This window comes from Saccopteryx leptura, chromosome 10 (assembly GCF_036850995.1).
Source record: "Saccopteryx leptura isolate mSacLep1 chromosome 10, mSacLep1_pri_phased_curated, whole genome shotgun sequence".
NCBI lineage: Eukaryota > Metazoa > Chordata > Mammalia > Chiroptera > Emballonuridae > Saccopteryx > Saccopteryx leptura.
In genome coordinates, this window is record NC_089512.1 from 19,738,952 (window position 1) to 19,883,130 (window position 144,179).

General features: G+C 43.0%; 1 non-coding gene and 1 pseudogene across 1 annotated transcript; both read right to left on the reverse strand.

Annotated features, from left to right (window-relative positions):
* Nucleotides 1–16,778: 16,778 nt before the first annotated feature.
* Nucleotides 16,779–94,517, reverse strand: LOC136381830 (ATP synthase subunit gamma, mitochondrial pseudogene; annotated as a pseudogene).
* A 1,943-nt stretch (nt 94,518–96,460) lies between these two features.
* LOC136382666 (U6 spliceosomal RNA) lies at nt 96,461–96,566 on the reverse strand. The gene has a single exon (XR_010747292.1). It is a non-coding gene; the product is annotated as a U6 spliceosomal RNA (small nuclear RNA).
* Between the last annotated feature and the right edge of the window lie 47,613 nt (nt 96,567–144,179).

Below are 144,179 nucleotides of genomic sequence, written 5' to 3' on the forward strand. Positions count from 1 at the left end.
TTTCTTTACTGGAATTTCAGTGGGGTGTGGCATGGAAAGGGAGGAGACCGTGGAGGATAATCCACATTTATTTGGAGTCTGAGACAACTATTCTTCATAAACACTCTATCAGCCCAGTCTCCTTAATTTCCATCTAAATAGATTGTGTTGATTTTAAGGCATAGAATGTATTACTCTCCTTTTCAACCAGACTCTGAGCTAAGTGGTATCTTGCTTTCTATATATTGTTGAGTTTGTTACTAATTTCCATATTTCAGGTCGCCCTTTGCTTGTTGTAGGCTCATTTTAATGGATAGAAAGAAATGGGCCTACTTAGAAACATCTCAAAATGTAGGTGCAGGGAAGTGGGAGGATGAAAAATATGTGAACATGATTAAATGTTCAAAATCCCACTGAGTGCTAAGTAGAGATTCTTTGACATTGGGTATTGTAATCAAGTTAAAATAAAACTCTGCTGAAGTGAACCTGTACCTCCATTATTAGAAAGTAGGATAACATTTGAAGTACAATTGTGGAAGCAGTGAAATAAATTCAAGAATCTATGAAGCCGCCAGAAGTCTATTATCACACATAATGGACTTGAATATAAAAAATTTGGTTGAAGTCTTTTGGACATCTGTAATTGTTAAATCTACTTATGATAGCTGATGACATTCCTTAGTTGTTATTAGAATATTCCTAGTCCTTCCCAGAGGCAAGAGATTCTTAAGGATGCCTTGATGTGTAATTAGATGGGAATGCAGTTATATTTTTCTTTGAAGCTTCTGAGAATAATCCTCTAGCTTGCCAACTGACCTTTTTATAAAACAATTATGTTTATGGAAGCTTTCATGATCTCATAAAAGTATGGAGAAGGCAATAAATGGGAAAGCATTCCATTAGATTGGGGCAGCAATTTTGGAATGCCTGGTTAGGTGGGAAAAATAACCTATTGAGTGCCTATGATATGCTAGGCATTGTGTTATAGAATTTTAAGTGTATTATAATGATTTTAAACTTTGGAATAACTTCATAAGTAAGAACTATGATTGTGTACATTCTATAGATGATAACACTGAGATCACATAGGGAGAACTGGTCGAACTTGATTTTGAAACTAGGTGTTTCAGTTAGGCTGTGCATTGGATAATATAGGTACTTTGTCCAGTGCTATAGGATCTGATTCTACTGTTGTGTGTGTGTGTGTGTGTGTGTGTGTGTTTGCGCTTCAGTGCGCTTTTGTTTCAAACAATTACCACCTGCAGCTCTTTCTTTTGCAGGACTGCACCCAGGATACTGGAGCCTACTTTTCCTGGGGTGGCTTTTAACCAAAGGCTGTCAGGTGTGAGTCTATGAAAACTCAGCTTTCTTATTTCAAATTGGGACAACTGTGAGGTGTTAAGTTGCACAATCTTCACTCAGAATTGCCTCCAGGGATGAGGGTGTATGTAGCTCCTGCCTGGAGACCTCTGCCCAAGTTATTTCTTGGTTTCTTCACCCTCTCTATCTTGTTCTCCACCCTCCTTTGCTGGTTGTTTCTTCTGGGTGTACTTCCTAATTACGCCACCTGTACTTGGGCCCTTGAATCAGGGTATGCTTTTAGAAAATTTGACCTAGGACAGAATAATTTTGTTGGCACTAACTAGCAGTGAGGCCATGCCTACCCCACTGGTACCCAGGGGGCTGGTATAGACAGGGAGAGCCAACCTTATGCCAGCTCTCATCACTCTGACTTGGGACAGCCACCCTATACATTTATTTAGAAATTCAAACTTTTAACCTTGGTCTTTAAGGCTCCGCATAATCTAGAGTCAATTTACTGCTCCAGCTTCATTTCCTGTCATAACCCTTCACCCTTTTGCAGGCACATGACCTCTTTCTGTTCCTTGAATGACCCAAGGTCATTGTAGCCTCAGGGTCTCTGTACTTATTGTTCCTGTTCTCATTATTTAGTTCTCACTGCAAATGATACTACCATAGAAAAATCTCACCTGACCACTCCTTCTAAAGTAACCTCCATTTCTCATATTATGATAACAAAAATCGCCTTAGCCTGTCTTATTTTCTTTCCAGGATTTATTTTCCCATGAAATTGCCTCATTCACTGTTCATTTCCTTGCTCATTGCCTCTTTTTCTCCGTTGGAATGTTACCTCCAAGAGAGCAGGGGTCACGACTGTGTTGTCTACTGTCAAAGCCCTCGTGCCGAGGTCAGTGCCTGTCCCCTATCATGCTCAGTAAATAGGTACAGAGCAGTGAATATGATGCCCAATTGAAAGGGCAAAGTAAGTTCTTTTTCCTTTTAAGCCTTTTGCACTTCCTCCTCTCCATTATGTTGTTTGTCAAGAACATCAGTTAATAGGGGTGAAAATAGAAATCTATGATCTGTCTGTCTGGAGCACGTAGCCAAGAGTAACATGGTACCAGATATAGACAACCCAGGTGGACAGCGATACGTTAATGATATTTGATTTGTTTCAGAACAAGTCTATGTTACCCTTTCTGGAGCTTGGTTCTAGAATTAGTTTTCTTTTCTTTTTTCTTAATTTATTGTGTTGATATGGTTTCAAGTGTACCACTCAATATAATACCATTTACACACCACATCTGACAAAAACTTTTCTGAGAATAAAAGGGAGCATCTTCTTCTTCTTCTTCTCTCCCCAAGGGTACTTTTCATTCACTCCATCTCTCTGTAGAACAGAAAGACGAGCTCCCATCCCCACATCCTCCCCTTAGCCCTTGACTCTGTCCCTTTAATAATATTTTCTTATTATCAAGTAGATATTTTGGTTTAAAAGTGACAAGTTTCCACTTGGACACTTGAACTGCCTAAATATGGACCAACTGGCTAAATTTTCTTGCTCATAGTCCATAGTTTTCAAGAGCAATTGTGATACTTGTATCAGAAGTATGCGATCACATAACTATATGTGGAAAGATAAGTACCAATCACGAAACACCTGCTCCATTAGAGTATTTTCAAACAAGAAACAGCAAACCCACAACAATTCCTGGCTGAGCCTGCATATTTCTGTGAGCACGTGTTTCTGGCATTTTGCACAACAATATCCAGTTACTGTCTTTCTGTTTATCAACGTCATTGTTTCACAGTCAATGTGTTTATGTCACAGTGTCCTTTTATCTGAAGAATTTGGGGAGTGTTAATATGAGACCTCAATAATCACAGGTCAAACAGGGTACAGGACAATCTAGAGAAGGGGCCAAGTGGCAAGGCCTTGCCTGAAATTGGAGAGGAAGGAAAGAGGAAGTGGAGTAATAAACACAGGTGCTCCAAACCCAGTTGCCAGGCCAACGACGGGACCACAAGGAAACAGAGCTTGTTGATAAACTAAGACTGGAATATGACATGAGAGGAAGGTGAGCAGTACTGGTCCACATCCAGATCAGGAAAACAACAATAAAGCTGAAACTGTGTTTTGAGGACTTTAGAAAACAGGCTGCACATTGCATGTTTTATTTACGGATTTATCCAACCATGCATCCATTTATCAATCAGGAATATGCGGAGGACTGACTTTGTTTCATCTTTGTGAGGACCATGGCTTATGTGTTAAACTATTTGTATCCAGTTCATCTGCCTCCCCCAAAGGAACCGGCAGTTGAACCGTTTTGCCATCTAAGATGTTTCTCTACTAGAAAGGCTCCTTAGACTTCTGGCTTCCTTTGGCTGGTTTTTGATCTCTAGTTTGGAAGTTGAAGTGGTAGTTAGAGAAGAAGGGATGTGGTGTTTGTGGCTACAATGTAGTTACGATATGAATAAAGGATTAAAACAAACATTCATGGAGGATTAAAAACAAAATGTCTAAAAAGACTTCTTGGGGAGGTGATAACGAGAAATGGGTTGAGAAAACTGATCTAGCTTCTCTCAAATGAAAGTTATGAAGCATGTAATGTCTGTCTTCTGTATCTCTTCCTTTATCTTGTTCCCTTTCCTTGTACCCTCTAGACCACTTGTGCCTACCAGTGACAAGGTAAATATATGTTTGAAACTTTTTAGAATAAGTTTAGTCGTAAATTTTTCTGTTCCTTTGTCTGCATAAGTATTTAAAAAATTTCCAGGCATATTCTTGAATTGTGGCTTGGAAAAATATGCTCAGCTTACTCAGGGCCTTCATGGCCTCTTGACTTCTCTTGAATAAAAGTATTCTTAAATTTTTCCCAGTGTTCTTTAGTGGGGGTGTAAAAAGGAGAACACAGGGTCAGCTTATGTGTGTGAACTTTCCAGAAGTTTATTTTGCCCTGAGGATTTATAAAGAAAGAAATACATTTACTCTTTCACTTAAGACATTGAGAATATTTGGGCTTAGAGTGTAAAGTCAATCAAAGGTAGCTTTTCAGTCATTAAGATTTGGTACTGGAGAGATGCTGAGTTGAGAGAGGACGTGGTGAACACTAGCCCTGTAAGTAAACAGGGAGGCAGATGTTCATGTTGTACCCCTGGATAACGTATCTCCCAAACTGGAGAAAATGATCTCCTGCGGGATAACAAACCACTGGGAAGTAAGATCTCACCTCCAAGGTAATGTTCTAGAGATGAGCCAGTGCTTTGCTGGACGGAGGAGTAAAAGGTGGCTAAAGTCTAGCTGGAGTGTGGGACCATGACCATGACCTTTTCCTGGTTCCGATGATGCTTTGAGACTCGAGTTGACCCCCTTGGCATATAATCATTCCTTAGTAAATACTTATTAAATGAATACATATAAAAGGGAATACCTATCATCAACCATAATGATTCCCAGGGAGAACAGCTAGACTGTGAGGATGTGCTGGCCTGGACACAAGGGTGGAGCAGCAGTGGGGGGAAGGACATCTTGTGCCTCTTACTATTGTCCTCTTTGTCCACTGCTCCCAGTGAATTGGCATCTTCTCTTTTAGTAACCTGAATGCTTAATTTGAACTGTCCCCCTGGGTGGTGACTTCATTAGCTAAATTTAGGAGTCCTGAAACAGCTCCTCTATTCTTTACCCTGTTATTCTACAAATCCTTGCTATTCAAAGTATGGTCCATAGACCAGCAGAATCAGCCTGAGAGCTTGTTGGAAGTGCAGAATCTTAGACCTGGACCCAGACCCACTAAATCAGAACCTGTGTTTGACTAAGATTCCCAGGTGTGATTCATGCAAATGAAAATTTGAGAGAAACTGCTATAAATGATTATAATGACAATTGCTTTTTATAAGTAATAAGACTATAAGAGAAAGGAAAAACTATGTAAATAAGTAATTGTTCACATCTCTGAGCTAGAAAAGGAAGTCTTATGTGAAAAGATGGCGCAGAGACCTCACCCCCCTCCACCTAGGGAACCAGTTATTGGCACCTCTTTCTTTGAGGTGAGATGTCCCCATTGGACATGACGTTCATAATGTTGACCACATCAGAAAGAGAGCTGGACCGTGTCTTTATGATGACATTATGGTAAGAGAAGGATTTACTCTTTACCTGATTTTATATCCACTACTGCACAGCTGTTATTTTTGAAAAGGTTACAGAGAAATCTAATAGTCTCTTTCTTAGGAAGAATTAAAGGCTCCTTATATATTAAGAAATAGATTTTATTTGGAACCCATTTTACGATCAGAACATTTCCTTAACTGAATAATTTCTTGCTCACCTGAGACAAGAACTATTCCAGTACCAGGTGTCTTATTGTAGGAATTTATAAATGCTCATTATGGATTCATGAAGTCCTATACTTTGCAGAGTGGTGGTTCTCAAACATAAACATGTATCCCAGTCATCAGCAGAGCTCATGAAAAGTCAGGTTACTGGGCTCCATCCCCAAAATCTCTGATTTAGTAAGTCAAGTGAGGCCCAAGAATGGTCATTTCTAACAATTCCCAGGTGGTAATGATGTCGCTGGTCCCCGCTATAACTTCAGAACCACGACCATCAAGGAAGTTCTTAAATAGCTCTGATCAGGCAGTTCAGTTGGTTAGATTATCATTCCGATGCACCAACACTGTGGGTTCTATCCCCCGTAAAGGCACATATGAGAATCAACCAATGAATGCATAAATAGGCGGAACAACAAATCAATGTTGTTGTTTTTTTTCTTTTTAATTTTTTTACAGGGACAGAGGGAGAGTCAGATAGAGGGATAGATAGGGACAGACAGACAGGAACGGAGAGAGATGAGAAGCATCAATCATCAGTTTTTCATTGTGACACCGTAGTTGTTCATTGATTGCTTTCTCATATGTGCCATGACCGTGGGCCTTCAGCAGACTGAGTAACCCCCCGCTCGAGCCAGTGACCTTGGGTCCATGCTAGTGAGCTTTTCTTTTTTGCTCAAGCCAGATGAGCCCGCGCTCAAGCTGGCAACCCCAGGGTCTCGAACCTGGGTCCTTCCTCATCCCAGTCCGATGCTCTATCCACTGCGCCACCTCCTGGTCAGGCCAAATCAATGTTTTTCTCTATCTCTTTCTCTCTCTAACAAACTTCTTTAAGACCTTTAAAAAAATATTGGACCCCTCTCATTAAAGTGGGTTAACTCTGTCTAGCCCAAGAGCCAGCTTTATTCAAGCTTTGACTTGATTTCATTTTAGATCGTTACGTTACTGCTGGTTACTTTTACCCTTTTTGAGAGTAGTACATTTATTAAAGCTGGGGTCAGTGAAACAAGGAAGAGCTTAGAATAGAAGAAGCCACAGGAGAGAACCTAGGCGGGGCTGCTTTGGCTCTCTAGAAATGTAACAGGACAGAAACGAGCCTGGGCAGGGCTGCTTTCGCTCATTGGGGAGTCAGAAAGAGGGGGCCTTGGTACAGGTTCCGGGTCAGCCCAGGGTGAGCTGCCACTGCTCCCCGCTCCCCGGTTGCGAGTCTTGTGGGGACCCTCCGAGTTTAGGAGATGCACGCCTGAAAGGGAAGAAAGGTGGCAATGGTGGTGTGCTTCTGGCAGCTGGCATGGAGAGAGTGCCCTGGCTCCTTTGTCTTGAGGGTTTTAAAGGCTGGGTGTTGAGGGGAACTCTGAGGGGAGGATCCTAATAGAATATTCATCAGCTTTATGCTGATATGCCAGAATGGGATTTTTTTCCCTGACTTCATCTATCCTACACCAGTGGCTCTAATTGGATTTCTGTTATTTATCACCCTAAGTGGAGTGATTTAAGCTATTTATTCTCTGGGTGGGGAGAAGAAGTGTAAATTATTTACTCTTACGTGTCTTTGGTAAGGGAAGATAGGATTTTGCAATTTACTAGGCAGCTGTAAACTGGTTAATGCTAGAGCCCAGGAATCAGATTTCTCTTGGGAGCAAATCTGATAGAGACTAAAAATTATCCCTCAAAATCTTTCCTTCCTTAGTCTATAGAAGTAGAAGGCCCAATACTTAACTGGGCACATGGCTTCCCAGAACAGAGACTATGTTTTTTAGCCTTCTTGCACCTAGATGGTGACTAAGTTGTAATCAGTTAGAAGTAGGCAGAAATGATATGTACAATTTTGGGGTCATGCCCTTAAAAGGGAAAGAACAGCTTCCATTCTCCTTTCTCCATTTTGCTGCTATGAATGTGGATGTGGTGGGTACCATCTTGGAGCAAGGGGAAAAGCCAGCCAAATATGCTTGAGTAAGAAGATACAAGAAACCTGCATGCCTGACTTAATGGAGCTATCATGCCACCCTGACCTGCTGGTTACTGTTAGGCTAGAAGTAATCACCTTTCTTATTGAGACCACTGTTATTTTGAGTCTATAACTCAGAAACCCAACTGCAAGTCTAATGCCAGTGAATATTCTGATTACTCTATTTACTGGAGAGACCCTCTGAAGATTTTTTATGATACAAAATTATGAAAGAGGATGAGTAGGGAGAACTTCTTTGTTGGGTTTTCATTTTCATGTGCTCAGAAGGCAAAAGTACTTACCAACTTTAAAAAAATAATTATGAAAAAGAATAAGATGAATCTGTAAGAAAACAAGGTCTTAAGAAGCTTAATGTTAATCCAGATTGGCCCTGGCCCATTGGCTCAGAGGATAAATCATTGGCCTGGTGTGTGGATGTTCTGGGTTTGATCCCTGGTCAGGGTACACATGAGAAGTGACCATCTACTTCTTTTCCCCTCCCTCTCCCTCTTTTCTCTCTCTTCCCCTTCTGCAGCTAGTGGCTTGATTAGTCCAAGCCTTGGCCCCAGGTGGGGGTTGCTGGGTGGATTCTGGTTGGAGCGCATGCAGGAGTTTGTCTCTCTATCTCCCCTCCTCTAACTTAAAAAAAAAAAGTTAATCTAGTTAAAAATTCACAGAAATCAGATCTGAGCACACTGTGTCTATTATCAATATTCTTTTTAGGACAAAAGCAATGCTCATTAGGTAAACCTACAAAACTATCAGATGAGGGAAATATAGTCTCAGTGTACCTTGATTTGAGGGAGAAATTTGAAATAAAGTCTTCAATGATAGCTTTGTAGATAAAATAGAAGAATGAGGGTTGGAGTTCACTATGGTTAGACAGAATTGTGTCTGACTGATCAACTATATTTTGAACGTAAAATTTGTAATTGAAAATCAATGATTCCATTTCAACTAAATGTATCATTCAAGTTATATATGACTGTAAATCATAGACAACCCAACTAATAGTGGTTTAAGCAACAAAGACAGTTATTTCTCATAACAAGAACTCTATAGATAGGCATAACAGGCTGGTTCAGAAGTTCCTCCATTTTTATTATATTGACTTTGCCTGTGCAATTGTTACCTCTTGGTGACAAGATGGCTGCTATGGCTCCAGGCACACAATCACATTTAAAGATAGAAGCAATGTTGTAATCAGTGTTAAGAGAGCACATCTTAGGTTGACTTTGCTTCTTTCAAGACAGGAGCAAAATGTTTCCCCACATTCTTTTCTCTTTGTAAATGTCCCTCATGTCTCACTAGCCACAAGGGAAGCTGATAAATTGGGTTTCTGGCTTTACAAAATTTCTATAAAGAAAGAGCAAGGAATAGGAAAGTTGGGAGAAATAGCTATTGGATAAGTTGAACAATTGTGCCTGTCACATTGAGAGAGAGTCCCTTAGGGATATTTGTAGGGCTTTGTGGTGCTAGCATAAGATCATTTATAAACAATTTGGAAAAAGGCATAAATGTCATGACTATAGTATTTTCAAATGACACCTGGTAAGGACAGTTAATATCTTGGATAATAGAATTTGATGTCAAAAATTCTATTTTAGCCCTGGCTATTTGGCTCAGTGGATAGAGCATTGATTGGATGTATGGATGTCCCAGGTTCAATACCTGGTCAGGCCACACAGGAGAAGCGACCATCTGCTTCTTTCCCTCTCCTTCTCCCCCTCCCACAGCCAGTAGTTGGATTTGTTTGGTTGGTCAGAGCATCAGCCTCAGGCACTAAAAATAGCTTAGTTGATTCGAGCATCAGCCCCAAACAATGGTGGATGGATTTGGATGGATCCCTGTCGGGGCACATGTGGGAGTCTGTATCACTGTCTCCCCTCCTCTCACTTAATACACACACACACACATACACACACATATATACACACACACACATATATATATTATAAAAAAATATATATATTTTTTCTTCAAAGATAAAATCTTTACCTATAGATGAAACACAAATTACCTGAGCACAGAGTATACCTGGCTTGACATCGGCTATGTGAAAAAGCCATTGAGATTAAAGTTGGTTACTAGTTCCACTATAAGTATAAATAACTGAGAGAGAGTATATGACTAAATTCGCAGAAATAAAAATACACAAATTGTGAGTAGCTTAGCTACAGATAATCTTTCTCCCTTTTAATGTGATTTTTATCTCTATTTCTATTATTCATTCATTCATTCATTCATTCATTCAGGATACCTTCACTGAGTATATCCTATGTGAAGGACATAGTGTTATATGCACCGGAGAAATACCGATGCAAAAGATAGAAAACAACTAAATAATAGAGTAGCTATTTAATCAGAAAATGTGATACATCCTACAAAAATAAAAAGTCAAGGGGACCATGAAAATGAACACGTGGAGGTTTGGACTTGGTGCTGGAGACTGCAGGAGGACTTCTTGGAGGAAGTGGTAATTCTGCTGAGACGGAGAGGCTGAAAAGCCGCTGAATAGATTCACAGGGAGGAAGCAGGTACCGGCAGCGCACACCGCACCTTTGACGGTGCAGCGGGGCGAGCTGGAGGAAGTGAAAGCCCTTCGTGGTTTTCAGAGCGGAACTGGGAGGGGTCGTGAGAGGCAGGAAGGTATCTGAAGGTGTAGAATTGTGGAAAGACAGAATTTTACAACTTTGTAGGCCACGGCGAGGTTGTCAATCTTTATTCGAAAAGCATTAGAATGCATTGCTCTGCCCTGTGGAAAGATGGCTCCCCGCTGATGTGTACAGAACGAACTGGAGGGGGCAAAATGGACGCAGAGAAACTGGTCAATAAGACAGAGACGCTGGCAGCTTGGCTGCTGGCAGGAGAGAGGAGAGAGATACTGAGGAGGTGGAGATGGATTCGAGGTGGGGCGAGGCAGAGGGAGGTTTCCAGCCTGATTTCTCGTGTTCTGACTTCTGAAATGGAGCCCATGGATGTGCGTTCACCCAGGACGTTGGAGGAAGCAGGGCTGGAGGATCGGGTGCAGGTCAGGGAGGGGATGTGCGTTCACCGAGGACGTTGGAGGAAGCAGGGCTGGAGGGTCGGGTGCAGGTCAGGGAGGGGATGTGCGTTCACCGAGGACGTTGGAGGAAGCAGGGCTGGAGGATCGGGTGCAGGTCAGGGAGGGGATGTGCGTTCACCGAGGACGTTGGAGGAAGCAGGGCTGGAGGGTCGGGCGGAGGTCAGGGAGGGGATGTGCGTTCACCGAGGACGTTGGAGGAAGCAGGGCTGGAGGGTCGGGCGGAGGTCAGGGAGGGGATGTGCGTTCACCGAGGACGTTGGAGGAAGCAGGGCTGGAGGATCGGGTGCAGGTCAGGGAGGGGATGTGCGTTCACCGAGGACGTTGGAGGAAGCAGGGCTGGAGGGTCGGGCGGAGGTCAGGGAGGGGATGTGCGTTCACCGAGGACGTTGGAGGAAGCAGGGCTGGAGGATCGGGCGGAGGTCAGGGAGGGGATGTGCGTTCACCGAGGACGTTGGAGGAAGCAGGGCTGGAGGGTCGGGTGGAGGTCAGGGAGGGGATGTGCGTTCACCGAGGACGTTGGAGGAAGCAGGGCTGGAGGGTCGGGCGGAGGTCAGGGAGGGACACACTGAGTTGGAGGTGCCTGTGAGACCTCTGAGGGGCTCTGTCCACCCGCATCTGGATGGATGGGCCGGGGGCTCTGCAGAAAGGTCTGGATGGAGGTCAAAGGTGCGGTCCTCTGTGCAGAGATGGTGAGGAACGAAGGCATGGGTGAGGTTGTTGAGGAAGAGAGTGATAGATACGTGAATTCCAAACTGCCCTCTTGCTGTTCCGCTTATCTGTCAGACCTCACCCTTACTGGACTATCGCCCCTGAGACAAAGGAATTCCAAAAAGTTGACAACCCCCCCAAGGAGGGGCTCCGGACATACCAGGACTTTTGATTCAACACTCACATGCTCGAAGCCCCCCAAGGAGGAGCATTCCGGACATACCAGGACTTTTGCCTCAGTATCCCCTCAGGCTCTCCCAAACACTATATAACTGGCCCCTAGTCTGTAACTGGTGCTCTTCTCCCCCAGGAGAAGAGCCCGGCAGGGTTCCTTTCTTCCTTTCAATAAAGCCTGTTACTCTGGTCTTTCGGACTCCCATGGATTCCAACAGAGAGCACATTGGAGAGAGGAAAAGCAGGCCTCGGACCAAGCCTTTGGAGCCATCATTTGAGTTTGAGATGAGGAGGAAGATCTGGCAGGGTGCCCTGAGGAGTGGGATGTTGGGAGGTGGAGGAGACCAGGAGAGGCTGGCATTGCAGAGGCCAGAAGAAGGGTACCGCATGGGAATGAGCAGACTGTAGGATGTGTGTTTCACCCACATGACGACTGGGCGACTGGAAGGTTCCTTACCTGCCCCTCATCTGAAATTGAAATGCATTCTCCCAAATCGGGTATACATAATAAATAATACTTAAAATTCCCTATTCTGAACACATAAATTGTGTGAGTTTAACCTTTGATCCATCTCGACCTGTATTACTTCCGGTGGTTATGTTTTTCCCCTTTGTGAACCCATAGCCCAGAATAGTAAACAAGTTTCCAAACCCTCAGCTCTGGAAGTTTGCATTTCAAAAACACTCTTCAGGGGCTGGCTGGGCTGCTGAGGCTGCTGTGATGGGTTTGCAGTCAATCTTGGCTTTTCACTTCCTCTAGCAGGAAAACAGCTGTGCAGCTCGCTAAATGAGGATGGGGTACTGTCCTGGAGTTGGCCCTAGTCCGCCCCGCATTTCAAAGCAGATTAGAAGACACTTTGAACAAGCCCTTGCTGCACATCAGGTGTCCTTCCCAATGCCTTAGGTGGAACTAGAAATGAGTTCCATGAATTGTTAATGCCGATCCGATCCGAAACAGGGCTTTCAATAATTCCTGCCCTCATCTCCTCTCCGGCTGAAACTCACATTCCAAAGGAGGGCAAGAGGCAGTCCTCACAGAGCGGGCCCCAGCAGTGGTCGCTGATAAATTAGACAGATGAGGCATTCCGGGGCAAAATGCAAGTTAGTTTGGTTATTTTTTTAGTATACTGATTTTCCATTCTGAGTGAATATATATAAATCTCCCCCGCTCTACTTTGCTGACCCTTTCCCTCTTGCTGACAGCTGGGGGTGGTTTCTTATGAAGCATGTCGTGTGGGGTCCCTAACATTTGTAGTTGCTGTGGTCAAATGAGAGCTTTGGTTGAATGGAGTAGAATTTGGTGTCTGAAAGCACTTTAAACACATGCACATACAACTACAGCTTACTAGACTTTTTATTTTTAACTTGAATATATGCGTTGCATCTGCTGACTTCCCGTAAATTCTGCCCCCACCCTCCCCATCTCCTCTGGCATGCTCTTTCTTCCCTTGGCTGTCCACTGCCCCTTCCTAGCCGAGTGAATTCTCCAGGCACAGTCACACCTGGCAGTAAAAGAAGGAATGATCAACTGCCACTAAGAACTATTCCCCAATGATATTTGCAATACTGAAGTTTCCGTATCATGTCAGGGAGCGAAATGAAGGGACTCCTGGCAGGAAGAAGTTTTTCGTTCCAATCTGGAAAAAAAAATACACAACAACAACAACAACAACATATAAATATAGATTATCCAGTAAAGGATTAGAAAAAAGCTGGATAATGAGGCTTTTTCAATATTATCAGCACGGAAATCCAAAGTCAGATGATTTAGAAGGACCTTCTGGGGTCATTTAGTTCAATCCCTTGCCTGTAGGCAGGATGGAACCTGAATTCTTTTAGACAGGTGGTTGTCTAGATCTAATTTGAAATGGCCCGTGGGGAAAAATTTTTCACAGCTTTTCTTGGTAACCAATACTAGTCCATAATAATAGTGATGGAAATGAGGATGATTTACTCGGAGATGTCTGACTATATAATGGTCAATTAATGCAGACACTATGGACAGGACAGGACTGGACTGTTGTTCCACATCTTAAGGCAAAACTTAAGTATTTGCCTCTTCCTCAGAACAATTTTATAAATCAGTGCATATAAGTACAACATTGATTTTCCCGTAACTTACATAATCATTCTTCTTGCTGGATATTTAAATAATTTCCAATGTTTCTCTAAGTTTCTCCCCCTTTTCTAACTCTTACGTATTAGTTTCATTTTACAACCTTGACAGTCCAAAGTCTCTTCCTTGCTCCTAACTGGTCCTCTTGCTGTATTTTAAATTAGTTTCTTTTTGTTTTGGCTTTAGGGGAAAAGAGGTTGTCTGGCTCCTTTCTGCTCTGTGCTATCTTTCATAAACTAAGAAATTGTTATTTCAGTTCTGTGTAAAGTTTACTATTTACTACATACTCAATATGATTGATATTATCAATGGACATCACAACAAAAACTTAAGACAAAGCTGCTCAAGATCTTACCACATCAATGGCTCAAACATTTCATTTTTAAGGGCTCCTTTCTAGTGCTTGTCCATATGTAAATATAGTTTGTTACATAATTTTTACTAGATATTACCTTAATGTTAGTTTTTTTTTGTTTGTTTTTTTTAGTGAGAGGAAGGGAGGCAGAGATAGACTCCCACATGTGCCCTGAATAGGGTCCACGCAGCAAGCCCACTAGGGGACGATGCTCTGCCCCTCTGAGACGTTGCTCCATTGCTCAGCAACCAAGCTCTTCTTAGTGCCTATGGTGGAGGCCATGGAGCCATCCTCAGCACCCAGCGCCAACTCACTCCAATCTAGCCTTGGCTGTAGGAGGGGAAGAGAAGAGAAAGAGAGAACAAGAGAGAAAGAGAGAGAAGCGAGAGGAGGAGATGGGTGTTTCTCCTGTGTGCCCTGGCCAGGAATCAAATCCAGGACATCCACACACCAGACTGACACTCTAACACTGAGCAAACTGGCCAGGGCCAATGTTAGGTTTTTTTTTTTGTGGTTTTTTTTTTTTTTTTTTTTTTTTTATAAATGTAACACTATATGTTAAATATTTGCCTCTTCCTCAGAACAATTTTATAAATCAGTGCATATAAGTACAACATTGGTTTTCCCGTAACTTACATAGTCATTCTTCTTGTTGGACATTTAAATAATCTCCAATTTTTAAAAACAGCATAAAGAAATTGGTGTCAGGACAACTCTCTAGTAACCCTAGAAGTTGGCAGCCGAAAAGAGAGGTGCAAAGCACAGAGGGGGCTCTGGAGTCTCACTAACGTTCAGGTTCCAAGACATGCTGAAGCCCAGATCCTTCCCTCAAAGCATTTGAAGTAAATCTCACTAAATGAGTTGACAACAAGGCTCAAGCTCAGCTCAGCCATAGATTAAATCGACTCACTCCTGTCCTCCTTCCCTACCCCCCCAACTGTACCCTGGCAGTGTGACAGAGGAGTGGGCACACTCTTTTCAAAGGTAAATATGATTGACCTCAGTCTCTACTGTTCCTTTGCGTATAATTTTTAAAAAATCTATAGATATGACCTATATAAACCAGAGAAAGAACAGTCTCTGGAGTTGACCCACATATGACACAGAGGTTGGCATTAGCAGACAGGAACTTATAAATAGCTATTATAAATATGTTAAAGAATCTAGTGGAAAAAATGAGGGCTATGCATAAATACATATAGAATCTCAGCAAAAAAGAGAAGAAAAATGTTAAAAGGAATCAAATAGAAATGCTAGAACTGAAAGGTATCTATCTAAATTATTATAATTGGATTATTATAATTATTATAATTTGGATAGTTGAACTGATAGACCTAAGCACAGAAAAGGATCAGTGGACATGGAAACAGGTTAATAAAGATTCTATTGTACAAGCTGAAAACAAAGGGAAAATAAGGAATGGAAAACCAAATAGAACATCTGAGACCTTTGGGAGTCTTAGAGAGGAGAGTGATAATGGAGTGGAAGAAATATTTGAAGAGCTAATGACCTTGAATTTCCTCAAGTTGATGAACTATAACAACCCACAGGTCCAAGAATTTCAATGAGCCCCAAGCTGGATAAATTCAAAATAAACCATAGGCAAACATAGTCAACTTTCAAAAAACAAAGATAAAAAGAACTTGGAAAATTAGCTGAAGAAAAAGATATATTACTTATAGAGTAAAGGCAGATTTCTCCCCAGAAATAATATATATATCTATATACACATATATTCTTTAAAGGTTATTGGTCATTTAAAATAGTAATAAAATGTAATATGGGATAATGTGTCAAAGTAACTTATATGACAATAAGAGCACTAAGACTAGGAGAAGGTTAAATGCAATTAGAGTGTAGGGTTTTTAATTATTCATAAGGTACCTTACTGTTGATAGCCAAAGAAAATTCTTGCAAGGCTTTTTTTTTTATTTCCAATTCACACATACACATATGGACATTCTCATAGTGACCAAAATCCCTGGCACTTTCGCAGGCAGAATTATGACTCTAGGGCAGGGGTCCCCAAACTTTTTATACAGGGGGCCAGTTCACTGTCCCTCAGATCATTGGAGGGCCGGACTATAAAAAAAAAAATATGAACAAATCCCTATGCACACTGCACATATCTTATTTTAAAGTAAAAAACCAAAATGGGAACAAATACAATATTTAAAATAAAGAACAAGTAAATTTAAATCAACAAACTGACCAGTATTTCAATGGGAACTATGCTCCTCTCACTGTCCACCAATGAAAGAGGTGCCCCTTCAGGAAGTGCGGGAAGTGTGGCGGGCTGGATAAATGGCCTCAGGGGGCCGCATGAGGCCTGTGGGCCGTAGTTTGGGGACCCCTACTCTAGGGTTATGAAAACAAGTACAGGAATGTTGGCTCATTTATAGCAGAGTTCTGGGTTGCTCAGCAATCCTGGAAGGGGTAACATGTGTAAAGAAGTGGATACTCATCTCTCTTTCCTCACTGCCAGTAGGGGTCTGTCCCCTCAGCCACGAAGAGGCTACCACTTCTCCCAGTCACCATGATTTATTGGTGGGCTATGATGCAGAAAATATGAAAAACCTCTGTTCTGTCATTTTGCTCCCTTGCCCTCCCTGTATCCCTCCCACTGCTGGTCTGTTCTTGTTGTCAGGCACTGGCATATATATTTTTTTCTTATCATAAGTTGTGTATTGTGAGATAATTTACAAATATCTTGCTGTCTTTAGTAATTTAAATAACGGACCAATAATTTCTTCTGACCAGCACAGCAGTAAGCTAAAAACAAAATCAACTGGCTGAATTTTCCTGCTTTACCTCTTGTCGAAGGATGACACTTGATTTTCATTCATCCAGAACCGCAGCACTGGAGATGATTTTAATCAACTCCTTTGTGATGACAGCCTGGCGGGTGCGGTTGAAGGTCAAAGTTAATTTGTCGATCATCTCAGAAGCATTCTTGCTCTCATTGTCTGCGGCCATCATCCTGACACTTTGCTTGCTCGTGGTGGATTCTTTCAGAGAATAGTAGCTGATGTTGGCCAGACTGTATACCTGGTAATTCCGCCGCACGTCAGCATCAATGTCATCGTGGATACTCACACTCTTAGCACTTGCAATGGCATTAAGAGAAAAGACGGGTTTTTTTTCCCTGTCTTATAAGAGATGACATATGTGAATTGATTAAAAACAATGGATCTTTCATCAAATTCATACCCAACATTTAGTAATTTCATGGCAATAACTGACACATCTCCAAAAGTAGAGGGTTTCCTTCTCACTCTTTTGAATGTCACCAGAAACTGGTCCTAATGAGTCCTATGACATATAGCCCTAATTTTACCACCAATTCCAACAACTTCTTTCCTGGTTGCTGTGAGTGTAGCCACCTCACCTTATATCTGTTTAGCACCTGAGTAATGGCTAGCACCACAAAGCCCTCTGTCTGAGGGCACACTTACAAGAAGGTGTTCTTTTTTTTTTGTTTTTGTATTTTTCTGAAGTTGGAAATGGGGAGGCAGTCAGACAGACTCTTGCATGCGCCCAACTGGGATCCACCTGGCATGCCCACCAGGGGGAGATGCTCTGCCCATCTGGGGCATTGCTCTGTTGCAACCAGAGCCATTCTAGTGCCTGAGGCAGAGGCCATAGAGCCATCCTCAACGCCCGGGCCAACTTTGCTCCAATGGAGCCTTGGCTGCGGGAGGGGAAGAGAGAGACAGAGAGGAAGGAGAGGAGGAGGGGTGGAGAAGCAGATGGGCGCTTCTCCTGTGTGCCCTGGCTGGGAATCAAACCCGGGACTCCTGCACGCCAGGCCGACGCTCTACCACTGGGCAAACCAGCCAGGGCTGAGGTGTTCTTTTTAATTGGGACAATACTCCAACTGAGCTACTCAGCCAGGACCAAAGTTGCCATATTACAAACTTGGAACCATTGCAGCTACACAGCCCAGGCTGAGACCCCAACAACACGTGCCCAAGAACACATGGTGGGACTGGCCCTGCTGAAGGGCAGTTGGACAGGCCTCACTGATATGTTGGCTTATGTTCTGAATGGAGGATTCTATGGGGACCCTGTCGGCTGTTGGGCCCTGACAACCTGAGGCTGTTCTGATAGCCACAGAATGTTACTGCAGGCCATCCTGGAAATGCTATGTAGGATGAGGACCCTACTTGGAGGTGTGAGTCCTGGTCCAGCTCTGGGTGATGTTACCTGCTACTTGGGAGATGGTGATATAGGCTTTCTCATAGATAAAGTCAACTTTTAAATGTAGGGAGAAAGAGCTTGGCATAACTCATTCTGCCCCAGATTTTTTTTTTTTGTATTTTTTTTTCTGAAGTTGGAAATGGGGAGGCAGTCAGTCAGACTCCCGCATGCACCCGACTGGGATCCACCCGGCACGCCCACCAGGGGGCGATGCTCTGCCCATCTGGGGCGTTGCTCTGTTGCAACCAGAGCCACTCTAGCGCCTGAGGCAGAGGCCATAGCGCCATCCTCAGCACCCGGGCCAACTTTGCTCCAATGGAGCATTGGCTGCGGGAGGGGAAGAGAGAGACAGAGAGGAAGGAGAGGGGGAGGGGTGGAGAAGCAGATGGGCGCTTCTCCTGTGTGCCCTGGCTGGGAATTGAACCCGGGACTCCTGCACGTCAGGCCGACGCTCTACCACTGAGCCAACTGGCCAGGGCCTCTGCCCCAGATTTTTAAAAAATAAAATGTCTGAGCTCAGGAATATGAAGCGTCCTTTTTGGAAGGGGCCAGCCTTGAGACCAAAGTATTAGAAATGCTGAGTCTGGAGGCAAACAGTAATAATAAAAAAAAACACACCAAACTTCTATGAAGTTCCTTCTTGAGGGTCAGATAGACTTGTCAGGAAAAGAATGGAGGAAAGAAGAATCTAAATGTCCAGATGAGCATCGCAAAGAAGCTCAGTCACTGGCAGATGAGTCAGAAGCCATTCAATCCCAAGTTATAGTGGAAGAGTGAGGAACAGCAAGGGCAGCTTTGAAGGGAGCTGTGGATGAGCATGCCCATCTTCAGGAAACCAGAAAACTACTTTCCCAAGACACTGAAGGACGGGAAGAGTGAAAAATGCAGTGCACAACAACAACAACAAAAATAGTGGCAGGTTCTCAAACAGCAGTTTTCAAAGTTTTGGGTGTCAAGACCACTTTGCATTCTTAAAAATTATCCAGGAACCCAAATAGCTTTTATGTAGGTTAAATCTACTGATGTTTACTGTGTCAGAAATTAAAATGGAGATATTTTAAGAATAGTATTTATTCATTATTATATTTTTCATAGTTATTAATAGAATTATTTATTATAAACTCCTACTGTTAAAAATCAATAACAAATTTTAATGAAAGAGTGCCCAATTTCTCCCAAATCCTCCCTACAGGTTAGTGAGAAAACTGGCATTATTTTATAGATTTCTACATTTTTAGAAGGCCTGACTTAACAGAAGATAGCTGGATTCTTATATCTGCTGCATTTAATATGTTGCCATAATTCAGATATATAAAGAAAATTATGCCTTACACAAATAAGTAGTTGGAAAAGGGAGTAGTATGTTAACAACTTTTTAGATAAATTGTGGGCATTCTTTGTTATTATACTAAACTTGGCAATTGTTTATTAAAGGGTAGTTGCAATGTGGAATCTGACATCATATAAATAAAATTTCCACACTCTGATACATTAAAATTTATTGGTCTATTCTGCACTTTCTAGAGATCTTTTACCTGTGCATGATTTTGCAACATCATGTATTGGTCACTTGAAAAATATTGGTTTACTGAGTTATTCAGATCTTCCAAATGTTGACATATTTCATTATAAAATATAAAAATCTAATGTCTATTAACAAGACCACTGATTTAATCATAAAAGTCTTTAAGTATTGGGAAGCTGACAAGCTTGTCGTGACAGATACAGTTTTTCCCAAATTCAAATATTCACTTGACAACTGGTATTTTATCATTGGCAAAAAATACTATCCGTTGTTTTCTTTGAAATGACAGGCTTACTTTGTTTATTTTCAAAAATTATCTGCCAAATACCTAAGCCTGTACAGTTTGTCAGTTTTTCTTTCAAGTGAATGTGGTGTTCAATAGAAAAAGTGGCTAGTTCTGCCTGTAATTAAACAAATTGCATGTAAGTATTCCCCTTAGCTAATCACCCTATATCCGTATAAAGCAGAAGTGTTGTATGTGTACTTTCCATTTTGTTATTCAAGTTATTAGAATGACATATATTAAAGGTCAAGTTTTAATAAAAATTGGGAACCACTTAGATGAGCAGTCAATATGAGCTTTGAGGAAACTGATTGATGTCATCAAGCTAAATGCTTCCTTATAAACCCTTGAAGAAGAAAGTAACCAAATATATATATTTAAGTAGCTGGGGAAGAAAGAAAACAATCAGTAACTGTTCACATAGCACAATTTCCTAAACAAACAAACATACAAACAAACAATCAAACATGCATTGTTGAAATGAGAAAATGCAAAGATTAAATGAGGTTAAAAAGCTTCAGCATGTACTTAAAGACCAAGCTGCATTAAGACAAAAGTAAGAAATCTCCCAGGAAATTTTCTTGTAGAGAAAAAGAATAATTTAGATAGGGGAAAAAGTTTCAAAGAAGATAAAAACATGAACCAGGCCATGAAGGCCTGGATGCCAAAACAAAACAAAACAAAACAAAACAAAACAAAACAAAACACAAAGCCAAACCAAACCAAAAAACAAGCCAAAGCTCTAGGACAGGGGTCCCCAAACTACGGCTCATGGACCCCGCCCATGTGGCCCCCTGAGGCCATTTATCTGGCCCCCGCCACACTTCCGGAAGGGGCACCTCTTTCATTGGTGGTCAGTGAGAGGAGCACTGTATGTGGCGGCGCCGCAAAGCGCGGCGTCGCTCACGTGCAGTACTACTTCTGGTGACGTGGGATGCGCGCCATGGCTCTGGAAGTGCGTCATATCACTTGTTACGACTAGCAGTGACAAATATGGAACCGGACATTGACCATCTCATTAGCCAAAAGCAGGCCCATAGTTCCCATTGAAATACTGGTCAGTTTGTTGATTTAAATTTACTTGTTCTTTATTTTAAATATTGTATTTGTTCCCGTTTTGTTTTTTTTACTTTAAAATAAGATATGTGCAGTGTGCATAGGGATTTGTTCATAGTTTTTTTATAGTCCGGCCCTCCAACGGTCTGAAAGACAGTGAACTGGCCCCCTGTGTAAAAAGTTTGGGGACCCCTGCAGTCTAGGAGAAGAAATGGAAGGACGTATTTGTCCTTTGAAAAGCCAGCCTATTGTTCTCAATTGCAGAAAATTCATGAGGAAGACCCAACATTACCACAGAAGATGTAAAATTTGAGATTTTAGAAAAAGATCCTTAATGCCTCGGTGATCCAAGTGCAACATTTATTTGGTCATGGCCCATGAGAACCAGGAAATCCTCTGGCTCAGCGGGTCATCAAGACAGGAGGTATGTCCAGCTGGGATGGTTTAGAGAGTCAGGGTTCAATGATGCCCTGCATCACCAGATGCCACTTCCATGGGATCTAGAGCCCAGGATAATATAGTGTCCACCAGGCCATCTATATACCGGTCCAGCTCTTCCTTCACAAATACAAGACAGAGTTTCCATTTTTGCTTCAGATGCTGGTTATCTTTCTACACCAGCAAGATTCATAAGTTTTAATGGGCCTTCTTTTGTGGGAGAAATTGATTCACATCTTTAAAAATGGGATCTGGCCCTGGCCGGTTGACTCAGTGGTAGAGCGTCGGCCTGGCGTGCAGGAGTCCCGGGTTCGATTCCTGGCGAGGGCACACAGAAGCGCCCATCTGCTTCTCCCTCCCTCCTCCCTCCTTCCTTCCTTCCTCTCTGTCTCTCTCTTCTTCTCCTGCAGCCAGCCGAGGCTCCACTGGAGCAAAGATGGCCCCAGGTGCTGAGTATGGCTCTGTGGCCTCTGCCTCAGGTGCTAGAGTGGCTCTGGATGCAACAGAGCAACGCCCCAGAGGGGCAGAGCATCGCCCCCTGGTGAGCATGCCAGGTGGATCCTGGTCGGGTGCATGCGGGAGTCTGTCTGACTACCTCCCTGTTTCCAGCTTCGGAAAAATGCAAAAAAAAAAAAAGGGATCTGGTGGGACTCATCCTGAAGACGCTTTTGGTAATTTAGGTCCTCTTGATCCAACTCTACCATCTAAAAGTGAAGCTGGCATAAGCTTTTTTCCTCACCCACATTATCCAGTTGAAGGTTGCATGCTGAAATGGGTTCACTGGATATGTTATAAGAGGAGAACTTCATTTATCTCCCTCTCCTCCAAGAAACCTGTATGAATTCCTGAGATTACTTCCCACAGGAGGTTTTCCTGGCCCTACATCCTCCATTAGTGCTGAGAAACATCTATCCACCAAGATGATTTCTCCGTGACTCTTGCCCAAGGGCTACCATCAAGGTATGAGTTTCCCAGGGCTGAGTTAGTCTTCAGAGAGCCTCCTTCTGAAGGTTTGAACCAGGGCAATCATGCTAATGATGTTTCTGTCACTCTTCTACAGTCATTTTGAATTCTTTTTTTAATGTAACAGCTGTTGCTTAAGTATTTGTACATTTGTTCAAATTGAAGCTTGATAGAATTATATTTCTTAGGGTATTATTTTATAAGTAATGAAGTTGTGTTATAAATTGGAATCTTATGAATGAATTATTTCCATTCCATCGTACTCCCTAGATAGTAGAAGATTTGTATTTTGATTTGATTAACCAGTCTACCATACCATAAGCTGTAATAGGCATTTTGCATGAGCAACTACACACATTTAAAACTTTGAAGGCCATTTTTCTTTGCTGAGAAGTAGGTTTTCTATTATAGTATGGAAAAAATTGTAAAAGTTGTTTGAAGTTTAGTGAAATAAATTTTATTAGTTTTAAAAAGTAGTAAATAAGTGAGTAAAGTAGTGTCACAGAATGCTTTTTGTTTCAGAGCTGCAGCTGGGGTGAAGGCGTGTTAAATGTCCATGCATCTAAAGAGAGGTGCCCGATCACCCACATGGTCCTTCCTAAAGGAAGATCCAAAAAACCTACTCTGCCCCTCATAGACTGTCATCTACCCCTCTTCTATTTATATTGGAAGGTGGAGGATTTAGGGCAGGGGTCCCCAAACTTTTTACACAAGGGGCCAGTTCACTGTCCCTCAGACTGTTGGAGGGCCAGATTATAAAATAAAACTATGAACAAATCCCTATGCACACTGCACATATCTTATTTTAAAGTAAAAAAACAAAATGGGATCAAATACAATATTTAAAATGAAGAACAAGTAAATTTAAATCAACAAACTGACCAGTATTTCAATGGGAACTATGGGCCTGCTTTTGGCTAATGAGATGGTCAATGTGCTCCTCTCACTGACCACCAATGAAAGAGGTGCCCCTTCCGGAAGTGCGGTGGAGTGCTGGATAAATGGCCTCAGGAGGCTGCATGCCCATGGGCCGTAGTTTGGGGACCCCTGATTTAGAGGATATTACTAGTGAGATTCCTTTTGGAGAGAGCCAAACAATGCTTTGGTTTCTCCCTATTTATATTCCCCAACTTAAACAAAGTGAGAGGGTCCTCAGGAGAACTCCTGGAGGCATGTGCTGTGTTGGAGAACACAGAGGCTGGTGTCTGATCCTCACCTAGAAATATATAAAGGTAAAAAGCTAGTTATAGCTTTCCTTGAAGTCAGAGCATTTAGAGTGCTGTCATTGTGGTGTGACATCAGTGGTCTTTGGGAGGTAACTGGCTTCATGTTGAATTTAAAAGATCCTGCCCAAGAGGTCTGTCTGTGCCAAAGCGGTAACCCAAAACCAAGTGTCTCTGCTTACCTGGAACAATGCAGGAGACCCCTACGTGAGGAATTCATGCCACAAGAGGGGCTAAAAAGAATGGGCTACTAGTATTCATTTATCTGCGACACACAGAGGGCTGACCCCAGCTTCAGTCAAGTGAAACATTTCACATTTCACATGCTTTTCCTCTCCTCTCTTCTCCTGCCCCCATCCTGAGCAGGGAAGTGGGGAAGAAAGTAAAACAAAAAAATAGAAAAACTATCTCCTCCTCCTCTCCCCCTCACTGCTTCCCACTCTTCATTCAGGTTTCTAAACTCAGATCAAGAGTTTTAAGTTAATGAGATTGAAGTTTAGATTTAGATTTTATTAAACATTTTAATACCCAAAATAAGACTGTTAAGTTTATTTTTAATACTTTAAAGTGATGAAGAGGCTATAGGAACTGCTTCAAATATCATCCAACTGAGAGAAAAGTTAAGAAGATATTACAACCCTGGCTTGGTGCTCAGTGTATAAAGTGTTGCTTTGGTTTTTCCAGATCATGGGTATGATCCCCAGTCAGGACATATGAGAAGCAACCAATGAGTGCACAACTAAATGGAACAAGTAAGTACAACAAACTGATGGTTCTCTCTCTCTCTCTCTCCCTTCTCCATCCCGCCTCTGTCTCTCTAAAATCAATTGAGACAGAGTGAGTTAGAGGGCCAGATAGGGACAGGCAGACAGGAAGGGAGAGAGATGAGAAGCATTAATTCTTCGTTGCGGCATCTTAGTTGTTCATTGATTGCTTTCTCATATGTGCCTTGACTGGGGGGCTACAGCAGAATGAGTGACCCCTTGCTCAAGCCAGCAACCCTGGGCTCAAGCCAGTGACCTTGAGCTTCAAGCCAGTGACCTTTGGGCTCAAACCATAGGGTCATGTCTATGATAGTGGAGCAATTTCCTTAAGATAAATGTCCATATGTGGAATAATTAACCAAAGGTTATGAACATCATAATGACTTCAGGTATGCAATGCTAAACTGACAACCCATATGTTTACTGACATAAATTGCCACTGGTAACATAGGAAAGAAATAATTTCATGCCAGATTTCATTGCACCATTGTCACCCTTGGGAGAAGATGTCCCAAGTCAAGGTCACAATAATACTGGGTAGAAAGTAGAACAGTGCTCAGAACACCTAGTTTTCTCTTTGCACTTAAGACAATGTCTTTAGGGAAAAAATATGCAAATATTCACACAGATTTTTTTTTTTCAAAAACAACAATGTAATTATACAGTGTGTGTTTGAATTCACAGTGTTGTCTCTTTCCACATAAGTACAAAAATTTCTGTCTTGCTCTGCTAATGGATATTTCAATTTGTTTTTTTTCTTTTTTTAATTTAGACAAATTTAACAGGATGATATTGGTCAACCAGAGAACATAGATTTTGAGAAAACATCTCTACATCATTTGATGTTCCAATTTCTTTTAACAAAAACAATTATATATCATACATTCAAAATCGACATTTGTGAAATATCCCATCACATTTTTCATAATTAATTAATCGATCAGTTGATTTTAGACACTGTAGACTTCTTTCCTTTTTCTGCCTTCCCTATCTTTATTATCGCATTGAGCATTATACAATATTTTCAGGGTACTGTGTTGTGTTATGTAGCATTTACTTATGCCACGTATAGATATTGTTTATACAGGCATGCATGAAGCAAACTAGCACCTGCCCTCTGGAGTTTGCCCCCCAGTGAAGCTGTTTTTCACTTTCTATAGTTACTTTGCCTTCTAAGAGTAAGCTTAATATTTAAACCCCAAAACACATACCATATCTGATAGAGTTTGCTAGAAGTTTGGTCACTAAAACTGATCTTCCTTGTAGCTAAGGCAAAGTGGGAAATTTAATCAGACACTTAAGTTACATTTTCTGAGAAAATGAACAGTTATTCACAATTCTGGGGACAGAGAGAATTTTTTCCTGTTGGTCTTCATTGAAGAGGTACCTTCTGCTGTAGAGAACTCTGTTCTCAATATTACCTCATTAGCACAAACTGAATTTTGTAACACTGTTTCCTATTCTGTTTTAAAATATAAGCCAATGATCTAATGTTAAATGTTATTCAGAAAAATAAATTCTGTGAAGTGTACAAAACTTATGGATCAGGCATACAGCTTTCTGACCTATTCCAATGACATAGTTTAGAGGGCATTCCCGATCAAAATTACACTGGTTCCAAACACATCAAATTATATGCATTAAATATCTACAGCTCTGAGTATGTAAAAAAAAAAATCGCATTAGAATATTTTTGTGAAAACTGATAGACAAATTCTAAAATTTGTATGGAAATGTTAAGAGATTTAGGAGAGCCGCAGTAAAGAGATTGAGCCCCAAAGATGTCCACACGTAATCTCTGGAGCTTATGAATATGTTATGTGACACAGCACAAGGACTTTGTAGATGTAATTAAGGCTGTGAATTTTAAATAGGGAAGGTTGTCCTGCATTATTTGGATGGGCCTGATCAAATCACAGGAGCCCTGAAAAGCAGAGAACTTTCTTTGGCTGGAGGCTGCAGAGAGGAAGCAAAAGATTAGAGAATTTGAAGTACAAGAAAGATTCCATGTGCCATTGCTGGTTTGAAGACAGGAGGGGAAATGTGACAAGGAAGGCCGGTAGCCTGAAAGAGAGGACAGAGGCTCCCAGCTGACAGCCAGCAAGGACATAGAAACCTCAGCTTTCTAGCTACAAAGAACTGAATTCAGCCATCAACCTGAATAGACTTGAAAGAAGATTCTCCCTGAGAGGCTCCAAATAAAATCCCAGGCTGGCTGATGTCTTGGTTTTGGCCTTGTGAGACCCAGAGTGGAGGAACTAGCTGAGCCCATTCAGACCTCTGATCTACAGAACTGTGACACACTGCATTTGTGTGGTTTTAAGCTGCTAAGTTTGTGGTAAATTGTTATGGCAGCAATAGGAAATTAATACAATACCGAAGGCAATTTTAAGAACAGATAAGAACAAATCTAGAGGATTTACGCTCCATAAATCAAAGTTCCTACCTTCTTAAAATCTACATTTTTTTTTTTTTTGTATTTTTCTGAAGCTGGAAACGGGGAGAGACAGTCAGACAGACTCCCGCATGCGCCCGACCGGGATCCACCCGGCACGCCCACCAGGGGCGAAGCTCTGCCCACCAGGGGGCGATGCTTTGCCCCTCCGGGGCGTTGCTCTGCCGCGACCAGAGCCACTCTAGCGCCTAGGGCAGAGGCCAAGGAGCCATCCCTAGGGCCCGGGCCATCTTTGCTCCAGTGGAGCCTTGGCTGCGGGAGGGGAAGAGAGAGACAGAGAGGAAGGAGGGTGGGTGGAGAAGCAGATGGGCGCTTCTCCTATGTGCCCTGGCCGGGAATCAAACCCGGGTCCCCCACACGCCAGGCCGACGCTCTACTGCTGAGCCAACTGGCCAGGGCCTTAAAATCTACATTTTAAGGCAATGAGACTTCAAGGAGAAGATGGCCTGCATTTATCAAAAATTTTCAGGTGTCATGTTAGGTACTAGCTCATTAGAACACTTCTTAGCTCTGTCTCTCATTGTCTCCTCCATGGGCACCGCTCATTTCCACCTTGCTAGCGTCATTGTTCCACATAGAATGTCTTTCTTTCTCCCCTGGTCCTACCTAAATTCCACTAATAATTCCAGAGTACATGCTGTAAGACACAACAAGAACAACAACAAAAATAAATTCCCTTGAATATTTCGGGTAATGCTGATCGTGTTCTTTCTTGGATTCTTATTACACTTATAGTTAGCAGCATCACGGAGTTTGGTGCTTAATTCTCTCTTTCATGGTGTTAACATAATCAACCTATTTTGTGGTATCCCCTCAGTCCACACCCTCATTTCTAAGAACTGGTCTTTCTCTATCACATAGTTGCAGGTGGAAAAATGGCTTTTGAAAGGCCGTGTTTGTGTCATATGACTCTTTCCTTTTCTGACCACTAATGATTGGACTGGGATGGACCCCAGGCCCAGGAGCATTCTCTAGAGAATTTGAACTAAGCATCATAGAGACAGAGTATGGAAGTCTATAACTCAGTGGTCTCAAATGAACCTCATTTGCTCAATAAGTGGAGCAAGTATCCACACCCCCATGTAGTCCCTTCCCTTGGAATTTTGGCTTTACCAATAGAATGTAGCAGAAGTGAGTCTGTCCCAGTTTTACTACAATGGTCATGTGTTTATGTTTATAATGCCATTAAAATGTAAAATGGCCTGACCAGGCGGTGGCGCAGTGGATAGAGCGTCGGACTGGGATGCGGAGGACCTAGGTTTGAGACCCCAAGGTCGCCAGCTTGAGTGAGGGGCTCATCTGGTTTGAGCAAAAAAGCTCACTAGCTTGAGCCCAAGGTCACTGGCTCGAGCAAGGGGTTACTCGGTCTGCTGAAGGCCTGCGGTCAAGGCACGTATGATAAAGCAATCAATGAACAATTAAGGCGTTGCAACGCACAACGAGAAAACTAATGATTGATGCTTCTTATCTCTCTGTTCCTGTCTGTCTGTCCCTGTCTATCCCTCTCTCTGACTCTCTCTGTCTCTAAAAAAAAAAAAAAAAAAAAGTAAAATGGAGCTTACTGCAACATAGGGTTGATATGAGAATTAAACAAACTTATGCTCATGCTCATGAAGTCGTGCTTGCTACATGCCTGATACTTAATAGGGGCACAATAGATATGAGTTGCATTTCTTATGTAACTTAGAGACTGATAGCTTTCTGAACTGCTCAAGTCGTGATGGGTTTTGAATACCCAGTTCTCTTAGATTGACTATAGTTATGTGCATAATGGTTGATTAAGAATTGGATGGAATTTATGGCCCCAGAGAAATCTCCCTCCCCCCCAAAAAAAGGCACATAAGGTCAGGTTAGAACCTGGGCTGTGTGAGCATGATGAACCAACTGAGCTAACCAGTTTCTAACCCATGGGTCAACCCACAATAAACTTCAAAGGCTTCTCACAGAAGGCTCTTTGCCTTCTCTGCCACCATGGGAGGGAAAAGAGTCTTGCCTTCCTTAAGCACCAACCCTGGAATCAAAGCTCAGTGGTTTGATCCTGTTGTGTACTCTCTATTACCTGGTGAGGTCTTGTCTCATGTGACACGGATGCCTAATAATGCACTTCCCATGAGCCAGACACTACCCGGTGCCTATTAATCCGCTTCATCTGCCCCATATCCCCCATGAAATGGGCACTATTAATATTTTTATTTATAGAAGAAGACATGTAGTTAGGAGAGGTTAAATTGCTTTACAGTCTAATCCAGAATTTTTGTTTTTAATAATATTAAAGCGTTTAGCTTTAGGATGAAAATCTCAAGAGTGTTAACTCTTTTGGTTTTAAATTGTAAGTGCTACACAGAGAAAATCCAACTTTGTCAAACTCATAAGTTTCATTTCTCTTCTTACTTTTATTGTGCTCTTTGGGCCACTGAAAAGAAGAAGAACATCTATGAATTTCTCCTCTTGTTCATGTTGTGATTTCTCTGCCTTTTGGCACATGAAGATCAACGCTGTGGTGGGTTATTTTCCATGCATGTTTTTGGGCTCAAAGTGGCTCTTCTAGGAAATTTCCCAGGCCCTAAGATGGTGCTCTCTCCTTTTAGGTTCCTGCACTCAAATATTTTTCTTTTCTAATTTCTCTTTCTCAGCAACCAGCCATGGTAACTTCCACAACTTTCCTTCCTTCCTTCCTTCCTTCCTTCCTTCCTTCCTTCCTTCCTTCCTTCCTTCCTTCCTTCCTTCCTTCCTTCCTTCCCTTTCTTTCTTCTTTCTTTCTTTCTTTCTTTCTTTCTTTCTTTCTTTCTTTCTTTCTTTCTTTCTTTCTTTCTTTCTTTCTTTCTTTTCCTTAAGTGAGAAGTAAGGAGGCAGAGAGACAGATTCCTGCATGTACCCCAACCAGGATCCACCAGCAAGCCCCCTATGGGGTGATGTTCTGCCCATCTGGGGCTGTTGTTCCGTTGCTCAGTAATTGAGCTATTTTAGCACCTAAGATGAGGCTATGGAGCCATCCTCAGTGCCTAGGGCCAAATTGTTCAAATGAGCTATGGCTGAGGGAGGAGAAGACAGAGAGAGAGAAAGAGAAGGGGGAGGGGTTGAGAAGCAGATTCCTGTGTACTCTGACCAGAATCAAATGTGGGGCTTCCACATGCCGGGCCAACACTCTACTGCTGAGGCAATCAACCAGGGCACAAACTGCTTTTTCTAGTTCCTACTATGATTAGCTAAAATACAGGTATTATTTTGTATCTTGTTCAATTTCATGTAAATAAACCCTTCCCTATACTGTCTGACTTCCCTATTTTTGCTTCCTGTTGATCAGTTTCTGAAATTTGGATCATTAATACACTATCCACACCTATGTTTAATTTATACAAAATGACCCTTGTCATGTACACTTGAAGAAATGGGCTATTTCTCAAACACCACTGAGCAAGGTTTTATTTTTCCTACACGTACCAACTTGTAGGATGGGACATTTTTTTTATAACAGAAACTGGTCTGCTTTTAAAGCCCTAAGATCTGAAGATTTACACTGAAATTTCTTCCAATACATGCTCCCAATAGTAATTTTGAGTTTTCCATATCCTTTGGTAATTTATTTCTACACGGGCAGAATTTGGGGACCAAAAGAGATGCCTTTTCTTGTACATCAGGCAAACAAGTGTTTTCTTATCATGTTTGCTCACAGAGTGAATCCTAGTCTCAGAATCTGGTAGCTATGTTGAGATCCCTAATGACTTGAACTTTGATGGAGTGAAAAATTAATCCATTTCTGCCTCCAACGTTTCTGTTTGTGCTACCAGACCATGGGCTTCACTGAAGCTTCTAATTGATACACAGCAATAACATGAGGGAAGACAAAGGTATCTCCAGTGGGACCGTGAGTAATTTTAGAGCGTGATGAATGGTTTAAGACTCTAGGTTGTGGTGTTGGTATTGGTGCACCTGCTACTCATTCAGGAAAGGCTACTCTTAAAATAGGGAATTTGCAGGTAGGTGTCAAGTTGGGGTCTCTCAAAACAGAACCTAGAGATTTGGGTATCGGGTACTCATTGAGGGAGTGCTTTTCAGGCATAACCTGTTCGAGAGTGGAGGAAGCAGAACTGGGAAGGGGAAGCAGTTGATCAAGGCAGTAGTCTCTGGAAAAGGACCAGCTTGGTCTTAATCCATGGGTGTTCTAGAGCATAAACAGTGCCACAAAGTTGTCTAATCTTGAGATAAATAGCTAGGCTTAAGTACAATTTTTATTTAATCTCTTATTAATCAGTCACCTGCCACTGTCCCCCTCTTTCTTTGGTTGATACTTCTGTCTCCTGGGCAGCTAACGCTCTTCAGCCAAGTACAATTATCTGGCAAAAGTTGCTCAGACAAGCCATTAACTGCAGCATTGGTGGGGTGAGGGTGTATCGGGAGGAGTATGGGCACCCCAGTGGATAAAGGGTGTTGGCTGATTTGCTTCCTGGAGAGCACCCTCTTCCTGGATGTGAGATGTCTTCCAGCTGTGTCCTCACATGGCAGAGAAAAAGAGAGAAAGAGAGAGAGAGAGAGAGAGAGAGAGAGAGCAAGAGAAAGCGCTCTGATGTCTCTTCTTATAAGGCTGTTAATTCCATCAAGAGGGTCCTACCTTCATGACCTCATTTAACATAATTATCTCCCAAAGGCCTCACCTCCTAACAGCATCACATTGAGGTTTATGGTGTCAAATGATATACTTTGGGGAAAACACATTCAGTCCACAACATCAGGAAGAACTAAGAAAGGGAAGAGTTGGCACCAATGATTGCTTTTACCTTGTAGGATACAACAGTGTCACAAAGTCACACTTAGCTTCAGGAAAGACTGAGAAATTGAATTGAGATTTTGGCTTTTATAGCTTCAGCAATAGAGTTAGACAGGGAAGAATGAAGTTGAAAATGGAAGCTGGGTGAGTCCCCCTTACCCCCCCAGCGCCCGCCTTGGTTGTATTACATACTCTTATGATCTGTTCTTGGTGAAGGACTGATCAAACCAGCACCATCTGCCAAGCTTATCCTCTGGAAACATGACTCTCCTACATGTCCACTCTGTAGTTCCACCCACAGCAGTGCCAGCCACCCATCCCTGCCTCACCTCCTGGACAGGTTCTTTGCTACCCTAACCTTGCTCTGGCTTCCAGTTCTGCCATGAAGCCATGAAGCAGTGTGGTTCAGGAATAGTGGTATCACTGATAAAATTAAACTATTGTTATTTTATAATTACAATATTGCTATATGTGCTTTATAAAATAGTTATAGATTTAAAAATCAATTATTTTCTTATGTATGTTATAATATATTAACATCTATAAATTATACAGTACTATCTATTTTGTTTGCACCAAAATATTAGTTCATGGAGACAGAATTTTGTCTCTTTATACACTGTATCTCCTGCCCCTAGAACAGTGCCTGATACCTCATAAGTACTCAGTGAATATTTTTTTAATTACAAGTAGTCATGAGCAGAGACTAGAATCAGACTATTTGCGCTCAAATCTGGGTGCTACCGCCTACTAGCTGTGTGAATTTAGGTGAGTTAGTTAAACTTTTCAAACCTCAGTTTCCTCTTCTCTAAAGTGGGGTTGATGATAAAGGATATAATCTGTGTTGTGAGAGTTGGGAAAACTCAATATTGAGAGCTTGGAGCACAGTACTGACCCAAAGTGAGGCCTGAATGAATATCAACCATTATTTTTCTAATTGCACACTGGATAGCGCCTCTAAAAGGTTCCATAGAAGCACTGTAGACTCCGTGTGCCCAAAATTATATTTGTTATCCAATTATCCAGCCATTCTCCAAATCTGCCAAGAGAGGGGTCATCTTCAATTACTGCGCATTCCTCACCTACAATTACATTAGACAGCAAGAATATTGTTCTAACATGTTTCAAACCAACTACCTTCTCTCAGGCCAACTGTCCAATCTCATCCTCTGTGTCTGCTGCTATACGAGGCAGTGTGGTACAATTGTCTCTTTCCCATAGCCTTGGTCACATTGAGTACACATTGACTTACTGATCTACTTCCTGTCCTACACAGCAAGCTTCCCAACACCCACTAGCTTAGAAATGAGTTCCTTTCTAAGGAAACGAGCACATTGTCTACACTTAGTCATCAGTAAATAACTCCTCAGAAAATAATGCAAACAAATAAAGGCTCTGCAGCAGGCCAGGGGGTAAATCAAAACTGGACTTAGAGGTCAGATAGTCAAATGACAGAATGCAAAAAAACTCAGGTACTTTCTCTGCAAATTCGAGCATGTAGTTAAAGATAGAAAGGGTTCTGAGTTGGTCTGAAATTATCTACCTCTTTCTGTTCTCTTTTTAACCTCAGGGTCATGGTTGAAGATAGGAATTTATATGGGAGGTTCTGTTTTGTTAATTACATGAGATTGAATCTTCTATTTTAGCAAACCAGAATCACACCATACTGTACACATGAATAGGGGATTTATGGAATAGGAATAAGATTATCTTCTTTCGGTCGAAGAAAAGAATTGACGAAATTATTGTATATCCAAAGAAAAGAAGACAATTACAAAGGTCTGTGTTCATAACACTTTGTTTTTAGGAATCAAGGTTGCTCAAGAAACGAAGGAAATTATTTAAATTATGCATTGATCTTAGTGTCACAATAGGAGCAAGTAGGAGAATAAAAGGGAAAAAAAGGAAAACAACTGGTTAAGATGGAAAAGGGAAAAATTTCTTTAGCAGAATGATTGAGATCTTAGCACATAATCTAGGCAGATATGAAACGAGAAATGAGATCCTGGAGACCAGATTAGACGTAGCTAAGGGTAGAAAGAAGATGCATATCCATCTAACGACTTAGTAAACTGGCTCTAAGATCAGGAAAGGTAACTGATCTCAGGGAGATGTTCATAATCCTCCCAGGGTTCCTGAATTTAGGAAAGGAGTCAGGGTTATCTCCATAAACTACAGCTAGATATTTCCTAATAAGAACCCCCTGGAAAGTACCCCTCAAGGACTGAGACAGCCATGCATAATATTTGGACAGATGAGGATGCCTGAGAAGCCAGGATAAAATTCTCAAAGCATTTAGTCATGAGTTGGAAGAAAGTACAGTTATCATAGATGGGGAAACAAGGCATTGCCTGTGCCCCAAGGGAACCTGCCAGAAAAATTTATGGGATTAGGATCCTCTCAAGGGAAAGCACAGGGCAAAGAAGACCTACTTCAAGTGAGCCAGCAACATAAAAATAAACAAGGTCAGTCCTGAGTTGGCTATTGATCCGATGAGGTCATACCTCCTGAGTGGGATTGAACGACTCAGGAACGTGAAGATAGACAAGATTTGTTTGAAAATTGTATGTGTTGGAAATGTTCACTCCTTGACTTGGTATCGGATACTCTGGGGGACCCCAAAAACACAAACTCTAGAGGAGTACGTTCAAAAGACAAATGTCCAGTCCAGAAAAACAATATGAAAGCAAACAGAATGAAAGCACTAAGTAAGCAAGCAAGCAGTTTCATCCTCTCAGTGGGGAAGACTGGGGGTGGGGGGGGGAGGGTCTCTTTAAGAAGCAGGTTAAACTGCTGACATTTCAGTTGAGGGTTCTGATAGAAACAGACCATGTGAAACACTGGAGGCCCATCACACTCATGCAGAAAACAGATGCAACACAAGGAAATGTTAGGGGCCTGGAACTTACAGCAGCAGAAGAAAGACAGGATCTCTAGGACTAAACAAAATTTAACCTATTTTAAATAGTTTAAAATGACTACTTGATATCTTATTTACGTTGAGGAGATTCATGCTTAATGAGATGGAGTGACGTACAGACCTGAATCCCAATTTCGGTTGTGCCATTTAGTTACTTCTGTGCTTTTAAATGACTACTGAAATTCTCTGGGCCTGTCTTCTTATTTTGGAACTATCACCAACCTCACAGGGTTGTTGTGAGAATTAAATGGGATAACATATATAAAGCACCCAAACTGGATGAGTTACATGATGGCTGCTCTGTAAATGTTAGTTCTCTTTCCCCCTTAGATTATCACTGTGCTTGCAAGACAAAAACAAAGCATTTCATACTCATCCAACGGTGAAGCCCTTGTCTGGAAAGCTTTGCTCTAACGATTTCACATCCATCCATTCATTCATTTACTCATTCATTCACAAATGTAACCCATTTGCCATTCATCATTTACTTATTTATTTTGTCATTACTCTGAATCCTTGATAACTATTTTGACAAGAGAAAAGTTGATATTGATCAATAGACTATATCAAGTTTCTGCATGATAGAAGTAGAATACTGTGTAAAGTACTGTGGGGAGAGGGAAAGGGTGGAAATAGATATTAGAAGCACTCTCTGTCCAGTATGAGCTTGCAGTCTAATCAGAAAACCAAGATATATACAATAAAGAACCATCATATGAAGGAGTAGACAAACTGTGGCACAAAAATACATACCAGATAAAGTAGAGGTTAATAACCTGTTTACACTGACGGTCAGCAAAATGTACATATCGAAGAAGCTCCTTGGTGTATTTATACTATACTAAGAATATAGCTGAAGATTTTGATTGCATTAGCTCTTCTTTTATAAAAACCTAAAGAAGAGCCCTGGCCAGAGAGCTTGGATGATTAGAGCTTCATCCCAAAGTGCAGAGGTTGTGAGTTTGATCCCCCGTCAAGGCACATCCAGAAATAGATTGATGTTCTTCTACTTTCTTTCTCAAATCAATCAATAGAAAAAAAATGTTGTTTTTAACCTAAAGAAGAAATACTTGTCTCAGTTGTTTCCAGGAGTAGTTGTGTTTCTTTTAAGCCAATTATTTTATTTATTTTATTTATTTATTTAGGTATTTTTCTGAAGCTGGATCCACCCGGCATGCCCAGGATCCACCCGGCATGCCCACCAGGGGGCGATGCTCTGCCCATCTGGGGCATTGCTCTGCTGCAACCAGAGCCATTCTAGTGCCTGAGGCAGAGGCCACAGAGCCATCCTCAGCACCCGGGCCAACCCTGCTCCAATGGAGCCTTGGCTGCGGGAGGGGAAGAGAGAAACAGAGAGGAAGGAGAGGGGGGTGGAGAAGCAGATGGGCGCCTCTCCTGTGTGCCCTGGCCGGGAATCGAACCCGGGACTCCCGCACGCCAGGCCGACGCTCTACCACTGAGCCAACCGGCCAGGGCCTTATTTATTTATTTTTTTATGAGCCCAGGAAATCTGGTAACCATGATTTGCAAATGCTGGTCTTCAGATTTGTAAGTTTATAAGAAATGACAAAAAAAAATTGTGTTTATGTGTGTGTTGTTAGAGCCTTTTTTTTTTTCCTGCTGTGGTATATAATCTTTATACATTGCGCACACAATGTTTCATCTATCACAATATTAAACTTTAGAGTGTGTTATCTTTCAGTTAGTGCCATAGTTGAATCTTCTTTGGGCTATTTCAACATTCTTTTCTGCTGGCTGCTTCTGTGTAACGTGGAAGATGTGAAGATCAGTAAATCCTGAGTATATAAAGTTATTATTGTGGTCTTTTTCCCAATAGAATAAACTCCTAGGTGAGAACTCAAGTTGTGTATGGATACTGTAATAATGAGTAAGGTATTCTGTAAGACCATACATGATGGTGTTGCTGGCACAGCATTGAGAGCAAAGAAGGCAAATGTGCAATAAATGCCTATTACAGTGGACACACTAATGCTACCACCAAGATGGAAATAGTCCAATGAAACCAGCATGCCTCAAGTAACTGGCTTGTTCTTCTAGGGACTGGTGCCATTGGATGTAATGTAATGTTTCTCTCTTGCTCCTATCTTTGTCTTTTGAGAGTTTGATTATGATGTATCCAGGTGTGGATCTCTGAACTTATTTAACTTGGACTTCATTGATCTTCTTGAGTGTGTAGATAAATATTATTCATCAAATTGAGAAAGTTTTGGGCATTATTCCTTCAAATTCTCTCTTCTCTTTCTAGGATGGACTCCCATTATGCATATGTTGGTATGTTTGATGATGTGTCTTGGGTCTCTGAAACTTCATTTTTTTTCGTTGTTTTTCTTTTTCTTTCTCAAACTGGGTCATCCCAATTGCCTTATCTTCACATTTAATGATTATTTTTTTTCTGTCAGCTCAGATCTGCCTGTGAGATTCTCTAGTACAGTGGTCCCCAATCTTTTTTGGGCCACAGACCAGTTTAATGTCAGAAAATATTTTCACGGACCGGCCTTTAGGGTGGGATGGATAAATGTATCATGTGACCGAGACAAGCGTTAAGAGTGAGTCTTAGATGGATGTAACAGAGAGAATCTGGTCATTTTTTAAAAATAAAACATTGTTCAGACTTAAATATAAATAAAACAGAAATAATGTAAGTTATTTATTCTTTCTCTGCGGACCGGTACCAAATGGCCCACGGACCGGTATTGGTCCGTGGCCTGGGGGTTGGGGACCACTGCTCTAGTATATATTCATTTCAGTTATTAAACTTTTTAACTCCAGAGTTTCTATTTAGTTATTTTGAAATTTTTATCTCTTAACTAATATTCTCTGTTTGGTGAGATGTCATTCTCAAACTTTCCTTTAGATTTTTCTGAATGACTTCTTTTAATTCTTTGAATATATATTTTTAAAGTCTTTGCTTAGCCCACTGTCAGGCTTTTTCAGGGATAGATTTATTTTTTGTCTTTTTTTTTAAGTGTGTGTGATACAGAGAGAAAGAGACAGATAGGAAGGGAGAGAGATGAGAAATATCAAGTGATAGTTGCAGCACATTAGTTGTTCATTAATTGTTTTCTCATATGTGCCTTGACTGGGGGCTCCAGCTCAGCCTGTGACCCCTTGCTCAAGCCAGTGGCCTTGGGCTCAAGCCAGCAACCTTGGGCTTTAAGTTGGTAATCTCAGAGTTTTAAACCTGGGTCCTCAGTGTCCTAGGCTGATGCTCTATCCACTGCACCACCACCTGGTCAGATAGGAATAGTTATTTATTTATTTATTTTAATTTTTTTAGTGAGTGAGAGAGAGACAGACAGACAGACAAGAAGGAAGAGAGATGAGAAGCATCAACCTGTTGTGGCACCTTAGTTGTTCATTGACTACTTTCTTAGGCAGGGATAGTTTTATTGACAGTTTTTTCCTCTGGTATAGGGCTATACTTTCCTGTTTCCCTGCATGTCGTCTAAATTTTACCTGTTGTTGAGAACTAGGCTCTTTAAATATTTAGTGGCAACTCTAGACATCTGATTCTCTTCTTCCCCAGGATTTGTAGTTGTTGCCATTGCTATTGTTGCTGATGCTGTTTGTTTGTTTATTGACTTTCCTGAACTAATTTAGTGAAGTCTTTATTCTTTGTCATGAGGGACCTCTGAAATCTCTGCTTAGATAGCTTAGAGGTCAGCTAATGATTGCACAGAGACTTCCTTCAATGCTTTGAATAAGTAAGTTTCCCAGCCTTTGCAGAGTAACTCTGTGCATGTATATGCTGGGCACAACCTCAATGCTCAGGCCATTTTTTTCCCCCTTACCCTTTACTTCCTGCTGGAGCAGAGCCTCCAGGTAAGCCGGAAGTGAGAGCGTCAGGCCTTCTCAGGGTTTTTCTGGCCTTGTGCACAGCCCTCGGCATATGCATGGCCTTCTAGATTCCCAGGAATGTGTCAGAGATTTTCAAAGACTTTTATAAATTTTTCTTTTCTTTTTCAATTTCTTGGTCAGCTTGTTGTTTGTCCTAGCTGCTATTGCCACCTCATGCAAGTGCGATACTAAACACTTGCTGATGATTGTTTTTGATAAATGCCCCTGAGAAAAAGGTTGTTCACACTGAGTGAGCTTGATTCCCAAGTAAAGATTTAGTAGAAAAGCATGTTTTCTCAGCCAATACGGTGTGTTATATAAATGCGTGGTCTGTGGAAAGGTGTGTGAAGAGGCACATTTAAATAACTTTCTTTTCTGGTGTCCAACATGTGACTTGACTCAGAGCTGGCTCGGTGTGAACAACCTTTTCCTTCAGGTCCAGGGAACCACCAAGTCCATCTGCTTCCTCCCGTGGCTGCTAGGCAGCTAGTTCGCACTGTGATTGTGAAACTGTAGTTTTCAAGGCTACTTTGAAAGTGGGAGCGAGAGGAATAGACAGAGGGCAAGTGCAAATGCCACAAAGCTATTTTACCAAGATTCTGACTTTTTCTTGAATGAACCCTCCTTGGATTTTTTTTTTTCAAGGCTTTGGTGAATTTCCAGTGTTTCGGAAAAGTCGAGTTTTACAGTTTGGCTGATGTTCTCACTACTCTCCTGGAGAAGCAGGTTTTCAGAGGTCTTTGCTGCGCCGATCCTGCTGACACTTCTCTCACATGCGGTATCTTCGATTCTGCTTCGGCAGCCTTTGCTGGGACGGATCACCAGTATGTCTTCCTCAAACGTTTCGTCACCAGTGTTCCAGGTTGTTATTTTTCCAATTCCCAGACCACGTGGCTAGAGCGTTAGCCGTTGTCCAAAAAAAAAAATAAGGATAGATCCATCACTTTCTCCATCTCTCTCTCTGTCCAGGCAAAATGGATAATCAGAGGTGCTACTTAAAGTTTCACCCAAGGAAGGATTTTTTATTTTTCAGACATTTCAGAGTGAATCAGTAATATTTTCTTCTGGTTTGTACCACAATAGTATATGAACCATCTGTAAACCAGACCAGATATGAGTTTTGTCTCCCTCAGTCCAATGCAGTGATCACAGGAAACTTCCGTGAGGCTGTAGGTATGGATTGAGGGATAAATGGCGATGCAGCAAGAGTGATTGCTATGAGAGTCTGAGCCAATGCAATTCACCTGTGCTTTTAGGGCTTGTGTAAATCTAATCTTGGATAAACCACTTTCATTTGATGATGACATACTGGTACACCCAACTTTATGGTTGGTGGTTCAGATAATGAATGATGAGTTAATGATGGGAATCTCAGACAACATGATCACTTAATATCCCTGGTTAGATGTTTTGTCTTCACTGGGCATAGTAAAGAGCCAAAACCTACTTTTTCAAATCAGAATAATTATTGCCAGAAGCAGACATGGCATTGCATTACTCCAAATTCTATGGGTCTGCCCTCTAATTCTCCTATTGAGGTTTCCATTAAGCGTCCCTATTTGCCACGGAATCTCAGGTTCCTTTGTAACTGCCGGATGGTGAGGCCCAAGTGACAATCCAGTTTGCATTGAAGCTTGTATAGCCTTTTCTTGCTCTGTGTCTTTTTTTTTTTTAATATTTATTTATTTATTTATTCATTTTTAGAGAGGAGAGAGAAAGGGAGAGAGAGAGAGACAGAGAAGGAGAGAGAGGAGAGAGAGACAGAGAGAAGGAGCTGGAAGCATCAACTCCCATATGTGCCTTGACCAGGCAAGCCCAGGGTTTCGAACCGGCGACCTCAGCATTTCCAGGTCGACGCTTTATCCACTGCGCCACCGCAGGTCAGGCAGCTCTGTGTCTTAAATACATACTGGTAACTTTATTTGTTATTTGAGAGATAGAACATATGGTATATATTGCCTCCCAAAACTGAAGGAGCCCAACAGTTACTGTGCCTCCTTTTTTTGTGGGGGGTTGTACAAAGAACAGCAATTTGTTCTTCACTTTAATGGAAATATGCCACCATGCTCCAGACCACTGCCTCCCTAGGGACTTCATTCAAGACACAGGCCTCTGGTTCATTGGGGTTTATTTTCATCCTCTGACAAACCTGTGCCTTATGAAGTCTCTTCCTGAATAGAAAGTATTTTTTATTTTCAGAGACATTATCAATGTGGGGGACCAGTGTGATACTTCGGAATGTCTGGGTGATAAAGTCACCTCAGACTAGGTGATGAGGAAAAGAATTCCTATAAACTAGAAAATATATACTGCTATACATACTGCACATATATTCCAGCTCATGTTCTTTTCTCACCTACTCTTTAAATTTACTTGAATGAATGAATAAATGATTTTGAGTAGGTAACACAGACGAGTAGTATGAAATTTAAAAGATACAAAAGTATTCATAGGTAAAAGTATATTTTTCTCTGCTACTATATATTCTAGTCATTTAATTCTGACACAACCACTATTTCTAATTTCTTGTCTATCTATCCAATAAAAATATCTTAAGGAAAAAAAATATGTACATACTTATTCATACATATATATGTTTATATGTCTGCATATATATGTTTGTGTATATGCATATACACAGAGCCACATATAGATACACATACGTATCTTTATAATACAAATAATTGCATGCTTTTTATAATGTTCTGCACGGTGTTTTCACTTAACATCATATCTTGGAGATCATTTCACATCAGTTCTAGAGATCCTCTATAATGGCTGAAAAGTATCCATTCTATAGCTATACCTTAACTTATTTAATCATCTCCCAATTGATTTTGTTAATTTCTTTTTCTTTTTTTTTGCTGTTAAGAACAATCTATGATAAATGTCTTTTGTATATGTCTTTCTGCGCATCCAGGGTTATATCTACAAGGTAAATTTCTACAGGTTCATTAATTTTTAGTTTAATTTGACTCATGTCTTGTGTACATAAATAATAATATCCATAGGGTAATTTCCTACAAGTTTATTCATTTATTTAAAGCATTTTAAATTAATTTTTGTTTTTGCATAATCTTAAATTTTTTTTTTTTTTGAATTTATTGCGGTGACATTGGTCAACAAAACCATATAGGCTTCAGGTGCACAATTCTACAGTACATCATCTATATTGCCTTGTGTGTTCACCATCCCAAGTCCAGTCTCCCTTCATCACCATCTACCCCCTTATACCCTACTCCACCTCCCCCTTTCCCTTATCAATCCCCACACTGTTTTCTGTGTCTATTATGTTTTTTCTTTGCTTAATTTTTTTCACCTTTTTCGCCCAGACCCCCAACCCTCATCTCCTGACAGCTGTTAATCTGTTCTCCATATATACATTCTCTGTTTCTATTTTATTTGTTAGTTTATTTTGTTCATTAGATTCTACATATAAGTGAAATCATGATACTTGTTTTGCTCTGACTGGCTTATTTTATTTAGCATAATAATCTTCAGGTAAATACATGCTGTCACAAAAGGTAAGATTCCTTTCTTCTTTACAGTGGAGTAATATTCCATTGTGTAAATGTGCCACAGCTTTGTTATCCATTCATCTACTGATGGGCACTTGGGCTGCTTCCAAATCTTGGCTATTAATTCATGTTGCATATATAAGCTTCCTTAAAACCTTTTTGTAACATTGTGAGTTAGAAATAATAAAAATAAGTGAAAATAAAACCAGTAGAGTTCTTAATTATCTATATATTTCTTAATTTGCTAAACTGTATTTATCTACTTTACAACAAGGTTGACAAAGAAAATATCTGAACATGGTCAAGTGTTTAGAATATGTTAAAACAATAAAGCAAATTTCTAGGCACCTTTCCTTCACTCTGTAGATCTAGTCCCATGTTTTCTGTTTCCCTTGCTCTGTGGCCTGAGAGGCTGACCCATATAGTCTATACCAGGTGTTGACACACTATGACCTGCAAGTCAAGTCTGCTAACTTCCACTCGTTTAAATGTTATCTGTGGCTATTTTTAGACTACATCTATAGGTGTGGGTATTTGTGACAGAGACCATATGGCTCCCAAAGCCTAAACTCTTTGTTATTTGGCTCTTTGCAGAAAATGTTTACCTACCTCTGGTCTATACCAATGGCTTTTTTCCCCCTCTTGGTTTCAGTTGCATTCAGTCATTGGCGAGCGTGGCAGGAGATTGAAGGGAAAGAGGAGAGGGAAACTGGAGATTTGATTTCTTTGTCTCCTTGTGTGGCTGCCATAGGATGGCTCAGTTTCTGGACAGAGAATCTCAGGTCTTCTCAGGGACCTCTCTCCAGTCAGCATTCTCTGTCTTGGATTCTGGTAATCTTACCCCAGTCAACCTCTTCATGCCCAAGGATGTCACCTTCTTGTGACCATTAGCCCTGGGGCCCTGTAGTATCCCTCCTGGTTTCCTGAACCTTTGACCATACTTGCACAGAGCCCTTTATTAAACTCTCCTTAAATTATCTTAATATAAAGATATTTTCTGCTCCTGTTGGGACTCTGACCAGCATATGGTAGATTATAATACTCCATATAGACATATATATTCTGTGATCCTAATTTTATGAAAAAAGAAGATACTGAAAATAATTTTGCAAAAATATGGTAATAGGGTTGTTTGTACATAGCATGATTATCAGTGACTTTTTCTTTATTTTTCTTGTTTTTATTTTTTTGAATCTATATGATGAAGACATATTACTTTTTTTATAAATAAATTTTTATTAATTTTAATGGGGTGACATCAGTAAATCAGGGTACATATATTCAAAGAAAACAAGACATAGTACTTTTGTGCTAAGGAAAAAGCTAAACAAATAAACAATAAAGGAAAAAAAAAGCCTAGAATCTTTGGCCTTGTAGTTAATTGGGCCAAACTTAGTTGTATCCTAAAACTCAGTAACTGATGTTGCCTTTCCTGGAAAGCAGTGCAGAGAAGGGAGCGGGCACTGCCGTTGGCATCGTACTCAGAGTTTGATTATGAAGTCAGATGGAAGACTCAGACACACACTCATAGGCATGCGTCTGCTCATGCACATGCACACAAATACACACACACACAGAGCTGGAAAGACATGTCAGCCCAATAGCACCTTTATTTCAGTTGTTGCGCCCTAATCCCGCATAATGTGACACATACATGCCATGCCTGCTGCCGGAATGGTGCCCACACTCAATAAAACTACCTAGTGACAGTGCTAACGTCCCCTTGGGCTTGGGTTCTAGGCTTCCTAGTTCTTGCACACTCAGCCATTGCTCTCCAGAGCATGCCACCATACTGACTGGCTGGACCCTGGGGGACCCCAACATTGTCTCTGTGCTGTTCCAGATTCCGCCATCTTCCAATACTTTTCTGACTCTTGTTTGTTTGCATTTGGATCGCCAGCCCAGGCTCCTAGACTCCCTGTACCCTCCTGTCAACTTCTGCCTTGGGGTGCTGGTGGCCAGGCCCACCCTGACACACCCTTATCCCGACTGCTTTTTTAACTTCAGATGCCCAGAAGCAGTGGTTGGGGTCTGTTTCTTTTTCTTTCCAGAAGACCTAGAGCTCATGCAAATTGATCTCTGGGACCAGATCTGAATAAAATAAAAGCCTGCATTTGTCTGGCTGCAAAAAGCTCCATTATGACCTTTTTTCAGGTTGGTGATCTCTGTGAAGTATTGAGCTAGAAAGAGCTGAGCCTCCTGGTGTTCAGGCGATCAATTAAAATAAGCCAAAATGAAAGTAGGAGTCTAGTTTTTAATCACCTACTGTGGTAGTATAAGCAAAAGGCTAAAGAGGAAAAATCACCAAATCTCCCTTGTTTCATTTTTGGGAACAGTGTTACCCGGCAAATCCAGTGAATTAGCACAGATTGGGGGATCATCTCACTACTGGGAGAACACTCACAAAATGCTCTGCTGTTTTATGGACCTGGGGGATTGGGGATGGGTGGAGAAGAGAGGGAAGAGTTAGGAGTAGAAACATACTGAATATTAAGTCAGAAAAGTGTCTTCGAGGCCCACCAGATAAGGTGATCATGGCAGAGGTGCCTGAGAAGGGCTTTGCTTGAGGGTTACCCCAATAAGGTTTCCACATGGAGGTGCCTCAAGGGGAAATGCATATACGTGGGTCCACCTACCACCTACCTTCCAGGCCTGCCAGGTAAAGCCTCTGTAATTGCCTGTGGTCAGGCCTGAGAGATCACATGGAGGATTTTGGCCTGGAGCTGGACTCTTCAATGTCTACTTGCCCAAACTAAGAAAGTAGGGAAGAACATTCTAGTGACTGCTGTCTGCATAAAGAAGGTCATTCCAAGGTATCTTGCTAATGCCTGCCTTTCTCCACACCAGAAGCAGATCTTGAGGCAAGACTTCACATACAAGTAGTTTATTTGGGAAGTGAAGGAAAACACCAGTAGTGTGCATGTGTGTGTGTGGGGGGGGGGGAGGGCTTGGGGGGAAGAAGTTTAAAATAGCAAAGGCACTAGGCTAAGTGGTTGTAAGGCCAGTAGCCACGACCATCAGAGTCAGACACGTGCAGGTTCTCATTAGATTTGGACAGAGGGTAAAGAAACAGTGGAGCCAAAAAATGCTGGCCTGGCCCTTTATTCTAGCCTCACAACTGGCTGGCAAGTAAAAACAAACACACAGGGCACCAAAAACCTACTCACACATTCTCCACTTCCACAACCAGGAGAATCTTTTCTGGTTTTTCCTAGAATCAAAGGTCACCCACCAGCCTCACTCCCTTCTGGTTTCCCATCTCCTTCTCTCTGCACAAATTCTGCAAAACATGGCTTCCTTCCTCTTCTTTCTCCTTCTTCTTAAAACTTTTTGGCGTGAAAACCTCTCATCCAGCACACATGAGCATAACAAAGCCCCTTCCCAAGCAGGAAGGTAATTAGCAGTTTCATGTGGGCAGCGGCCATTTTTAATAATAAAAGTGAGCAACTCAGAAAATACAAATTTTACAAACTCATTTGCCCAACAATGGTTTTTCTGTGTCACGTCATTGTTATTCCCATTTTACAGAAGAGGGAGATGAAGTAGCTATCCTATGGCCCTCAGCTGGTGAGCAGCAGTCTTTCTGATGGCAAAGGCCATTCTATAACCACTGCACTCACTAATTTCTGTCCCAAATAGAAGATCAAAGGAAATATGTAAATGAAAAGCTATAGTAAGTATAACTAACTTTTTTTCTAATCTACTGTTTTGGTTGGAAGTTGATTCTCATTTTATCTTTTTTTCCCCAAAACAAATGCATTTATTATGCTTTTTACAGTAGCTCTGAGAAGCTTATCACCACTCTGGAGAGTATGTCCCCCCCCCACCCCCCCCCCCCGCAAGTAGAATGCATTTTGCTAAAAGCTTGGACAGCAGCGAGACAAAAATGATAAAAAGGGCCTTGGTAGGCAGATAAAATGCTGATGGCAGAGGACCAGAGGCAAAAGGAAGTGGAAAAAAAGTGAAAGAAAGAAATGAGAGAGGAATTAGGGTATTGGGAAGATTCATGCATGTCCCCACGGGTAGCAAAATGCTCGAATTTCTAGAACAGAATGTAACTACATAAAGTGCTGAGTCATAAGGGGACCTTCTTTCTGGGAACCAGTGTCAGCATGCACAGAGGCACAAATGGATCTGAGAAATGAGAGGAGTGCCATCAGGGAGAATGTTAAACATCACATGCTCATTCTCTGCTCTTTTGTTGTATTGTATAAAGGTAAGGGCATAAATGTGGGTGGGGCATAGGCGAAATCTTATTTAGGGTCCATTTCCACTTTAGTTCTAGCTGTGATTCCTTGTAACTTTGGTATTTTCAACTATTGACTTAAAAACTTCTTTATACTTTCCACCCCTCCCTCAGCTATGCTTCAATTACTCCTTCCTTGACTCTTTCTTTTTTTATCTCCCCCCTCCCCTCCCCTCCTCTCTCATACTTTTTGAGGGCATGGCCTTCTCCATTCATTCTGTTTGTATTTCCCATCGGTTCAAGTTCTGTATTACACATATATTTTGCTTTTAATAATTTCCTGTTGAGTGATTGAGGTTTGACTGCTAAGAGCCATTTGTGCTTCTTGTTATTTGTGCAGCTTTCCTACTAACATACAAGACAAATTTCTGCAAAGTGTCAACAGGAGAAATTTAATTTAGCAAATATTTATTGAGTCCTGGCTAAGTGTGAGCTTTGACAGAGGCTTCAAGGAATCCCCAGGTCTGTAGATGGGATGAAATGCATCATCAAATGAGCATTAGATTCAGGAACTCAGCAAAGCCAAGTTATAAAACAAATAAAAATGCAATGAAAAAACAATTTTATTTTTCAAAAAGATCAAGCAGAGAAATAGTCATGCTTCAACTTTATTCACCCAACTTATATTTTGCTTAACTATCACTTATATATATATATATTTTAATTCTTTTATTTTTTTTATTTTTCCGAAGCTGGAAACGGGGAGAGACAGTCAGACAGACTCCCGCATGTGCCCGACCGGGATCCACCCGGCACACCCACCATGGGCGATGCTTTGCCCACCAGGGGGCGATGCTCTGCCCCTCCGGGGCGTCGCTCTGCCGCGACCAGAGCCACTCTAGCGCCTGGGGCAGAGGCCAAGGAGCCATCCCCAGCGCCCGGGCCATCTTTGCTCCAATGGAGCCTTGGCTGCGGGAGGGGAAGAGAGAGACAGAGAGGAAGGAGGGGGTGGGGGTGGAGAAGCAAATGGGCGCTTCTCCTATGTGCCCTGGCCGGGAATCGAACCCGGGTCCCCTGCACGCCAGGCCGACGCTCTACCGCTGAGCTAACCGGCCAGGGCCTCACTTATATTTTTATAGTTTTTTTTTCCATTGGGGAACATTGTAATCTTCTCAGAGTTCAGGACATTTAAAAGCCCTTCTCTGGCCGTGGTTATAAGCCACAGGGGTTCCTGTAATAGCACTCCTCTTAATTGCAAAGCACCTTACAGTCTGTGTAGTGTTTCCACACATATCACTCATTTCAGTGTAGTTTTATGAGAGTGAGAATGCAGGTGGCCCACCTATGTCACAGATAATAAAGGCAAGACTTAGGTTAAATATTTCCTAGTAGCTTGTGAAGACTATGCAGCCTTTAAAGATCAGTCCCTAATGGCAGGGCCAACTGTGGTTCAAGGGACAGTCTGAGTGAACCTGAAAGGCGTCACAAAGGTACAGAGTGTGTGGGAGGCAAGCTTTAAAGAACAGCAAAGATTTCAAAAGGAGAAGAAGGCAAAAGATGTTGTCAGGTAGGGACAATCACATTGGCAAAGACAATTAGGCAGGACATTAGAGGGCTTGATCAGGGCACAGCATGTAGCCCAGCTGACTGAGGGATAAGTAAAAATGGAGAAAAATCAAGAACAGGAACTAGCGATGATTACACCACACCTTTTGAAGTTGTAGTCAAATAGCTCTGGCTGAAGCTCTCTTTAGGCAGGTGCCTTGCTTCTTGTTTTTGACTAATGGCATGGGTTTAGAAGGAAGGGCAGGCAGAAGTGATTGATAGGAGAAGATCCAAACTTCTTTTGTAGTGGAGGTGAAAAGCTATTATCTAAAGCAGACCCTCGACTTTTTCCTTCTATTCTCATTCTAGTATTGCCCTTCCCCTGTCCCCACCCCCTGCCCAGTAATTCTCCTGTTGGTTTGGTACCTTCCCCTCAGTTTTAGAATTTCCTGTTTTTTTCTTCCTCCTGTAAATCCCCATTAGTGATTCTGAAAACATTAAAAGAAAATCATACCATACTATAATAAGAGTAAAAAAAAATCCCTAAAGCCACTGAAAGTTTATTTTTCATTAATGGGATCATATTGAATGGAGCAGTAAGACTAGAGTCAGAGTCCGATCAATTCCCCTCACCTTGCCCAGTAGCTCAAAATCAAATACACTGATGATCCCATATAGAAGTTTAATGGTAAACCAATTAAGGAAATATTCCAGTAGTTTCTGCACTTCCATCTGGTTGTTTAAAATAAAGACATTTACCTAGATTTCTCTCTCCATCTGTCCATTCATGAAACCATTCTTTAGTTCAATGGAAAGTCATAGAGAAGCTATAGAATATCAAAAGTACTCTTCTCTCAAGAACTGTGCAGTCTAGTGTCTCCGTCATAGCTGTTTTTGAGATGCATTGTTGACAACCAGACCTAGGATCTGAGACCTTCAAGGATGAGACTTGGATCATGTATGTTCCCTTAAGACCCAGCATTTTCATTCACTTTCCAAGTTGACTAGTATGTAAGGCTGGGTGTCTACTTGGGATCCTACTGCATCCCAACACCCCTTTATGGACCCACAATCTCCATCCGCGTCTGGGGCTTATCCTTGAACTCAGGGCACTTCCCCCAGTACCTGCCTTGCACTGGTGTGTAGTTTAAGAGTCAGGTCTTACCTTTATCTACTCTGTGTTCCTGTGGATTTTCCAACTTCACCATGTTCCTAAGTTGTGGTAACAATTTAACTGTCCATAAAATTCCATTGCCACTAACTGGTACCCAGGATAGTCCTCAGAAAAATGATAACCACTAAATAAAAATATGTCTTGCAGTAAAAAGATAAACTTGGTTTTAACAGCTCAAAGTTAGCTGTTAAGCCAAAGAAAATATTAAATCCTTGAAAGGAATCATTAAGGAACGTTATTCTCAGCTTGGTCCCCTTCCTTGAATCAGAATTGTGGAAGGAAGGTTTCCCTCCTTATTTCAGAAACCAACACTGAATCACGTCAAGGTGTCTGTCTAGAGAAGACTACAGTCTCTTTCTTTTGGGTGACCTATCAGTGTCAGACATTAATGAACACAGCTTGGTGCCGCTGGAAAAGGAACCATGAAAAAGGAACCGGTGATAACTGGGAGCACTTCCAAACTTCTGCTTTTTTGAAAAGCCATAGGTATATATCACTTCACTCAGCAACGCTAACAAATTATCCTCAAGAATGGTTAGGCGAAACTTCGGAATCTGACAGCTGACTGGCTGTGAGATTTAACTCTTCCCTCAAGTCCCAGAGCCGAGTAACTCTATCCTCCCATGAGCAGAAGAAACTTCCAGGCGGTCTACCGAAACTAAGATGAAACAAACAGAAATTTTTCCAACTGAATTTTTGAAATTCATTTTTTAAAAGACTATTTTTAAATACTTGCTTGCCAGGAGAAATAAAAACAATGTTATTTCTTCACTTGTCTATTGGAACCATCCAAAAATGAGCTGGACCATGTGTGGGGGGGGGGGGGGAAGAGCTAGAATTTTCTTGTGAGCGTTAAAGTACTTTTTCCTCTACTGTTTCTGCATTTGACTATGCACTAACATGTAAGCTCTATAGCTAAGAGATGCTGTTGCAGATCATTGTTGTGTGTCTAGTGCCTAAACCAATGTCTGGACCTAATATTTGACTCAATATCTAGTCCACATGAGTGATATATATATATGGTCAGGTTTACCTGGAAACTAGTTAGCTCTTTATGGGGAAGCAGAAAGAGCGGGCTAATGTTCTGCACTTATGCTATTATATTTTCCAGTTCATTCTTTTTTTATTTTAAAATGTGCAATTATATGTCTTCAAATATTAATAATTTTGTCTCCTTCATGCCATCAGTTTTATGTCTCATTTATATTTTATCTTTAATCCACTAATTAGAACTTCCGGGAGAATGAGCATGATACTAGTGATAGAGAGCATCTTGTTTTGTTCTTGATTTTAAAGGCGATGCCTGCAGGGCAGGATTTCTCAATTTTGATACTGTTGACATTTTGGGGGGGGGATAATTCTTAGTTCTGGGGGATGCTGCATGCATTGTAGGATGTTTATCAGCATCCCTGGCCTCGGCTAGACATCAGTAGCATCCTACCAGTTGTGACAATCAAGTGTCCCTTGGGGGCAAAATTGCCCGAGCGAGAAGAAGCACTGCTCTAATGTTTCAATGTAAAATTGCTTTTAGGCCAACTATTCTTGTGTCAGAGAGTAATACTCTTACTTTTTATGGGAGGAAAAATTAATACAAGCATTTTGGGGAGCATTTTGGCACTGAGTGCCAAAGTCTTCAAAAATATTTCTTCCCTGACCCAATTATTTATTCTCTAGCAATTTATCCAAAGAAAATAATCAAAGGTGTGGACAAAGATTTATGTTCAGGGAGGTCTACTGCTGCATTATTTATGACTGTGAAAGAATTGAAAGTAACCTAGCTGTCCAATAATAGGAATAGCTCAAGAAATTTTAACTTATTATAGGAAGGGATTTCTTTTCTCTATCAAAAATTATGCTTTTGAAGACTATTTAATGGCATAGAAGAACACATATATCTATTATATATGTGTATGTATATGTATATATATATATATACAGGGTGGAGCAAAAGTAGGTTTACAGTTGTTTGTGTGGAAAATAACACAATAATAAACAGATAATAATATATGAACTCGGTGCTTTATGTACTCACAACTGTAAACATACTTTTTCCCCACCCTGTATATAAAAATAACATCTTAGGATCAGTAGATATATAACATTATATATGTTATGCTCTTAAGCTTTCATTACATGCACATTTACACACACACCACACACACACACACACACACACACACACACACACACACACACACACACACACACACTATGATCCTAAGTTTGACAAAAGAAAGAAACAAACAAAACCACAAATGATTGCTTTGCTAGGATTATAACGTCGTCGTCTTTACTTGGCCTGGGGAAGTGAGAACTTGGGGCATCTGTAATGGAGACCATATGGCTTTCCTTAAGGATAAGCTAGCTCATAAAGCAGTGTGGCCCTGAATTTATGGCCTTTTACCAAGCTGGATCTGTTTAAATACCTGTTCAAGTAAGCCTCCTCAACTTTGGAGTGAGAAGAAGCAGTTAGGAATTATTGCCCTTGTTGGTGTTCCTATTGATGCCCCAAATCCAACTTGCTGTAATTGAAGCATCTGTTAAACATGACAAGGTAATAGCAACCTCTCTGGGAAGTACACACACACACACACACACACACACACACACACACACTTTCTGAACAATATTTTGCAAACTAAGATGAACTATAAATCAAACTGCAACTATGAGGTGAAACTATAAATCAACTCGTAGCAAACTGAGGTGAAATAAAATTCACATTATGACCCTATGTCATAAGATGCACCACTTGGGCTGTATGGCCTCTTTCTAAGGGATTTATAATAACGGCACTAGTGTTCAGCTAGTGAGTGCTTTTTCCTTCATATGTGTTGAAACTACTACATGGATGTACGGCCTTTTTCTTCTTTTTTGAATGTGATATTTTTTTCCAGAGAAGGTACTTCAGGATGGATAGGGGTTGACTATGCAGTACATTTATCCATGATAATTATTTTGTGCTAAGAGCACTTACCCATAGTGTTTTTGTTTGTTTGTTTGTTTGTTTGGTGGGATGTAATAAGACTCAGTTTACAATGATATTCCTATTAGGTGTTTGTTTGTTTTTAATGCATGTCTCCTGCTCTTGACTATAGGGTCTATGGCAGCAGAAGCTGAGCTTATTTTATTAACCTCTATATTGCCAATGCTGGGTATATATGAGGTCCTTTTAAATGTAACTCTGATACCAACTACCTGGAGTTAATGCAGACTTCACAGATTAAGGGGACAGTTACCAGTGTCACTGTTCTTCAACACCAGTCATAACTCTGGGGACTCCTTGGCCACCCATGCTTCTGACCAACTGACTACAAACTTGAGGATTGCCGCTATCCTTCAGGTTTTATAATTTATTAGAATGACTCACAGCACCCAGGGAAGTGCTATATTTATTATTGCAGTTTCATTATAAAGGACAGAAATCCAGACTAGCTTGAAGAGGAGACCCATAGGGCAAGATCGAGGAGGGTCCCAAATGTGGATCTCGTATGTCCTCTCCCTGTAGAGTCAGACCATGTCACCCTGACAGCACATCAACCTAGAATCACCAACCAGGAAAGCTCACCCACGTTTTAGTGTCAAGAGTTTTTATTGGGGTTTCATTACGTAGGCATGATTAATTGAACATTGACCATGAGGTTAATTCAATCTCCAGTCCCCTTCCCCTCCCCAGCATTTGGGCTGACATTATGTAGCTTAAAGCCTAACCATGTTGTCATACGATTGGTCCTTCCAGCACAATCAGCCCCTCTCCTGGAACTAACTCCCAGCCTACCATGTGTCACCTTATTACACAAACTCAGGTTTGGTCTCAGGGGTCCACCAGGAATAACAAAGACGCTCCTATCACTTGAGAAATTCCAAAGATTTAGAAATGTCCTCCCAGGAACCTGAGACAGAGATCAGTCAAATTCTTTACACAACAGCCTTCAATAATATTGGCTAATTATCAATATAAATATTGAGTGAATAAGTGAAGGGGATGCAGTAGAACTTCAGCCCTTTCTAGCCCTGACATTCCATAAGACATTCCATGTCCTTGATGATAACAACGACAAGCATAGCAACAACAGCAATAGCGATAATAGTTTACACTTATGTTCTAATGCCTCGGTAGCCATCAGGACTGTTAAAAAATGCTGTTTGTTCTCTCTTTCTAGGAAAATGATACATGATACCTATCTCTCCACCCCTAATGAAAGCAGACATAGCTATGTGACTTACTGTGACCAATGAAATGTTAGTGAAACTTACATGAGTCACTGCCCGGCAAAATCTTTAAAAGCCATTGTAACTTTTGCCACTTTCTGTTATTCATTGTATAAGCACATATTGAGAAACTAGTGATTCGAGTTGGACATGGAGCATGCATAAGAAATAAACTTTCACTGGGGTGAGATTGTAGGATTGCTTATTACTAAAGCATAACTGTTTACACATAGACACTGTACATGTGTTATTAAATTATAACAATAATTTAATACTTACTACCATTATGAGATGGCCAGAATAAGTAACCTCCTTATGATGAATAAGGAGACTGGGGCACAGAGAGGTTATGCCCAAATTCACATCATTGGTAAGCAGCAGAGCTGAGTCAAAGATTTGGATCCAATTTACGGTCTCCAACTCTTAACTGCTAAAGAGTACAAATCAATAGGGCAGAGGCAAGGAGAGAAAGGTTCCTGGAGAAAGATACCGGGCATAGTGGGTGGAACTCTGAGCAGTAGCACCGTGTGGGATGGCTTTTTACACTCTGCTGCTGTGTTTAGTGTTATTTAATTGCTTTATTCTTTTAGTTGCTTGCTTAGAGGAGGAGCGAGTCTGGAAGTGTCTCTGGATAAGCTTCTGACATTTTGTATTTCATACCTGTGAAATTGTGGAGATTTTTAATTGCTGGTTTCTTTCTGAGAATAAATACAGAAACTATATTGAAAAGAATTTCTGCATGCTGCATGGGAAGTCTTTGATGATACCTTGGCATTTGAGATGCTAAGCGTTCAAGTGAATAAAGAGCTGGTGCCTGTGTTGGGGCGGAATGGAAATGGCAACAGGAAGGACGGGGGAATGTCTGTTCACCTCCCTCTTGACCTGTGAAATCCTTTGAATATTTAATTAGGTTTTCTTTTCAAACATCTTTTATTGTCTCCTGCAGTTTGAATGGGAAACAAACTCATCAAGTATATTCATGAATTATAAGCATGAATTATAAGTCTTGTCTGGACTTTGGTAGACAGGTCTGAAGTCGAGCTGAGGAGGAGTCTCCTGAGAGGCTCTGAGAGGGAGATGAGGTATAAGCAGCTGGTTCCAGCAGCTTTTCCATCTCCCAGGCCTCAGGGACAGCCCTATTCTTTTATTTTTATTTTATTTTTTATTTTTTTATTTTTCTGAAGCTGGAAACGGGGAGAGACAGTCAGACAGACTCCCGCATGCGCCCGACCGGGATGCACCGGCACGCCCACCAGGGGGCGACGCTCTGCCCACCAGGGGGTGATGCTCTGCCCCTCCGGGGTGTCGCTCTGTGGCGACCAGAGCCACTCTAGCACCTGGGGCAGAGGCCAAGGAGCCATCCCCAGCGCCAGGGCCATCTTTGCTCCAATGGAGCCTCGCTGTGGGAGGGGAAGAGAGAGACAGAGAGGAAGGAGAGGGGGAGGGGTGGAGAAGCAGATGGGCGCTTCTCCTGTGTGCCTTGGTGGGGAATTGAACCCGGGACCTCTGCACGCCAGGCCGACGCTCTACCACTGAGCCAACCGGCCAGGGCCGACAGCCCTATTCTGAGCCCTCCGGCACTTGGGTCTGGACCAGTCGTCCTGTAGGTGTCAAACAAGCACTGCGTGCTCGTGTTCACTGGCTTCTCAGTCCTCCGCTACCTGTCCCCAAGCTTCCCATCGGCCCTTAAAGAAACATTCTGTATTTGACATTCTGATACACTCATTGATGTAGAGCTCTGTATGTAGAAAACAATAAGTATTTATTTATTATGGTTTACCAAGAAATGGGCATTTATTGGGAAGTTGGATTGAAAATGCTTTATCTATCTCTAGGGTATCTGTTGAGAGATTTTTCCATAAGAAAGAATAGGTAGGTGGCCATCAAAACCCCAAAAAGACCACTGGAACAGTCTGTTGGTCAAAGAAAGCTGTTTATTAGACTTCCTGCAGTTAGGGAGAACACACCTTGGCAGTGTGAGCAATAGCTCAGAAGGGGAAGTCAGGGAAAATACTTATTGAGTTTAGGACCAGAATGGCAGAGAACTAATTGGCACTGAGGAAAGTTAATGATGTAGTATCTTATGTAATATAAAGGTGAGGGTCTTGAGGTATGTATTTGATGCACAAGCTGTTAATTTCATTGATTTATAGTCTTATCTCCTGGGTACAAGTATTTCCTGGATCAAGTATTTATCTATCGTCTATCTATCTATATCTATCTATCTATCTATCTATCTATCTATCTATCTATCTATCTATCATTTATCCATCCATCCATCCATCCATCCATCCATTCTTCCTTCCTTCCTTCCATCTATCTATCTATCTATCTATCTATCTATCTATCTATCTATCTATCATTTATCCTTCCTTCCTTCCTTCCTTCCTTCCTTCCTTCCTTCCTTCCTTCCTTCCTTCCTTCCATCTATCTATCCATCCATCCATCCATCCATCCATCCATCCATCCATCCATCCATCTACTATTCTGGTCCTGTGTTGTTTGGCAGTGAGGAAAAAAATTACGTTTGTGCATAAATATTTCTCAATTAAGTTGACGAGCAAAAGGAAGGACTGGTTTTTCCCTGTATTGTTTAGCACAAGGGCCAGAAAATTTGCTGGTTTCAGTTCTCACAGTAGATGGAGAATCTGGCCAGTCTTTTGGAGACTCTGTGTTTATAGCCCCAACCATTAGCAAATATCTTTTCTTTAACTCTTCTCACAATTGCAGTCTGCATCAGTTATGTGGTAACTGATCATGAAAGTCTGAACTGAATTATTTAAACCAACTGCGGCTGAGCTAAGGTGATAATAGAAACCTCTGGCAAAAAGACTTAGTTTTCTGCTTCTCAAAATCACTGAAGTTTTTATAGCCCAAATGAATCAAGTATCTTTTAAATGGGTAATGTGGTCTATGTATTTTGTTTCTGGTTAATCCGAAGTAATTTAACATTTGCATTTGTGGTAGTTCCTTTTCAAAAGGGGTTGACCCTACATCGCTGTGTAAATGGCCCTTCCTTAAACAAGGATATTTTTTCCCACAGGAGTTAATAAATGTGATTACTCTCTACTCTTGTAAAACATTCCTTATGTAAAACATGGCCTGCTTCTGGAATGCATTGGTGCAAAGACCTCATTCTTAGAGAATACAGAAAGGACAGTGGATCATTTTGCTTAGTTGAATCATTAGCCCTTGCATCCTACCCCCAAAATGGCATAAAGACAAAGTTGAAAATTATTTATTTAAATTAATGATTTTATGCACCAGTGATTTGTGAAATGCAGGCAGAGCAGAGCTGAACAATAAGGAAACATGCCTGTGCCCGCAGAAAGATAAATTATACAGTCAGCATCTGGAATCTAAATGATATGTTTTCTTCGTGGGTTGCAAATAGCAGCTAATGGTGATAAGGGCAGAGCAAGCCTAATGTAACTTCTTCTCCGGAAATATGTCTTAAAATGATAAAGCTATTTTCAGTTCAAAAGGTGACTTTAAAAGAACTAAGTTAAAGGGCTACCCAAAACAAACTCAGAATTGATTTGTTCTCTTTGAAAAAGCAACTCCTTGGTCCTCTTCTATTAGTTTTTAAGTTTCCTTAGGAGTATCAGCATTTTCTCTGCATAATAAATAAAATCATCATCATTATCTCATTTGTTGGGTAATTTTAACGTGATAGGCACAGTGCAAGACCCTGTAATTGCCTGACCTCAATTAATCCTATGAATAACTCTATGAGGTAAGTCTTATTACCTCATTTTTTTTTTTGAAGGTCAGAGAGAGTATGTTATTTTCATTGCACATTGTTTCTCTCAAAGATTCATGAGTCATTAAATGTTACAGTTAGAATGCCACTTAGAAACCATCCAACTTTACAGATAAGGAAGCTGAGGCATAGAGAAAGGAAATGACTTGAAGTAGAATATTACTGTGGGATGTACATTATGGTGGACATTGCAGTTGGTTATCTATCCACCATCCATATTAGGTCAACATTGACCTAATTGATCATTTCTTTCCCCTCACCCATTATTGATTCAGGAAGGGACAATTATGGCCGGTGAAGAGTGAGGCTAAGTATGCTGTAGGGCTTCCAGGAGCGATTTCACCAATCCTTAAAGAGCCATCTTTCCATTAGCCCAAGAAATGGTGCCAACCCCAAGGCTGGTAGAGAGGAGAGACAGAAAGCACTTGTGTACTTGATGACATTGTTGGACCTCCGATTCAATGGAATTTGAAGCTCATCCTCCTTCTGGACTCTATAGTTATATAAAAGATCTGTAGTTATATATCTATAATACATTTTCTAATGACTCAATTCACTTTGAGCCAAAGTTTCTACTTGCTGCAGAAAGGATCTAAACATTCGACTTGCAGCTATTTCTCTCTCTCTCTTTCTCTTTCTCTCGGGAAAGAGGAATGAAATTTGGAAGCAGGCCAAATTAGTTTAAACAGAAAAGGATGAGACTAGGAAGGGCGTCTTGAGAAGATGAAGAACCCAGCAGGAGTTGAGGTAGGGAGAAGTGGGGAGAGGAAGAGAGAGAGGGGAAAAGAAAATGAAAGAGAAACAGGTGCTGTGATGAGAAGCTCTGGGGAGAGATGTGTTATTGTTTTTTGGAAGCTCTGTTATGTTGTGCGATGGGAAACCCTCGTCTCCACCTTCTCAAGAGACATTTTGAAATTCATTTTGTCTAGTTCTAAGAAAAATATTCAGTTGGTATTTTTATTCTTATCACATTACATTACATATATAAATTACTTTTGGGAGATAAGGACACAGTATGCATATTCATTTCTTCAACTTTTCTTACCTCAGTTTTTTTCCTTCCTACATCTTGCATATTTCTTGTTACTTTGAATCAAGTCTCTCCAAGTTTATTCTGAGCTATTTCAGGTTTTTGTTTCTCTTGTAATAGGTTTCTTTTTTTCTATGATATTTTCTAACAGCTTGATGTTTTTATACAGGAATACTGTCCATATTGTGTTTTATTATGATATACTCAACCACCTTACCTGTTTTGTATTGAAATCATTATGGCATAAGAGTTACGATTCTCTCAGGCTTTCCAGTTATACAATCACATTATCTTCAGATACTTGTTATTTTATTTCCTTCTTTCTAATTTTTTATACTTTTAATTTTATTCTCTTAGATCATTTCATTGGCCAGTACCTCCGTAAGAATGTTAAATAATGTGATATCAGTGGATGTCATTGACCTGTTACCAACATTATTGATCATATTTGTAGTGTTTTTCTGATGCTGCCTGCTGGATTGAGATGTATGTTTATTGATAGCCACATTTATCTCCAATAGAGGAAATACTCCTCTATTTATATGGAAATCAGCATAACCAACTTGTCCTTTTTTTCTGGGAACTTCCCTATTTTATCACTGAGAGTCCAGCATTCTAGGAAACTCCTCACTCCCAGACAAATCAGGATGATTGGTCACTAGAACTGAGACCAAGAGTGGATATGAATCTTATCTGGACATTTTTCAGCAACTATGTGGATGCCTTATATGATTAATTGTATTGATATGCTTTATAATATAAAGCTGTCTTTTCTTCTTGGCATGGACTCCAGTTAATCATGTTACATTAGTTCTCTCACTGATTGCTGGATTCTATTTGCCAATATTTTATGTTAGGTATTTTTGCCAACAGTAAAAAATGAGGTCAGTCTGTAGTTTTCTTTTTAGTGTGTGATGTTTATTGCGTCTGCATACCAACGTTGTGCTGATTTCATAAAAAAATTTTGGAATCTTTATTTCTTTTTATATATTCTGCAACAATTTAAATAACATTCACTTTGCTTTTACTTAAACGTGGTAGGGTTTCCCTATAAAACCATCTGGCCTTGGCATTTTTGTGATGGGTAGCTATTTGACAATTCTTTTTCAACCCGACTCTCCTACCCTTAGCAGTAATAGGTTCATTTAAATTTTCTGTCTCTTTGGGGTTTAGCTTTTTAATATTTTATGTTTTATTGAACAATCCTTTTTTCAGGTTTTCAAATTAATTTAGGTTTTAAAAATATTTGAATAGCATTTATTAATATAGCCTCATGATTGTCTTCATGTACCTTATATATCTGTATATTTTTCCATTTTCATTGTTTATGCTTTATACTTTTATCTCAATTTACCTTATGGTTTTCTATTTTATTGTTTGTTTTTTTTTTCATCCTCCCAAACAAATGCCTCTTAGTTTGTCTCTTTTTCTTATGGATATGTTTCTTTATATAGTTTTTCCATTTTCTTATTTGTAATGTATGTACTTAACATTATGAATTTTTCTCTGAGAATGCTTTAGGTTTAATCATTAGATTCTGACATGCGTTTTCAAAGCCTATGTCATTCATTTCTAGCTTAAGTGTATTGTAAATAGAGAATGTTATCCATATAATTTTTACTTTAGTGTATTTGGCCTCATTTCTTCTGTCAGTCCATGGGAATCAGGGAAGTTCTCCCTCCAGCTCACATTCCCCATTCTTGATTCCAGAAAAGGGTTGTGAATTTTGTCTGTCAGGGTTTACCATGAGCTTTGTGTTTTCAGCATCTTCTGTAACTGTTCAGTTTTCTCTGCCTTTGGCAACTCTTCCGCGTGGCTCAGTGTTACAGATGCTACCTATGTCTGTCAGAAATGGAGTTTGGGTTCTGTCTTTCATTCTCCTTGTTGTTTTGGGTGATCTCCAAGAGAAAAATGCGGTCAGAAACTTCTTTTCCCTGCCATCTTATAACTGGCAGGCTTGTGCATGCTGTAATTCTAGATTGTTCTGCAGAGGATTTTGGGAGGTCATTAGTTCCACACTCATGCCCCCAGGACTCTCCTCAAACCACACACTGCCTCTGCCAAGTCTGGTCAGATGGAATTTTTCAATGTGTGTTCACTCTTAACTCAGACAAATCGGATTAAATTCCCTCAGTTGCCTCTCCAAAAACGAGTTGCTTTTCATTCCTTTCCGTAGGCTTCTCCTTAGCTCCTTAGCCTTGCAGGAAGGAGTAGTTAAGCAGAATCCTCTGAGAACACTCTAAGCAAGAAGAAAGCATGTGCAAAGGGCTGGGGGTAAGAAAAAGGCTGAATGTTTAGAGAAGTGTAAGAGGGCCACTGTGAGTGGCTCATCAAAGTGAGAGGAAGAGGGTAGGAGAGGAAGCCACATTAAGAAGTGAGGATTTTATTCTTGTTAAGCTATGAGTCTATTAGTCCTGGTTAGCTGTACCTGTTGTACATCAGGGTCTCGGGAACATTTTTAAGGCTTGGCTAATGATGGGAATTTAAAATTCCATGGCATAGAGTTTTTTTTCAGGGTTGGGAGTGTTAACTTTTTTGGAGATGAAGCAAAATGGATATTTCTCAACAGGGTGGTCCTGCTGGGAGTGGCCTTCCTTGCCCACAGACCAAGCAATGTGCAGTTCTTAAGTAAATGTGGTTTTTAGTCACGGCTCGAGTAGCTCGCATGCTATCAGAGAGCCTTCTCCTGTTTGAAGGTTCCTCTGCCAGTTCTTGGCACTCACTTAGTGCCTGAGGAACAGAAGCGAAGGGGTCGTAATCAATGATATAATGTATTGCATGTGTAGATGCTATTCATCCTGTGTAGGAGGCAACCACAATTTCAGATGCGGAATCCATTTTGACCTAACAAGGCCATTTGGTTCTCCTTTTCCCTTTGGCTTCGTAGCACCTTTCAAATGATAAATGCAATGAAAATAAAACTATGTATTAGCTACTTGTCACTCATTCTTTAACAGTGTGTGATGATGGTGGTAGGCGATAACACAACAGGCGGTTAATGTTTGATCCAAAGGCATCTCTCCTGTTACCACTCCTTCAGCAGCACTGCAGCAGCTGATCCTGTTGGGAACCATACTGGTGGAAGCTCTGTCCCTGTGACACATCATCTAACCTCTGTGCTCACCCTGTTTCTCGCTCCTCATCGCCTTCCCTTCCGCCATCCACCCCTTGCATGCTGATGCTCTACAGGCCTCTGACTTCTGCTTTCTTTCTCCTTGGGCTCTGAGTTCAGCCGGGTGGCCACATCCATGTACATGAGAAGAACTCTCACCCGGGTTCTGAGGGACACCCATGTCTGTGATCTCCTGCTTGGAGCTCTGTTGGGCACCTGCACCAAGTCATCTCCCAGCCTATCAGAGTCACCAGTGCCCTGCACTTGGCCAGGCAGAGCCTGCTCCATTGGCAGCCTGCTGAAGAGAGTGGCAGCACCCGCCACAGAGTCACTGAGGCCAAAGCCTAGGAGTTGTTCTCCATGCCACCCTCTCCCTTACCCCACATCTCATCAATCACCAATCCTACAGACTCTGCCTAGAAACTCCTCTCTACTCTCTTCCTCCTTCTCTGCTTCCGCCATCACCACCCAATCCAGATCAAATTCACCACTGCTACCCTGGACCCTTAAAACAACCCTTGAATTCATCTTCTTGCTTGTAGTCTTTGTCTGCGCCCCTCCACACCCCCACTTTTCACCCTGTGTCACAGTTATCTTTTAAAAATGGCCTCAGGCCCCCACTGCCACGCCTCCCCCAAGGACCATGGGCCAGACAGGCCGACACATGTTGTGCTAGCCACTATGATTAGATGGTCACCAAAGGTTCCCTGTTTCCTTTCCTTGACTGTATGTTCACCTCCTGGAAATACGACACCACTCCAGGGAAAACAGCAGGGAACAAAACCCAGGTAATTATCTTTCTGTCACTGGGGCAGAGTGAGGGATAGAAATAGAATAACCTTGAATTCTGGAAGAAAAATCTATCAATCTAACGCACCTGAGCTTCAGAAGGCTGCACTTGTTTGTTCTTTTAATATCTTTATCTTTACTAATGGGAAGGCCCTGAGTGTTCATGTCTAACTTATCTATGTGGTCACTGGGCCTGACTCAGGACCTGGAACATAGTAGGTGTTCAATACACATGTGTAGAATTGTTACATATATTTTCTCTTTCCTGCTCAAGGGCTCCTGACTTGGGTCAGTGAGAGAATTCTTGACAAACTTGTTCTCTTTTTAGAGAAGGTTGGGCTTGTACCTTGACAGGTAGGTAGGAAAAGGGGCTGGAGAGGGAGGGAACTGGAGGAGGAGCAGAGAAAGAGACAGAAAATGCATGTGAGTTAGCCTTCTCTGAGTGTGAGAATCGCGGATTATTATTCACGCATCTCCAACGAGAGCAGAAACTGGGTGCTTCTTCGTGCGCTGGCTCCGGGGTTGGCAAGAAAGAACCTGGAGAAGGTTGAACTTGGAGAGGGAACCCTCTAATTGTTTACTCCTTCTCATCGCGTGGGAAGGAAGTGATCCTTGGCCATGCATGTAACTGTGAACTGGAGCGAGCGTGCAGTCCTGGCTAAAACTAACGTGAGGAAGTGGGTCTGCCCTAGGTGGCCTTGCCAGCTGCCCACGAGCTGCCCCTTGGCTCTGGCAGCCCCTCCCCTGCATCATCAAACTGAGGACAGCCTGGGCCTTCCTGGGGACCACCCACACCACTCTCTTCTAGGTAGTGGTAGGTGGCAGGAGCGTTACTGCGACTTGTCTTCATTCTCAGCGAGTCATTCTGGGTGGCTTCGGGGCTTCCAAGGGAGACGGATCTTTCCGCACACTGTCCCACAGATGGATGCAGAATGCGCAGTCTTGCCCTACATCCTGTTGTTTTTGGTCTTTGTAAGCTGGCCAATCTGTCTAAAAGTTGTCACCTTCCCTCATCTTAAAGTGGCATCACTTGTATTTTCAATTGCTCGCTCCTCCATGGGCTTTTTTATTAACAGAAATTTTGCAACATTTACAGAACGTATGTTTAAGTTATCAGGTTCCATGTTATGGACAATGTTCATAAACTCTCATCTCACCAAAGCGAATTGCCAGAACTCTTTTTCTGTGAGATATAGCTTAATGAGCAAGATATCCAATGACTCAATGATAACACGGGCACGAGACAGGCAGGGTTCCACAGTAACTGAGGTACTTTGGTCATCGCCATGCTGCACGAGTTCTCACCAGCTCTCAGAGGCAGAGTTCTGTGGCTGAACATCAAAGCCGACCCACGCATGGTGGACGCTGCTGCCGCCTTGGCCAGACCCCCTTTTCCAGGCTAGTTGTCAGGGTTGGCTGCGGCTGGCTCACAGCTCCTCCTGCCCCAGAGCATTGTCCCGGGTGGAACAGGAGCAACGTGCACTGGGACTTAATACCTCCATCCACCCACCCAGCAGCCCATGACTGACTGACGCGGAGGTACAGAAGAGTGGGTCCTCACTGTAAGCAGGGGCCAACTCTGGGGTGGGCCCTATACCCCAGAGCTCCAGCGGAGATCACCTTCCTGCTCAGCTTCTTCCCCGGTCCTACCCTGCTTCCTTGACTCCCTTTCTCCCGGGACCACTGTCTCTATAAACCACATGAAGCCAGGACACTGGCTCGGGCTCTGCCTTTAGGGAATTTGACCCAACACACCACTCATGTATTTTCTATAAGAGGAAGGAAAAATGTAACCTGAAGGTTAAAGTGATGATGCTGCAAACTAATCAAAAGAGGACAAAAGAAACAATGAAGGACCGGGGCAACACTTCCTCATCTCCCCCTCTTATTTCAACTCAGTTCACCGTGTGTGAACAACCAATCCCTCCCTCTTAGACATTTTGGTTGTTTTCAATCCTTAGCCAATACAAATAATGCTGCAATAAATACTCTCAAACATAAATCCTTGAATGCGTCTTTACTCTTATTTCTACTTTATTTGGCTAAATTTTTATAAGAGAAATTACCAAGGCCTGAGAGATATAGGTAGTTTTCAAACTCCTGGTATATATACTGTCAGATTTCTCCAGAAACGAGATAACAACTCACTCTGTCATCCATATGATAAGAAGATAGCCCATTGCATAATTCTGCTATGATTATTAGTTTTTAGAGAGGTTTGACACTTGTAAAGCAAGATAGTTTCCAGTTTTAATTTCATTTTCCTTGATTACTAATGTGGTTGGATTTTTTTACGGTTATTAAAAATTTTAATTACTTTTCTTGTCAATTGTTTGTATATGTTACTGCTTATTATTCCGAAGCATTTTTTTTCTCCTATTTGTCCTTAATGGCAATAACTCCACTTAACAAACTCCTGCAATGTACAGGTCATGGAGCCAAGTGATTTGCATGTATTATTTTGAATAATTCTAATGTAATCATTGTTTATGTAAAGTTAATGTATTTTATGCAATTATGGTCCTGTCACTGCTAGTTCTTATGGTTTCTTAAGACAAATGAGAAAATGTGCCCACTATCTTGAACAGGGAACTACAGTCATGCTCAGGAGACATGACTTGGTGAGTGGAAAGTGAGCTGGATTTTAGTTGTTTTTGTTTTGTTTGGTTTTTTTTTTGTATTTTTCTGAAGCTGGAAACGGGGAGAGACAGTCAGACAGACTCCTGCATGCTCCCCACTGGGATCCACCTGGCACACCCACCAGGGGTGGACGCTCTGCCCACCAGGGGGCGATGCTCTGCCCCTCCGGGGCGTCGCTCTACTGCGACCAGAGCCACTCTAGCGCCTGGGGCAGAGGACAAGGAGCCATCCCCAGCGCCCGGGCCATCTTTGCTCCAGTGGAGCCTTGGCTGCGGGAGGGGAAGAAAGAGACAGAGAGGAAGGAGGGGGGGGTGGGGGGTGGAGAAGCAAATGGGTGCTTCTCCTATGTGTCCTGGCTGGGAATCGAACCCGGGTCCCCCGCACGCCAGGCCGACGCTCTACTGCTGAGCCAACCGGCCAGGGCCTGGATTTTAGTTTTTAATTGTTCCCTCAACTCTGTTCCCTTGTACTGTGAGCAGCCTGCACAACTGCACGTGTTATTCCTGAGTCTCACAATAACTCTTTGTGGTGGGAATTATTTTGGTTATTTTGTAGATAAGGGAATTGAGGTTCAGGTAGTTCTTAAACTGACTTGTCCCAGGTCATACACCTGTAGGGTAAGATGAGATCTGAATACAAGCCTGGGTGATACCAAAACAAGAACTCCTAGTCTGATGCTTTGCTGCCTTTATATAGTATACGCCTTAACCTAGGGGCAGAAATATTTTTTAATCATTGTATCTTTTAGCTTATTTTTTCCAGACTTGCTAAAATAATACAAGCAAACATTTATACATAAAGTCTGTAACATAAGAGAGTCATAGCCAATGACCTGTTTATGTTTTATGAGCTTGTCTTCTGTCCAGAAGGTCAAAGTACATACAAGAAATGAAGTCAGTCTCTTGACCGTTGCTCTGCGTGACTTGCTGCTTATTCTGAGGCTGTGATTGTTGATTTTATAGACATATTTTCTGCCTTCTTAAAAGTTAAGGGACACTTCTTGTTTCACCTTGGTCTCACAAGAGAAGGATTCTTTCTAAACAGTGTTTGACAAGAGCTGCTGTGTAGAAATTTAGCTCCTTTTCAACCATTAAATGGACATATTTTAGCTTAATTGTTGGTGTAAAGAAGATTTAAATGTTTATGCCATCAAATTAAGCAATTCATTTCTTTCTTTGTGTTTTTTAAAAAACCATTTTTGTTTTTGATTTTATGTTTAGAAAGTGATGATTTTTTAAGCTGACAAGTCTATTCTTTGACTTGCTAACCCAAATTAGAAGCTGTATCAGCTAAAAATATCCAACGTGGTACTTTAAAGTCAGTATAACATTGCTCAATATTTCTACAGGTTTCATTTTGAGCATTGTACAGGTTTTGCCTGAACAGGTGGTTCTACATCTTTTTTAGAAGTCACATTATATTGAGCCAACTTACAAAGGTTTACTCATATGCTTGCATAATGTGTCATGTTAGGGAGCAAAGCAGTTTCCTTTAACATCCTATACTTCAGGCTTGACAAGGGGTTTTTTTTTTTTTTTTTTCCTGAAGCTGGAAACGGGGAGAGACAGTCGGACAGACTCCTGCATGCGCCTGACCGGGATCCACCCGGCAGGCCCACCAGGGGCGACGCTCTGCCCCTCTGGGGCGTCGCTCTGCTGCAACCAGAGCCACTCTAGTGCCTGGGGCAGAGGCCAAGGAGCCATCCCCAGTGCCCGGGCCATCTTTGCTCCAATGGAGCCTTGGCTGCAGGAGGGGAAGAGAGAGACAGAGAGGAAGAAGAGGGGGGGGTGGAGAAGCAAATGGGCGCTTCTCCTATGTGCCCTGGCCAGGAATCGAACCCGGGTCCCCCACACGCCAGGCCGATGCTCTACCGCTGAGCCAACCGTCCAGGGCCAGGCTCGACAAGGTTTAACAAGGGAAAGAGAGGCTCTGTGCAGATCAGTGTCCCTGAATTTTGACGTGTCTTTGAGGATCTCTTCTGCTGCGTACCAATCACACCTCCATGAAGATTTGGAGAAGGAGCTGTTCTCCCTCCCAACTCCGACCCAAGTACACAGTAAACCCATTTCTATATATTCCTAGAGATGGCCCTGACTTTGAAACAATGTTTACTAAAAACTTTGGGTGAAGGAAAAAATACTGAGAACATATGGAATGTAAAGCAATCCAGCACATGGATTTCAGGCTTTTGATTCCACCAACACGAGCTGTCCTGAGGGAGTCTCCTGTCCTCACTTGTTTACAGAGGCACAACTTGGCTGACACACGCCTGGGACCCAGCGATCTCCCTCTGGTTCCGCCTCTCTGCAGGAGGTCCCACAGTAACCCTCACCCTGTTAGAGCTGCCGAAGGGGGATCTTGACACGTTTGTACTTCAAACTAGGGCAATATGTGCCCTTTACACTTAACCCAGACCTCTCTCTTTATCGTTGTTTAACTGTCCCATGCACACTTCCAAATACCTCTCTTCAAACCCATCACTTCTCCTGGGTCCTTATAAATACTCAATGAGGGTCAGCCTCTTTAATCCTGGATTCCTCCTACTTGCTTACTTACCTCCATGCCCTACAAACCCAATTGATAACTCTTTCTCATGTCTTTTCAGTCCATCCTTGTCTCTGTAGTTTCACTCTTTCCACTTTCAATCACAGCCTGGATCACTCCAAGAGCCTCCTAAACTGTTCTTTCTGCATCCAATTTGGCCCTTGTTTACTTAAGAAGGAACAAGTTATTGAGTGCCTGTTTATGAGTTAGGTCAGGGGTCAGGACCTACGGCTCACGAGCCAGATGTGGCTCTTTTGATGGCTGCATCTGGCTCGCAGACAAATCTTTAATAAAAATAATAACGTTAAAAATATAAAACATTCTCATGTATTACAATCCATTCATTTCCTACCGCCCATGTTCATGGTTGCGGGTGGCTGGAGCCAATCACAGCTGTCCTCCAGGACAACACCAAATTTTTATTGGATAATGTGTGACGTAGACAGGTTGTTGTATGGCTCTCATGGAATTACATTTTAAAATATGTAGCATTCGTGGCTTTTTCAGCCAAAAAGGTTCCCAACCCCTGAGTTAGGTCTTACAATACGATGGTAAACAAAATGGACTTGTTCCTATTGTTATGGAATTTACTTTCAAGAAGGGATGATATTCACTCATTTATTAAAATAATAGTTTATGAGCACTTTCTAGGTACAAAACTCTGGGCTAGAAGCTGTATACATAGTAGTGAACAAACAGATATGGCCCTGCCTTCATGCAGGGTAGATTCTTTTTTTTTAATTTTTTAATTTTATTTTTTTACAGAGACAGAGAGAAGGATAGATAGGGACAGACAGATAGCAACAGAGAGAGATGAGAAGCATCAATCATCAGTTTTTTGTTGCGACACCTTAGTTGTTCATTGATTGCTTTCTCATATATGCCTTGACCGTAGGCCTTCAGCAGACCGAGTAACCCCTTGTTCGAGCCAGTGACCTTGGGTCCAAGCTGGTGAGCTTTGCTCAAACCAGATGAGCCCACACTCAAGCTTGTGACCTCGGGGTCTTGAACCTGGAGCCTCTGCATCTCAGTCCAATGCTCTATCCACTGCTTCACCGCCTGGTCAGGCCAGTGTAGATCCAATGGGAGAAAAATTCATTGAATAAATAAGGACACAGGTGAATGTATAATGACAAATCACAATATGAAATACATGGTATTGTAATAGCTTATGACAGAAGACCTGCTGTAGAGAGTCAAAGAGATTAAAGATGATTGAAAATTCTTTTCTACTCCTCCCATTGAGAGTGGGATCTAATCCCCTCCCGTTAAGCTTGACTAGCCTTCATTACCAGCTTGACTAACAGAATGCGTAGAAGTGATGGCTCTGGGACTTAGGAAGCTGGTTCCTAAGAGGCATTACAGATTCCAACCAGGCCTCTTACAACTCTCTCCTTTGGGGCTCTCTAAGCTATCAGGAAAATGGCTGACCGCTCTGTCCTTACCGTATATAGCCACTCAGGTCCCATTAATCCCAGACTTCCTGTCATGCCCACCAAAGCACCAAATATGAAAGTGAAGCTGCCTCAGGCCCTCCAGACGAGCCTGTTCTCTAACTGAATGCCACGGAAGGACCATAGTTCATGCTACAAGGAGCTGAAGAATCACTCGGGTGAGCCCTGCCCAATCCCTGACTCACTAAATTGCATGATATAATACATGGTTGCCTTTTTAAGCCTTTAAGTTTTGGGGTTCTTTGTTTCACAGCAATAGATAACAAGAACAGATAGGATGGTCAAAAATAGACCTTCTGATTTAGAATGTCAATTAGGTAAAGACCTACACTTGCTACTGGGATAAATATAGGTGGAAGAGCATTCTAGGGCTGGGAGGGATGTGAATTCCGAAAAAGCTTGGAGGAGAAGGCAAGCTGAAAGACAGTTTAAGGGGAAGTTGAAGAGCTGGGCATGGGATCACACTGTGGAGGGCCTTTGTGGACCATGGCAGGCATTCTGAGTTTTAGCTTAAGAACAAATGATCCTGTATTTCTAAATGATCATTCTAATTATGACATGGAAAATGACCTGGAAGGGAACAGAAGTGGAATTAGTGAGATTGGTTAGGAGGCTATTGCTGAGGTCTAGGCAAGGGGATAGTGGCTTGGCGGACAGGGGTGGAGGGCTGGGGGGCAGGGGGGTTGCACAGGGGGAGGATAAACCTGGACAGACTTGATACATAGTTCAGAGTAACACTAACGAGACTGACTATTGGATTGGAGTTGAGGGGACCGGCAAGGACTAGCACTGAGGCTATCTTATAGATGTTTGGCAGTTGGTCCATAAAGGTAATCAGAGTAGATCAGGTTTTGGGAAAATGTTCAGGTGTCTGTTATAAGTAATTCTGAGATGCTCTCTAAACATTAAAGGGGCAGTTTCTGCTAGTCAGTTGCACATACAGGTTTGCAGGTCAGATAGCAGGTCTGGGCTGGTAACATAATTTGGGCCATTTTGGAGTCTGGCAACCACACTAATTGTCTTTTATATTCATCTCAAGCCCTCCTGATACCCTCAGCCTGACCAGACACCACTTTCCTCTGTGCCTGCAGCCGCTGCGCCCTCTCCCTCCTTTGGGTTGTGACACGTAGGGCCACCTTTGGCAAATGACTACCACTTCAGCTCGTCACCACAAGTAGCTCTGCCTTCCGGGATGACTTTTCCCTCTCTCCACAGGCGCATCAATATAACCAAACGATGTAAAACCCAGAGCGCTATGCTCACTTAGCAGCAGTCACACAAAAGTGATGGGCAGCTAATATTTATGGAGCATTTACTATGTGTCCGTAACTACCTCCAGGGCTGCTACACATATCTCATTCAATACTCATAACGCCCAGAGGCAGCTGAAACCTGAAACTGCTTCATCTTGATGCGTCCTGATGAAGAAACTAAGGCACGGAGAGGCCATGACTGCATCAACTGGTGTCAGATCTGGGATTTGAACTAAGAAAGACTAATTTTTCACCATGCCTTTAGGCAATATGCTGTCCTGTGTTGTGGACATGAGCCAATTATATTCTTTTCTTTTCTTTTTTTTTTTTTGTATTTTTCTGAAGCTGGAAACGGGGAGAGACAGTCAGACAGACTCCTGCATGCGCCCGACCGGGATCCACCCGGCACGCCCACCAGGGGCAACGCTCTGCCCACCAGGGGGCGATGCTCTGCCCCTCGGGGCGTCGCTCTGCCGCGACCAGAGCCACTCTAGTGCCTGGGGCAGAGGCCAAGGAGCCATCCCCAGCGCCCGGGCCATCTTTGCTCCAATGGAGCCTTGGCTGCGGGAGGGGAAGAGAGAGACAGAGAGGAAGGAGGGAGGTGTGGAGAAGCAGATGGGCACTTCTCCTGTGTGCCCTGGCCGGGAATTGAACCCTTGTCCCCCGCACGCCAGGCTGACGCTCTACCGCTGAGCCAACCGGCCAGGGCCGAGCCAATTATATTCTAATCAGAATTTGAGAGGATTTTTGAGACAGATCTGGTTTCACTGAAACATTGTCCCTGGAAGATTCAGACCAGAGATGTAGATGGACAAAGTTCAGAAAATGGGAAGAATGACTCATGTTGGGGCTCAGTCTCCATGTGAACCTGTTTTGACCCTTCACATCTCTTTCTAAAATCTAATTAAATATTTTCTGAAAGGGTCCCAGACTCCCAGCCTTGTTTCTGTTTTTTTTTTGCCAAATAAAAGCCTTACAAAGCACCCCTGTCTTTCTCTCTTTGGGTTTCCATCGATTTTCCCAGAAACTTTTTCCTCCACCCCGTCCTTTGTAGGACTTGCATTTATTTATCTTCTTTGTGCCAAGCACCTACAGCCACTAACATTTGGGGAAAGGAAATTTTACTGAGGTATAATTGACATACAACATTGTATTAGTTGAAGGCATACAACATAATGATTTGCTATTTGTATACATTATGAAATGATCACTACAATAAGTCTAGTTAACCTTGGTCACCATATAGTTACAGATTTTTTTCCCCTGTGGTGAAAGCTTTTAAGATTTACTCTAGTAACTTTCAAATATGCTATGCTGTGTTATTAACTATAGTCATCATGCTGTACATTCCAGCCCTGACTTATTTGTTTATTTTATTTTATTTTTATTTTTTATTTTTAGAGAGGAGAGGGAGAGACAGAGAGGAGAGACAGAGAGAGAGAAGGGGGGGAGGAGCTGGAAGCATCAACTCCCATATGTGCCTTGACCAGGCAAGCCCAAGGGTTTTGAACCGGCGACCTCAGCATTTCCAGGTCGACGCTTTATCCACTGCGCCACCACAGGTCAGGCTTATTTGTTTTATAACTAGAAATGTGTAACTTTTGACCCCCTTCACCCACTTCTCCCAGCCCCCACTCTCAGCCTCTGGCAACCAACAATCTGTTCTCTGTTTCTTTGAGCTTTTGTCTATGTTAATTTTTTTTTTTTTTTTTAGATTACACATATAAGAGAGATCATGCAATATTTGTTTTACTCTGCTTGACTTATTTCATTCAGCATAATGCCTTCAAGATCCATGCATGTCTTTGTAAATGCATACGTTGCAAACCTGATGCCCAATGTGATGGGGCCTTTTAGGAAGTGGGGCCTTCGGGAGGTGATTAGGTCATGAGGGTGGAGTCCTCACGGGTGGGATCAGTGACCTTATAAAGAGACTTCAGAGAGGTCTTGCCTCTTCTGTCATGTGTGGGTTTAAGGAGAAGCCTTCATTCCTGAAAAGGGCCCTCACCCAACCACGCTGGCCCTGCAGTCTTAGACGCTGAGCTGCAGAACTGTGAGAAACACTTTTCTGTTGTTTATAAGCTACCCAGTCTGTGGCATTTTGTTATAACCACCCGAACAGATGAAGACAGCATGCATAGCCATTCTAACAATCCTGCAAGTTAAATATCATTATCCTGTTTTCTGTCGCTGGTTAGTGACAGAATGAGGTCACGGGCTGCTCATCCACCTCTCTTTTCCTCCCTCTCCAGGATCTAGGATGCTTCTGTGTTTATCACTGGGAGGAGGGGCTGGGAAAAGTAGCACGGTGGTCTTTATGAGTTGGCTGCCGTTGGTCAGAGTTGTTTCCAGTCTTCATCTGGGTTGATGGGGAGGAAATTCTCCTGGCATCTGTTCACCTGTATCCTGCCCCGGCAGTGATGTGGAACCCTCAGAGAGGGCAGTGTGTCTTCTTTTCATTCAGTAGTCTATACTCCAGTCTTCTCCAGGGGGTTGCGGCCTTGGCTGCTGACGGCTGCCTGTGAAACCTCATGACTTTTGTCTCTTCTTCTAACCTTTGTGACATTTGTCTGGAGTCATGGAAACATGCGTGGCTTCTTTCATGACATCAATATCCTTGAGGGATTGGGATGGGATGAGCATGCTACCATCTTGTTTCTAGGCACACCACACAAATTCCCTACTTTCCAGATTGGCCACCCAAGCTGGGAACTTTCCAGGCAAGAAGGCTGTGTCTCTATGTTCATTTCCTAGGGAGACTGCTGATGTCACCCGGGAACTCCCTCCCTCCCCATACCCTGGCTAGCAGGGATCCTAGGCTGGGTATGTGGATTTCTGTCACACAGTGGGCATCCAGCCATGGAGTAGGGTATGGACCTGTTGCCCCAGTTGAGGCCACTCTCAATCTTCGTGAGGGGGTTTTCAGGAGTCCTCCTCACATGACGTAAGGTGCAAGGACAACTAGTTTAGTGACCTTTTAATGAACCCCGAGGAGTTTCCTCTTCTCTTTATAATTTTTCCAGAGGATGGAGTCCTCATTCTCTTTCTCCCTGGCTTTAATCTTGGACCTCAATTCTGGTGCAATGGGAAGCTTCCCACTCAGCCCGTGGTTGCAGTCATGTAATGTCTGTGGTGGCTTCATACCCACATTCTACATTATACAGAGTAAGGAGCCTCTCTTGTCCCAATCGTTGAAAACATGTGGACCTCACTCTAATAGGACAAACTTAGGTCATGTGCGCACCAATCATTGCGGCTCCAGAAATCTCAGACACTGATTGGCTTAGGCTTAGGGGGCTCACCCTAGTAGCTGGGACTGGGGTCAGGCAGTGTCAAATGAATGTGGAAGAGGTTCTCTTCGATGCTTCTAGAGCATCCAGAGCACAGCACTTCTTAGACATTGCCTGAAATATCCTCTTTCTGCTCTGTCTTTCCCACAAGACTGTAACTTCCTGAAGGGAAGGGGCCATGGCTGTTTGGCCCACCACTGTAAGTGTTTTCATGTCTAACCTCATGTCTGGCATGTAGCAGATATTTCAGTAAGTGTTTGTTAAGCTGAATTCAAATAAAAATGAAATTGAACTTGAAGGACTAAGGATTTCTGATCTGCCTATCTCAAAGATTAATGGCCTCCATTTATATGCAGAGGCAGTGCCTGTACCTCCGCCTGCTGCATTTTTATTCTTTCTTTATTTTATGTATCTTAATGAACCCCTAGGCCTCCCTTCTTGCCTTCTCGGTCCTTTCACTCCGCAGTCTGGTGTGTGCGACAGTCGCTGCCCGTGCTCCCCACGTTGGGCAGAGCCTTCCCTGGTCTGCTGAAGGAGGGTCCGCTCCGTACATCTGTTTCTGGGAATGGACTGCATTTTAATTGTATCTTAAAAGCAGAGGCGTCCTGGACTGAGTTACCTTTGGGGGATTTGGTGTGGAGTTCTATCGATTTATTTATAATTCATAGTCTACTCACTTCTGGAAAAAAAAATACCCTGCAGCTGATGATGAATGAAGAGTATATTCCAGAGAAGAAACTGAAATCTAATTCTGGTGGTCTTTAACTCGCTGTGTGACCTTGGGGTACTCCTCTGACCTTCTTGGGCCTTGCTTTTCTTTATCTGTGAAATGGCAGACTGAGTAAATCCACGTGAGAGGTGGGTGAGTGGGTATATATGATATTTATGAGGCGATGTCCACAGTTTCCTCTCGCACAGCACCCTGGGATGCTGTGAGTACGGCTGTGTTCGATATGCACAATTACAAGACAGAAACTACAGAAAGGAACTGTGGAAACCCAGTAGGAGAGCTCACTTATGGAAAGTAACCTTTTTTTTATCTATTCTGCATTGTGGCATGTTTGTATTGATTGACGGAATGCTTCAGGAACCCACTAAATGCTGGCATTAATAGTATCGCTAGCACATGTCAGGCCTGGAGCCCCTTGAATACAATCTGACTTTGTTATTTTCCTGTCTGCTTTTGTTTTTAATAATGACGACACACCCCAGATAGATAAAGACATTTTAATGACTCTCTTTAGCAAAACTGTGTTCTGGCACCTGCGTCATTGCCGATAGCCAAGAGCATCCTTACCATTTTCACAGATCACGCCGAGAGAAGGCCGACTTAGCTTCTACACAGCAAAGTTATGACTATAATTTTCCTCAATTGCAGTCTAGTCTCATTTGATTTGTGCCCAAGGGTACTTCAATTGGATTGATTTCCACCAGTTGGAATATCTTACTACAGCGGGAAGCCTGAAATGGAACTCACTCCACTGATTTTTATTAGAAACCAATGTATCTAGCATACAATGTATTTAGTAAACAGAGTGACCAAGGAGTCTGTCTGCAGGTTTGGGAAGAATGGCAGGACAGGGTGGGTGGACATCAACCTGGAATTGTATGGCATTACTCTGGCACAAGAAACCCCCAGGTAGAATCACAGCTTTTCCCTTCTGACAGGAATTTGCAGGCTTCCCCTGTGTCATTTTCTTATTTCTTCTGACTGGAAACCAGCAATGACCATTACAATGAGAAAAAAAACAAAACAAAACAAAACAAAACAAAAAACCGGACATGAGCATTTGTCTGTAAGCAATTGCTATAATTAGTATGTTAATTAGTCAACATTCTGCTTTCTTTCTATTCTTAGCCAGCATCCTCACAAATATATTTTCCACAAATTTCTGCGTGCTCTTCTTTTGCCAAAGGTTCACATCGTCCATGTGAATCCATGATTAAATCAGACGGAGTCCCCAGCACTGTTCCCGAGCTCCTTGCATCTCGGGCGAGCACAGGTCATACATCAAATCCAGACAGACCCTTAGCACCAGGCTGCTGGCACCGTTCAGCGGGAAAGAGGGTGACCAATTGAGCTGCTCTAAACCAGCAGCTGCTGGATGCTTCCTTCCCCCCCCTTTTTATTTTATAATAGAGAAAACAGATGCCAAAATGGATTTGTATTCATGAATCTTTCGTCACTTGTCAGGATTATTTTTCTGTTCATCTGAAGTTGTATAAATTCATCCAGAACATTAAGTTCTTAAATGGAGTTTTGTTCCCTTGAATCCACTGTAAAGGACTTCCAAAAGAAGGATAAAAAGAATTATGGTACAGAACGGGAAACGATTAATGAACATATAGAGCCATGCAGGATATATATTTTAAGAAACAATTTTCAAAGAGGAATTCATCATGGCAGCGCTGTGAAGTGTACACTCTATCATAGACGTTCTAGACTGTAAAATCAAGACGCCTATTTTCTTCTCCTTTAAAATATTCCATTCAGGATATAAAACCACAAGCATTTTTCTTAATAGTGCTAGCTGATGAGAAAACTAACACATAATAAAAAATAAAAACTCACCCAACTGATTGCCTGTGGCAGTAGGAGTATAGAGAAAGGCAGATGGGAAAAACGATTATTTCCTATGTCAGGATAATTTAAATTTTATAAAGGAGTAGAGAAGAGAGGTAGGAAAGATGGCAGAATTTGTACATTGGTCAGTATAGGCTAAGGTATGCTGTGATAACAAAGAACCCAACATCTCAGTAGCTTATAAGAACTAAAATGTCTTTCTTGTTTGTTCTACATGACTATGGGTTGGCTGTAGCTTTGTGCCATGTCATCCTTGTCTCAAGACTCAGGTTCATGAAGGATCTTCTCTCTGGGACATCACTAGTTGTTGAGGAAGAGAAAGAAGAGAGTATGGTGGAACCCCATACCGTTTCTTAAAGGTCCTGTCTAGAAGCAGAACCTTACACTTCTGGTCACATTTCATTGGCCAAAGCAAATCAGTTATCTATTCCAGAAATAATGAGATGTATGGTCCTCTAGCACAGAGCATCCCAAATAAGGGTGATAATTATATGATATATATACTTAATAAGCAACCGTAAGAATGGCTTCCCCGAACTCAGAATAGGACCTGTAATTGACAGGTTCCAGCTGCTGCACTTTGAAATCTTGCCTACGTTTGTGCCAAGGCCACACTTCCCATAGGCGACTCTCCACCAATGACTGTGTGGGTGAGGATACGGAGGCAGACTCACTCCTGGGAAGCAGAGTGATCTTTGCTAGGCTGCTTTGCTCAAGGACTCCTGAACAGCTTTGCCAAACCTTTCTTTGATGGCACAGTGATCTAGGCTATGTCTGCCCAACCTTCTCTCCCTTTTCCCCTTCCCCGAGGTTACACTTGCCTCATGATCTGACTCTCCAAGCATTCTCTAACTCACTCCCTAGTCCCTTTCACATTAACAGTTGGCTTAATCAGGTCCTTGTACATTTAACCTTTTCTTAGCAGAGTCCATCATAGAATGCTACTGACAAAAGAAATTTAGGAGGAAGAAGAAACAAAGCTGAGTGGCTCATGAGTCTCTGGAGTTGTTTGAATCATGTGTACTTATACATAAATGTGGGTATCTGAAATATCATAATATGTTATGAGGGGGCATATGGCATATGTACTATCAGGATATGTCTAGGTATAGGCTCAGCTATTCAGATTCTGCACTGAATCAGTTGGTCAGAGTGCATGTCTTGCTCATAGCCCTTCTAAAGATGATGCTCCTCATGCCCTCCTGCTAGGGAAGCAGCTCTTAGCAGCCATGTTTTATACCAAGTAACTCTACCTCTGCCTAGAAGTGTTTAGACCAGACGTCTAGACCCAAGAGCAGTCAATAATAGACGGTCAATCATCTGTGCGGTGTTGTTGTGTGAAAAGTGCTGTCCAAACACAGCACTTGGTGATTAAGGGGTAATTCATCTCTGAGAATTTGAACTAGGACTTCTTTTATTTTACATTTCCCAGGAACAGACACTGAGACAGTAACTCGAGTGTAGGAAGTTTATTTGGGAGGTGTAATAATTTTATGTGTCAACTTAAGTGGCCTAAGGCAGTGGTCCCCAATCCCCGGGCCGTGGACTGGTACCGGTCCATGGGCCATTTGGTACCAGTCCGCAGAGAAAGAATAAATAACTTACATTATTTCTGTTTTATTTATATTTGTCTAAACGATGTTTTATTTTTTAAAAATGACCAGATTCCCTTTGTTACATCCGTCTAAGACTCACTCTTGACGCTTGTCTCGGTCATGTGATGCATTTATCTGTCCCACCCTAAAGGCCAGTCCGTGAAAATATTTTCTGGCATTAAACTGGTCCGTGGCCCAAAAAAGGTTGGGGACTACTGGCCTAAGGGATGCCCCAAAAGCTGGTAAAACATTGTTTCTGGGTGTGTCTGTGAAGGTGTTTCTGGATTATATTAAAAGTTGATTTCAGTAGACTGAGTAAAGTGACCCATCCTCACTGATGGGAATTGGCATCATCCAGTCCACTGGGGGCACAAGTGAGACATAAAAGTGAGACAGAGGCAAATTCTTTCTGAGTTGGGATGCCCATTTTCTTCCCATTGACCACTGACATCAGAGCTCCTGGTTCTCAAGCCTCTGGAATCTGACTGAATTATACCCATTTACCCATCCATTGATCATCTATCCTATTGGTTCTGTTTTTCTGAAGAACCCTGACTAATACAGAAGGGGATTCCAGGCATCATAAGCAGAGACTTGGGAAAGTGGGACATGCAGAAAAGTAAAACTAATAAAGAGTGAATTGAGTGGTTACCACTATAGCTAAATGAGACTCAACCCTATTGGGGACCTTTTGAGAAACCACGTGGGACTCATTTAGAAATTGTGCCCCTGGGGGGACATGGAAGATGGACACTTAGTCGCTGAGTGCCCATCACAGGAATTAACGACCGCTATCACAATGAGTAATAACCACATCAGTGAAGGGTTATTTCTCCTAGGACGTTAATTCCTTCACTCTTCTGGGTTGCACCTGCCACAGCTGAGCAAATTTCCGTGGAACCTCAGGTGGAGAAGTCAGCAGGTGCTTGAAACTCTCAGCCTTCTAGAAACTCTCTACCACAGCTGTGGTGGACCTAGAGGTGGGCAAAGGGGGCTCGACAGCATCTGCAATGACGCAAGTAGAGAAACAGTAGGCCTGGCACACTGATTCAACTAAAGAGAAGTCTGTATAACGGAGAAATATTAAAGCCTGTGGGGGGCTGAGAAGGGAGAAATCTTTAGCGTCTAGAAATGTTCATTTAGGGCCTACTTTGTGTGGGTTGATTTCTGACATTTTGAGCAAAGAAAGGGAAAGAAGAAAAAAAAAGATCTCTTTTTTGTTGTTGCCTCCCCCACTCCTTGTTGTCTATTGTTTGGTTGTCTTGCTTGGCAGACTGTTTAAATCCTACTTACCTTTCAAAGCTCAGATCAGGATTGTCATGGTGACAAAGTGTTTTAAATTGGGACTCTCACAGTAAATCAGACTTCTGTGAAAGCCCATGCCTTCGAATCACCAGTGCTGGTCAGCCTTGTGGATTTTTTGTAGGTAGAACTCATTTTTGTTGTTGTTGTTGTTTTTTTGTTTGGTCTTATGAGCCCCTTAACCTATTTTATGTTTCCTGACACAATGACTGTTTCACCTTCATCAAGCCCATGGCTCAGTGAGGAAAGTGTGGTCTCAATGCTCGAATCACACCTCTGTGGATTTACCTGGGTCAAGTCTTTACATTTTAAGGAACAAATTCCCTGCTCTATCTTGGCCCATATTGAAAGATTCAGAGAGGAGTTTTATGTTTTAACAAGTTTTATCTTAAAAAAAAATTATTCCTTCTCTATATCTTTTCTCTTGTGGCTTTTTTTTTTTTTCCTGAAAAGTGGCAGCAACAATCTTTCTTTTCCTACATGCTCTCTAAGAATCTTGCCACTCCCTTGTTGAGAACCGGGGTCTAATTTCCTTCCCTTTAAATCTGAATGGGCTTATTCTTGCTTCTATCAATGGAAGGCAGGAGAAGTGATGCTTTGTGACTTCTGAGGCTAGATTAGATATGGCCATGCTGCTTCATGGTTCTTTTGAGACACTCACATTTGGAATGCAGCCTCCATGCTGTGAGGAAGCCCAAGCATCCCATGGAGAAGCTTATGTGAAGAGGAACTGAGACCCTGACTCACAGCCCTGGTTGAGCTCTCAGCACCATTCCAAATTGCTAATCATAGTGAGCTGCCTTAAAAGAAATCCTTCAGGCCATAGTGACACTGCTTAGGCCGAAGCCACATGAAACAAAGATGGGCCTTTCTCATTGAATCCTACACAAATTATAGATGTGTAGGCAAAAGGAATGATAGTTGCTATTTTAAGTCCCTACATTTAAGGATGATTGGCTACCCAGCAATAGTAGCCAGAGTACCTTCAGTTTTTGACCTCCTCTATGGTAATATATTTCTGCTCTTTTAGCGACTGCTGTGATGGTTAATTCTATCATAGTGCACTGTGCAGTGATCGCAGGGAAAATGACTCAGCAAATTAATTTTTAAATGATCGCAATGTAGACTTTCCAGATACGCTGCTTTTTCATAGTGGTGGTAGCTGAGGATTTATATTCTCTTCTTCCGTTGATGAGTCAGGAGTCTGTAATGTTCCTCTGGTCATTTTCAGTGATGGATGACTCTTCACAACAAGTTTTTGGAGATTTACATAATTATGACAAGAACCAGTATAATCTTTTATGGTGCTCCTTTTCTAAGACCCTCTAAAAATGAGTATTCATATTTTAATTGATTGATTGGTTTTTAGAGAGGAGGAAGGGAGAGAGAGAGAGAAATGTTGATTTGTTGTTCTACTTATTTATGCAATCATTGGTTGATTCTTGTATGTGTCATGACCAGGGTCTGATCCTGCAAACTTAGCGTATCAAGACAATGTTCTAACCAACTGAGCTACCCAGCTGGGCTTTTTAAAAAATCTTTCCTAAACTTCTGTAAAGCTCTGACTTCTAGAAATACTCTCTTCTCTTACCTTACTTACCCAGGATTTTCTAAACTATGTTCTTTGGGACCTTGTTCCCTTGAACATTAATAGGTTTTCTGCAGAGAGGCAAATTAGTTTGGGAAACACTGTCTATTTTAGTATCCTTTTAGAGATTGATGAAGATTATTAGCATCTAAAAGCCATGCAGTAAAGAAACTGGTTTCAATGATCTGATTTCTTTATTGAACAGTATTTATTGAGCACCTACCTGATTGAGCCTTTGTGTAAGTTCTGGGTAGAGAACTGTGAGCAAACATAACTAGTCTTCCCACAAACAATCTGGTAGGGAAGACAACTAATTTATCATTACTAATTGTGATGACTATTATGAAGGAAAAGAACTACCAGCCACCAGAGAGAAGGGTAGGGGATCTACATTAGATTCTCTACACTAGAGTGACTGACAGGAAAATCATCTCCAAGGAAGTGATATTTTAGCTGATAATTGATGGAAGAGTTGGTGTTGGCCCATTGAAGAGTTCTTTTGGCAGAAAAAGAAGGACATGCAAGGGTCATGAGGCAAAAAAGATGTTGGTTATGAGAACAATGTTGACAATGGAGGCATTGAGAAAAGGCCAACAGAAGTGGAGGAGAAAACAGGGTGAGTTCGATCAACTTTCTGCAAGTGGTTGTTATGGGTGCTAGGGAGACCTGTCTGAAAGGGAAGAAGCCAAGAACTTGGTGATCATGTGTTTGCAATTGAACAAAATGGCAGAGAGGCTGGTAAGACCGCATCGACCTTTAATGTGTGTGCTCATGAGATTCTGATTCAGTAGGCCTGGGCTGAGGCCTGGCACTCTGAAATTCTACCAAACTCTCAGGTGCTGCCAGTGCTGCTGGGCCCAGGACTACAGTGTGAGAAGTACAGGTATAAGTTACCTCCTTCAGGCCAACTTTTTCAATTTTCCCATCTCTCTGAAGTCCTGGGAACCTGGTGGAGATTCTAAACTCCACACTTTATAGCTCAGATAATGGGCATTTCAGGGTGCTGACTCTAAGAAAACCCCAGGGAAACTTTCCTGGGACTTTTCCTGGGGCAAATACTAGGATGTGTGGTCACCTTAGAGCAGTGGTAGTCAACCTGGTCCCTACCGCCCACTAGTGGGCATTCCAGCTTTCATGTTTCATGGTGAGTGGTAGAGGAGCAACTAAAGTATAAATAAAAAGATAGATTTAACTATAGTAAGTTGTTTTATAAAGATTTATTCTGCCAAACTTAGCGAAAATTCGACAGAAAGTACTTGGTAAGTAATTATTATTATATGCTTTAACTTGCTGCAACTCTGCTTTATAAATTTTATAAAGTTACTTCCCTACTTTATAAATCATCATTACTGTGGAACCGGTGGATGGTTAGAAAATTTTACTACTAACAGAGATACAAAAGTGGGTGATAGGTATAAAAAGGTTGACTACCCCTGCTTTAGAGCAATGAAAAGACTAGCTCATAGTGCACCTCGATGAACATTCTACGATGTAGGGTGGAGTGGGGGCCTATGTCCTTCTGCATTTGGTCTTTACCAGGCCTAGTCCCTGCGCTACTGAAACAAATGCCTTTCCTTTCCCTGTCTGTTAAATTCTTTCTTTCTTCAGTATTTAAGCAAACCTCCTCCAGCAAACATGTTCAGACAAGGTGAAAGGAGGTGAGGGCTCATGTTCTACCGAGCTTTTCATGAGACCCATCTACCTGTGCTTTGACTCTATTTTTTTTTAATTAGTTGGGTTCCTAGTTTTTTGGAGTGCAGAGGCCCTCCTCTGCTAGATGGGGCAGAATGTCTACCATCTCTTCCATGCCTGAGAACTGAGCTAAAAGAAGCTGAGTGTCAAAGATCACAGAGCGAGTTAATATAAACTCAGCACAGAGAACTACCTATACCAAGGTTTCATTAATTGCCTTATTGCTAGTCTTCTATTTATCCAAACTCCATGTGTATTTGAAGACATCTATCACTGGTTGTCAATTTTCTGAGGCAGTTTTCTGGGGACAGAGATTATTTGGGAAGGTGTACAGATGAAAAGATTTTATTTTAGGGGTTACATATTTATTTTAATGACTCTTAGAAGAAACCACTCACTTACTAAACCTGTGACTTAATATATTTTCTGTCTTAGCATAAGGCCAAGTGAAAAAAAAAAAGACTGACATAAAGTCAACTTTTCTTTTACACCCCCAACCTGACATCTTACTTTTTCACTCAAAATAATAATAATAATAATAATAATAATAATAATGAAAAGTTGCTTAATGTAAGGCCACAGAATGAGACCAGGGTTCAAATCCTTGTTGCTAACTAACCAACACTGAGCAGGAGACTCGTAAACCTGATTACTGTTTTGTAATTTTAGTTTTTAATTGCAGTTAACATCAATATTATTATATATTTGTTTTAGGAGTACAACATTGTGATTAGACATTTATATAACTTATGAAGTGATCGCGCCAATAAGTCTAGTATTCTTCTGACACCGTATATAGTTATTATCATATTATTGACTATGTTTTCTACATTGTACTTTACATCCTCAAGACTATCTTTGTAACTGGCAATTTGTACTTCTTAATCCCTTCACCATTTTTCACCTTCCCTAACCCCCTTCCATTTTTGGCAACCATCAGTCTGTTCTCTGTATCTGTGAGTTTGTTTCTGTTTTGTTTATTTATATTGTTTTGATATAAAATTATTTAAAGAAATGTAATAAGTAAATAATAGTACAGGTTGTGATAATAATCATAAAAATGATATGCAAATAATGGGGTCCTAAAGAATTCAACACCAACAATTTAAAGTGTTAAAATCTATCCTTCTCAAGAGAACTGCTCTTTGATGAGGTGTGTTTATCTATTTAACATACGTGTATTGAGATGAATATGATATGATGTTTGCCCTTGAGGAGCTAACAAGGAAAATAGACCCATAATCAAAGAATCACAATGCAAAAAGCCAGCTAATATTTACTGTGGACTAGTCATCTATAAGTGCTTTGCAAGTAAATTGTCATACTCATTTTCACAGGAGTGCTCAAAAGTAGGTTTGAGTTTTACATTCATTTTACAGATGTAGAGAGGGAATAAAAGAGGGATGAAGGAACTCGTCTCAGGTCACCCAGTTGGAAGTAGCAGAGTTTCTATTCTGGACTGGGTGTACTGTGGGAGATAAATCTGCTTTCTCCTACTGGCCTGTGTTCCCATGTGCCTCTTATAACATATACCTCATACTACACGGAGTGTGCTTTTGGTGTTTGAAGAAATGTATGGTTTCTTATAACATGACTTCTAACACCGGCCAGCTGCTTCGTCTGGCACTTAATTCAAGGAAATACTAGTCATGGGTTCCATTGCTGGAGGAACACCTGCCTCTGATGGGCTTGGTGAGGGGGACCGGTTTGCTGCTACAAATCTCACTATTAGGATGCAAGAGGAAAAAATTGTCTATAACTAAGGGCAATTTGATATATTTTCAAGTATAATTTTGACTTTGTGATTTTTCACCTTATGGAAAGAATAACTATAGCAAAAGCAGTTAGTCTAATGTAGTAAAATGAGCCATTCATGACACAGCCATTTACTGAGCACCTGTGATGTGCTAGACATGGTCTCTTTCTTCCCCCAGCTCCCACTTCATAGACAATCAGGACTGTCTCATCACCTGAGGACATACCACATCACCAGCCAATGGATGGACTCACACTCAAGCTGCTCAGTTGTCTCCATGCTCACTGTCCTTCCGCCTCTGAACTCCTCTTTAACTCAAATTTAGCTTATTCTGCCCACTCTCAAAATCGTTTTCCTTTTCGCTGCACAGCAGTTGGCCATTTTGATGAAGGATCGGTCCAGTGGGTGCTAATCCATGGAACTCTTAAGATAGGGTTTGTATGGGGAGCCCATGCTGGGATGGACAGTACGCCATCTTTAAAGAAAAGACTTTGAAAGTGAGAATGACGTTAGACAGCTCTTCAAGTGGTTACAGCATTACCCCTGGCACAAGACCATAAGGATCCTGCATCTGGGTCTCCCTGTTAAGTGCTGGTTGGTGAGTGTATTCAGTAATGTAAAAGTTTTGGCAATTAAGCTCTGTTATTGTAGGAACTCTTTCTCTAGATTTAGCCTTTAGATGTTTTCCTTGGACCTTCTGCCCATTCTTCCTCAAGATGTGACATTGCAGACAGGAGTTGCTTGGAAGAAGACCCTTTACCTGTTAAGCCCTTTTATCTCCCAAGCACTAAAATATTAATTTGTGATGTCTTTAATAGAGTTTAAATGAGTGAATAAATTTACTTTTCATGTTATTGTGAAGTTTATATTTCCAGCTATAAAGTGAGATTTGTATAGGTCTGTGGACTTGGGCAAAAGTAGATGTGTATCAAAGCTAATATAGATTTTGGCTTTGATGTATTAAAATGGAAAATCTATGATATATTCATCATGCAGAAAATGAAAAAACAATTGAAAATCAGTCATTACATCATTTAACAGAGGTTACACAAATTAAATCACCTTTTAACATTGCATACATTTAACATTTTATTTTTCTCTGAATGTGTTGCTTGTGATAGCTCACTTGGTACTATAGTGATGCCACCTTTGGTTACTAATTAAATCTGGTTCTAATAAATGAAGGAAGGTAATGTTACAATTAAAAAAATCCGCTTCTGAGAATTTTGTTTCCCAGTGGATTTCTCAAGGTCAGCTCCAGGTCTCTGTATTCTTGGCATTTAGTACATAGTAGGTCTATAGCAGGGGTCCCCAAACTTTTTACACAGGGGCCAGTTCACTGTCCCTCAGATTGTTGGAGGGCTGGACTATATAAAAAAAACTATGAACAAATCCCTATGCACACTGCACATATCTTATTTTAAAGTAAAAAAACAAAACGGGAACAAATACAATATTTAAAATAAAGAACAAGTAAATTTAAATCAACAAACTGACCAGTATTTCAATGGGAACTATGGGCCTGCTTTTGGCTAATGAGATGGTCAATGTCTGGTTCCATATTTGTCACTGCTAGCCGTAATAAGTGATATGATGTGCTTCCGGAGCCATGATGCATGTGTCCCGTGTCACCGGAAGTAGTACTGTACGTGAGTGATGCTGCGTTTTGCAGTGTCGCCACATACAGTGCTCCAGGAGCACAGGATGCGCATCCTGTGCTCCTCTCACTGACCACCAATGAAAGAGGTGCCCCTTTGGGAAGTGCGGCGGGGGCCGGATAAATGGCCTCAGGGGGCCATAGTTTGGGGGCCCTTGGTCTATAGTATATATATTGAACCAACATATAACTTTGAGTCTGTCAGGGCCCAAGAACTGTGATTTGCAAAAATGAAAGCTTGGCTCTATGAGTCCCTAAATATGGAATATGAGAGGGCGTAGGAGGGGTCCAATGTATATGAATACCTACCACGGATTAACGCGGCTAGTAATTGTCCAGGTCCTGAATGAGAATGGTGCGGAATGAAGAAATAAACTCAGAGGAAAAAAGGATGGGATTGGGAGGTTTCTGCACAGCCCATAGCTTACAAGAGCGAGTCTTCACCCCAAACCGCTTTATTTATAGGGCAGAGCAAAGTCATTAGCAAATCAAAGAGATCTCTGATACAAAGTCACATTTCCAAGGCCACTCAAGAATTCTCCCAAGTGCAGAAAACCCCCACCATACATAACGTCTTAACTTCACAAAACAAAGGAAAACAAAGGACAAAAAGAAAACTGCCTCCAGTCTCTCTGAGGGACATGGGGGATAGGATGAGTAGAAACACTCCAGCATCACAGCTGACGTGGAGGTTGTGGGGAAGAACTTGGCCTTTAGCAACTTAACCAAGCAAGTGAGGTGGGGGGTTGGGCAGACTGTCAGCTTACTGCCAGTCCCCCACACCTGTCCCTCAAAAGTCTAAACCGCAAGGACCCCGTCAGCTGGCAATCTCCAACAAATACCTAATGTGTGCTGGGCATTCTGACAGCTGTTGTCTATGGTACTAGCTTAGGTTCTGTGGGGTCATTTGTATCAATCTAACACTCCTAGCCCTTTAAGAATGGGAGACAGACCAAATCTTATCAGAGCTAAGTCAGTTACAAGGAGAAACTACAAATAATTTGAGTATTTCTAGGTCCTTGGTGGTTTCTTTATTTCAAGAACTTTCCAGGACAGATTATGACCTTGCATTGTTCCCAGGGTTCTCTCTAGTGAGATTAACCTTGGAATAGTTTCTTGGTTATTGTCCAAGTTTCCTGGCTCATTTTAGAGTCACTTCTGGCCCAGGCAAGGTGAGGAAAAGCTCTGTCCTGCAAGTTCAGGCAGGGGTCATGACCTTACTTCTTTCTAACTATGTAAGGAAAGTTATTCAGAGAGTAGCTTCTGTTGTAGGAAAACTGCTATCAAATCCAGCCTGGGTAACCTTAAAGAGTTTACCTAATCTCTCCATGCAAATGAAAATTCTGATCTCTAACTTGCAGCTTGAAAATGAAATGATCTTATTTAATGTAAACAGCTGGCAGAGTGTATCAGTTATCCATTGTCACAGTACTGCTTTGTAGCAAATGACCACAAGACCTCAGGGGCATATAATAAGAAGCGTTTCTCAGTCATGTGTTTGGGTCTGCTGGGGGTGGACTAGATGGTTTTGCTGATCCAGGCTTGCTCATATGTCTGTGGCTTGTCTAGCTGTCAGCTGGCCGCTCTAGGCTGAAACCACTGGGGAACTTCTGCTCCGGTCCACACGTCTCTCACCCTCTGTCCGGCTAACCTGGGCGTGTTCCCCTGGAGGCGGCAGAGGTACAGGAGAGCAGGCTCCAGTGTGCGAGCCCATTGCAAGCCTCTGCTTGGGGTACATCTGCTAACATCCCATAGGCCAATCAATGTGAGCACGTGAATGACATGAATGACTGCGTTTAGTGACAAAAAGTGAAGCAGGTCACCCTGCCCATGGAGGGACGTCATAGCAAGCTATATGGCAAATTTCATAGATCCAAAAGGGGTGAGGAATTGCAGAGGGTCTGTAATATACCCCGACAGGCATAGGGTTGTTTAAAAAACAACTGTCAGATTTTTAGTTATCCAGCATCTAAACGCTTCTGTTTAGGGTATTTCCAACCTTCGAGGTCTTAGGCAGAAACCATCTTCTAATGAAGGGAACAAAAATCTCAGAAGTTTATTTTCTGTGCCTTTTGTGTACAGCTCCATCACCTAGTCCCCACTATCCTGATGAACTTCCCTGGAAGTAGAGCTGGGGTGCGAAGAAGCATGCAGAAGCCACGCAGGTGATGCTGGCAGCAATAGAAGCCATGCTTGGCTTCAGGGCAGAAGTGGTAGAGGTGTTAGTGGTGGTTTCCTGTGACTCGTAGAGTGATTGTCTCAGTGGTCCCAATGTGGTTTTGCAGTTCCCCTGCTAATGAGGCAGAGTCTATTTCTTCTCTCCTTTAACCAAGGCTGCTCTTGTGACTGGCTTTGGCCAATAAGGTGATGGTGTTGCCAGTTCTAAGCCTAGACCTCAAGAGGCCTCTGTGCCTGTGCCAGTCCTTGGCTCCTCTGCCCTCACCATAAGAACATGCCTGGTCTACATGTGCTGGAGGATGAGAGGCACCTGGAACCGAGCTGAGTATTGATGTAGAAATGTTCAAATCTGTAGAGAATTTTTAGAAGAGTTTATTTGAACCAAACTGATGATATATACTGGGGATCAAGATCTCAAATGTTCTGGAGGATAACAGTGTTTGCAGCTTCTCTTCTGCATTTGAAATTTAGGAGGGAACATAAGGAAGATTGGAGAAATTGAAGTGTGGATCGGTTTACAGAATAGTTAACGAGATTTTGTGCTCCCTTGAGGGTTTGGTATTTAACAAATGGGTTAAGCTAGATGCACAAGAACAATGAACAGGGCTGGCTTAAAATCTTCCACTAAAGGCCCTGGCTGGGTGTCTCAGTGGATAGAGCGTTGTCCCAGCAGGGCAAGGCTGCGAGTTCAGTTGCTGATCAGGGAACCCAGGAGAAGCAACCCATGAGTGCACAACTTAATGGAACAACTTAAGGGGAACAACAAGTTGGTGCTTCTCTCTCTGTGTCCTGTCCTTTCTTTATATATAATATATCTCAAATCAATGGAGAAAAATAAACAAAACTTCACTAAAGAAGTTACAGGCCTGAGGCACGACTACCCATCATAACCCGCAGTTAGGAATTTATGATCAGATCGCCCTGTGTGATTACTTTCCAGAGTCCCTGTTTCTCATCTGCATGAGTTATCCCGGTCACAATAGCAGAAGCCAGCCTAGAAAACCAATAGCTGGCCAACCTGGAGCCTCATGATTGGCCCAGTCCAGATTACAGAGCTGCCTACCAGCCTCTGAGTGACCCCAGGCACATGGACAACAAACACTTATCATCCTATGTCACTGTGTGCTTGTGGTCATTTGTTAGCCAGCATTGTTGTAAAAATAGCTATCTGATACACGGTGTCCTGTGCTAGACTAGTTGAGCTGTGGGGTTTCAAATGGTTCTGGCTGCCCCATAGCTCTTTGTTTCTGTCCATTTTCAGAGCCTGGTCCTCCAGAATTCTTGACAATTATGCAATTTATCCAGTGGCTTTCCAGCAAATTCCCTGTGTGCTTATATCAGCCAGAGCCAATTTCTGTTCCCCATACTTAAGAGCTGTCTAGTGCCACACAAGTAGAGTGCTAACTCTGATAATTATTCTCCCATTTCTGCCTCTGTTTGAACTAGCACTTATCTTCCTGAACTTGTTTCAGTCCTGAATTAAACGGCACCTGACACTGTCATCCCAAGAAGCAGCTCCTGATTAACTGGGAGGTGCCAACTTCTTCCTTGTATCGTCTCTGTGTGCCAGTGTCTTCTCAGCCTCCCTTGTCACTGTCTTCCACCGTACTCTGAACAACAGCAAAAGGACTGCCATTGTTCTCGCATATGTGATTCATCTGTTGGGTATTTACAGAACTGTCGGCGTTGTTCATGTCAACATCGCCAAGATTCGAAAGTATGTGTACAGTGGCTACAGGTGATGTTGATTTAACTGATTTTTGGAATACCATCTAGTCATTCACTTGATTCAGGTGAGTGGATCAGTCTTTTGATGATGATGAGTAACTCAGATACTGGGCAGAGACAGTCAGTTGGTGGCCGGTCAGATTGGCTTCAAAGGGGTTCGTCTGGACTGAGCTGTGTCTCAGGGTTTGCTCATTAGGATCTAAGAAGTCTTTGGAAACACTGGCATAGTGGGGACCTTGGCGTCCAAGGGCTGAGTGTGTATCCTGGCTCTGTGCCTTGGACAAATAACAGTCTCTCCAAGTTCCGGTTTCCTGAGCTCTAAAGTGGGGACATGAGCCAGTTCCATCCGTGTTCATTGGCTAAAGTTGTTGTGACAGTCAAAAGAAGTGTTGCTCATGAACACGTTTTATAAGCTTTGGACCTTACAGAGCAAGGGAGTAATGGCAGACACTAGAGGGTAGGCTCTTTTGACCCCAGCTTCACTCTTTTAGGGAGGCCAGGAGATGAGAAGTCAGTACAAGGCAGGTGCTTGGAGTCAGTGTCCAGGTCAGTACTGGGTAATAAACTCTCAGTCCTGGTCAGGAACTAGTGGCCACAGACCCGACCACAGCTGGCTGGCAGACAGGGCTGAGGAGTCCACATTATAGCACATTTAAGGGCACAGGGCAGAGTAATGCCAGCCAGCTTGGCTTTCTGATTTTTCCTAAGCAAGAAAGCCAGTAGAGAGTAACGCTAAAGAGTGAGTGGTCTAAGTGTAGAATGAGAGTGAGAATCAGGGGCGGCTTAGATCAGATAGGAATTCTGTTGGCCATTAAGAGTTAAAGAGACCTGAAACATGGCGGCTTGGGAGATAATAGGAAATACATAGTATGAGTCTCTGCCCCGGGTTCCTGACACATCTCTTCTGAAGCTTTTGCAATGTCTTGGGAGATAAGAGTGTCTTTTGTTCTAATGAGGTGACTTTGGGTGGACTTCCTGGATGAGGGCTAGTCACCAGAAAGACTAAGCCATAGATCGAAGCTTAGAATTTTCAGCCCCATTCTCTTGAGAAAAGAGAAAGGCTAAAAACGGAATTCATGATCCACCACGCCTATGTCCCAAAAGTACAGGGTTTAAGTGCTTTCCTGCTGGTGAACACAGCCACACCGGGAAAGTAACACCTCCTAAATCCTCTGGGACAAGCTCCTAAGCTCAGGACCCTCCCAAACCTCACTTTATATGTCTCTCCATCAGACTGTTCACTTGTGTTTTCCTTTAATAAATTGGTAAATGTAAGTATGTGTGTCCTTCAGTTTTCTGAGCCACTCTAGCAAATTAATCAAACCCAAGGAGAAGGTCACGGGAACCTCTGATTTGTAGCCAAATTGAAAAGAAGTTGTGGGTAACCTGGGGACCTATACTAATTGCAGTTGGCATCTGAAGTGGGTGGGGGCAGTCTTGTGGGATGAATCCTTAAGCTGTGGGATATGATCCTGTCTTCAGGTAGATAATGATGGAGTTGCATTAAATTGTAGGACACGCAGCTGGTGTCACAGAGAATTGCTTGTTGTGGGGAAAAACTTGCACACTTTGGTGACCGGAAGTGTCAGAAGTGAAATGTGCTGTGTGTTGTAAAGGAGAGACACAGGAAAGACAGTAGGGAAGAAGTGGGTTTTTCTCAAAATAGGAAAAAAAAAAAAAGTTAGGCTTTTCCTTTGCATGGTTTAAACGATTATTAAAGTTTTCTTATTTCACCTAAAGAGGTCCTGAGGTGAGCAATTGAGAGCTGATATGGTACCTCCATGAACAGAGAAGCAGGCTCCTAGAAATCTACTCTGTTCATTCTTTTTTTTTTTTTTTTCTTTTTTTTTTTTTCTGAAGCTGGAAACAGGGAGAGACAGTCAGACAGACTCCCGCATGCGCCCGACCGGGATCCACCCGGCACGCCCACCATGGGCGACGCTCTGCCCACCAGGGGCGATGCTCTGCCCATCCTGGGCGTCGCCATGTTGCGACCAGAGCCACTCTAGCGCCTGGGGCAGAGGCCACAGAGCCATCCCCAGCGCCCGGGCCATCTTTGCTCCAATGGAGCCTTGGCTGCGGGAGGGGAAGAGAGAGACAGAGAGGAAGGCGCGGCGGAGGGGTGGAGAAGCAAATGGGCGCTTCTCCTGTGTGCCCTGGCCGGGAATCGAACCTGGGTCCTCCGCACGCTAGGCCGACGCTCTACCGCTGAGCCAACCGGCCAGGGCCTACTCTGTTCATTCTTATGATGTGGTCCTTTTTAAAATTTTTATTGGCGCTCAAGATAATTGCCAAGGCACCAGCCATGGGGCAGGAAGAAGGGCAGAGGGTTTCTTACCAGCTGATTCATTCACTTCAAAGAATTTAGAAGACATCCTCTAGTCTAGTGACTTCTGCTTGCATCTCATTGGCTCAAGGAGGCTGGCAAATATGTCTTTCTGTCTGGGCATATTGCCACCCACACATAGAATTGGGCTTCTATTAGGAAGAAGGAGAGAGTGGATATTAGATGGGATTTGCCGTCTCTGCTGCAGAATTCTTATGCTCTGACCCCCCAATATCATGATGCACAGTCCTCAGAGGAAAACTGTAACATTTGGAAACAGTGTAGCATTACTGGCTAAGAGTCTAAATTTGGAAACAAATGGTCTTGTTCTCAAATTGGCCTCTATCACTTCCTAGGTATGTGACTTCAAGATATTCATTCAACTTCATTGAGCCTAAGTTTTTTCTTATCTGCAAAATATAGCTAATAATATTTTTCTCATGTGGTTTCTGTGCAGATTTAGTGGTTCTGCAGAGCCCTTAGCACAGCGCTTGGTACTCAGAAGACACTTGAGGAAGGTCTCTATAAAAGTGCACCAAATGAGTTATTTAATTGTCAGATGTGAGTCATAGTCTTACTGGTTCTACAACAGAGAGAAAAAGACCTGTTTTTAATCTAGATGGGGTATTCAGCCTAAATAATTTATTATCTAACAGCTGGCACCAGATTCTGAGGAAGGAAATTACCTTGCTGAGCCTGGTGGGGAATGGAAGGGCGGGGAGGGAAGTGTCCTGAGAGTGAGGCAGCACAGGAGATGTTGAAGGAGAATGATCTGAAAGACAAGAGAATAAACAAGAGATTGTCCAGCCATAGCCTTACGGCCAAAGAATTCTGGCCCATCACCTATTTTTGTAGGACCCACGAGCCAAGAATGACTTTAAAATTTATTTATTTATTTATTTATTTATTTATTTATTTATTTATTGTATTTTTCTGAAGTTGGAAACGGGGAGGCAGTCAGACAGACTCTGCATGTGCCAGACCGGGATCCACCCGGCATGCCCACCAGGGGGCGATGCTCTGCCCATCTGGGGCATAGCTCCATTGCAACCAGAGCCATTCTAGCGCCTGAGGCAGAGGCCACAGAGCCATCCCCAGCACCCAGGCCAACCTTGCTCCAATGGAGCCCTGGCTGTGGGAGGGGAAGAGAGAGACAGAGAAGAAGGAGAGGGGGAGGGGTGGAGAAGCAGATAACTTGTAAAACTTATATGAAATTTAAATTTTGGTGTCCACAAATTGTTTATACAGAAGCATCCATCTATTTACATATAGTTGAGGGCTTCTTTTATATTTCAATGGCAGAGTCAAATAGTTGGTATGGAGGATCAAATATTTACTATACTATCTGGCTTTTATAGACAAAATTTAGTGACTCTGGAGCAGAGTGAGATGGGGTCAAGCTGAAGAAGTGTGTGGAAGAGACAGCCAAACACTGGTGGTGAAGAAGGTGGGCTGAATTTTGTTTCCCTCCCCCACGACTCGACCCCCCCAATTCATATGCTGAGTGATGCCCGAACACCCAGTACCTCAGATGTGATTGTATTTAAAGATAGAGGCTTTACAGAGATAATTATATGAAAATGTTAATTTTTTTTCCTGATAATGTATTTAATAGTTAAGATGTCATTCATCAATATGCAAACTTAAACTTTGATTAAGATGTGTGTCTTTAGCAAGAACGCGTATAGTTAGAAAGGTTTAGTGGTATAGCACGTTGAACATATTTTGTAAAATAACAGAAGTTTCGGAGCTGCTCTACAGTTTCTCCCGGACACAGAGGGACAGGCCATTAGCCGTTGCTTATGGTAAAGGAAAGGGAATTGTCTGCACCTGTTGCCATGGTCAGCCTGAATGCACTTTCTGCCATCTCGCCGTGGCCACCCCTACACTACGCTGCATGCATTGTGGATTTAGGAAAGGATAAGGGCTTCACAGTGGGCCCTAATCCAATATGACTGGGTGTTCTAATGAGAAGAGGAGGTCAGAACACAGACAGAGGAAAGATCAGGTAGAGACACAGGGAGAAGGAAGTCATCTACAAGCCAAGGAGAAAAGGCTTGGAAGAAACGAACCCCGGTGAAAACTCAACTTGGGCTTCTAAGCCTCCAAAATGATAAGAAAGTAAATTTCTGTTGCTTAAGCCATCCAGCCTGCAGTATTTTGTTACGACAGCCCTAATACAGGGCTGGACTCAAATAGTTTGGGTCTCTAAAATGTAATCTCTTCCGTAATAGTCTTCTTAGGAAAGGGGCCACAATGCCTCCTGTGACGTTTTAAATTTATGCACAGCGAGGAGGAGGCTATGTTTCATATGTGGGTCAGTGTGGTCACAACTGTGAAATCACCCACGAACAGAGGAGAGGAGATCTGACATTGAGCACTTTAAGTCTCTTCACAGAAACCCTAGGCAGGCCTCTGGGCTTCTTCTGGGTGAGCCTGGGGTTTAAGCACAACTTATCCAGATCTTAAAGCTCCAGATTGCCTGACCAGGTGGTGGCGCAGTGCATAGAGCGTCGGACTGGGATGCGGAAGACCCAGGTTCGAGACCCTGAGGTCACCAGCATGAGCGCGTGCTCATCTGGTTTGAGCAGGAGCCCACCAGCTTGAACCCAAGGTCGCTGGCTCCAGTAAGGGGTTACTCGGTCTGCTGAAGGCCCACGGTCAAGGCACATATGAGAAAGCAATCAATGAACAACTAAGGTGTTGCAACGCACAATGAAAAACTAATGATTGATGCTTCTCATCTCTCTCCATTCCTGTCTGTCTGTCCCTGACTATCCCTCTCTCTGACTCACTCTCTGTCTCTGTAAAAAATAAATAAATTAAAAAAAAAAAGCTCCCGATCATAATAACTTGGTTATGATGTAGTAACAGCAACAACAACATAAATATGTTGAAAGCCGTCTTGTGGCAAGATCAACTTTCAAGTCTAAGTCCTGAACACTTTTCCCCTATAGTTCTCGGCCATTGAGTTCTTCCATTCTTGGGCATCACATCTGGCCGACAAGGCTGGGCAGCCTACATTTAGAGGAGTTTTTGTTTTGGGAAAGGCCAACTCTCATAGGACAGTGCGTCACTTCCTCCTCCTCTCTGAACCTTATGACGGGGACAGTGGATGTCTGTGTGGACCATTTCCCCACGGGGCCATGTCGTTTGTTTGCTTTCGCCATGGTACCACCTTTACACGGCAGCCACAGATTTGGGTGCGGTCTCCAGTCTTGAGTGCCTACAGTTTCTCCAATGTTCCCGATGACTGGTCTCTTTGCTGGTCAGTTAGCAGTGGCAGCAAGGAGAGGGCTCGACCTAAAGCCTGGAGAATGTGTGAGAGGAGGGTGCGCAGTCCTTGTCATTTTAGGGTTAACATTCTGAAGTAGTGCTATGGTCTGTCACTAATGGAAAGTAGGGAAGGAGAGCGGTAACATCTGGCAGGGCCATGGCAGAATATACCCTCCTGTCATTCCTGCCAAAACCCCTGGGATGACTGGGATCCCCCTGCAGGAATGAAGAATCTACTCCTCCAGCTGCTGGGAGTGCCGTCAGCAGGTGGCCTCCAGCTGAGATGGCCTCTACTGAAAAGGACCACCTCGCTCAAGGGCATCCTCCCTTCCTGGGGACAACCCACATCTAATGCCTGATCGATGGGGAAGATTTAAAAACCAGGCCCCTTCATCCCTGCCTGAGACAGCTCCGAAGGGCGGTCCCAGCACTGAAACTGTCCACAGAGGTGGATGGGATTTTCCTCGACAGGACATTGCAGTGGAACCTCTCACTCCACCCACTCCTGTTTTTGTCCTTTTCCTTCCACAAGTGCTGATCGCAAGTGCACACCTTGGTAAATGTCGCACAGGCTCTCCGTGTCAGAGTCGGCTTCTTGGAGAACCTAACTGTAAAAAAACCAACTTGAAGCTGATCACACCCATCAAGGAACACCTGGGAGGAGCATACCGTTGCCTCTGGAAACGAGTACTCAGCCCATAGGTCACAAGGTCAGAGAGCCTAAGCCAGGGGTCCCTAAACTTTTTACACAGGGGACCAGTTCACTGTCCCTCAGACCGTTGGAGGGCCGGACTATAAAAAAAACTATGAACAAATCCCTACGCACACTGCACATATCTTAAAGTAAAAAAAAATGGGAACAAATACAATATTTAAAATAAAGAACAAGTAAATTTAAATCAACAAACTGACCAGTATTTCAATGGGAACTATGGGCCTGCTTTTGGCTAATGAGATGGTCAATGTCCGGTTCCATATTTGTCACTGCTAGCCATAACAGGTGATATGACGTGCTTCCGGAGCGGTGATGCGTGCATCCCACGTCACCGGAAGTAGTACTGTACGTGAGCCATGCTGCGCTTTGTGGCGCCGCCACATACAGTACCCCCGGAGCATAGGATGAGGATGGATCTTGTGCTCCTCTCACTGACCACCAATGAAAGAGGTGCCCCTATCGGAGGTGCAGCGGGGGCCGGATAAATGGCCTCAGGGGGCCGCATGTGGCCGGCGGGCCGTAGTTTGGGGACCCCTGGCCTAAGCCTTAGCTGTGTGTGTCTGTGATGAGCAGAGAAAGATAGAGAGGCAGGGATTGGGGTGTACCAGATGAATGCATTTGATTTTACTTTCTTCTATAAGTAGGCAGTCATTACCAGATATTGGAAGCAAAATACCCATGAAAAAGAACACTTCAACATTCTGACCTTCCCATAACAATGGACAGTAGAGGAACAGGGACTGGATAAATTTTCTGTCTCCAAGAATTTGTAAAGCTTCCAGAGTATGTGTACAAGTGGGCCACATTTCAATAAAATAAAATGTGCCATACCCAAGCTCACAAATGAGAAAAATGGGGGCCGTCTTTTGTAATTTTGATTTAAAGAACCTATAATTCATCCATCCACCCATCCATTCATTTCTCAAATATTTATGTATTGGAGAGATTCATTTTTCCCTACCCCCACCCCAGCTTTGAGATATAATTGATATACCATACAACATTGTACAAGTTTAATATGAATAACATGCTGATTAGATACATGTATATTCTCAGAAATGATTACCACAAAGTTAGTTAACATCTTCACCATCTCACATAACATTTAAAAATCTACTCTCTAAAAATAGGGAACATTTCATGATTTGCATGTTATCCTTGTGCCGGGACCATGCTAACTTTCTCTGTATCTTTCCAATTATAGTGTATGTGCTACCAAAGTGAGCACTATCAAATATTTACTGAGAATCTATTGGTTCTGAGAAACCTTGATGGGCTCCTTTTTCTAATGAGGGGGTAGGGTCAGGGAGAGAAACAGGTAAATAAAAAATTACAGCAAAAGTCAAAAAGTTTGAAGACATATTGTTGGCGAAGCTGTAGAAAAGCAGGTACTATCACCTATTGTTGATCAGTGTAGAAATTAGTGGAGGATGTTTGGCAATGCTTATCAAAATTACACACCCAGAAATTCCACTTAAGGAGTTTATCCTAATGAAATAATGGTACAAAGTATCATGAGCAGAAGATTATTTTTGCAGCATTATATGCAATAAAAATAATTGGATGCAACCAAAATGTCCCCAAATTGTGGCACAGCCATATAATGGAAGACCGTAAAGCTGTCTAAAATAATGAGGCTTGATACAGAAAGAACTATAAAATGTATTAAGGTACAGATGTAGACCAACACAGAAGCATTTTTGTAAAAAAGAAGGAAGAAAAGAAAACACTTATGTATAGATACATCAAGTGTCTCAGAAAAAATACTTCAAAAGTTGTTAACATTACTTGCCTGTGGGAAGGTAAACTAGGTATTTACAGGATAAGATAATATATTCTTTTACTTTTTAAATTATCGATCCTGTGACCATATTACCTTTTGAAAAAATAAATAAAAGTTTAAACTTTTAAAAACAAATAATTACATTAAATGAGCAAAGTTCTCATGGAGGTATGCATACCGTCCTCTCGGGATACTAAAGAGATTTGTGTGTGCATTATAAAACATCTGACAGGGAGAGTTGGTGTCATATTAGATATCCTTAGAATCCTGTGCATCTATGAAAATAAGTGATCCTATTAGAAGATGTCTTGAGTTCTTCTCCAATGCCAGGATTCTGTGACGCAATAATTTTGAGAAACTGCGTAAGAGACGGGGGCAGAGGTTTGTGTATGTGTGTGTGGAGGGGAAACTGAAAATGACATCCTCGGGTGTTCCCAATAACTCGGGTGTCCAGTCAACAAGGAAGACTGTTCCTACATGCACGACTTCCTCAGGCAAAGGGAGGCCAGCCTCCGTCATAGGCCGATGGCTGCAGTTGTGGCCTGCTAACCGGTCAGGTATTGTTCTGTCTCTTTAAATTAAATCAAGGCAAATAAATTTAGTACCAGAAGTGGGAGGCTTCTGAATAATTAAAGATGTCCCCTTTGTTTTCTTGATCTATACTTTCTACAAACACACCCGTTATTTTGTTAGTCTCCCGCTGTGGGAAAGATGCAATATTGTGACTTTAACCGTAGTTGAAGAGGCTGGAAGGAAAAAAACAAAACAACTTAACAAAGATGTATTAGATGATTTATCTGTTTTTAATAAGCCAGGGAAGAAATGGCACAAGCCAAGGAGTGGGACCGGGAACAATAAGTCAAGGCCAGGGACAAAAAGAACCCGCAGAAAAGATACTCGCCTGCGGCCAACAGGATGCCACGGGGAACCGCCAGCCCAAGTGCTTTTTGTGAGGCTGGGCTTTCCTCCACGGTGGTTCCCAAGCCAGTCTGGGAAGGTTGCCCTCTTGAACAATGCCAGGACGGGGGCAGTCCCGGTCCACCCACCCAGCACTCTCTGCCCAGCTGAATTCACCAGAGTTCCGCTGCTGCTGGAGTTCGAGGTAGCACAAGCCATTCCGGTTTCTTGTATGGAGTTTTAGTGACCTCTACACGGTGAGATGCAGCTAGATGTTTCATTCCCAACTTGAAAGGCTGCGTTTATGCACAATTCACTCTTAACACTTTTCCATTTTTATTTCCAGCTTTCCTAGAAAGTCCTTCGTGTAGTTTCTTTTATTTATTTTTTTTTGTGTGTATGACAGAGACAGAGAGATAGAGAGAGGGACAGGTAGGGACAGACAGACAGGAAAGGAGAGTGATGAGAAGCATCAATTCTTCCTTGCGGCTCCTTAGTTGTTAATGGTTGTTTTCTCATATGTGCCTTGATGGGGGGCAGGGAGGGAGGGCTAGAGCAGAGTGAGTGACCCTTTGCTCAAACCAGTGACCTTGGGCTCAAGCTGGTGAGCCTTGCTCAAACCAGATAAGTTCGTGCTCAAGCCGGTGACCTCGGGGTTTCGAACCTGGGTCCTCCGCATCCCAGTCCGACGCTCTATCCACTGTGCCACCGCCTGGTCAAGCCTCAGGGTAGTTTCTTTAGGGAAGGGAGCCCTTATTTGTTCCTGTGTCCCTAGGCCACCTCCTGGGTGAGTAGGAAGAAGGAGCGTCCACTGTACACTCAGGATGGCTTCCAGAGAGGGATTCGTCCTCCTCTCAGTCAGTGGGAAAGGTTCCAGGTGCCCAAGTTCAGGTATCATTGAGAAGGGCATTTCCTAGAGAGGCCTGGTGGTCCAGCTGGACCCCACCGCCAGTCCCCTGCCCCTGAATTTCAGAGTGACATTCAATCAGCTTCCTGTCAGAATAGGCCTTCTACATAAATAACTAAATTACCACTGGCCTGTACCCCATACCTTAAAAAATATATTTTTTTATTGTGATAAGATACAACGTGAAATTGACCATTTTAAGCAGTTTTAAGTATACCATCCAGTGGCATTCATTACATTCACACTGTTGTATGGCCATTGCCACCATCCATCTCTAGGACTCCACTATCTTCCCAAAGGGAAGCTCTGTATCCGCTAAACACCACTCACCCCGCCCCCAGCCCTACAGCCCCTCCCCCCAGCCCCTACTCCCCCCCCTCCCCCCCCCCCTCCCCCGCAGCCTATCCTCTACTTTCTGCCTCTATGAATTTGACTGCTCTAGGTTCCTCCTGTGAGTGGAATCACAGTGTTTGTCCTTGTGTGGCCGGCTCTCTTCACTTAGCAGGAGGTCTTCAAGGTTCCTCTTTGTTCCGGTGTGTCCTGCCTCCCCCTCCTCTCTTAGTTTTTTGTTTTTTTTTAAACAGAGACAGAGAGAGTCAGAGAGCGAGATAGATAGGGACAGACAGACAGGAACGGAGAGAGATGAGAGGCATCAATCATTAGTTTTTCGTTGCGACACCTTAGTTGTTCATTGATTGCTTTCTCATATGTGCCTTGACCGTGGGTCTTCAGCAGACTGAGTAACCCCTTGCTCAAGCCAGCGACCTTGGGTCCAAGCTGGTAAGCTTTGCTCAAACCAGATGAGCCAGCGCTCAAGCTGGCGACCTCTGAGTCTTGAACCTGGGTCCTCCGCATCCCAGTCTGACGCTCTATCCACTGCGCCACTGCCTGGTCAGGCTCCTCTGTTAGTTTATATTCGCATCTGCGCATGCTCTGTGCTTCTCCCGGCCTCACCGCCTCCTCCACTCCCGCTGCCCCCCACTCCTTATTTTGTGCCCTCTCTGCCACCTTTGTTCTGAGGTCAACCAAACCCCTTAAACTTGTCACAGAATGTGGCCCCAATCTTCCACCAGCCACATACCCTAGGACAGGGACCCAGATCCCATTCTTTCAAAAACTTCTTTGCAAGAATTGATTTTAAGGTCACATCCTGACAGGAGTTATGATAAGATTAGTAAGAAAAAAGAGAGGAAGCAGCAAAACAAAGAGACCAGGAGGCACCAGGAAGGTATTCAAAGGGCTGCCTCCTGTCTTAACTGACAGCTGGTGCCCTGAGAGGGATCCCCTGTCAAGCCACACGGCAGGGCCCCAGCCTGTTCCTTTCCCACCTTTGTGGAATTGTCCAGCTCCCCTCCACCACCCCCCCGGGCCCCCCCCCTACCCCCCCTCCGCCAGTGGAACCCCAGCAGCCGGAGGCAGGAGTTCCACAAATACCCACACATTTCCTGAGGCCTTTATGTGAAGCAGTGGGCGGAGGAGGGTCGGGCAGAAGCCGGGGGCGGGCGAAGGGGAAGCCTTACAACACCCGCTTCACAATATTACCTCGTTAATCTTCTAATGTTCTCCCTGTCAGTAATGGGAGGAAACCCGAACCCATTGGCCAAAGCAAAATGGAATTTTTACCAGTCCCTACAGGTTGTTAATCAGGCGTGTGGCCATCAGCAGGTGGAGGGCGGATGCCTGTCACACTGAGCCTGCCCAGGTTAGGAGTGAGCCCGTTTTAATGAGGGAGCTGAACTCGGATTTTTTTTTTTGTTATTGTACTTAATATGAACGGCCATTATTCCTAAGAACAAGGAACTGGTGACAGGCGCCTTGGGGGAGTTCTCTAGGGGATTTCTCTGGAAGAGCTGTCCTTCTGCAGCTTAAACTTGGCCACGCCTTTCATCAGCTACTTGTCCGGTCATTTTGGATGGATTGAACTGGACAGTGACAAACAAATAAGTTCTTTTCTCCTTGAGTCATCAAACAGTCTCTTTGTTGGCTGTTGGTTTTTATTTTTTTTTATTTTTTTATTTTTTTTCCATTTTTCTGAAGCTGGAAACAGGGAGAGACAGTCAGACAGACTCCCGCATGCACCCGACCGGGATCCACCCGGCACGCCCACCAGGGGGCGATGCTCTGCCCACCAGGGGGCGATGCTCTGCCCATCCTGGGCGTCGCCATATTGCGACCAGAGCCACTCTAGCGCCTGAGGCAGAGGCCACAGAGCCATGCCCAGCACCCGGGCCATCTCTGCTCCAATGGAGCCTTGGCTGCGGGAGGGGAAGAGAGAGACAGAGAGGAAAGCGCGGCGGAGGGGTGGAGAAGCAAATGGGCGCTTCTCCCATGTGCCCTGGCCGGGAATCGAACCTGGGTCCTCCACACGCTAGGCCGACGCTCTACCGCTGAGCCAACCGGCCAGGGCCAGTTGTTGGTTTTTATTTACATTCTCAGTCTCAGTTACTGATTGATGAAATCTTGCAATTGTTTTTGAAATAGCTGAGTTCCAGGCTGGTGTTTACATGGCTCCCGTGTTCCGGTGTTTTGTTTATTTGGGGGAAGGGGGAGGTTATTTTTTTCTTAACTACCATCACAGATCAAGGCTGCTCAGGATCCGGCTTCGGGGTGGTCTGGGCAGGGTTAAAAACTCAAGAAGGAAGAAATAATTTGGTCTGAATGGGCTATGGCATCTTACTGAACCTTCTGCTTTTTGGCACATTCTGAAAGCTGACTCAAGAGCAGTGAGGTAGAAAAAGAAACTAACATAGTGACCGACTTCTAGGGTATTTTCTAGGGTATTGAGCAGTTGCCTAATCCATGTGCACCTTGCCCTGTGACAGGGACCCAGTGGCCTCTCCTCGTCTCACCCTTCTTTTCCATGCAAAAGGTCCCTGGTCTTTGGAAATGCTCGCTTTCGCCTCACCCGGTTCCCTGATATGGTGGGACAAACCCCTATTTTGACTTCTTCCTTTTGAGCTGGAAAAAGCTAGGCACAGGCCCTGGCCGGTTGGCTCAGTGGTAGAGCATCGGCCTGGCGTGCAGAAGTCCTGGGTTCGATTCCCGGCCAGGGCACATAGGAGAAGCACCCATCTGCTTCTCCACCCCTCCCCCTCTCCTTCCTCTCTGTCTTTCTCTTCCCCTCCCACAGCCGAGGCTCCATTGGAGCAAAGATGGCCCGGGCGCTGGGGATGGCTCCTTGGCCTCTGCCCCAGGCGCTAGAGTGGCTCTGGTTGCAACAGAGTGATGCCCCGGAGGGGCAGAGCATCGTCCCCTGGTGGGCAGAGTGTCGCCCCCTGGTGGGCGTGCCGGGTGGATCCCGGTCGGGCGCATGCGGGAGTCTGTCTGTCTCTCCCCGTTTCCAGCTTCAGAGAAATAAAAAAAAAAAAAAGCTAGGCACCACCTTCAAAGTGGATTTACTCAGCCTCCATCACCTTGGAAAATGAACATTGTGGAGTCTTCCTTCTTTGCTGTCTTCGCCAGGCTTACCCAAATACCAGTTTCTTTCTGGAAGGGAGGCACCCATTGCTCACACCTGCCTGTGTGATCTAATTTGTTAAGAACACATTTGAAAAGGGAGGCTTTGTGTTTGCCAATCATTCCAGAAAAGGGACATGGTATGCCAGCCACCCAGTAATCCTTTAATTCAGGGATAGGGACAGGGTTTGCTTCTAACACTAAGCAACATCCGATCACTCATTCTGCAAACATGTGTTGAGCCCCTCCTATGCTCAGGTAAATCTAGTTCCTGTCCCCAAGCAGCTCACGGTCTAGTCAATAAGTGATGATGATGATAATGATAGCCAATATTTATCAAGTGTATTATATCCTAAGTACTGTGTTTAAACCATTTACATGGATGGTCTCCTATAATCTTATTACAAAAACTCTATAGGAAAACTTCTATTGCAATTCCAGTTTGTAAAAGAAGCTGAGGCACAGAGAGGTAAATAATCTATTCAAGGTCACCCAGCTAGCATGTTGCAGAACTGGAATTCCAACAGGCAATCTATTTTCCATAGCCTCGTGTTCCTAATTGCTATGTATGGGGGAGTTCAAGTTGAACAGTGGAGAAGGCTGATAGGGAAAAAAATGGATTCATTTGAAATATGGTGTGTAAGAAGAGCCCTATGGACACCCTGGACCACCACAAAGAGGAACAGGTGGGTCCTAGAGCAAATGAAGTCTCAAACATCGCTGGAGGCAAAAATAACAAATTGATGCTGTCCTAATTTGGGCACTTCATGAGAAGGCAGGGTTCTTTTTTTTTTTTTTTTTTTTTTAATTTTTATTTATTTATTTATTTTTTACAGAGACAGAGAGTGAGTCAGAGAGCATGATAGACAGGGACAGAGAGACAGGAACGGAGAGAGATGAGAAGCATCAATCATTAGTTTTTCATTGCGCGTTGCAACACCTTAGTTGTTCATTGATTGCTTTCTCATATGTACCTTGACCGTGGACCTTCAGCAGACCGAGTAACCCCTTGCTGGAACCAGCAACCTTGGGTTCAAGCTGGTGGGCTTTTTCCTCAAACCAGATGAGCCCGCGCTCAAGCTGGTGACCTCGGGGTCTTGAACCCGGGTCCTCTGCATCCCAGTCCAACGCTCTATCCACTGCGCCACCACCTGGTCAGGCGAGAAGGCAGGGTTCTTTAGAAAACATAATAATGCTGGGAAAATAGAAGACAGCTGGAAAAGAGGAAGACCAAACGTGAGATGGACTGACTCTGTAAAAGAAGCCGTAGGCACGAGTCCACAGGAGCTGAGCAGGGCTGTTGAGGACAGGACATTGTGGACATCGCTCATTCATAGAGTCACCAGGAGTCAGAGCTGACTCAACGACCTGAAATACACACAGTCCAGCTTCAGACCCTCCACTCTTAGGCACTTCTCTCCTCATTCACACATATTGCCCTAACCTATCCCACCCCCACCAAAGAACTTCCTTCAGCTGATTGTTGGCCTTTTAGCCAGAGACCCAGAATGAACATGCATGGAAGCAGACCTGAGTCCAAGCTGTATCAAGGAGATGAACTTAGTTGAATTGCAGCATGATGCAAAGCTGCCCAGGTAAGACTGGTCTAAGCCTGTAGATCCACAGCTAAGTAGCAGACATATACGAAGTGCTTATTATTTGTTATGCAGCAATATCTGACCAATGCACTTATAAAATGCGAATATAATTTGTGCATACTTTTTCATTTACTATGTAATGTATGATAACTGGCTTTCTCTATGTTGCCATACTGTTTTTATAATTTTCAACAAGCAGCTTAACACTATCAAATTCATCTAGAAAATAATAACATTGTACTATTGATTCGTATATTGAGGATTTAGTGTGTATCGGGTATAGTGTCTTGCATACACTTAATCCTTTAAACAATCTTAGTAAGAAAGCTATTACATAGTCTTAAAGCCACAGGTAGTGTGACAAGCATTTACAAATAAGGACTCTGGAGCCAGACTGCCCAGGGTAGATTCCTGACTCTGCTACTTCTTTGCTCTGTGACCTCAAGCAAGTCACTTAACCCCTCATGCCTCAGTTTCCTCACATATACAGATAACAATAGTAGTTCCTATCTTACAGAGTTGCAGTTGTGAAGTTTTAGTGAGTTAATGTATATCTAGACCAGTGTCTAGCCTATAGACTGTGTGTGAGCTCTTTTACAGTTGAGGAACCTGAATTTCAGAGAGTCTAACAGCTTGCTCAGAGTCATACAATAGGTAGATTACAGTAAATCAACTGTGTCACCCACCTAAGGTTCTTTCATAATTACCACATTATTAAACAAGTACAGTGTGTCCGTAAAAGTCATGGTGCACTTTTTTGACCAGTCATAGAAAAGCAACAAAAGACGATTGAAATGTGAAATCTGCACCAAATAAAAGGAAAACTCTCCCAGTTTCATACCTATTCAGTGCAGTTTGATGTGGGTTCACACACAGATTTTTTAGGGCTCCTTAGGTAGCTATCCCGTATAGCCTCTACAGACTCGTCACTGACTGATGGCCTATCAGAACGGGGTTTCTCCACCAAACTGCTGGTTTCCTTCAACTGCTTATCCCACCGAGTAATGTTATTCCTATGTGGTGGTGCTTCATTATAAATGTGCCAATCACAAAGAAAACTAGATAGAAGGTGACGGAGGACAATTTGACTTTGGGTGATGGGTATGCAACATAATTGATTGACAAGATAACCTGGACATGTTTTCTTTGAACATATGTACCCTGACTTATTGATGTCACCCTAGTAAAATTAATAAAAAAAAAAAAAATGGAAAAAAAAACCCCCACACCATTATTCATGTTGCACTTTGGTCACGGATTCGAATTTAGCGAGCCACAGAACACACTGAACTTTCCTCTGTACTGTCCACATCTTGACTGGCATGGCCATGGGCTGCTCCGCTGTATACATGGTGTTATGTCATCATCTGCACATGCGCACATGCTGCCACATCATCCTACAGAAACTGGGAGGGTTTTTTCCTTTTATTTGGTACAGATTTCACATTTCTATCATCTTTTGTTGCTTTCCTGTGACCGGTCAAAAGTGTACCATGACTTTATGGACACACTGTATTTGGATTTTCAGGGTTTTTTTTGTTTGTTTTTTTTTCTGAAGTTGGAAACAGGGAAGCAGCCAGACAGACTCCCACATGCACCCGACCGGGATCCACCCGGCACGCCCACCAGGGGGTGAAGCTCCGCCCATTTGGGCTGCAGCTCCGTTGCAACCAGAGCCACTCCAGCGCCTGAGGCAGAGGCCACAGAGCCTTCCTCAGTGCCCGGGCCAACTTTGCTCCAAAGGAGCCTTGGCTGCGGGAGGGGAAGAGAGAGACAGAAAGGAGGGGGGAGGGGTGGAGAAGCAGATGGGCGCTTCTCCTGTGTGCCCTGGCTGGGAATCGAACCCAGGACTCCCGCATGCCAGGCCAATGCTCCACTACTGAGTCAACTGGCCAGGGCCGGATTTTCAGGTTTTTATTTTTATTTTTTTCTGGAAATCATAAAATAAGAATGCACAGAAAAAGAAGTTGCTTCGGCAAATGCTGGGTAGAGAACTGTTTGTTAAGCACTGTCCAGGGAAGGAGAGACTCTTGGCTAATAGACTTTGGGTATTAAGTTTCCTCTGTCAAGTCCAATTTTAGGCAGAGAGAGAAACTGGGTTTTGGAGAGTTTTAATACTTGGGTTGAAGTCACACGGTGCTAAGAGGCAGGACAAGAACTACTTGGGTTTTCTGACTTCTGCCCTGGGGAATGCTTACAGCACTAAATTGTTTCTCTAAAAACAACCAGTAATTGTTCATTTAAGGAGAGAAGGAGTGAACCATCCAACATTAATTTTGCTGAGTAGCAGTGTGACCTGCTTGAAACTCAGCTAGGGTTTTGCTTTACATTGCTGTAGCAAGAAGAAGCAATGGTTCCCATGCTTATGTTTAGGTTTAAGAATAAAAGATAAGGTAGGGAAATTATTCCTTCCTTCGTCATGAAAAAAGAGATTTTTCTCTCGCCTGGATCCCTGAAGGAAGTCTGCTCTCTTCATAGATATTAGCGTCCCCTATTGTTTTGAAAGCAGAAAATCAGCAATGTTCATATTCTTGGGTCAAAAAGGGCAAAGCCGCCCCTGAGTTTCTTTTCTGTGTGTGTCTGAGTCCTTCAATCACTACACCAGTGTCCTACTGAACAGAGGGAGAGTGGAATGAATTTTGTGTTATTTCAGTGTTGAGAAGGGAGATGATGGCGAAGCATCTGAGATCTTGCTTCCAAGCAATTGGCATTGGTTTGGCTAAAAAAATAAATCTTATAAAAACTCTTAAAAAAAGAAAAGAAGAGCAAGAAAAGGGAGATGATGGATGGCAGTTGTGTGGCTGTGAATCCTTTGGGGAGGAGAATAAAATAAACAGTGGTTCTGGTTGGCAAGTGATGGGCCCCTGAACCCGTTTCTGACTCAGTTCCCCCAGCCGTCGCCATGGGAAGAATGGCTCTCAGCATTGGGAGTGAAAGGGCCAAAGATCTCGACATTCAGTGAGACGCATCTGGAGCTAGACTTGCAGTAGAGACAAGGGAGGCATCAACTGTCGCGGGATAGTGGTTGCCATGCTGTGAGCTGACAAGTGCTTGAGGTTGGCATCCCTATCAATTGGCCAGAAGCATCCTTCGGTCCTGGAGTACCAAAAGGCCACAGTGGGAAGCAAAACCAGCTGTGGCAGCAAATGGCAGAGTTGACCTCAGTACTCTCGCAGTTGCAGTCGGTAGGGAAGTCAGACCTTGAGTTTTTTATAATATCTCATGGGGAGGCAAGTTCCTTGTGGGTGGGGGGTGGGAGTCAGGGTGGGGGGAGATGATCAGCATCACTTCCAGTGTGGTAGTGGAGGCAGGCAGGGAGAGGGCAGCAAAGGCTTGGACCTCTTCTCATTTGAGTTAAAGACATAAGAGAAATGGGAACATCTTTGTAGATGAATGTTATGTGACGCTCTCCAAGCCAGTTAGTTATAACTCCTAGGAGCTGTGTAAATGCACAATACCAATGCTCCTGTATTTCAAATGGAAAAAAAAAAAATCAAGAATGTATTCTTCTGATTGACCCATTGTATTTCTGCAGCACTCCCAGGAGAACAATGGCTGGAAGCTGAGGATATGAAATTTTAAGTGTGAATTGCTATTATAGTCAGAAGAAAGCTACCAAACTTTGTTCGTATTGCAAAATATGAAAAAAATCATGCCGCATATTTAATAACATGGAAAAATGTTCTCAACATAATGCCAAATAAAAAAAAAAAACAACAACAAGTTCATTACCAAAATGTTTAATGTGCTCTTCTTTTGCAACATTAAATGGATAGATATCTACCAAGAAAGGAGTCTGGAAAGATCTATTTCAACCCACTCATTGTGCTTATTCTTTGTCTGATGCTTTAATGGGTGTTTTTAATTTCTCCATTCTGCTTCTCTGCACTGTTTGAATATATTCATGACAAACATGTGTTGCTCTCACAGTAAAAAAAAAAAAAAAGTGTAATCCAGGTTTTTATTTTAAAAAACTGAAAGCAAATCTAAACAACAACAGAAAAAAACCCCTGCTGCCTTTGAATTCAGGGTGGTGGAGATGGTAGAGCACTTTCATCTAATGGAGTGTAGATGTCAGGGCTGGGGGACAATGACTCATTGCTGGTGGAAATGTGACCTGCAGAACAAGTTTCAAACAGGAACGTGCTTGTGGGGTGACCCCTGGGGTCAGCTGCTGAGCTTACCACAGATTCCACAGAGAGAAGGAGGCTCAAAGAAAGCATGGCGGAGGGTCAGTGATGGGGGAGGGTCCCAGTTTAAACAAAGCCGCTTTGATGTGCTTCCCAGCGGGCCAGCGCAGGAATGCATGAACACATGGCCCTGCCCTCTCTTGCAGCCATTAGGGATTTATAAACATCCATCTCCAAAGGGAAGATCCATTAGCTCCGCATCAACCACAAAGGCAAGATTTACAGGTAATTTCCCCCTCTCAGTACAGAAGTGTGATTAAGCATATGTTTGAAAGAGTTTCTTTTCTTTTTTTTTCTCTTTTGCACACAGCAACCAGAGATGCTTTGTTTTTTTCTCATTCCCGGTGATGTGTATAATGACTTTTATAGACACATATTGATGTTGGGTGCTTACATTGTGCTTTCCTCACATCTATCAGGGAAGTGAGGTGTACAGAATGCGCCATGTCTCATTATGAGATGATGGGAAACCGCTCAGGTGGAGAGTTCTGGGCTGTGCTGAAGAGCTGCTGGCCCAGGGCGCCCAACCCCTGGGCCAAGCCCAGATGGTCTCAGGGCGGGCTGCACTCTCTGGGGAGGAAGAGAACCTGTGCTCTGCCCTAGATTGCTTGTGTGATCTTAGAAAATTTAATACGTTTCTCCGAGACTTAACTTCTGACATTCATGAAACATAGATTGCCTTCTTGTTTCTGGAGGTTGTATATAATAAGTATGCTAAGGTGAGAGTCTCGTCAGTGTTTCAGCTGAGGTCAGTGCCAATGACGCCAGCAGTCCGGACGGAGCGAGGGGCTGTTACCTAGGCCACCGAAGCAGGACTGGCGCAGAGGTGAAACCTCACCAGAGCACCCGCCCGAGAGACAGTGCTTAGAAATGTATCGAGTTCCCTCAGAACCTCACCTGCAAAAACCTAAACATCGCAATCAGAGACAGCCTAACTGCTCTGAGGACATGAATGATGTCTGCCTATTTGGCCACGTGGGGGAAAAAGCAGCCTAAGGCCACGTGGGGAAGGGACAGTAGGAAAACAAAGAGAAAGTCTGTGTGGAGTGACCGGCTGAAAGACAGGGAGTTGGAGGATGGTGTAAAGCCAGTAACGGCGGGCACCATCACAGCCACTTGGCCGACGCAGGTTTGCATTTGATTCGGACAGATGGTAAGGAATCAACAGAGCCAAAAACTGGTGATTCATTTTCCTTTATTCTAGCTTGCACCTGGCGGGCGAGAAAATACACACACTGGGCTCCAAAACCCACTCCTTCAGCGCTCACAAAGCGACGGACTCATCTGAGTTTTCCTAGAATCAAAGGCTTTTACCTCACCAGCCTTATTCACCTCTGTTCCCCATCTCCTCCTCCATGAACTGGCTTCTCCTTCCCACATTCCGCCATTTTGGCTGCTTCCCCCACGTAGCTTCCCTGCCCTGCCTCCACGGGCTCTTTCTCTCTACAAGAACATAATCGCTCTCCCCAAATGGTCTCCTAGCTGCACCTTTTAGAACCTTTTGGCGAAAGTCCTCCCCCAACACTCATTAGCACAACAACCATGCCCCTTCCCAAGCAAGAAGGGCATTAATATTATCACCGAGGCTACGGCCATCCACGTGGGCAGCATCATCTCTAACAAAATGAGCATAATGTATCTTATCTGCCCAACAGATGGGTAGGAGGACGTAGAGTCCATGTTAAGGGAAGAAGTTATAAGATCCCGGGCCTGGTGGCTCCAGTGGAGTGGCCTGTCTCTATGGAATCTGAGAACTTGCCCCTGTCAGCTGGAAAATAGTATGGACAAAGTGTTCCATCACCAAAAAGGACTTTTTCAGGAAAAAGAAAGGGTTGCCATACAGTACCTGCAGACACGAGAAACCACGGGTGTACATACTGTGCAGCTGGCTAGATGAAAGGGTATTTTTTTTTTTTCTTAATTTTTTACTTATTGATATTAGCAAGAGAGAAAGGGAGGGAGAGAGACAAGAACATAGATCCGTTCCTGTATGTGTCCTGACCAGGGATGGAACCAGCAACCTCTGTGCTTCCAGCCATGCTCTAACCAACTAAACTAGATCCATTTAGGGCAGAAAGGGTCTTTATAGAAAGGAAACCGGAAGTCACAATAAAGCTTGAGTGGTTTCTCAGAAAAAACTAAGAACTATATGATTCCATACATAGGTGGGACATAAAAATGAGACTCAGAGACATGGACAAGAGTGTGAGGGTTATGGGGTGGGGGGGAGGAGAGGGAAGGGGTTGGGGGAGGGGAGGGGCACAAAGAAAACCAGTTAGAAGGTGACAGAAGACAATTGGACTTTGGGTGATGGGAATGCAGCATAATCAAATGTCAAAATAACCTAGAGATGTGTTCTCTGAACATATGTACCCTGATTTATCAATGTCACCCCATTAAAATTAATTAAAAAAAAAAAAAAGCTTGAGTGGTTTCCACGGTTCTGGCGAGAACAGAGCGCGAGAACTCCCATAAGCCTTAGCTTCTTCCCAAACCCCTCTGGCTGATCGGGTTAGTTGCAAGGGTTAGTGATCACCTTCATCACCTCCAAGAGAACTGTCTGAAACAGCACCCAGAGTGGTGTGGAGACCACGTGTCATGGTGTGGGCGCGGGCGGGCAGGTGGACTTTTCTCTGCACCCAAGCTGCTCCTTCTGCCCCCTCTGGACCAATACCCCGCCCCCCCAGCTTCCCCCCAGCTACCTCCTGCACCCCCCAGCTTCCCCCTGCACCCCCCCCCCTCCACTGCAAGCCTCAGAGCTGTAGCAGGGCCAGGATGGAGGAGAAGGAATTTATATTTTAGATAACATTTAAAGAACTTATTATTAGAGTAGAACAAAATGGAAGTTAGTCTGTTTTGTACACTGGAAGTGCTGGGAGGTCATTTTATGATGTGAGAATGACCATAAATGCCACGGCATTCTTCTAGGTTTCCCTCAAGGGACAGGATGAATCAGCTCCGCGGAGTGGCTGCAAGGTGCGGAGTGGAGGAAATGAATAGAGCTGTTTTCTAATTGTCCCCTGTAGCAATGAGAACTGTCCAGAAAAACAACCAATCAGATATATAAATATATCTAGAATTTATACATATGTAGATTAGGTGATTAGAAATACCTTTCTATATATATATATATATATATGGAAATTTTACATACATCGGCTTACATGATTATAGAGGCTGATGAGTCCAAGACGTCTAGGGCAGACCAGCGGCTGGGAAGCCCAGGAAGGAGCCAATGCCGCAGTTCAAGCTACGGGCCACATCTGCTGGTAGCGTTTCCTCTCTATGTGGGGAGGTCAGTCTTTTGTTCTATTTACACCAGGGGTCCCCAAACTATGGCCTACGGGCCACATGCGGCCCCCAAGGCCATTTATCCAGCCCCCACCGCACTTCCGGAAGGGGCACCTCTTTCATTGGTGGTCAGTGAGAGGAGCACATTGGCCATCTCATTAGCCAAAAGCAGGCCCATAGTTCCCATTGAAATACTGGTCAGTTTGTTGATTTAAATTTACTTGTTTTTTATTTTACAATAAATATTGTATTTGTTCCCGTTTTGTTTTTTTACTTTAAAATAAGATATGTGCAGTGTGCATAGGGATTTGTTCATAGTTTTTTTTATAGTCCAGCCCTCCAACGGTCTGAGGGACAGTGAACTGGCCCCCTGTGTAAAAAGTTTGGGGACCCCTGATTTACACCTTCCACTGATTGGATGAAGCGCACCCAGATTATGGTCAGAAATCTGTTTGACTCAAATTCCATCAATTTAAATGATGGGATGGAGGATGGGTGGAAAAGGTGAAGGGTTAAGAGGTACAAACTTGCAGTTATAACATAAGTGAGTCCTGGGGATGGAGTGTAGACCAAAGGAAATATAGTCAGTAGTATTGTAGTAACTGTGTGGTGACCGGTGCTTACCACATCTTGTGCAGTGATTACTTCATAAGGTATATCATATAAATGTTGAGTACCTATGTAATACAGCTGAAACTCACTTAATATTGCATATAAACTATACCTTAATAAAAGTAAATAAACTAAGCTAATTAAAACAATAAAAAAGTTCATCTTATCCAAATATACCCTCACAGAAACACCCAGAATATTGTTTGACTGAATAGCTGGGCACTGTAGTCAAGCCAAGGTGACACAGAAAATTAACCGTCACATCCACTATGAATCCTGTGCATCCATATTACTTTCTTAGGCTACATTTATGGAAGTGCAATCCCATAGAATACATTTCTAGACAGAAAAGTTTATGTAAAATGGTAAGATTTTTTTAACATATATTGCCAAATTACCTTCCAGAAAGTTGTTCTTTTTAAAACTTACTGTACTAAATGAGACTGTATGATTCTATAATTCTCCATACTCTCATGACCCCTAGATATTATCTTTAGGAATATTAGGCATTATCTTTAAAAAAAAAAAAAAAAAAAGGGACTTGATAATGTGATGAGCAAGAAATGGAATCTCATTGTTTGAATTTGCAATTTTGATTATTGTGGAAGTTAACATTTATTGGCATGGTTATTGACCATTTTCATTTTCTCCCTCGGCTCTTGACCTCATCATGGTTTGCCAGTTTTTTCTACTAGCCTCTCTCAGACCAGTCAGATTTAAATGTGTTTTAACCTGTACCAATCTTAAAAAGGAAGAGGCAAAATTCCAAACAGCCCTGATTCACAGCTCCATAAAAGGATAGCCTCGTGAGAGCCCTGCTTTACTTCCCTCGTTGGGAAATCAGAACCTCTGTGCATTTCTCTCCCTCTAGACCCTTTTCAGACCCTTTCCAGGTTTGACAAGATGACAGTAGTAAGTATGAGAAATAAACAATCTAAAGACAAGGACTCAAGAAAAAAGTAAAACCCATACCAGAAAAATGCCATTTTTTGCTCACAGGTCTTCAAAAAAGAAGCATTAGCTAACTATGAGATGGTTCATCTTATTGTAATGTGGCCCCAAGAGCAGAACGGGGGCAGCTGTTCATTCTGCAGACAGGCCAGGACCCCAGAGACAATTGCTTCATCGTTTTAGGGGTGAGTGATTCTCATTACCCAAAGGCATCCAGAAACAATTCTAGCATTGTCAACAGCATTTTCAGGTCTTGGTCCAATATTTTTAGAGAAAGATCTTAAATTATTTTGTCATCAAATCAAGTTCAACTCCATCTTTCAACAGAGGATAAAAAGGCTATTTGGCTACAAAGCTTTTCAAAAGAAACTCAGGGTTTGGAGAATTTTACAGAACAAAATGTTTTTTTTTTCCTTTCACTATTTCTTACCTTCAGAGTATTTCTGGGGTTTATGTTATGGAAACTCAGGGGGATAATAAAGATCTTACTGTCTTCCTTTAGTATAGTTAATGTGATATGGAGTAAAAGAGAGAAGCTATAATATGCTTATATATATTTTTTTGACAGAGACAGAGAGAGTCAGAGAGAGGGATAGATAGGGACAAACAGACAGGAAGGGAGAGAGATGAGAAGCATCAATTCTTTGTTGTGACACCTTAGTTGTTTATTGATTGCTTTCTCATATGTGCCTTGACCATGGGGCTACAGCAGACCAAGTAACCCCTTGCTCAAGCCAGCGACCTTGGGCTCAAGCTGGTGAGCTTTGCTCAAACCAGATGAACCAGTGTTCAAGCTGGTGATCTTGGGGTTTTTGAACCTGGGTCCTCCGCATCCCAGTCTGACGCTCTATCCACTGCGCCACCACCTGGTCAGGCAATATGCTTCTTATTATAGCTTTCTCAGCCCAAGGCTTTGGGCAACTCTTTGTGTTATTCAAGGTGGAAAATCTTTCAGAATCCTCCCAACCCAACATAGATGACAACATATATGGTCACTTGTATTTTCAGTAAGCTAAGGCTGCAAGAAAGAAAGAAACCAGAATCCTTGTAGTTTGTTTTGTTGGCTATTTTAGAAGCTTTGGGGAGCCTATTTCAAAGGGCCTGTTTCCAGAAAATAATCAGCAGCAAATAGAAGCACTACAGGAAAACTTGGGGGGGCATTGGATGATGTCCATGGGCCATTAACTAGGAAGAGATTCTTAGACAACTGGAACCAGCAGCATCTTGTACCAGTTCCATTTTCCTGACTGGCTTCTTTTGGTTGGGTGCTTGGAAGAGAAATAATTGAAATTTGGCTTTCCTGGAATCAGGGAAAGAAGAGTACTATTAACATAATGGAGAAGAAAATACAATATTTCTATCTTCTCTCAAAAGTCATGCTTACTCAGTTACCTCCAGATTCTTACTCTAGTGGGTCAAATATTTTGGTGAATACCTTAGTCAACTGGGCTGCCATAACATCATAGACTGGGTGGCTAAAACAACAGAAATTTATTTTTTTTTGCAGTTCCAGAGGCTGGAAGTTTGAGACCAGGGTTCTAGCATAATTGGATTCTGGTGATGGTTTGCAGATTGGCTGTCTTTTCACCGTGTTCTCACATAGCAGAGAGTGAAAAGGAAAGAGAGGGAGAGAGAAAGAGTTTCTTTGGTGTTTCCTCGTATGAGGGCGCTAATCCCATCATGAGGGCCCTAACCACCTCTCAAAGGCTCTATCTCCAAATACCATTACATTGGGCATTAGGTCTTCAGCATGACTTCAATATAAAATTGGGAGTGAGACACAATTCAGTCTACAGCAGTGAAATGGATAAAAACAGTGTCAAGGCCCTGATGCGGTTCCCATTGCTCCTCCTGTCATTTCCTTATTCCCCATTGTGTCTTTGCTCTGCTGTGTGTAATGTTAGGTCTCGAGGCATAGATGCTGTTTGGTACCTTGCCAGCCAAGATAAAAATCTGAGGTTATTATTATAGGACTTCTCATCTCTTCTCATTCTGCAAGTGATGTTGGCTATGTCTTTGAAACTTGTTAGTATTTCTTTAGCATTCTATGTGTCTACCATAGTTCAGTGTCTTGAATCCAGCTGAGTCCTCTGGTGAGCAAACGAAAGGAAGCCTAGGCCCTTCAGCCCATTTAGGATCAACTGGACCGGGGTGAATGAAGTCATTCTGCAAATGACTAAGTAATAAGCATTTCAGGGTTTGTGGGCCACATTGTGTTATAACGAACCACGCAGCTCTGCCTCCAATATGAAAGCAGCCAGACTGACCCAAAGACCATAGTCTGCTGATCCCTGAGTGACCACCTCTCAGTTTCTTGCTCACTTTTTCTCCCTTCTCTATTCTAGCATTGACCTGTCAAATAGGTTTTTGATTACTTTCTTTTTTTTTTTCATCCTCACAACCAGTTTCTTTGTCTCTGCCTTTAGAATTTGCCCCTAGTCTCTGAAACTTTCTCCTAGTGGTCAGTTTGGGGCTGTCCCTTGTCTGAGGAGGGACCCCTAAAGCCTGTATCTGGTGAGCTGGCACCTTGTCTGTGGGAGGCAAATGCCAATCAGATAAAAATGAGGTGGTGAAGGAATGCTTCTCTGCTTTGGATGATTTCAGGAATTTGAATGCTCTGGACAGTGCATTGCATCCCTGGGAAGAGTGTGGAGCCCGTAGATCAATGGCCATCAGTCTAACCCCTGGTTGCCAGGCACCTGTAGCTATGGTAATCTACTGGGCATCTCAATTTAGCTCTTCACTGCACAGATCATTTTGGGTAGGAAGAAGATGGTTGCTAACAAGCTGAATTTTGACTTACCCACTGAACAAAGGATCCTAGGAATACAGACAACCTTCCTTCACACTTCCTCGCAAAGGGGTATGTTGAGTGATGAGCAGCCTGACAGGTGTTCCTTCTCCCAGAATGCATTTCATTCCTGGAACCTCCTCCATTGCTATCTCTTGGGTCCACACCGCCGTACCTGGTATATTTCCCCTACCCCCACCTTCGCCTGTCATGCCCACCATGTTTAATTTCAATCCTGCAGAGAATGTGACCCTTTTAAAAATAAATCAGATGTGTGACCCTTCGGCGGTGGCTTCCCAGAGTAAAAGCTGAAGCCCTGACAAATGCCGACAGGACACAGATGCTCCGATCCCCTCTGCTGCCCCATTACCCTTCCCGCCTCATCTTCTTAGCTCTCCCTGCTGCTGGCCCCATGGAAGCCACGCCCTTCCCAGTGTTACTGGAACACTCCCACCAGGAGCCGCCCTCTGCCTGGTTCGTCCTTGGCTGCTTTCCGGTCTCTGCTCTAGCATCATCTTATCGGTGCATCCTTCCCTACTCTTATTTAAAATAACACCCAACCACCACTGCCCAGGCACTGCCTAATCTTCTTACCCCGATTTATTTTCCTTCAGAGCACTTATACTGACATACTGTATATTTACTTATTTATTTGTATTACCTGTCCCTCCCCCCCCCCCCACACACACACTAGAATGTAAAACTCCATGGGAGCAAGGATACAGTCTACACGATTCATTGTTTTATCCCCAGGGCCTGCAACAATATTTGATACATAACAGGTCCTCCAAAAAATACATATATCTGTGGATGTGTCTATATTTTAATGAATAGATGGGTGAATGAATGACTAATGATGTGACCTGTTGGTTTTCCCTCTGTTCCCAAAGGTTTTCCCTTAATAAATGACCCATATGCACAGATGTACCCATTTTTAGATATAAAGTAATTAGGACCATATTAAACTATCAGGACCATTAGTTCTGATGAGGGAGTCAGAATTAATGAAGTCCTGTTCAAATAGGAGCTAGTTTTGTTTTGAGACTGTAAATGCTTCCAAGATCAGCAGTAAGATTCTTTTTTATATTGTGTACTTCTACATGGCGCTATATTTTACCTTATTTCTCTGCTCACAGATATGAGTACAATACTTATTAAATATTAATAGGGAGTGAGCTAGGTCAGCCTTTTTCAAAGTTCCATGGAACGTTAGATCCAGGTAGCTGTTCTGTGGAGAAGGTCAATCTTAACATTATCAGTTTGGAAAAGCCTTCAATCACAATCACTAATAATTAAAAAAGCTGACATTGATTGGTTGTTACTATGTATCAGCCACTTTGCCATTAATATTGTAAACTTATTTCTTTATTCCCGTCCACCCCACCTGAGCTGTAACACACATTAGCATATTAAAGTCTCTGAGAAGTCTTGTCATAAAGAACTTGCTTAATTTTCTTTAGCTCTGCATTTCCCAAACTTAGAGAACCACTCACTTATTCTTCACTACCCCAGGGATATTTATTAACACCTAGTGGATCTATTGTTCTGCAAAATATAAATTGAAAAATATTGCTCTAGATAAGGGAATTAACTAGAAAAGCAGAATTATGGCAAAAACGGTTTATTGCAAGGAACCAAATAAGCGTTGACCTTTAGGGTCTTTTAAATTAAGATAGCCATCTGCTGGGTATTAGACAATAGGAAGGGATACCATCTTCTTAGGCCCAGTGGCACAATCTTCCTTTAATTGTCTGAGAAAATAAAATTGTGTTTCTAAGGATCAATATGTACCGAAGGAAAAAGTTTTTCATGCTCATGAGATAGATTCTGTGGTTTCACTAATCTAAACCCTGTCCCTTTAGAAAATGTTGGTTTGGGTAGTCAGGAAGGGGTTCCTTTTTTTTTTTTTTTTTTGTATTTTTCTGAAGTTGGAAACGGGAGGCAGTCAGATAGACTCCCACGTGCGCCTGACTGGGATCCACCTGGGCATGCCCACCAGGGGGCGATACTCCGCCCATCTGGGGCGCTGCTCTGTTGCAACCAGAGCCATTCTAGCACCTGAGGCAGAGACCATGGAGCCATCCTCAGCACCCGGGCCAACTTTGCTCCAATGGAGCCTTGGCTGCAGGAGGGGAAGAGAGAGACAGAGAGGAAGGAGAGGGAGATGGGTGGAGAAGCAGATAGGCGCTTCTCCTATGTGCCCTGGCCAGGAATCAAACCCGGGACTCCTGCACGCCAGGCTGATGCTCTACCACTGAGCCAACCGGCCAGGGCCAGGAAGGGGTTCTTAACACATTCAGGTTGGGTAAAAATTTCTTTCACTTTAGAATGGAAACTACATAGTTTGAAAGTAAGTTGAAGAAGTGTTTGTGTGAAAGTGTGTGTGTGTGTATGTGTGTGTGTGTTTGTGCACAGAATGTGGTCTTACATATTGTGATACTGGTTTGTGCCAGAAGGACTCTTTTTCCAGTTCCATAGCTAGTGGACGCTTGGATTGGGACATTGGTACTGGCGAAGAGTGAAGTCAGGTAGACCTCTTTCTGTATTTTTATCAAAGAAATAAATGTCTTTTCTTGGGAGTCAGATGTTGAACTTGGGTTGGAGGCTGGGAGTAGAGATGAAAAAGGAAAGAAATTGTTGCCTAAGGGACAGATATATTCTGAGAATGGATCTTACTCTATGTCTGTTAGAAAAGGCAGTCTTATGTCTGGCAAAGTCTGAATTTCTGTGTAAGTCTATTATTCTCAAACTAAGTTTCTCTTAATGGATTTTTACACTAAGACTTAATGATTCTTGCAATAGCCTGTCATGATGATTCTTACAGCGGTAATATGTTATTCAAGTTTCCTTGAGAAGCACCTGCTCTCTTGCTTCGACTGAGACACGAGGCATTTGAAGGCAGTGAATAAAGGAATGGGAAGAATAGGAACAAATTATGAATCTAACACCGTTTAACTCTTTCGAAAAGCCAGAGGAGTGGGGAAATGATTCTGGGCTTCCATTTCCTCAAATAATTTTGTCTTTACCTTAAAAAGAAAAAGAAGTGGCTTACAGATCACAAGGGAAACGTCTGAGCAGAAATAGGAAGTCTGAAATCATTCATTGTTGTAGATGACACAGCGCAGAGCTCAGAGAGTCTGGTGCTTCACAGGGACTTGGGAGATGATGAGAGAGGGACTACAGAAGTGGGTAAATGTCTGGTTATTCAGGATATGCCCTTCTACTTCTGAGCAACCCGTGTGTTGCCCATGAGGACAAGATGGGAGTTAGGAAGATGGTATAGAATAGGAAACCTGCTGTCCCAGGTACCATCCTAAAAGCATTATATATTTTAACTCATTCAGCCCTCATAGCAGCTCTACGGCGCAGGTGTTACTGTTATCTCCCTTTTACAGATGAGGACGTGGAAGCGTAGTAATTGATGGCTTGCCCAAGATCATCAAGTTGGTGGGGGAGCCAGGCCTGGAACCCATGTGGGCAGTGACTGGAGTCTGTGCTGTTAACCCCCCAGACTACAGTGCCTTGGAAATCACGCCAGGTTCAGGGCATGGCTTTGAAGCCAGACCAACTCTTCCATCCACTTAACCTCTGTCAACCTCCGTTTTTTTTTTTTTTTTTCATTTTTCAAATGAGGACATTGATGGTTTCTATCTCACAGGGCCATTGTGAGTATTTAATGAAATAAATGCTAAATGCATAGCAGTTTGGCACCTAGAGAGCTCCCAGTAACCGCAAGCAGCTTAAAGAAAATGTGAGCCTGGGAAGAGATTTGGGCCACTTTATCCTGCACTACAGAAGGGAAGAGGATCTCACGTCCAGGCAGCACTGTCCAGTAGAAAGCTGTGACAAGAGAAAGGCATTGGTCAATACGGTAACCCCAGGCCCTGGCCGGTTGGCTCAGTGGTAGAGAGTCGGCCTGGTGTGCAGAAGTCCCAGGTTCGATTCCCGGCCAGGGCACACAGGAGAGGCGCCCATCTGCTTCTCCACCCCCCACCCCCTCCTTCCTCTCTGTCTCTCTCTTCCCCTCCCGCAGCCGCAGCCGAGGCTCCATTGGAGCAAAGATGGCCCGGGCGCTGGGGATGGCTCCTTGGCCTCTGCCCCAGGCGCTAGAGTGGCTCTGGTCTCGACAGAGCGACGCCCCGGAGGGGCAGAGCATCGCCCCCTGGTGGGCAGAGCGTCACCCCTGGTGGGCGTGCCAGGTGGATCCCGGTCGGGTGCATGCAGGAGTCTGTCTGACTGTTGCTCCCCATTTCCAGCTTCAGAAAAAAAAAATACGGTAACCCCGTGTGGCTATTGGTACCGAAGAACTGATTTTTAATTTTATTTAATTGTAATCAATTTAAATGTAAATAGCCCAACAATGGTTGCCTAGGATGAGGATGGAAAGTGGAACCCTGTGGGACTGGGGAAGGGCACAGAGGACGGCAGGGGGGTTGCCCGGGGCAGGAGGGAACTTTTGGGTGTGATGACTGTGTTCATTCTCTTGATTGGAGGGCTAGTTCCTAGATGTATACTGTACTTCCCCGTGGATAAGACACACCTTAATTTGGGGGCCCGAATTTGAAAAAAAAAAGGATTACATAAAGTTATTGAACTCAAGTTTTACTCATCATAAAATTCATACAAGTCTTCATCACTGTTAACACTCCCATCGTTAGCTTGTCCTCATTTGTGTCTGGTGACGAATTACTGTCCTCAACAATGAGCACAAAAAACAAGCGCGGAAAACGTAGGAAATGCAAGTAAAAAAAAATCTACAACAACTGTGTAAGACGTACCCAGTGTTTAGACTCCAGATTTTTCAAAAAAGGGTGTGTCTTTTACATGGGGAAATGCAGTACATATTCCAAAACATATTGAATTGCCCACTTTATGTGTAGTTTGTTATATTTCATTCATACTGTAGTAAAGCTGTTAAACAAACAAAACAGACTAGTTCAGGATAAATTCAGCTTGCGCCTGGCTTCCCACATTGGTTTGCAAACTGAGTTTGGAGGGGAGCCCTGGGGTACGCAGAGCTTCTGGGGCTGGAGGCTGAGGGAAGTGGTCAGTTGCCTCCATCTCTGCTTGCTCTAGAGGGGCTGCTTACTGACCTAGCTACAGGGTGGCCACTCGGGGTCCCCGGGAGGAGTGGGCTTCAGAGGCTGGGAGGAATGCAGGCAGGGGCTGGTGGCTGTGGGACTCTCCAAATGTTCAGCATGTGTCTTACTACAGATAAATTTCTCCGGGGGAATGTATGTGTTCCTGGGCCTGCAGACTACACGGGGGCTCCCACCCCCCCAGAGAGCCAGGACCTGAAAGGACTGGGGCACAGGTGGGAGTGGGAACAGGAGTCCACGGGGCATAATGGAGAGGTCTTTATATTGTGGTGCCTCCAGGGAGATTGTCAAGATGCAGAATGCAAACTGCCTCCCCTGGGACTGATTCTGGGACCCCCAAGCCCGTGGAGTGAGCCCAGCGGCCATGCAGTAGAATGCTGGCATGGACAGCAGCGAGGACTCAGAGCTCTTTGGCTTCAGACCCCCTGGCTTTGTGACCTTGAGCAAGTTACTTAATTTTACAGAGCTGTGGGACCCCCATCTGCAAAAGTTCCCGGTGGGTTCAGTGTTAACCCAAGTGTCAGGGGCTGAATTGTGTGCCCCCGTAATTCATACTTTGAAGCCTTAACTCCCCGTCCCTCAGACTGTAACCATATTTGGAGACAAGATCTTTAAAGAGGTAATTAAATGAAAATGAGTTCATTGGGGTAAGCCCTAATTCAACATGACTGGTGTCCTTGCGAGGAGAGGAGATTAGGACAGACATGTGCAGGCACAGAGAAAGGACCACGTGAAGACGCAGGGAGACGGCAGCCTTCCCTGAGCCACGGAGAGGCCTCGGAGGAAACCATCCCCGCTGACGTCTCCATCTTGAACTTGAACCTCCAGAACTGTGAGAAAAGGGATCTCTGTGGTGTACGTCACCCGGTCTGTGGGTTTTGTTACAGCAGCCGTGGGAATCTAACCCAGGCAGGAAGCACTGTGTATAGTGCCTGACACACAGTCTAGCCCAGCAGATGGGAGCCATCACTGTTAGTAGTACACTCATCGTCTGCCAAAAGCTTCCAAGAACCCATGGTACTAGGCACTGGAGCCAACAGGTCTTCATGTCTGGCCGGGAGCCGCCATCCTGCAGGAGTAGTTTGTGACTGTGCCCTGCAGGCTGGAGGGTTTATGTCCCCTGGCAGAGTGGGTGGTGCCTGGTGTTGACACGCTGCCCATTGGGTTGCAGAGAGAATGTTTCTCCTGAGAGGGTGTCTGCACTGAGCATACGCCTGTCACCTGGGAGGGTGTCTGCACTGTGTGTACACCTGTCACAGAGATGTGGTATTGTGAATGGCTAGCATCCGTGGTGACTAGATGGGAATAACTCTAACAAAATGAAAACAAAAATGGCCACAAGGAGCTTCAGTATTGAGTTTCTAAAAGGCATGCTGAGCTTCTGGGGGTTTTTAGCAAGAAACGAGCAGGAGTAGCAGCCAGGAGGAAATGGGATGCATTTGTGGAACCTTTTAAGGAGGTGTTCGATGAGCACTTTGCGAGGCTTTCTCTTCCTCTTCCCACCTGACCAGGCATTGCTTTTGCTGGGTTCCCACAGTTCCTACCTAATCTTCTGAGAGTTAGCTCAATGCTTTCACTTTGCTTGCTTGCCACCTCCCCTACTGAACCCGAGCACTTCATAAGAACAGGGCTTTTGCAAAATTCATCTCTGTCTCCTGACTGGTACCCTGTCTGGGCACTGACTAGATGCTTGTGCAGTTGAGTTTTTGCATATACTACTTAGTCTCTATTTAGCCAACACTTCTAAGGTATTCACGCTGAGCCAGGCACTGTCTGTATACCTTAAAAACAGTAACTCACTTAGTCCTTTAACCGCCCTTTGAAATACATGGTCTCAAAGCAGGGGAAGGTCATGCACTTGCCCAGGTCTCAGGCCTTGTGGCTCCCAGGACTGCCTGGCTCCAGGAAGTACAGGGTAGTTAGTGCTCTTCTGGAGAACTTCCTTTCTACATCAAGGATTTTTTTTTGTATTTTTCTGAAGCTGGAAATGGGGAGAGACAGTCAGACAGACTCTCGCATGTGCCCGACCGGGATTCACCGGGCACGCCCACCAAGGGGCGATGCTCTGCCCACCAGGGGCGATGCTCTGCCCCTCCGGGGCATTGCTCTGTCGTGACCAGAGCCACTCTAGCGCCTGGGGCAGAGGCCAAGGAGCCATCCCCAGTGCCCGGGCCATCTTTGCTCCAATGGAGCCTCCGCTGCGGGAGGGGAAGAGAGAGACAGAGAGGAAGGAGAGGGGGAGGGGTGGAGAAGCAGATGGGCGCTTCTCCTATGTGCCCTGGCCGGGAATCGAACCCAGGTCCCCCGCACGCCAGGCCGACGCTCTACCACTGAGCCAACCGGCCAGGGCCTCTACATCAAGGATTTTTACCCTTGATGTATCTCTCGCATTCTGGTGATGCCTGTCAACTCTTTCCTGTAATAATACTCTTAAATGCATAAAAATAAAATGTATAGGATTACAAAGGAAAGTAATTATAAAAAAAATACAGCCGTGACAATATGAAAAATATACTAATGTGTTGACTTGTGAGATGATAATATTTTGCCTCTTTATTAATATTTGACGTAACAAGAGCTAGTAGTGAGTCTAATAACTATTGTAATTTCCAAACAGTCATAAGTGATATTTGGAGAGATCAGAATATGAAATGTGGAGACATCTGCAACAATAATAAAGTGCTGTTGAAGAGATCTGAGATTTCTGTTGGTTACAAAGTCATGGGTACTGCTCATACTACCATAGTTGTCTACATTCACAATAGAAAGAAATGATATATTCCAATTAGAAGTTAGTAAAAATAAAGATGCATATTTTTTATCCTCAAAATTCATAGACCTTCTGAATTCAAGAATTCTGTGTGGACCCAAGGTCAAGGACCTCCCTTCAAGATGCTTTACTAGTGGACCAGCAGAATCAGCATCACCTGGTGGCTTGTTGAAATACAGAATCTCAACCCCTCCCCCTGCTCCAGACCCACGTATCAGAATCTGCCTGTCAAGAGACCTTTGTGTAATATAAAACTTTGAGAAGTAATACAAAATATATGCTTGCTTAAGTCAGACCAGCAAAGAGCTATATACTTGAGCAGAATTGAAAAGGGATGATTGTAGAGTTTGCACACTTCTTCTTTCTGTCTTTTCTAACCTTCTTCCTAGGGTGGGAAATAATTTAACTGGTGACATTGGAGCAATGGCCACTGCTGGTGTATCTAGCTTCTCAGCGCCCCCTCGGGACCACCTACCCTCAGTGCAAAGGTGTTCTTGTTCTCTGTATTTGCCTCCTTCACGTGATGAGTGGACCTGACAGGCAAGTTCTGCTTCTTGGAGAGGAGAAGTCCACAGTAGTCACAAAACCACTTGTGGCTGGGGGCAAGCGAATTCTCTTCACGGGGAAGAATATTTTGGATCTCAGATCCACATCCAGTTCTCCAATTGCTTTTTCAGGGTAAGAACAGAAATAGAATTTTATTTTTCTTTCTGGCTCTATTTCTTAATTGTTTTGAACCTTCTGAGGAAGGATCTAACTAATTAGTACCTTCAAGTCCCAACGATATTGGCTGCTAGAAAACTTAGAGCCAAATGAACAAAGCTGTTAGAATGCATTTTTTTTATAATAACCTCATTTCTGAATCATTTCTATGGCCATATCTTTGTTTTTCCTTGTATTTTTCTCTTTCTTTGGATTTGTGTTCTTTCTCTGTTATGTTATCTTGTTCTATTTTCTCTATCCTTAGAAGTCTCCTTAAGTCAGTTTTAGAATGAAGAAGGGGCACAGATTCACCAATAAAGATATAAATATGGGCCCTGGCCGGTTGGCTCAGTGGTAGAGCGTTGTCGGCCTGGCGTGCAGAAGTCCCGGGTTCGGTTCCCGGCCAGGGCACACAGGAGAAGCGCCCATCTGCTTCTCCACCCCTCCCCCTCTCCTTCCCCTCCCGCAGCCGAGGCTCCACTGGAGCAAAGATGGCCCAGGCGCTGGGGATGGCTCCTTGGACTCTGCCCCAGGTGCTGGAGTGGCTCTGGTCGCAACAGAGCGATGCCCCGGAGGGGCAGAGCATCACCCCCTGGTGGGCAGAGCGTTGCCCCCTGGTGGGCGTGCCGGGTGGATCCCGGTCGGGCGCATGCGGGAGTCTGACTGTCTCTCCCCGTTTCCGGCTTCAGAAAAATACAGAAAAAAAAAAAAAAAAGATATAAATATGAAAATGTGTATGCAAATCTTAATAGACAAAGGCTGACCTTGTGTATTGCGCAACTACAAGGGACACCGTTCTTGCTGTTTGTGTAAATACTGCTGTTTGAGTACAACAGTAGACCACAAGGTGAAAAGTAGAGTTTTGCAACTGATGGCTGTGCTCCAGGACTTTAGACAAATTTAGTCTCTGTAGACTAGTTGGCAGTGGCTTACTGAAAAAGATAAAGAAGTTTCCGGTAACCAAGGACATCTGTAAAAATGTTCTTAAAACTTTCTAAAAATGTTCTACGATCTTGGGATACATGGATGAATGGAGACGGCTTCCGTCTTCACTTATATATAGTATTCAGTGATTTGAAAGCCGGGATGAAGCATTGCAGAGAGATGGGATTAGGCCATTCTGCTGCTAAATGAGTCGAAGTCAGTGGTTCTCAACCTTTCTAATGCCATGACCCCGCAATACAGTTCCTCATGTTGTGGTGACCCCAAACCAAAAAATAATTTTGGTGGCTACTTCATAACTGTAATTTTGCTACAGTTATGATTTGGAATGTAAATACCTGATATGCATTATATATTTTCTGATGGCTTTAGGCGACCCTGCCAGGGTCGCGACCCACAGGTTGAGAACCGCTGGTCTAAGTGCTTCCCACTGCACTCAGAACTCCTTCCCTGGGTTACTGCCCTGGAAGACCCAGCGCCCCCTGCCTCTTTTCCCAGCCTCCCATGGCATGGCTCTCTCCCCTGTTCACTGGGCTCTCGCCATATGGGTCATTCGGTGGTTCCTTCAACAGTCCCGATTCCTGCCATCCTAAAGAGTCTCCACGTATACTGTTCCTTCTGCCTAGCACATCCTTCCCTGCTGCCTTTACTGGCCCAATGCCCATTATTGGCTCAAAAGCCCTTCTCTTCGAGAAGACTTTGCTGACTCCTCAGCCCCTTTGGTCAATCAAGTCCCCTGTTACATCCTTTACAGCCCTTGTTGGGATGATAATAAAGAATTATGTTATCATTTCTGTAGTGTTGTTTTTCCTACTGGACTAGGACTGTCAGCTCCTGAAAACCTGGGTTGTGCTTGTCTAGTTTCTGACCACTTTATTGCCAGCTAAGCCAGCAGTGCCTGGCACACAGTAGGGGTTTGCTGAATAATTTGCTGAATTAATAAATGGGAAATGAAAAACAGATCCACAGACATGACTAAAGCATTGGAATAGGTAGTGAATGAGTAAAAATATAAATGTGAAAAGGAGCATATTTATACTATTTTAAAGAGAAGTGAGAATATGCATTCCACTCATTTCCTGGACACGGAGCGGGGCTGTTGTGTGTGACGTGGCCAGCTGAGGGGTCACTATGGAAGATGAGCGCTTCTCCTATCTCAGGAACTGCAGGACAACATATATTAGGTTAAAATCACAGAAGAAGAAAAGTGAGGCATCAAGAATGTTTTGCGTTGCAAGAATAATGAAATTTGTACAAGAAAGACAGTATATATCCTAGTGGTGAGGAAAGACTGGGTTCAAATTCTGACTTTTCCACTTACTAGCCCTGGGATCTTCGGCAAGTTACGCAACTTCTCTGTGGACATGAAAAACAAAAACCAAAAAGGAGATAATAATAGTTAGTGCCTACCTCATAGGTAGGGTGAATATATATAATAATTTATTCTTTAACACCAGGCACTTCTGGGAGGTAGAGGGGGGCTGATAATAATTTTGCTGGGCTAACAGGAGTAAACTGGGCCTATACCCAGTATAGGAAGAGGTCTGGTCATTAGACACATAAAGAATTAAAAGGTTTAAGGAATTAATACACGTAACTCCCTTAGAGGCACCGCCTGACACACAGTTAGTGCTCAGTCAAGGCTAGCTGTTACTGTTGAGAAGCAATAGATTTTTTTCCTGGAGACGTTAGGAAAAGATGGACAGTTGATTATATGAGATGGACTTTATATTTCAGGTTGCATTAGCATTTAATTGCTTGATGTTTTTAAAACCTTTCCTTTAAATTATTTTTAAATTAAGCGTAACACCCTTAGAAAAGTAAACATATCACAAGGCCATAGCTTGTTGAATGATCACAAAGTGAATGCACACAGAAATCGCACAGTAACCACCACCCAGATGTTACAAATTTCAGAAGCCCCTCTCTTGCCCCTTCCCAGTCACCAACCTGTTGTTCTTGCCCGAGGAGTAATCACTTCCCTGACTAGCAACCCCATAGATGAGTTTTGCCTGTTTTTGAAATATATATGGATGCATACTCGATGGGCTTTGTGTCTAGTTTCTTTTGCTCAACACGTGGTTAATGTGGCACGTTCCTGTTGTTGAATCAAGTAGGAATCCATTTAATCTCATTGTTATGTAATAGTCCGTTGTGTGAGTATTCCACTGTTGATGAATATTTGGGTAATTCTCAGTTGCTGGCTATTCTGAAAAATGCTGCTATGATGATTCTGATCTTTTGGAAGCACAAGGATATGTTCTGTTGCTACACTTTATACCTCAGAATGGAATCCCTAAGTCATAGAGAGGTGCATTTATTTAACTTTAGTAGATTCTGCTCAATATCTACTCAGGGTTGTTGGGTCAAATCACCCTTCTGCCAGGATTTATGAGAATTACAGTTGCTTCTCATTCTCACCACCCTTAGGCATTGCTGATCTTTTTGATTTTAGCTGCTATGGAGGTTATTTTTCATTCTATGTTTTTAAAAATGCTTATGAATTCCATCTAATTATAACACCAAACACCACAATTTCCTGAGTGCCTTCTAAGGATCAGGCATTGAGCCAGGTGCTCCATAGACAGGACTCCATTTAGTCTGTGTACGAACCCTCTGTGAGAGGTGTTACTGTCCTCATTTCACAGGTGAGGACCAGGGAGATGAAATAACTCACTCCAGGCCACAGAGATCATAAGGGGCAAGTCCCTGGTCTTGTTTGATCCAGTTCACTGTGATCCTCAAACACAAGCACTGTTTTGATGACACTATGGTGTTGACACCACAGGGGCAAGATGACGGAGAGAAAATTCTGACCTTCGCAGAAGGGGTCAGGAGGCTGCAAACCCAGCAGCTGACCTGGGTTGGATAAATTCCTAAAGAGCTGGGCTTGAGGCATACAGTGTTCTCTTGGTCGCACCACAGGACACTGTGTGTGCGTCCCTCCCCAAGCTTTAGAAAGCTGTCCTTTGTTCCCAGGGACAAACACTTCAAGGGTGCCGAGCCAGAAGGCTGGAATGAAGCCCTGTCTCAGCTACAGCTGAAGCTCCTTTCGGTTGCTCCATTCTTCTTTTGGTTCTTTTTTTCAAAGTCCTCTGTGTGCAAAGGCCCCCTTGAGTAACTCCATGCTGAACTGCGGAGGGTTCAAGTTCTTTCCTGGCCCTGAGTCATGCTATCATTACCCTGCCCCTGATGAGGGGACCTGTTAGTGTCACCCCAGGCTTCCGGAGGCTATGATGCTGACTTCTGGATGGAGGTGGTGGAAGCGAGGTTCCTACCACCCCTGGGGTCTTTCTGAGTGCCCCACTCGCCCACCTCTGTCCTGGTCACAAGTGTGGGTCTCCTTACAGCCACTTCCTCCCTCTCCACCACAGCGACCTTTGCGACATTCTCCAAGGACTCCGTGTTCTTTCCTGTGTGTGCTGGGTGTGCTGACTCACCTGGAGGCGTGCTTCCAACCTCCACGCTCCTGCAGTCCATCCAGAGCCCGCGAGAAAGGCGACCCGTCTTTAATCCAGATATTGGTAACTTTTTAAATGGAAAAATAAGCTTAAATACCCAAACTACCAAAAGCAACAAATCATAAATTATTCATACAGCAAGCACCCTCACGCCTACTGCTCAGCCGAGAAAGAGAACATTATTGACCACCCCAAGGGCCCTCATGTGCCTTCGTCTGTCACCTGCCCTCGTCCTCCCCAAAGCGTCCATCCCACTCCTGTACAGAGACCTCATCCTTGAGCGACTTTATATAGTTTTATCACCGAAATGTGCATGTCTAAGACATGACAACCAATTTTTCTTTTGGAGGAAAAACGGTGTTGACCCAGGCCAACTTACAGTTTCTCTCTCATTCTTCCCCTCTCTCATTCCTCCCTCACACTTTTTTCTCCTTCTTTTCTCCTGTTCACACTCTGTATGCCGCCTGGTGGCTCCCCACCTGGTACAGCCACCTGGCTTGTTTTCTGCTTTTCCATTTTGACTGCCTGTTTTCTCCTGGGAGGCAGCCCTGGAAAGTCCTGGAGAGGACAGTTCTCTGTCTCATTCTTCGTGCTTAGACGGTCATGTTTCCTCACAGGCTTCTGGGGCAACTCTGGTTCACCCTTCAAGACCAAATGTCACTTCTTCTAAGAACGCTTTCTGAGCTCCCTCCACAGACTAATTTTACTTTCTTCTGTGTCCTCCAAGCATATATGAGATGACTTAGTTGTGTATTTTCTTTGACTGTATGGTTATACTTTACTCAAATGTCAGTCATCCTGGTTGGCACGGTCACAAGGTGCCTGGCAGAGAGTAGCGATCAATAGATGTCTTTTGAGTGCATAAGGGCTATCAAAGCCTATGAAAAATTTTCATAATAAAGATGCTGTATAGAGCGAGAATGTACAAAAATAATGAACTGGGAGTGGGCAGGAGCAAACATATTTTTAGCTATAATTGTCATGTAGCAAACTGACAGGATATACCAAAAATAGAGCCAGAGAAAACGGGGTGAAGGGTCACTGGGTATGCTCCAAGATAATGCGCTAATGGGAGCACAAATAAGATAATGCGCTAATGGGAGCACAAATAAGATAATGCACTAATGGGAGCACAAATCCAGAGCAAAAAAAAGAATTTAGGGTTTGTTTTTCTCCTTTTAATTAAATGACATTTCATAGTTCAGGAAAATCCTTACAATATGTCCACTACTTAAACAATCAATGACAGCAATATGACCCTAATGGTTAACAAATATTCCAACAGTAAAATGGTATAAAACAATAAGAAAATGGAGTTCTTTCCCATGTCACCCTTAAACCACTTGTCTAGTTTTCTAGAATATCTTAAAGAAACTTGTTAAGCACGTTCTTAGAGCATCATAAAGCACCTCAAATATTTACTTACTAGCATAGAGGAGGTGGTCCTGAGTGTGAACTTTGACATCAGTCAGATCTGGGTTCTAATCCAGTACTTGTTTCCTGTCTGACCTTCCAGAAACAAAAGCTCCTCTAAAATCTTGACCTGAACATTGGTTTAACTACCTTGGAATCTATTTTTTTTTTTTTTTTCATTTTTCCGAAGCTGGAAATGGGGAGGCAGTCAGACAGACTCCCGCATGCGCCCGACCGGGATCCACCCGGCACGCCCACCAGGGGGTGATGCTTTGCCCCTCTGGGGCGTCGCTCTGTTCCGTCCAGAGCCACTCTAGCGCCTGAGGCAGAGGCCACAGAGCCATTCCCAGCGCCTGGGCCAACTTTGCTCCAATGGAGCCTTGGCTGCAGGAGGGGAAGAGAGAGACAGAGAGGAAGGAGAGGGGGAGGGGTGGAGAAGCAAATGGGCGCCTCTCCTGTGTGCCCTGGCCGGGAATCGAACCCAGGACTCCTGCACACCAGGCCGATGCTCTACCGCTGAGCCAACTGGCCAGGGCCTACCTTGGAATCTTAAGGATGATAATACACTGCTCACAGAAATTAGGGGATCAGGGAACATGCAGATACTCCAGTACTTTCAGCCTTTTGGATAGTGCATTTTCACCAATGAAATAAAAGTTGGTTTTGCATCTCATTTGCATAATCGAACAACTTTCTTTGACTTGTTGTTTGCTTTTCTGATGTTCTTGTTTAATAAAAAAAAATCAAGTGCTTCTTTTTTTTTATCACTTCATATTCATTTTGAAATATCTCCTAATTTTTGTGAGAAGTATAGTTCATCTTCCTCTTGCCACTTTTTCTTGATGTTGTTGTTTAATAGCTTGGCTCAGTGAATTAAAAGTCAGAAAACCTGGGCCTTGTCCTATTTCCGTCACTAAGTCTCTACATGATGTTGGTGGTACCTTCACTCCTTTCTCTGGGGGACCTTTTATAACCCCTAATCTTTTTTTGGGTCTGAGCTTTGTCATCTAAAAGTAAATGGTTTCTGCTATATGGGTCTTTCTAGATCTAAAATGTTATGGCTTTGTAGCTCAGTGATGTAATGGATTTCATGAAGCTAATGTCAGTCTGTTTTCCTGCTTTGTGACTTAGAACACACATGCATCCCAGGCTCCTAGGACCCTCCTCAGACACTGGGGTGGCACGCTCTTCCTTGCCAAAGAAGGCTATTGTGGAATTAACGAGTTAATACTAGAACCTCTTTGAACTCTCCACTGTGGGAGAAGGGTGCTCTGAAGAGAAACCATTGCTTATTATTATTTTTAGAAATTGCCTGAAGGGTGATCAGACAGCACTGTCAGCAGAAGGCCTGCAGCATCCACTTAAACTGGAGCTTCCCTCCCTTGGCCAGCGTGCCCGCAGGTCTGAGATCTTGGGAGCGCAGGGGAGTGATAGAAGAATGGAAAAGGAGTGGCTGATTCTTCTAGAATATTTATTTATGGGTCATTTTATGTTCTCCAGAGTGTGGAAGGAGGCATGTTGAAAAAGGACACGTTTAAATCAGTACTTGGAATATATATATATATTCAATATATATTCCAATATATATATCCAATATATATATCATATCATATATATCTCCAATATATAATATATATCATATATATTTATTGTATTTTTTTGTAGGACTCACAGTGATTTAGGCTGTTTAGATACGTGTAATGCCGTCTGTGCAGCGTGCTGGGAGATAGAGTCCACTCAGTTCTTTTAGGCCGGGATGGTAAATCACAGCGCTGTAACAGAGATGTGAAATGGGCACTAAGCGAAAAACAAGCAGCCAGAGATGACCCCCTTCTGAAGTGCCATCATCTATTTCAGTTTTCTAAATGAAATTGGGTTTTCCTGTTGAGCCTGAAATATAGCTTCCCTTAGCTGATGCAAGCTCTTCTCAGTGGGGAGGCAGGGGAATGTGTGTGAGAAGAGGGCTGGGGAGGGGGAGGCGCTGAGGGGAGGGATGATTGGAAAGAAGAAAAGTGCCTTTTAGTAAATCTTATGCAATGTGAAGTTGTAAAGAGAGTTGGCTTATCACAATCTGCATCTTTGTTTCAAAGTATGTTTTGAGGCACTGTACAAAGAAGTAAATCCAAATGAGCAATGTGCTTATAAAAAAGGTGCTTGTTATTAGCCCACAGGGAAATGTAGATTTAAACCACAGATAGCATTACATACCCATTAAAATGGCTAAGTTAAAAGGACTAACCAAGGAGTCCCAGGTTTGATTCCCGGCCAGGGCACACAGGAGAAGCGCCCATCTGCTTCTCCACCCAAACCCCTCTCCTTCCTCTCTGTCTCTCTCTTCCCCTCCTGCAGCCAAGGCTCCATTGGAGCAGAGTTGGCCTGGGCGCTGAGGATGGCTCCATGGCCTCTGCCTCAGGTGCTAGAATGGCTCTGGTTGCGACAGAGCAACGCCCCAGATGGGCAGAACATCGCCCCCTGGTGGGCATGCTGGGTGGATCCTGGTCGGGCGCATGCGGGAGTCTGTCTGACTGCCTCCCCATTTCCAACTTCAGAAAAATACAAAAAAAAAAGGACTAACCATACCAAATATTGGTGAGTATGCTAGCAGTGGAAACTCTCATGCATTGCTGGTAGGAGTGCATGTTGGTAAAATCACTTTGTCCAAATATTCTTGGAATACTGCTTAGAAGTATACAAAAGCTAAACATATGCCTATTTTATGGCCCAGCAATTCCACAAAAAGACATGTATAAGACTGTCTTTATCATCTTTATTATAATAGCCCCAAACGGGAAACAAATGCTCATCAACAGTATAATTGATCAATAAATTTTGGTGCATTTACACACTACACAGAGAAAGGACAAACTATTTCTACATGCAACACTACGGATTACTCTCACAAAAATAACGTTGAGCAAATTAAGCCAAATTCAAAAGAGCATTTATTGTGATTCCATTATATGAAGTTCAAGAATAAGCAAAATTAATCTACGTATAATGATAGAAATAAGACTAGCAGTTCCTTTTAGGAATGGCGTTGGCTGAGAGGGAAATGATGGAATCTTCTGAAGTGCTGGAAATGATCTATCTTAATTTAAGTGGTAATTCCACATGTATAAACATATGTAAAAATTTATTGAGCTTTACACTTTACATTTGTGTTATTCCTATGTCTATTAAATAGGTCAATCAGAAAAGAAAAGAAAATCAAATTCTGTTTGGCTCTAAATGATTGCAATTTGGACTCTACTGGTACTTTCTGGGACAAGGAGACTTGCCTGTGCCTTCCCTTTATACCGTGAGCTCTTGGCAGGACTGACTGTTTAATCCATGATGTCCAGGAACATGGCATGTTCATGGAAAACTTTGTTAACTATTTAGGCCCTGGAGTATATTTTTGATGTATACCTAGGTTGATGTGAAGCTAATGACTTTGATATGTTTATGTCTTTTGGAAAATGAGCAGTTTCATTTCTTAAGTCGTGTCCTTTCTTATGGTCTCCAGAAAAGGGAGACCATTTAATTCTCACTTAATTCTTCCTTTTATCATAAATAATAAAGTGGAACTAAGAGTTAGGACCACTCTTCCACTGAAGGCAATGATTTTTATTAGAAGAATATGGACTTTAGAATCAAACAAATTAGGGACAGACTCCTGGCTGTGCCATTCTCAGCTTTGTGACTCCCCGCTTTGTAACTGTCTCTGAGCCTAAAGTGAGGTCAGTAATATTTACATTACAGGCTTGTGATGCTGATTAAAATTCTAATTTTAGGAAAGCAGTTGGCATAGTGTGCCTAGTACCTAGTAGGTGCTAAGTCAATGTGAACTCTTTCATATGTTATTAGAATCAAGATGTTAAGTGACCTGGCAAAATTGTTAGAAAGTGGCTCTTTTCTGCTGTTCCATAGCCCATTTCCCAATTGTATGGGTACTTCCACTTTTAAATTAGGCATATTATATTTCCTGTGTGACACAGAAAAGAATTCTCAATTGCCCTCTAAGAATTATCAATACCCTTGATGGAGGACAAAGAATCTCTTTAAGGTTATGATGAGGATAAAAAAGACAGAAGGTAAAATTCTATCTTTTCATATGTCTTCATGCACTTCCACAGAACTTATATCATATATCTGTCCATTTTAAAAGTGAACTCCAAATCATTTATTGGACACTTTGGGGCAAGTCTGTTAACTAAAATCAGATGCATAGAAGATGCCCCAAATCTATCAAGATGAAAAGATTTAAATCTACACTTATGCTAACTGAGCTTCAAAATCCTTTCCCCATGATTTCTTCATATCTCCCCAAAGATCCATCATACGTTGTTAAAATGAAACCAGGTAGAAGAAACGGGCTCCTAGTTTTAATTTGAGAAAAAGGAAACATTAAACTATGTGTGATTACGAGGTCGATTGTCCTGGGTTTGGATGCTTTAAGTCTAATGAAGGTTAACGTAATTGAATATGGAGAATGAAGAAAATGAGAATCTCATGTTAATGACTCTTGAGGACGACCCCGTTTTGCTCAGGCTCAAAGGTGGATGGATAAAGTTAAGACACAGTCAACTTGTGAAGGTTGTTGCAATGTTTCTCTTGCAATGTGTATATTCCTTTTTTAAAGTGTATTTTCTTTTTAAAAATGTTTATTAATTTTAATTTATTGTATTTACATGGACTCAGGTGTCCCACTGAATATAACACCCTCACCTCCCTACCCCCATGTTTCTATTTATACCTCCTTTGCTCCCCTCCCCCTAACTCCCTCCCCCTTTCCCTTTGGGATTTGCTGTCCTGTTATCTATAACTCTGTGTGTATATAATTTCACTAATCCGTGCACCTTCTCTGATCCCATCCCCTCACCCCCCTTCCCTCTGACAGCTGTCCCTCTGGTCCCTGTGACTCCACCTCTGATGTGTACATTCTTAACCCCTGCCAAACGTTTTCTTAGCCAACAGCTGCCTTGACGAGCATTTCCCAAATTGTTGTTTATGGAGCATGATCTGCAGGCCCTCTATGAAACCAGCATCCCGTGAACAGGGAAATTTAGGCATCCCAGCATAGTTTGTCTTCTTCCTGGAGATTCCTGTTTGCAGTCATGCAATAAAGAAATTCCTTGTGTTGTTAAAACAGTGCGTCTCCAAATGGTTGAATCCTGGACAGGATTTAAGAGTAGTAATGAGTAGGGGCTGGGCTGTTCTGGGCAGAGGCAGATCTCTGGACTCTGGAAACACACATGTGTGATGTGTCTGTTGGTTAAAGAGCCGGCCTCTGTCTCAGGTGTGAGGGAACAGTAGTAGTCAGTGTGTCTGAAAAGTTGTCAGTGTGTCTGCCATGTCCTGGCGGTGTGGGTCTGAGTTGGGACTGGATAGGGTATGAGAGTGGAAGCTGGTGCCAATGCCTCACCCCTACCCCGCCCTGCCCTGTACTGGCAGAATTAGCACCCACACCTGTCAGAGAAGTCCCCCCATCCTGAGTGTAGGGGCCCCGGATCCTCTGTGTGCCTTTGCCAGTGCTGGCCCCGCGGCTTGCTGAAGGCTGTGAGCTCCTCTGATTCCCGCAGGGAGAGTGAGTCTCTGAGTTGGGTATGCCTGTGCATTAGACAGTGCCGTGAGGGTCTGCCCTACTGATGGGTGCAAGCAGTGTCCCTGGTCTGTGTGTCTGGCTGTGTGTGTTTGTCTGGGCAGGATCGGCCTTTGTGGTTCTGTCTGTGTATGTTGACGTGTAAGGATCCATATCTGGGGTGAGGGGAGGAATGCTTTGTTTGGGAGCAGTCTCAGCTGATATATAACTAACAAGGAAAAGGCTTAGATTCGTTTCCTGTCCTCATCAGCTTTTACAGTTCTGTGGCTATAATTTTTACAAGCCATCTTGGTCCTGAAGTTGTAGGTGAATAGTGAATGTCATATTTATCTACTGTAGGTTGCCTGATTACTTTCATCCGTAGCTGTTGTTTTCTCCATCTCCTATGGAGAAGATATTTCTGGTGAAGATTTCAGTGTTCTGATGAAGAATGAAAATCTGAGGGAAGTAAAGGAACACAGAATTTATACTTCAGTTTGCAACTGACTGCCCAAAGGAACAACACTGATGCCCATCAGGGGCTTATATTTGTCTCACTCATTTTTTCAGGAGAGGGCTCCAGACTGTAACAGTAGCTTCGTTACCGAGTAAATTGGCTTGAAATAAGTTTTCAATAATGGATTAGAATCCAACTGGGTTCTCTGCCTTCCCTTCCAATTGGGGGAAAACATGCATGTTCTACAGAATGTTTGAATCAAAAACTTTAAAGACCAGGAAAGTAAGTGGAATATACTTGTGCATGTATGTATGAGACATGGGGAAGAATGTGTGTGTGTGTGTGTGTGTGTGTGTGTGTGTGTGTGTATGTAAATGTTTGTGCACACTGAAAAAGGCAAATTTATTTCAGGTGGAAATTGAGTTGACTGGTATGGCTTAGAAGATTATTGCACCACAAGTTAAAGCTTTCAAGTTCTCCTATTCTCCAGTTCAGATCCATTGTTCAGAAGGCAGGGAAAGGTCATAGTTCTTTTACTGGAATCATATGGTAGGAATTTGTTGATGTATAATATTTTCTTAAAGAAATATCCAAAGTTAACTTCACAGCCCTGGCCAGTTGGCTCAGGGGTAGAGCGTTGGCTCGGTGTGTGGATGTCCCAGATTTGATTCCTGCTCAGGGCACACAGGAGAAGTGACCATCTGCTTCTCCCTCTCCTTCCCCTCCCTCCTCCTTTCTCTCTCTTTCTTTCTCTCTCTCTCTCTCTCTCTCTCTTCCTCTCCTGCAGCCATGGCTTGGTTGGAGCAAGTTGGCCTTGGGCGCTGTGAGTAGATTCATGGCCTCACCTCAGGTGCTAAGGTAGCTCAGTTGCTCAGCAATGGAGCAACGGCCCCAGATGGGCAGAGAACTACCTGGTAGGGGCTTGATAGGTGGAACCTGGTCGGGGTGCATGTGGGATTCTGTCTCTCTGCCGCCCCACTTCTCACTTAAGAAAACTTAAAAAAACCCCAAAGTTAGCTTCACAAATCTAGTCTGAGAGGATTTTGTTTTCTTTTTCCTCCTTTTTGCATTCTTTTAGGTTAACACTTAATGTCCCACCTAGGACCAAAAAACACAAAAAACACAAAAAACAAAAAAACCCCTATAGGCACTGACAACAGTGTGGAGATGGCCAGAAGCAGGAGAGGGGGAGGAGGGCATGGAGGCAGGAAGGGAGATGGATGAAGACTTGACTTGGAGGGGTGAACACATAATACGGTGTAAGAGATGTGTTGTAGAATGGGGCATCTGAAACCTGTATATTATATTAGCTAGAGTCATCCTAATCAATACAATAAAAATGAAAATAAGAAAACCCCACCTAGTTTCCCAAAGAGGTTGTGAGATATATCTATATCTATATCTATATCTATATCTATATCTATATCTATATCTATATCTATATCTATATCTATATCTATATCTATATCTATATCTACATCTATATCTTTATCTATATCTATATCTATATCTATCTATATCATCTATATCATCTATATCTATATATATATCTATATATCTGTATCTATCTTTATTTATATAATATTGCCAACAAAACAAGTCAACATTTCTTTTTTTTTTTTTTTTTTGTATTTTTCTGAAGTTGGAAATGGGGAGGGAGTCAGACAGATTCCCGCATATGCCCTACTGGGATCCACCCAGCATGCCCACCAGGGGGCGATGCTCTACCCATCTGGGGTGTTGCTCTGTTGCAACCAGAGCCATTCTAGTGCCCAAGGCAGAGGCCATAGAGCCATCCTCAGTGCCTGGGCCAACTTTTGCTCCAGTGGAGCCTTGGCTGCAGGAGGGGAAGAGAGAGACAGAGAGGAAGGAGAGGGGGAGGGGTGGAGAAGCAGATGGGCGCTTCTCCTGTGTGCCCTGACTGGAAATCGAACCCGGGACTCCTGCATGCCAGGTCGATGCTCTACCACTGAGCCAGCTGGCCAGGTCAACATTTCTTAATGATAGGGCAATAGGTATAAAGGACACCTAATGTCAGAAATGAGGGACATGGATGTAAGTTTTCCAGAATTCCTTAAGCAAAACCTTATGACAAAAATGAATTTAACCTAGTCGTCAGAGAACTGTCAGACTAAATCCTGTGTTCTGGCCAAAAGTCAATGGGTCATCAGTCTAGTATCTACCTGCATCTAAGCTTTCCTGAGCTGGTGTTCACTTCCTTCTGGGTCTAGTAAAATGACTGAAACTTTGCAAAATTTAAAAAATGGTATATGGTAAGGTCACTGAAACCCTAAGAAGCCATAGAAATTGAAACTGCTGAAAAGGATAAGCATTCAGAAAAAAAAGGTTAAACCCATGACTTTAGCATATTTAGAGTCATTTTATTTTTGTGAAAAAGTTAAAATTGTTTTGAAATTATTGTACTTTTGTTTGTTTTCTAAGGCATTGAAAGCTTTCAGAAGAATGAGCCAAACTAAATTTTTAACTGCAATTTAAACTGTATAAGGGAATTGATTAATCAAAGTCTTAATCAATGACTAAATGCTTAAGAAAAAAGACTTTCAAAGTATCCTTTATTAGATATTTGAGTCTAATGAATTGAGCATTAAACATAGTACAAATACTATTACATGTTCCTTTCAGCACACAAAAGCTCTGCAGACATTAAAGAGAGCCTAAAATGGTTTTAATTCCTGGAGTTATTAAACTTTGTCTCACTGAATAAGACAAAGCTGCTGAGCCAACAATAATTAAGCATTTACTTCTAAGGAGAAGGTCTTCAGAGCTAGTTAGTCAATGAGGAATAAGTTTCTCATTCTGATACGACAACCTGGGGAAGATGTACGACTGTGGAGCTTTTGTGAATTATGAATTGATGGGATAACCTCCTCAGTGGGCTGACACCAGGGCCCATTGGGACTGGGGCCCAAGAAGCGTCAATAAGTTTGTCTCGAAGGCCCACTGTCTACAGTCTAAACTGTGAGACTCTCTTCCCCTTGGCCTTGGCGGGAAATGACAGGTAGATAGAGCTGAGTGATTTCAGTTCTTTCTTCCTTATTCTTTCATAAAGGACCGGAATCCAGAAGGTGCCTATCACGTCCCACATAGGGGGGTTACTTAAGTAAAGTTGTCCTTAAGTTCTCTGGCTAACTTTGAGGCCATCTGCCTTACCCACTCCCAGCATACCACGAAAAGGTTGCTATCCATGAAATAACTTAATAAAATCTAAACATCTTGGAGGAGTCAGCCAACTCTAAGAGTATTTTAAGAGACTACTTGTAAAACATTTTGCTGAGAAGTTCCAAGAACATTCTAATTCAGCCAAGGTAATAATAGTTGACCATCTCTTTTTAGGAGGAAGCAAGACTGGAGGGGACTGTGACTCAGAAAGCTTAGGCGTGATCATCTGTATTGTACTCCTCATGAAGGACAGGTGAATTGCTATGAATCATGCTCACCGTGGAGGGAGGTCAGGGTGAGTGGCGTAAGTCCTCATGCTTCCCTATTCAGCAGTACCTTCCAGGCTTACAAGAGGTAGCAGGATGGTATTTTGTAATGGATATTGTTTCACTTCCTAGAATCCTGAGATGTTTTGAGTGATCCTGCCTCTCTCTCTCCTCATACAATCAGTAGCATTCTTTGCTTTCAGAGGAGGGTGGATATAGCCTGGAACAAAGACATCATTGTTATCTTTGACTTTTAAGGATGTTGAGAATCTGTGGCTGTAACAATGGTCTGAGAACCAAGTTGATTTTGATTTGTGCAACTGGGCACTTGAGATAAAAGGGTTTCCAAGAAGGTACAACTTGTAATACGTTTAATATGAGCCTGCAAGACTCAGATCTGAGAATTAACACTGGGTAGAACCGTCAGAGAATCTTTCCCTCAGGAAAAGGGCTCTGGATGCCGGCATTTGCTAGGGAGGAGAAGAATTGAGAAGGAGAGCAGGAGAGTTAGGTAGAAGCGTTTGCCATGGGGTTGTGTCCTCCCATTGCCGCTGGTCTCTGAGTTCGACAACATTGCTGTGGGCTCCTGAAGCCTGCTCACACCTCTGTAAGCAGCCCCCTGAATTGAAAGGTTTTGAACCATGTGCTGGACCCTGGATCCTGATGGCTACAAGATCTAATGAGATCTGGGTTCAATTAGAGTTACAGCCTCTCCAGAGGGGGAAATTTCTCTCTATGGATGTTTATCAACTCATTTATTTATTTATTTAAAAAGATGTGTCTAACTGACCAGTTTTGAAGTGCTCATGAAGTGGGCCAGTCATTGTGCTAAACAAAGTTATAGCCTTCCAGAATCTTTTGGCCCAGAATTGCAGGTAAGTGCCATGTATACAGAAACTGCAGGGTGTGCTGTCTGTGTCTCTGGCAGAGGCAAAGGCCAAAGGGTCAGCAGTGCAGGACATACGAGTCCTCGAAAGTATGGAGTTTTGGAAGTTAGGGTGTTAACTGGAGCTCTAGGGAGAAATTCAATCCAAGGCAGCAAACGGGAGGTCACCGCATGTGGATGAGTCCAATGGACACTGCACAGTTCTGGGTCTGTGTGAGTATTGTCCCCTACCCATCTCCAAAATTGTGCAATGCCCAACCTGCATAGCCTTCCACGGGTAGGGCAAAAGTAGGTTTCCACTTGTGACTGTGTGAAACACAGAGTTCGTTCTGTTGTTTATTAACTATTGCATTATTTTCCATTCAAACTAGTGGAACCCTACTTTCGCCCCACCCCGTATAGTGGCCTTCAGAAGTAGTAGGTGAGGAGGACTTCTAAAATCAATGCCGGGAAAGATTAGGCATAGACAGTGTTTGCTTTGTTCCCAGCATGCAGATCTATCTCATCATGTCACCTCTGCTCCTTAGTCTTGCAGTGTTTTTAGTGCTATTGCAGTAGACAACTTAAAATGCTACAAAAAGCTCCGCCTGTCTGACCCTCCCTGACTAGGCTCAATTTGTACCAGCTTCTCTGTGGCAGCCCTGCACGCCTTCTTGGAGACCTTTGAACTCCTCACGTACTGTCCTGCCTCAGGACTCTTGCACAGTCTATCTCTCGGTCCAGAAGCCTTTCTTCTCCCTCCTGTGCTTATTGCTTTTCACCAGGGGTCCCCAAACTACGGCCCACGGGCCACATGTGGCCCCCTGAGGCCATTTACCCGGCCCCCACCACACTTCCGGAAGGGGCACCTCTTTCATTGGTGGTCAGTGAGAGGAGCATAGTTCCCATTGAAATACTGGTCAGTTTGTTGATTTAAATTTACTTGTTCTTTATTTTAAATGTTATATTTGTTCCCGTTTTTTTATTTTTTATTTTTTACAGAGACAGAGAGTGAGTCAGAGAGAGGGATAGACAGGGACAGACAGACAGGAGCGGAGAGAGATGAGAAGCATCAATCATTAGTTTTTCATTGTGTGTTGCAACACCTTAGTTGTTCATTGATTGCTTTCTCATATGTGCCTTGACCGCGGGCCTTCAGCAGACCGAGTAACCCCTTGCTGGAGCCAGCGACCTTGGGTTCAAGCTGGTGGGCTTTTCCTCAAACGAGATGAGCCTGCACTCAAGCTGGCGACCTCGGGGTCTCAAACCTGGGTCCTCTGCATCCCAGTCCAATGCTCTATCCACTGCGCCACCGCCTGGTCAGGCCCGTTTTGTTTTTTTACTTTAAAATAAGATAGGTGCAGTGTGCATAGGGATTTGTTCATAGTTTTTTTTTATAGTCCGGCCCTCCAATGGTCTGAGGGACAGTGAACTGCCCCCTGTGTAAAAAGTTGGGGGACCCCTGCTTTTCACTCTTTCTTCAGATCCGGCACAAGGGTCGCTTCTTCGAGAGTTGTCTCTGATTTATTTGACCAGGTTGTATTCCATCAGACATCCTTCTAACACAGTGTACCTCCCCTTCACAGGTCTACTTGGAATATTGCATTTGCTTTAGTAATTATTTGATAAATGTCTGTTGTTCTAGACAACAGTTACAACAGTAACAATGAAAGCTAATGTGTATTGGATGCTTTCTCTGTGCTGGACCCTCTAGCAAGGGCCTCTTTTAAGATCAACTTAACTCATCTGATCTTCACAGTGACTGGGTGAGGCTAGTACTATTGTTACCTACCCCTGTGTTATAGCTGAGGAGACTGAGGCACAGAGAGGTTAAAGCCCTTGACCAATGTCAATAGTCCTAGAGGATGGGGACCACATTTATTTTGCTTTTCTTTGAGTACACACTAGCCCAGTGCCCAGAATGGCAAAGAGTCACTGTTCCTTGGCTACTTGATTAAAAGATGTTTGAAGTGAATCTCAGCCAGCCAGTGCTGGGCATTAGGCTCCAATGGTCTGGTGATTAGGAAGAAAATATGGGAGCAGGAGGTCTCTCTCAGCTGAGAGACAGATTGGGAAAGACTAAAGAATCCAGAAGAGAAACTTCTAGGTTTCTTTGTGAATAAAGGCAGAAAAGACATTGCTTTTATTAGCTTTGGGGCATGATGACAGGCCTGCTGGGTTCAAGGTGAAAGGCTAGGCCCAACTGAGTGCATAACAAACGGGGAAAGAAAGGGCCACAGACAGTTGAGGCCAGATACGTGTGAAATCTCTACTCTCATGGAAGACAGCACCTGGGAAAAAGCAAGTTTGAGGTCACAGAGGGCCCTCATTTCTTCCAGTTTATTTACATCTATCTCCAATAGATAACACTTTATCAAAGGATATAATTACAATCTTCCAGCTCAAGGGCATATTTCATGAGAAAAGAGCTGTAGAGGGTTTGTATGTTCACCTTGACTCAAGGGAAAGGGGGAGGGTGAAGAAAATGCAATCATGATGGATTTTGCTGGGCAACAGGACACTGTAACTAAATAATAAATCACTGAAATGCAGCCTTTCTCTCGGATCACCCTGCCGTGTTTTGAAGACTTGGTCTTGCTTTAAGCTCTGAGGTTTGCACACTGACTCGTGTTGTCAGCATGAAGGGGGTGGACAGAGCTCAAAACAGGTGTCATTTTCTCTTGGTGTGGAGGGACAGGTGTTGGATGAAGAATCCTAGGACTGACATGTTGTCCTTGCTTTTAACCTACCCTGCGACCTTGATTGACGTTTTCGCAGCTCCGGACCCCAGTGTCCACATTTGAAAACTGAAGGAGTTAGAATGACTTCTTTACTGTTAAGTTTCGGTGACTCCTGATATGGCAGAAAACGTCTGTGGCTTCTGTTGTTGGCGGAGGGGGGAAGGAAGGAGAGAGGAGGGGCGGATAAGGGTTTTACAGCCTGAAGGATCCCGGAGAAAATCCTAACATTCGGCTGCTCTGGAAACGGATATGGTGACAGTAGTCAGCATAATGGTTTACTACGTAAACTACGAGGTGCATTTTACTCCTTGGCACGTTCAGCGGTTCTCCCGGGAGGCTTTGCTGTCGCTTCTGGCTGCTGCTCCTGCATGGGAAATTATGAACAGTAGCAGGCAAGCAGTCCTTCTTCATAAACCTATTTGCTGATCAGTGCCTGATACCAGGAGGCAGAGATGACCTTAAAATCCCAGCTGTGTGAGACTCTACCCCCAGCAGCACTTTAGAAGGAGCATGTCTCATTGTGGAGTGGAAGCGCCATAATGAAGGTGGAGATCACTCGGTGTTGTGGGAGCGTTTTTCTCTCAAACGGCTCTCCCATCTCACAAAGTCCTGTCTCCTGCTTCTCTTTCTCCCAGGAGAGTATGGGGTGGGGGGAAGGTGCATTTCCCCCCTTTCCTGGATGGGAGAACTGAAACAATGGGGGGGCAATGACTTTGTTCAAGGTCATAGAACTAGTGAGTAACAAGAGGGGGCCTCCCAGCTTAGTCCTTTCTGTTGTCACCTCGAAAACATTACCTTCTAGATCAGCTTGATTTTGCTCTCCATTTCCCCCCTTTTAACAGCTCTGTCCATGGAGGGAGCTGTTTGTTCAGTTGTGCTGGTTTCTCTGTTGAAGTCAAGGTCAGGCCA